Here is a 144,179-nt window from a genome sequence, read left to right on the forward strand (position 1 = left end):
ACAAACATATGCACTAACTTATAATACCCTGTTCCACAGTGTGGCGCAGGGTATAAATATATGAAACATTTAAATCTGAAGCAATTTTAAAGAAACTTCGCAAAAGTTTATTTATGATTTATCGCTCGATATATTTGTATTAGAAGTTTAGGAAAATTAGAGTCATTTTCATAACTTTTGGACTAAGCAGTGGCGATTTTACACGGAAACTGTTGGTATTTTGAACATTTTTGTCGAAATCAGAAAAACATATATATGGGAGATATATCCAAACCTGAACCGATTTCAACCAAATTTGGCACGCATAGTTACAATGCTAATTCTACTCCCTGTGCCAAATTTCAACTAAATCGGAGTTAAAAATTGGCCTATGTGGTCATATGAGTGTAACTCGGGCGAAAGCTATATATGGGAGATATATCTAAATCTGAACCGATTTCAACCAAATTTGGCACGCATGGCTACAATGCTAATTCTACTCCCTGTGCAAAATTTCAACTAAATCGGAGTTACAAATTGGCATCTGTGGGCAAATGAGTGTAAATCGGGCGAAAGCTATATATGGGAGCTATATCTAAATCTGAACCGATTTGGCTAATATTTTGCAAGTTTTTCGAGACCCATAAAATATTCGGATGTACGGAATTTGAGGAAGATCGGTTGATATACACGCCAATTATGACCACATCGATGAAAAATATATATGGCAGCTATATCTAAATCTGAACCGATTTTTCCAAAATCAATAAGGATCGTCTTTGAGCCGAAACAGGACCCTATACCAAATTTTAGGACAATCGTACTAAAACTGCGAGCTGTACTTTGCACACAAAAATACATCAACAGACAGACGGACAGACAGAAAGACAGACAGACGGACAGACAGTAAGACAGACAGACGGACATCGCTAAATCGACTCAGAATTTAATTCTAAACCGATCCGTATACTAAAAGGTTGGTCTATGATTACTCCTTCTTGGCGTTACATACAAATGCACAAACTTATTATACCCTGTACCACAGTAGTGGTGAAGGGTATAAAAATATAGGAAACATTTAAATATGAACCAATTTTGAGGCAACTTCGCAAAAGTGTATTTTTGATTTATCGGTCGACAGATGTGTATTAGAGTAATAGAAAAATGTGAGTTATTTTGAAAAGTTTTCGACTTAGCAGTGGCGATTTGACAAGGAAAATGTGGGTATTTCGGCCAGTTTTGTCTAAATAGGAAAAACATTTATATGGAATATATATCGAAATCTGAACCGATTGCAATCAAATTTCGCATGCATAGTTACTATGTTGAATCTACTCACTGTGCAAAATTTCACGTAAATCGGATTACAACTTTGACATCTGTGGTCATATGACGGAAAATCGGGCGAAAGATATATATGGGAGCTATATCAAAATCTGAACCTATTTCAACCAAAATAAATACGCATATGCAGGACCTTAATTCTACTCCCTCTGCAAAGATTCAAGTTCAATTCTACTCCCTCTGCAAAATTTCACGTAAATCAGAGTAGCACTTTTGCCTCTGTGGGCATATTAGTCCAAATCAGGCGAATGATATATATGGGAGCAATATCTAAATCTGAACCGACTTCAACTAAATTTGGCACACTTATGTTAACGATACTATTAAACGTACTTGTCGTGCAAAATTTGAAGCAAATCAGGGCAAAACTCTGACTTTTGGGGCCATATAAGTCCAAATCGGACGAAAGATATATATGCACTCTTAGAAAAATATGTTTTTCATATGTTCCGATATAAACAAAGTGTGTTTCGGGCACAATTTTAAAACACAATATATTTAGGTGCAAACATGTAATGTTCCTAAACTAACACTAAATGTTTGGGACATCTATGTTAATATGTTAGAATATATTATGTTTGGGGCATAAATGTTTCATAAAAATCATATGTGTGAATGCAAACATATATAAATTTAAAAATTTCGACCAAACATACATATGTTGTGATATTTTATTCAAAGCGACAGACCGGGAGAGTTGACGAAAGATATCAACATAACACAGCGAAAGAATCAAAAGAGAATAATTTCTGTGAAACCGCTGGTATGTTGTTTCGGAAAACTGTTTTATGATAAGGCCAAAAATTTGATATGCTAAGTCTAAATATTATTTAATTTGAATAAAGAGAATAGACATTCAGAACCAAGAGAATAGACATTTGAAAAACAAACAGCATATGTTTTCGCCTTGAGAGCAGCATTTTATGTATGTGTGGACATGTGTTTTGTTTATCATTTTGGCATTATGGGCACAATTTTTTTCTTGGTTCGTTAAAAGAAATCAGGGGTCTTCATAAAAATAACGAAAGGGCACTATACTCTTTTTAGAGTTGGGACAGTAAAATGAAATAAGGAGGAAATAGTGAAAAATTGCACAGTAAAATGTATAAAAACAAAGTTTAGTTCCTCTTTATTAATAAGTAGTCCAAGAGGAGTTGACGGACACCTTCAAATATAAAAGCAGGCATTAAGTTCGAGTTTTGCAGCTAAAACAATTTAAAAAGTTTATTTTCTTTAAAATGAATTAATTATTAAAGCAAAATAAAAGGCATTTTAGACCGATGGTGTTAAATGCTAGTAAAAAACTGTTCACGCCTAAATAAAGTTATGTTTATATTATAAAATTATTTATGTATGTTTATACTCGACTCCACGTTCTTCTTTTGTTAGGTTTTGAATTCCTTCCAAATTTTAAAGTTTTGTACCAAAAACAGTTTTTTGTTACAAAATTGTTATTTTTGCAATTAAAAAATAATATTTTATCCAAAAATCAGTCAATTTCGTTTATATCAAGCACTGTTAATGACTATAAATCACATTTCGAAGTTTCATTATAAAAATTTAATATAGTATAAATATAAATGTGTAAATTTAAAAAAAAAGGTGTTCGGTCGGAGCAGTGATTGAACCCACGACCCTTTGCATGCAAGGCAGACATGCTAACCACTGCTCCACGTGGCAAAGAAATGTATGTTTCTGTTAAATAATGTTATGTTTGCATGGGCTCGAAGGCGCTGCAAACTATGCTATATAGATGTGACTTATAACGATAATTATCTGCTGGTGACCATGGCAGCTACGTAGCCCAGTGGATAGTGTATTGGCTTACAAACTGTATGGTACTCGGTTCGATTCTCCGTGCAGGCGAAAGGTAAAATTTAAAAAAATTATAAAAGTGAATAATTTCTTCAACATTATTTGTATTACAGAAAAAGGTGCCAAGAATTAAAATATTTCGTGGAAGTGAAAATAACGAGTATGTTAGGGAATGAGCACAATCGTCTTTGGGAAAAATTCTTCCAAGCATATAATATTTTTGGGCTCAAAATGCTTCCAAACATATAATATGTTCACATAAAACGGCAGTATCCAATAATATATGTGCTTCCTGCAAAATATGTTTGGCACATATGTTAAAGAAGCGATTTTTTTTTTTTGAGGGTGTGGGAGCTATATCTAAATCTGAACCGATTTCAACTAAATTTGGCACAATTAACGATACAATTAAACGTACTCCTTGTGCAAAATTTCAATCAAATCAGGGCAAAACTGTGGCTTTTGAAGCCATATAAGTCAAAATCGGACGAAAGATATACAGGGGAGCTATATCTAAATCTGAACCGATTTTAACTAAATTTGGCACAATTAACGATACTATTAAACGTACTCGCTGTGCAAAATTTGAAGCAAATCAGGGCAAAACTCTCGCTTTTGGGACCATATAAGTTCAAATCAGACGAAAGATATATATGGGAGTGTACAATTCCGAGACGGCTTAGACTGGAATGGACTGTATAGTTTAATAATCTCCCAGAATCGTAAGTCAGTATGAAAAACAGAAAGTAAATAAAAAGAGGCAGTTTCAGTATAAAAGTTATAAAATTTAGGTTTATTGTGGATGGCGGCTGCTTACCAGTTTGACTGACAAAACACAAGTGAAGTTAGAAATCAAAGGTCAATTCCGACATAGTGTTTTAAAACATAATAACAAATTGGTAGATAAATGAATTCAATACAGAAAAGGACAAATATCTAATAATTTAATAGAATTGAGTGAAAGCTTTCTCTGATAAACAGGGAAAGCTATTAGAGTTGCCATACTTGCATTAATAAACTCAACATATCTCTTAACAATATCTTATTCATAATTCAATCTAGTAATTCACAATACAATACAGTAATTCATTGAATTCAGAGTGATTATAATATAAACAAAAAAGACAATTGTTGAACGGAGTTCAACAGGGAGCTATATATAAATGTGAACCGATTTAGCTGATATTTGACAGTTTTTACGGGACTGGCAAAACATTCAGATGTACAAAATTTGAAGAACATCGGTTCATAAATATATGAATTGTGATCAAATCGGTGATAACTATATATGGCAGCTATATCTAAATCTGAACCGATTTTTTTCCAAAATCAATAGTGATTGTCTTCTACCCGAAGAAAGACGTTATGTCAAAATTGAGGACGATCGGACTTAAACTGCGACCTGTACTTTGTGCACAAAATTACATATACAGACAGACGGACGGACAGACAGACGGACATTGCTAAATCGACTCAGAATTTAATTCTAAGCCGATCGGTATACTAAAAGATGGGTCTATGACAATTATTTCTTGGCGTTACATACAAATGCACAAACTTATTATACCCTGTACCACAGTACTGGTGAAGGGTATAATTAAATTCTTTCTTTTATATTTTTAGCTTCCCGCAATCTAGGATATAGCCAATGATTTTTTGTGATACAAGTTTTTCCTTTTTCTAATATACAATTTTATACCCTCCACCATAGGATGGGGGGTATATTAACTTTGTCATTCCGTTTGCAACACATCGAAATATTGCTCTAACCCCCATTTTCATAAAGCTCCGTTAGTGTTCCGTTAACTAACCAACTTTTAAACTGTATTATAGAAGAAGCTGTCATCTTGCATATATATTCCATATGCCAGTTAGGAACTTAACTGACGAAAATTTTCCAGTTAAAGTTAACTGGAGAGAAGATATTTGCAATTTACTTTCTGTTAACTGGCAGTTAAAGCCTAACGGAGCTACATGAAAATGGCCGTAAGACCCCATAAAGTATATATATTCTGGGTCGTGGTGAAATTCCGAGTCGATCTACACATGTCCATCCGTCCGTCCGTACGCCCGTCCGTCTGTTGAAATCACGCTAACTTCCGAAAGAAACAAGCTATCGACTTGAAACTTGGCACAAATAGTTGCTATTGATGTAGGTCGGTTGGTATTGCAAATGGACCATATCGGTCCACTTTCACGTATAGCCACCATATAAACCGATACCCAGATTTGGCTTGCGGAGCATCTAACAGAAGCAAATTTAAATGCGGCTGAATTTTAGTACATGGTGTAAGTATATGGTATCTAACAACTGTGCAAAAATTGGTCCACATCGGTTCATAATTATATGTAGCCTCCATATAAACCGATCCCCAGATTTGGCTTGCGGAGCCTCTAAGATAAGCAAATTTCATCCGATCCGGCTGAAATTTGGTACATGGTGTAAGTATATGGTATCTAACAACTGTGCAAAAATTGGTCCACATCGGTTCATAATTATATGTAGCCTCCTTATAAACCGATCCTCAGATTTGACCTACGGAGCCTCGTGGAAGAGAAAAATTCATCCGATTCGTTTGAAATTCGGTACGTGATGTTAGTATATGGTCTCTAACAACAATGCAGGAATTAGTCCATATCGGTCTATAATTACATATAGCCCCCATATAAACCGATCCCCTGAGTTGACCTCCGGTGCTTTTTGGAGAAGCAAAATTCATCTGATCTGATTGAAAATTAGTACGTGGTGTTAGTATAAGGTCTCTAACAACCATGCAGATATTGGTCCATATCAGTCCATAATTATATATATATCCCCCATACAAAACCGATCCCGAGATTTGGTTTTGGAGCCTCTTGGAGGAGCAAATTTCATCCGAGTCAGTTCAAATTTGGTACATTGTGCTAACAGGTTGGCTGATAAGTCCACGGTCTGACACATAGATGGCGTCGCTAGTATTAAATGCATATTATTTTTATATAGTACCAAACTTCAAATGATTCGTGTCAAAATTTGACATCTGTAAGTTAATTAGTTTGTGAGATAGAGCGTCTTTTGTGAAGCAACTTTTGTTATTGTGAAAAAATGGACAAAAAGGAATTTCGTGTTTTGATAAAACACGGAAGCAAAAACTTGGCTTTATAATGAGTTCCCGCACTCTGCCCCAGGGAAATCAACAATAATTGATTGGTATGCAAAATTCAAGGGTGGTGAAATGAGCACGGAGGACGGTGAAATAGGGGACGCCCGAAAGAGGTGGTTAGCGACGACAACATCAAAAAAATACACAAAGTGATTTTGAATGACCGTAAAATGAAGTTAATCGAGATAGCAGAGGTCTTAAAGATATCAAGGGAACGTGTTGGTCATATCATTCATCAATATTTGGATATGCGGAAGCTCTGTGCAAAATGGGTTCCGCGCGAGCTCACATTTGACCAAACACAACAACGTGTTGATGATTCTGAGGGGTGTTTGCAGCTGTTAACGCGTAATACACATGGCCCTACATGGCCCATCACTACACTCCTGAGTCCAATCGACAGTCGGCTGAGTGGACAGCGAACTGTGAACCGTCGCCGAAGCGTGGAAAGACTCAAAAGTCCGCTGGCAAAGTATTGCCCTCTGTTTTTTGGGATGCGCATGGAATAATTTTTATCGATTATCTTGAGAAGGGAAAAACCATCAACAGTGACTATTATATGGCGTTATTATTATATGAAGAAGAAAAAAGTGTTGTTCCACCAAGACAACGCACCGTGCCACAAGTCATTGAGAACGATGGCAAAAATTCATGAATTGGGCTTCGAATTGCTTCCCCACCCACCGTATTCTCCAGATCTGGCCCCCAGCGACTTTTTCTTGTTCTCAGATCTCAAAAGGATGCTCGAAGGGAAAAAATTTGGCTGCAATAAAGAGGTGATCGCCAAAACTGAGGCCTATTTTGAGGCAAAACCGAAGGAGTACTACCAAAATGGTATCAAAAATTTGGAAGGTCGTTATAATCGTTGTATTGCTCTTGCAGGGAACTATGGTGAATAATATAAACGAATTTTGACAAAAAAGATGTGTTTTTTTTTTGTTAGACAGGGTACTTATCAGCCAACCAGTTATATGACCTTTAACAACCAGGCAAAAATTGGTCCATATCGGTTTTTTTTATCCACCAAAAGATGGGGGAAGAATCTGTTTGTATGGGGCCCACGTATAAGTATGGGTTTATATGGAACAATTTTAGCATGCGTGTTAGATGATATATGTTGGCATCACATACCAAACTTCAATCGGATCGGATGAAATTTGGACTTTTTTCATCCGATTCGATTGAAGTAAGTTAAATTTGGGGATCCGCTTATATTTAGGGCTACATATATTCATTGGCTGATATGAATTAATTTTTGAATGTCGTTCTAATGTATCAACTTTTAACCGGATCAAATTTTCTCTTTCCAGAATCTACGGAAGCCAAATCTGGGGTTGGTATATGTGAGAGTGAACCATTTGTAGTACTACTGACCTTCCGATCTGGCTGAAATTTGGAACATGGTGTAAGTATATGGTCTCTAACATTCATGCAAAAATTGGTCCATATCGGTCCATAATTATATATAGCCCCCATATAAACAGATCCCCAGATTTGGTTTGCGGATCCTCTAAGAGAAGCAAATTTCATTCGATCCGTCTGAAATTTTGTACATGGTATTAGTATATGATCTCTAACAACCATGCAAAAATTGGTCCACATCGGTCCATAATTATATATAGCCCCCATATAAACAGATCCCCAGATTTGGTTTGCGAATCCTCTAAGAGAAGCTAATTTCATTCGATCCGTCTGAAATTTGGTACATGGTATTAGTATATGATCTCTAACAACCATGCAAAAATTGGTCTATATCGGTTCATAATTATATATAGCCCCCATATAAACCGATCCCCAGATTTGACCTGAGAAACTTTTGTCAAAATTTTATTTCTATAGAAAATGTTGTCAAATTTATATACGTATTTAATCGGACCTTTTTAAGTTTAATATATACCACGTACGGACTACCTTGCAATTTAGAAGACGGTGTTAGGAAGTTTTAAGATACCTTGCCATTGGCAAGTATTACCGCCACCCAAGTAATTCGATTGTGGATGACAGTCTTCAGTAAAGTTTCGCAATCCATGGTGGAGGGTACATAAGCTTCGGCCTGGCCGAACTTACGGCCATATATACTTGTGCTAACTACTAACTTAACTTAACTACTTGTGTAGTTTTGCCCAAATAATAGTGTCATTCCAAAGTTATTGGCAATTCATAATATTGTAAGGGATACAGGACCCAAAATCAATTTCGAGAATATTGCACCTTTTTTTCCCAACCGAAATAGCCATAACCACGATGGCCCCCTCCAAGCCTTCAATTTCATACACAAGTAATGACTTTCTTTTTATTAGCCCTGTTATATACTACATCAATCATTAATATAAATACTGTATGTACGATTTATTACAATGTTTTACAAATAAAATGACAAATTTATGGTGCCACCAGGTAAATGCTGATATAAGAACTTTTGAGTGAATAAAACACACATCGATAATCCTAAGCATTAAATGTTGTAAAGGTCAAATCCAAATGCTATAAATTGCAAAATTCCTCATCTATTTCGCAAGTATTAATACGAAACGTTTTAAATGCGAACATAGTGAAACAAACCTTAATAATGACACTGATCAGAAAGTCTGCAATAAATCTACTAGTGTTCCGGCTTATCGCATTGGCATCTAATGTGAATTTTGTAAACTCTGAAAATGAGGCAAATCGAAGACAACTTGAAATAATCGAAACCTCTATGGATTCTCAAATTGATCCTTGTGAAGATTTCTATGAATACAGTTGTGCCAAATGGCAACAAACCAGGAAAAAATTTGAATGGAATAAATCGGGTATATTTTCTATCGTAAAAGATCAAGCAACCAAGGATTTAGATAACTACATGAAAACCATAGACTTGGAAAATAAACCAGAATTTTTGAAAAAGGCTTATGATTATTTTCAGTCCTGTGTTAATATGAACAAGTATATACGGCCGTAAGTTCGGCCAGGCCGAATCTTATGTACCCTCCACCATGGATTGCGTAGAAACTTCTACGAAAGACTATCATCCACAAATTTCAACTCACTCGGATGAAATTTGCTCCTCCAAGAGGCTCCAAAACCAAATCTCGGGATCGGTTTATATGGGGGCTATTTATAATTATGGATCGGGGGATCGGTTTGTATGGGGGCTATATATAATTATGGACCGATGTGGACCAATTTTTGCATGGTTGTTAGAGACCATATACCAACACCATGTACCAAATTTCAGTCGGATCGGAGGAAATATGCTTTATTAGAGGCTCAGCAAGCCAAATCTAGGTCCGTTTATATGGGGGCTATACGTAAATGTGGACCGATATGGCCCATTTGCAATACCATCCGACCTACATCAATAACAACTACTTGTGCCAAGTTTCAAGTCGATAGCTTGTTTCGTTCGGAAGTTAGCGTGATTTCAACAGACGGACGGACGGACGGACGGATGGACGGACGGATGGACGGACATGCTTAGATCGACTCAGAATTTCACCACGACCCAGAATATATATACTTTATGGGGTCTTAGAGCAATATTTCGATGTGTTACAAACGGAATGACAAAGTTAATATACCCCCCATCCTATGGTGGAGGGTATAAAAATATCTCAATATGGCAATATTTAGTGTGGCTAGAGGAAAATGAGAATTTAAACTTGACCACCCAACTCACTGATCTATACAACATCGTAGATATGGACTGGATACGTTTATTGGCTGTTATGCACAAATATGGTTTCGGAGGATTTATTTTCGACACTGCTATAATCGAAAAAGGGGAATCCCCTAGTGAAGTTAACATTAATTTGAGCAAGCCATATGGTTTATCGCCGCTTTCTACCATACCAAAGGAAGTTATTGCATACAACATTGATCATAAAATTGAAGAGGGTGAAATCAATTTGTTTTGGGTACATACCAGAACACTTGAATCTATGCTAAAAGAACTTTTAGATATGGAGAAAGATAATACTGATAAAGAGAAAGTTGAAGATATTGATATTGAGAACATCAATCTACCATGGCTAAGACAATACTTAGAAACTCTTATGGAAAATATTCCTGAAATATCTAAAGTGAAAATCAATGTCGACGACCTTGCCTATCTAAGACGTTTGGAAGCTCTGGTGAATCTATATGGAAATCGCTTCATTGGAAAATATTTATTGCTAAAATTCATATGGTACATAATCGGGCAAACCTATGACTTCTCTAGAAAGTTTGGTTGCATGGAATCTACACGAAATCAACTTCCTTTTGTCATGCACTGGGTTTATGAGCAAATGCGAACGGATATTAATGAAGATATGTGGGATACCCATCAAATGTTTCACACCATCAAAATGCAAGTGAAAAAGGAGTTATTAGGAAATAAAAATCTTCTCAATGATACCACGTTAATACATCTTCTGTATAAACTTGATAATTTGCAATTAAAAGTGGCAAACTTGCCCCGAGAGAATACCATCGAGATATTGGAAAATTTCTATTCAAACTTAGATATCGATATATCTGATTTTTATGGAAATCATTTGAAATTGCTTGCCTTCAATGGAAAACAGAAAGACATAGGCCTTTCCAAAGGAGCCCGTTCCGAAGCCAGCCGATATTTTCAGCCAAACACATTTCCAGATATGGAAAATTATACACCCAATTTTGTACCCGATTCGCATGTAATTTATATACCCAATACTATACTACAGAGTCCCATATATAATAACAGCCTCCACGATGTTTTCAAATACAGCATTCTTGGCATTAGTCTGGCCCATGAATTACTACATGCTTTTGATTTTTACCTCTTCCAGAGAGGTATTGATGGTAAAATCATTGATACTCATCATGAGACAATGATGACAAATCCGAAATTTAATGAAAGCTCCCAGTGTATGGACTCACAATATGAAAATGCCAAAAATGATAGAATTGCTGATATCCGTGGTTTACATTATGCTTACGAAGCTTTTGCCGCAAAGTTGACATTAAATGTCACCGAAGGTTTCACATTCGAGCAGCAAGAGATTTTTATGCCACTAGACAAAATATTCTATTTAAATTTTGCTCTATCCTATTGTGATATTTATCCTACAATTAGGGACGAATATCACGGTACACTTAAGGATCGTGTTAATGATTCCGTTTATTATTCTCCAAAATTCTATGAAACTTTCAATTGTACAAGGGTTCATAAATTGTGCCATTTGTGGATTTGATATATCACTAGGTTTCTCATGACAAAATGGAAGTTTTATGAAATAAATAAAATGACACAGAATTCATTCTTATCACAACCTCTTCAATGCTATACTCTAATAAAATTTCTTATAAAACACTCCCACTTCTGTTTATTTCTTTGTTACCATTAAAACAAGTGAGTAAAGTAGAAAGTCGGGCGGGGCCGACTATATTATACCCTTCACCACTATGTGTATAAATTTGTGATACCATCTTAACAACTTCACATTTCTTGGGAGCTATATAAAAGTTTATATTCCCATATACAAATATTTAAATCAGAAACGATTTGGAGAAACATTTTTGAACTTCTACAAAATCACTAGACTTTAAATTTAAATCGGCGAACGAAACACAATTAAGTAAGAATAAAAATGGAAAATATAAAGTTGATTTATGTGCATTTATGATTTATTCGACGAAAGTCGAAAAGTGGTAAAAATGTTCTTTTTAGATCCGGAAGTAGTACAAAATTAGCGCAGAAGCGATGAATTTAACATGGGCTTATTAAAGGACGGATTTCCACCATTTCAACAGCCGTTGCGCTGAATTTCAATCACTTTTTAGGGTGTGATATGAATTCAGTGGTTTGAATGTGAATTAAAACAAGTATATACGGCCGTAAGTTCGGCCAGGCCGAAGCTTATGTATCCTCCGCCATGGATTGCGTAGAAACTTCTACTGAAGACTGCCATCCACAATCGAATTACTTGGGTTGCGGTAACACTTGCCGATGGCAAGGTATCTTAAAACTTCCTAACACCGTCTTCTAAATTACAAGGTAGTCCATACATAGTATATATTAAACTAAAAAAGGCCGACTAAATACGTATATATATTTAAATTTAAAGTTTCTATAGAAATAAAATTTTGACAACATTTTCTATAGAAGTAAAATTTTGAAAAAATTTTCTATAGAAATAAAATTTAGAAAAAATTTTCTATAGAAATAAAATTTGGAAAAAAATTTCTATAGAAATAAAATGTTGACAAATTTTTCTATAGCAATAAAATGTTTACAAAATTTTCTATAGAAATAAAATTTTTACAAAATTTTCTATAGAAATAAAATTTTGACAAAATTTTCTATAGAAATAACATTTTGACAATGTTTTCCATAAAAATAAAATTTTGGTAGATAATTTTTGGCTCGAGTGGCAACCATGAATATGAACCGATATGGACCAATTTTTGTGTGATTGGGGATCGGCTATATATAACTATAGACCGATATGGACCAATTTTGGCATGGATATTAGCGGTCTTATACTAACACCACGTTGCAAATTTCAACCGGATCGGATGAATTTTGCTCCTCCAAGAGGCTCCGGAGATCAAATCTGGGGAACGGTTTATATGGGGGCTATATATAATTATTGACCGATATGGACAAATTTTTGCATGGTCATTAGAGAACATATACCAACACCACGTACCAAATTTCAGCCGGATCGGATGAAATTTTCGTTTATATATAATTATAATTTTTTTTTCTATATAATTATGGACCGATATGGACCAATTCTTGCGTGTTTGTTAGAGACGACATTCTAACACCATGTTCCAAATTTCAACCGGATCGGATGAATTGTGCTCCTCCAAGAGGCTCAGGAGGACAAATCTGGGAATCGATTTATATGGGGGCTATATATAATTATGGACCGATATGGACAAATTTTTGCATGGTCATTAGAGACAATATACCAATACCATGTACCAAATTTCAGCCGGATCGGATGAAATTTGGTTCTCTTAGAGGCTCCGCAAGCCAAATCGGGGGATCGGTTTATATGGGGGCTATATGTAATTATGGACCGATATGGAACAATTTTTGCATGGTTGTTAGATACCATATACTAACACCATGTACCAAATTTCAGCCGGATCGGATGAAACTTGCTTCTCTTAGAGCAATCGCAAGCCAAATTTGGGGGTCCGTTTATATGGGGCTATACGTAAAAGTGGACCGATATGGCCCATTTGCAATACCATTCGACCTAGCGTGGTTTCAACAGATGGAGGGACGGACGGACATGTTCAGATCGACTCAGAATTTCACCACGATCCAGAATATATATACTTTATGGGGTCTTAGAGCAATATTTCGATGTGTTACAAACGGAATGACAAAGTTAATATACCCCCCATCCTACACAAAAAAAAAATTCACGAAAAATTTTCCAATTAAAATTTTAATTGAGTTTTAAAAAATATTCAATTAAAAATGTAATTGAATCAACATATTTTTTAATTGAAACAAAAACCAATCATGAAAATTAATAGTATCAATTAATTTTTTAATTGAATCAATAAATTTTTTAATTGACCTTCAATTAATTTTTTAATTGATACTATCATTTCTGTGATTGAAGACATTTCAATTAAAAATTAATTGGATCAATTATTTTCGTGATTGAATCAGAATTTTTTTTTTGTGTATGTTGGAGGGTATAAAAATGTTGTGATATTTTGCCAAATAAATAATTTTTAAAATTCTTTATGGTTTTTACTTCATGTGTTGTTAAAAAAAAAGAACATTTTTGGAAATGCTTTTAAAGTTGTGCCTCTAGAAGAACTTCCACATTTTTTTGCTGGGAATTATTAGAAGTATAGGACAATTTGAGGAATTTTTATTTTTGCTCCTTAGCAGTGGTGAGTTCACAAGAATATCGGATAAATTTCAATTCTCGGGTTTGTGGCAATATTTGGCCTCGGAACCTTATCTAAATATTCTGTGAAAAGTATGGGGACATCTTCGCTGACGTTGTGCCAATTTTGCCTAAATCGGAAACGGCGCTTTATCTAAATCTGAACCGATTAGAATAAAATTCGACACAGTTAAATAGAATTTTAAATCTTTCTTCTATGCAAAATAAAATTTATTGCAGTAAAATTCCGTTGAAATGGGTATAAAATATGAAATATTCTCCATATTTCCCCATCCCAGGCGTATACATATGGATGCTTTATCCAAATCTATAACAATTTGAACTAAATTTGGTACACAAAGCTAAAATCGTAATTCTACTCTCCAGAAAAAATTTCAAGTAAATCGAAATGAAAATTTGGTCTCCGGTTTTTATATGAATCTAAATCGGGCGAAAGATATATATGTGAGCTATTAATTAATTCTAATTAATTAATTAATTAACAAAATTTAATTAATTCTACTCCCTATGCATTGTCTCATATAAATCGGAGTAAAACTTTGGCCTCTATGATCATACGAGTCTAAATCGGGCGAAAGATATATATGGGACCTATATCTAAATCTGAAGCGATTTCAACCAAATTTAGCACAGATTTGGAGAATATATATATATTGACTCTCTGTGCCAAATTTTACGTGAATCGGTGTTAAAATTTGGCCTCTACGGTCATATGAGTCTAAATCGGGCGAAAGATATATATGGAAGCTATATCTAACTCTGAACCGATTTCAACCAAATTTAGCAACCATTGGTAGAATGTAAATTTTACTCCCTTTGTATAGTCTCATATAAATCGGAGTAAAGCTTTGGCCTCTATGATTATAGGAGTCTAAATCGGTCGAAAGATATTATGGAACCTATATCTAAATCTGAACCGATTTGGATGATATTTTGCAAATTTTTCGTGACCCATAAAATGTTTGATTGTACGGAATATGAAGAAGATAGGTTGATAAACACGCCAATTATACAATCACTTCGGTGATAATATATATAGAAAAATTTCATACATCCGAGGTGTCCAACTTCCCACGTCTATAGGTCAGCCCGTGAACCAGGGACCTACAAACCTGTAAACATAGAGAAAAACATCTCAGCTTTGGCACAACAATATGTTGATATCTTAATACATTCAAAAGTTACAGAATTATTTTCAAACAAAAGCGATTTGGAATTACTGTTTGACAAAATTTTCTTTAGAAATAAAATTTTGAGAAAATTTTCTATAGAATTAAAATTTTGACAAAATTTTCGACAGAAAAAAAATTTTAACAAAATTTCCTATAGAAATAAAATTTTGACAAAATTTCCTATGAAATAAATTTTTGACAAAATTTTCTATAGAAATAAAATGTTGACAAAATCTTCCTTAGAAATAAAATTTTGACAAAATTTCCTATATGATTAAAATTTATAAAAAATTTTCTATACAAATAAAATTTTCTTTATAAAAAATATGCTAATATCTTAATACATTCAAAAGTTACAGAATTATTTTCAAACAAAATCTATTTGGAACTACTATTTGACAAAATTTTGTAAATAAATAAAATTTGACAAAATTTTCTTTAGAAAAAAAATTTTGAGAAAATTTTCTATAGAATTAAAATTTTGACAAAATTTTCCACAGAAAATAAATTTTGACAAAATTTCTTATAGAAATAAAATTTTGACAAAATTTCCTAAAGAAATAAAATTTTGACAAAATCTTCCTTAGAAATAAAATTTTGACAAAATTTTCTATAGAAATAAAATTTTGACATTTTTTATAGAAATAAAATTTAAAAAAATTTTTTTTAAAAATAAAATTTTGAGAAAATTTTCTATAGAAATAAAATTTGACAAAATTTTACTTAGAAATAAAATTTTGACAAAATTTTCTATATAATTAAAATTTGACAAAATTTTCTATATAAATAAAATTTGAGAAAATTTTCTTTAAAAATAAAATTTTGAGAAAATTTTCTATAGAAATAAAATTTGACAAAATTTTACTTAGAAATAAAATTTTGACAAAATTTTCTATATAATTAAAATTTGACAAAATTTTCTATATAAATAAAATTTGAGAAAATTTTCTTTAAAAATAAAATTTTGAGAAAATTTTCTATATAAATAAAATTTGAGAAAAATTTCTTTAGAAATAAAATTTTGAGAAACTTTTCTATATAAATAAAATTTTGACAAAATTCTCGAAAGAAAAAAAATTTTGACAAAATTTCCTATAGAAATAAAATTTTGAGAAAATTCTCTATAGAACAAAAATTTTTGACAAAATTGTTTATAGAAATAAAATGTTAACAAAATTTTCTATAGAAATAAAATTTTGACAAAATTTTCTATAGAAATAAAATCTTGACATAATTTTCTATAGATATAAAATTTTGAAAAATTTTCTATAGTAATAAAATTTTGACAACATTTTCTATAAAAATAAAATTTCGACAAAATTTTGTATAGAAATAAATTTTAACAAAATTTTCTATAGAAATAAAATCTTGACATAATTTTCTATAGATATAAAATTTTGAAAAATTTTCTATAGTAATAAAATTTTGACAACATTTTCTATAAAAATAAAATTTCGACAAAATTTTCCTTAGAAAAAAAATTTTTGACAAAATTTCTATATAATTAAAATTTGATAAAATTTTCTATATAAATAAAATTTGAGAGAAATTTTCTTTAGAAATAAAATTTTGAGAACATTTTCTATAGAAATAAAATTTTGACAAAATTCTCGATAGAAAAAAAAATTGACAAAATTTGCTATAGAAATAACATTTTGACAAAATTTTCTATAGAAAATTTTTCTATAGAAATAAAATTTTGGCAAAATTTCCTATAGAAATAAAATTTTGACAAAATTTTCTATAGAAATAAAATTTTGACAAAATTTTCTATTGAAATAAAATTTTGACAAAACTTTCTATAGAAATAAAATTTTGAAAAAAAATTTTATAGAAATAAAATTTTGACAAAAATTTCTATAGATATAAAATTTTGCTAGATTATTTTTGGCAACCATGAATATGAACTGATATGGACCAATTTTTGTGTGATTGCGGATCGGCTATATATAGCCCAATATGGACCAATTTTGGCATGGTTGCTAGCGGCCATATATTAGCGCAATGTACCAAATTTCAACCGAATCGGATGAATTTTGCTCCTCCAAGAGGTTCCGGAGGTCAATTTTGGGGATCGGTTTATATGGGGGCTATATATAATTTGGACCGATATGGACCAATTTTTGCATGGTTGTTACAGACCATATACTAACACCACGCACCAAGCTTTAACCGGATCGGATGAATTTTGCTCCACTAAGAGCCTCCGGAGTTCAAATCTGCGGATCGGTTTGTATGGGGGCTATATATAATTATGGTCCGATATGGACCAATTTTTGCATGGTTATTACAGGCCATATACTAATGCCATGTACCATATTTCAGCCGATTCGGATAAATTTTGCTGCTACGAGAAGCTCCAGAGGTCAAATCTGGGGATCGGTTTATATGGGGGCTATATATAATTATGCACCGATATGGACCAATTTTTGCATTTTTGTTACATACCATATACTAACACCACGCACCAAGTTTCAACCGTATCGAATGAAATTTGCTTCTCTAAGAAGCTCCGCAAGGCAAATTTGGGGGTCGGTTTCTATGAGGGCTATACGTAAAAGTGGTCCGATATTACCCATTTGCCATACCATTCGACCTACATCAATAACAACTACTTATGGTAAGTTTCAAGTGGATCGCTTGTTTCGTTCGGAAGTTAACGTGATTTCAACAGACGGACGGACATGCTTAGATCGACTCAAAATTTCATCACGACCCAGAATATATATACTTTATGGGGTCTTAGAGCAATATTTCGATGTGTTACAAACGGAATGACAAAGTTAATATACCCCCCATCCTATGGTGGGGGTATAAAAATATGCGAAAATTTAAATCTGAATCAATTTTTATGGAAACTTTGCAAAAGTGTATTTATGATTTATCGGTCGATAGACATGTATTATGTTATAAGTATCGAAGTCATTTTTACAAATTTTCGACTTAGCAGTGACGATTTTATAAGTAAATTGTTAGTCTGTTGGCCATTTTTGGCGAAATCAGAAAAACATATATATGGGAGCTATATCTAATCTGAACCGATTTCAACCGTATTTGGCATGCATAGTTACAATGTTAATTCTACTCCATGTGCATAATTTCACTTAAATCGGATTACAAATTCGACTTCTGTGGTCATATGAGTGTAAATCGATGGAAAGATATATATGGAAGCTAACATATATCTAAATCTGAACTGATTTCAACCAAATTCGGCACATTTCACTTTACGATTGCCCTTGTGCAAAATTTAAATCAAATCAAGCTGAAATTCTGGCTTCTGTAGCCATATTAGTAGGTATTGGGCGAAAGATATATATGGGAGCTATAGGTAAAACGCAACTCATTTTGGGTTCTATTCTGATCCAAAACACAAACTTATGCCAAATTTGAAGTTGATAGGACTAAAAGTGCGACCTAGACAAAAACGTGTTTATCGATTGAGGGGCTGACCCTGAGCAATATTGCCAAAGACACCATATGTCTTCATCTTCGCCATCTGGATAACTTATAATACCCTGTTCCACAGTGTGGTACTAGAATGTCATACGAAGTTCACGATGGGCGCACTTGCAGTAAAATTTACAAATTTAAAAAACAAGTGAGTAAAGTAGAAAGTCGGACGGGGCCGACTATATCATACCCTAAACCACCCCTACTAAATTAGTAAACATAAGCATTTGTGGGGTATCATTTGTATAGGTTTTGGAGAACATAAAGGGGGGTACATGTTTATGGGTGTCTTGTCACAATCTGAGCAGAAATGACTAATACTAGCAACTATAGTTTATTTTGCACCAAAAGAGAATATTAGTGGCATACTACTTATATTGAGTTCATTATTACAAAACAAGTATATACGGCCGCAAGTTCGGCCAGGCCGAATCTTATGTACCCACCACCATGGATTGCGTAGAAACTTCTACGAAAGACTGTCATCCACAATCGAATTACTTGGGTTGTGGTATCTTAAAACTTATTATTCCTGCATGGTTGTTGGATACCATATACTAACATCACGTACCAAATTTCAACCGAATGGGAAGTATTTTGCTCTTCCAAGGGGCTCTGGACAATTCTCTGGTCAAATCTCGGGATCGGTTTATATGGGGCCTATATATAATTATGGACCGATATCGACCAATTTTTGCATGGGAGTTTGAGGCCATATATTAACACCGCGTACCAAATTTCAACTGAATCAGATGAATTTTGGTCTTCCAAGAGGTTCCGGAGGTCAAATCTGGTGATATGGGGGCTATATATAATTATGAGCCGATGTGGACCAATGTTTGCATGGTTGTTAGAGACCATATACTAACATCACCTACAAAATTTCAGCCATATCGGATGAAATTTGCTTCTCTTAGAGGCCTCGCAAGCCAAATCGGGGGATCGGTTTATTTGGGGGCTATATATAATTATAGACCGATGTGGACCAATTTTTGCATGGTTGTTCGAGACCATATACTAACACCATGTACCAAATTTCAGCCGGATCGGATGAAATTTGCTTCTCTTAGAGGCCTCGCAAGCCAAATCGGGGGATCGGTTTATATGGGGGCTATATATAATTATGGACCGATGTGGACCAATTTTTGCATGGTTGTTAGAGATCATATACTAACACCATGTACCAAATTTCAGCCGGATCGGATGAAATTTGCTTCTCTTAGGGGCCTCGCAAGCCAAATCGGGGGATCGGTTTATATGGGGGCTATATATAATTATGGACCGATGTGGACCAATTTTTGCATGGTTGTTAGAGACCATATACTAACAACATGTACCGAATTTCAGCCGGATCGGATGAAATTTGCTTCTCTTAGAGGCCTCGCAAGCCAAATTTTGGGGTCCGTTTATATAGGGGCTATACGTAAAAGTGGACCGATATGGCCCATTTGCAATACCATCCGACCTACATCAATAACAACTACTTGTGCCAAGTTTCAAGTCGATAGCTTGTTTCGTTCGGAAGTTAGCGTGATTTCAACAGACGGACGGACGGACGGACGGACATGCTCAGATCGACTCAGAATTTCACCACGACCCAGAATATATATACTTTATGGGGTCTTAGAGCAATATTTCGATATGTTACAAACGGAATGACAAAGTTAATATACCCCCCATCCTATGGTGGTGGGTATAAAAAGGAAATCGGTCAATTAGTTGTGGGTAATAAATCCAAATTTCTTCAAATAGGGCAATAGGTTTATGTAAGAGCTACATATAAGTCTAAATACGATCAGCTAGTACATCAAAATTTGAATAACATAGGTTAATAAATAAGTGTATTATGGCCAAATATGACAAAATCGGGCGATGCATATATATGGGACCTATATCTAAATCTGAACCAATTTGTATAATATTTCGCAGGTATGATTGATACCACAGAAGGTCACTTTGTGTAAAATTTGAGTACGATCAGTTAATAAATGAGGCCCCTATGGTCAAAATTAAGTTTATTAGTGGCAAATTTTTCAAAATCGGGCGATAAATATATATGGGAGCTATATCTAAATTTGAACCGATTTCGATGAAATTTTACACATACAATTAGTGCTATAGAAGATTATATTTAGCCAACCTTGGTTACGATCGGTTGATAAATAAGGGTTTTACGGCCAAATTTGGCAAAATCGGGCGATACATATATATGGGAGCTATATCTAAATCTGAACCGATTTCGATGAAATTTCGCACATACAGTTAGAGCTATAGAAGATTACATTTAGCCAACTATGAGTACGATCGGTTGATAAATAAGGGTTTTACGGCCAAATTTGACCGAATCGGGCGATACATATATATGGGAGCTATATCTAAATCTGAACCGATTTCGATGAAATTGCGCACATACAGTTAGAGGTATAGAAGATTATATTTAGCCAACTTTGAGCACTATCGGTTTGTAAATAAGGGTCTTACGGCCAAATTTGGTAAAATCGGCGATACATATATATGGGAGCTATATCTAAATCTGGACCGATTTCGATTATTTTTGGAACATACTGTCAGTACCAAAAAAAATATTAGAGTAAGCCAAGTTTTAGTAAGATCGCTTAATAAATAAGGTTTTTATGGCCAAATTTGGGAAAATCGGGCTATACATATATATGGAAGCTATATCTAAATCTGAAATTTGGCAGACTTGAAGAAGGATGAAAAAGATTACCTTTTGCCAAATTTGGTGACGATCCGTTTGAAAACAAACGCAACGTGACCCCATTTGTCGAAATCGGGCGATACATATATATGGGAGCTATATCTAAATTTGATCCAAATTCAGTAGCGTTCGTCCTTGTTCGCAAAAAACTCCCTGTACCAAATTTCATCAAAATCGGTTAATAATTGCGACCGAAATCCTGTGAACAACAAATACATGGACAGACGGACGGACGGACACCAAGTGATAGATCGACTCAGGAGGTGATTCTGAGTCGATCGGTATATATTTTATGGGGTCTAAAATCAATATTTCTGGTAGGCACATTTTTTGACCGATCAAACTTATTTTATCCTGACCACTATGTGGTTTAGGGTATAATAATGAACAATTTTGTGAGAAGTACGAATTTAGTAAAACATATGCGTATAATTTTTTCCCCGTTTTAGTTCATTTAATTAACGTACGCAAAAAATTATTAGAGTAAAGGAAACTTTCTCCAAACATATAAATTCCATGAACTATAATAAAGTTAAATTGGCTTTAGTGAAATAGAGGGTTCACTTTTTTGAGTGTACTAGCTTTGTCCGGTCCGCGTGGGTAGGCTTGTGCTAACTACTAACCTATCCTAACTACTTGTGTATTTTGTGCCCAAATAATTGTGTCATTCCAAAGTTAATTAATTCATTTGTTAATTCATAATAGTATTCTGAGGGATACAGGACCCAAAATCTATGACAGTGTCCTTCAGATTTTGCAATCAATTTCAAGAATGTTGCACCTTTTTTTTCCCAACCGAAATAGCAATAACCAACCATGCCACGATGGCCCCCTCCAATTATGCTAATTAAAGCCTCCAATTTCATGCACAAGTAGCGCATTTCTTTTTACTAGCCCTGTTATATACTATGTCCATATATAAACGAATTATTACAATGTTTTACAAACAAAATGACAAATTTATGGTGTCACCAGGTAAGTGCTGATGTAAGAACTTTTGAGTGAATAAAATACACATCGATAATCCTAAGCATTAAATGTTGTAAAGGTCAAATCCAAATGCTATAAATTGCAAAATTCCTCATCTATTTCGCAAGTATTAATACGAAACGTTTCAAATGCGAACATAGTGAAACAAACTTTAATAATGACACTGATCAGAAAGTCTGCAATAAATCTACTAGTGTTCCGGCTTATCGCATTGGCATCTAATGTGAATTTTGTAAACTCTGAAAATGAGGCAAATCGAAGACAACTTGAAATAATCGAAACCTCTATGGATTCTCAAATTGATCCTTGTGAAGATTTCTATCAATACAGTTGTGCCAAGTGGAATAACAGGAATATGTTTTATATCGTAAAAGATCAAGCAAACAAGGATTTAGACGATTACATAAAAGTCATAGACTTGGAGAATAAACCTGCATTTGTGAATATGGCTTATGATTTTTTTCAGTCCTGTGTGAATATTGAAAATATCTCAATATGGCAATATTTAGTTTGGCTAGAGGAAAATGAGAATTTAAATTTGACCACCCAACTCAGTGATCTATACAAAATCGAAGATATGGACTGGATACGTTTATTGGCTGTTATGCACAAATATGATTTCGGAGGATTTATTTTCGACACTGCTATAATCGAAAAGGGGGAATCCCCAAGTGAAGTTAACATTAATTTGAGTAGACCGAAAAAGCGTTTACGACCGCTTTCTACCAGGCAAATGGAAGATATTGCATCAAGCATTGATAATGACATTGAAGAGGGTGAATTCAATTTATTTTGGGTATATACCCGAACATTTGAATCTATGCTGCAAGAACTTTTAGTGATGGCCCATGATGATACTGATGAAAAGAACGTTGAAGATATTGATATTGACAATATCAATCTACCATGGCTAAGACAATACTTGGAAACTGTTATGGGAGATATACCCGCAACAACTAAAGTGAAAATCAATGTGGAAGACCTTTCCTATTTCAGACGTTTGGAAGCTCTGGTGAATCTCTATGACAATCGCTTCATTGGAAAATATTTATTACTAAAATTCATATGGTACATGATCGGGCAAACTGACGACTTCTCTGAAAAGTTTGGTTGCATGGAATCTACACGAAATCAACTTCCATTTGCCATGCACTGGGTTTATGAGCAAATGCGAACGGATATTAATGAAGACATGTGGGATACCCATCAAATGTTTCACACCATCAAAATGCAAATGAAAAAGGAGTTATTAAGAAATAAAAATCTTCTCAATGATACCACGTTGATACATCTTCTGTATAAACTTGATAATTTGCAATTAAAAGTGGCAAACTTGCCCCGAGAGAATACCATCGAGATATTGGAAAATTTCTATTCAAAGTTAGATATCGATATATATGATTTTTATGGAAATCATTTGAAATTGCTTGCTTTCAATAGAAAGCGGAAAGATTTAGGCCTTTCCCAAGGAGCCCGTACTGAAGCAAGCCGATTTTTTCAACCAAACACAAAACCAGAGTTGGAAAATTATACACCCAATTTTTTAGACGAATCGCATGTAGTTTATATACCCAATTCAGTGCTACAGAGTCCCATGTATAATAACAGCTTCCACGATGTTTTCAAATACAGCAACCTAGGAGTTACTCTGGCACATGAAATACTCCATGCTTTTGATTTTGGCATCTTCCATAGAGGTATTGATGGTAAAATCATTGATACTCATCAGGAGGCAATGATAACAAATCCGAAATTTAATGAAAGCTTCCAGTGTATGCACTCACAATATAAAAATGCAAAAGATGATAGAATTGCTGATATCCGTGGTTTACATTATGCTTACGAAGCTCTTGCCAAAAAGTTGCAATTAAATGGCACTGAAGATTTCACATTCGAGCAGCAAGGGATTTTTATGTCACTGGACAAAATATTCTATTTGAATTTTGCTCTATCCTATTGTGATAGTTCACCTAAAAGTGGTGACAAATATCACGGTACAGTTCAGGATCGTGTTAATGATTCCGTTTATTATTCTTCGAAGTTCAATGAAGCTTTCAATTGTACAAAGGAGCATAAATTTTGCCATTTGTGGATTTGATATATCACTAGGTTTCTTGTGACAAAATTAAAGTTATATGAATTGTGTGTTAATTAAAAGGGGAGCAGCAATCATTATTTAATAAAATTTCTTCTAAAAAAAAAACACTGTTGCCTTCTTTGTTAGGATTAACAACAAGCTTGGAAGAAACAAGTTTATACGGACTTCACTTCGGCCGGGCCGAATCTTAAATACCCGAATCTTAATTACTCCTCGCACGTTATTTGAAAATAAGTATGTACATAGAATTTCAGTTGGATTTGATGACAGATACTCTGCTAAGCATACATATATACACTCAGAGAAGGAATATGATCACCTCAACCATGTTTCGAGAGCAAAATATTATTTTTTGACCGAGAACATGTAACATGTTTACGGCACCCATGTTATTTTCTCAAAAAGAATATGTCTGACTTCGGCAACCATGTATATGTTTGCCGAGAAAACGACATTTTTGCGACAAAAATGCTCCATGGTCACCGTCCAAAAATAACATTTTGCCCTCGAAACATGGTTGAGATGATTATATAGATGCGTGTACCAACGTAGAAATCGGCAGACTTAACACATGGGAGCAATACCAAAACATGGACCGATACACAACATTTTCGACTCACCTATTCGTGGTCCTAAAATACCTCTAGATTTTCAATTTCAGACAAATCAGATAAAAACTATGGTTTCTAGAGGCCCAAGAAGTAAAATCGGGAGATCGGTCTACAAGGGACTATTCCAAAACATGGACCGATATACACCATATTCGGCACACCTATTAACGGTGCTATAATATTTCTACACAGAAAAAAAAATATCACCAAAATATTTCCAATTAAAAAGTTAATTGAAGTTGAAAATTTTTTCAATTAATAAATTAATTGATACAATTAACTTTTTAATCATGATAGAAACACTAAGTTAATTATGTCAATGATTGAAAATTTTAAAATTTGTAATTAAAAAATTAATTGATACAATTAACTTTTTAATCTAATTCGGAAGACTAATTAAAAATGTATTTCAAACAATCATTTGTTAATCCAAATAAAAACTCTAAGCCAATTCAGAAAGTAATTAAAAATAGTTACCTTTTTATACCCTTCACCACTACTGTGGTACAGGGTATAATAAGTTTGTGCATTTGTATGTAACGCCAAGAAGGAGTAATCATAGACCAACCTTTTAGTATACGGATCGGCTTAGAATTAAATTCTGATTCGATTTAGCGATGTCCGTCTGTCTGTCTGTCCCTCTGTCTGTCTGTCTGTTGTCTGTAGAGCTCGCAGTTTTAGCCCGATTGTCCTAAAATTTGGTAGAGGGTCCTGTTTCGGCTCAAAGATGATCCCTATCGATTTTGGAAAAAATCGGTTCAGATTTAGATATAGCTGCCATATATATTTTTCACCGATCTAGTCATAATTGACGTGTATATCAACCGATCTTCTTCAAATTCCGTACATCCGAATATTTTATGAGTCTCGAAAAGCTTACAAAATATCAGCAAAATCGGTTCAGATTTAGATATAGCTCCCATATATAGCTTTCGCCCGATTTACACTCATTTGCCCACAGAGGCCAATTTTTTGCTCCGATGTATTTGAAATTTTGCATAGGGAATAGACTTAGCATTGTAGCTATGCGTGCCAAATTTGGTTGAAATCGGTTCAGATTTAGATATATGTCCCATATATAGATTTCGCCCGATTTACACTCATATGACCACAGAGGCCAGTTTTTAACTCCGATTTAGTTGAAATTTTGCACAGGGAGTAGAATTAGCATTGTAGCTATACGTGCCAAATTTGGTTGAAATCGGTTCAGATTTAGATATAGCTCCCATATATATGTTTTTCTGATTTCGACAAAAATGGTCAAAATACCAACATTTTCCTTGTAAAATCGCCACTGCTTAGTCGAAAATTTGTAAAAATGACTCTAATTTTCCTAAACTTCTAATACATATATATCGAGCGATAAATAATAAATAAACTTTTTCGAAGTTTCCTTAAAATTGCTTCAGATTTAAACGTTTCCCATATTTTTTTACTAACATTGTGTTCCACCCTAGTGCATTAGCCGACTTAAATTTTGAGTCTATAGATTTTGTAGAAGTCTATCAAATTCTTCCAGATCGAGTGATATTTAAATGTATGTATTTGGGACAAACATTTATATATAGCCCCCAACACATTTGACGGATGTGATATGGTATCGAAAATTTAGATCAACAAAGTGGTGCAGGGTATAATATAGTCGGCCCCGCCCGACTTTAGACTTTCCTTACTGGTTTAATTAATAAATTAATTGAGTTTTGCAATCAACATCAATTAAATTTTTAATTGAATCAATTAAAAAATTAATTGAAATTTGCTGAAAAAATCAATTAATTTTTTAATCAAGAATTTTTTCTATGCCCAATTAAAACTGTGATTGATACTATCATTTTCGTGATTGAAGACATTTCAATTAAAAAATTAATTTGATCAAGTAATTTGGTGATTGAATCAGAAAAATTTTTTTTTGTGTGTTGTTTTCCAATTTTAGGTAAATTGAATAAAAACTACGGTTTCTAGAAGCCCAAGACCCCAAATCGGGGGATCGGTTTATATGGTAGCTATATCAAAACTTAGACCGATGTAGCCCATCTTCGAACATGGTATGTGTGCAGACAATAGACGAATCTATGCCAAATTTCAAGACGATAGCGCAATTACTGCAAGACAGTAGCGTGATTACAACAGACAAACAGCCAGACGAACATGCTTTTATCGTCTTAAAATTTCTCCCTGATCAAAAATATATATAAACCAGTAAGTAAAGTAGAAAGTCGAAACCATTACAGAATTAGTAATCATAAGGATTTGTGGGGTAACATATAGGTCTGGGAGATAAACCGCAGTTGCATATTTAAGAAAATTAAGGGTACAAGTCTATGGGTGCTTTGTGTTAATGTGACTATTGCTCATTCTCAATGTTGCCAGGGAAAATGTTCGAGTTACCGTACAAGGACAAAAAAAGTTCCCTACTTTCTCATACATTCCCAAACAATTTTCCCTGCTATATTTTTCGTTACATTTAAAAAATTGTACAAAACAAACATGGTTCTAAGTACTTTATTATCTTAAAACATGAATATGCAACGTATATAACTTAGAATATAAATTTGTATTACCACCACCGTTGCCAAGGTTGGTAGAATTCTACCCAAATTAGTAATCTTTGTTGTTAAATCTCTATAAAAATAAAATTTTGGAAAAAGTTTCTATAAACAAATTTTTGTGAGAAATTTTTCTATAGAAATAAAATTTTGAGAATAATTTCTATAGAAATAAAATTTTGAGAAAATTTTTTATAGAAATAATATTTTGAAAAAATTTCCTATAGAAATACAATTTTGACAAAATGTTCTATAGAAATAAAATGTTGACAAAATTTTCTACAGGAATAAAGTTTGCCGGCTTCTAATTTCCTCCTCTAGAGCCACCAAAATGTAAAAATTATTACAAATTGTGTTGAGTGAAAATGTCCTACATTGTGGCCCTACGTCCCTACAAGACGCTAAATATTAGAAAAACCCTACATATAAGGAATTCCCCCTACTTCTAGCAACACTGGCTGTGTTGATATTGCGCCTACATGCAGAGAAGAAAAATGATTGTCACAATCATATTCGAAGAGCAAAATAATATGATAGGAGCTATTTTTGCGGCGACCATGTAACATTTTTACCTGCAACCATGTTGGCTCATTGAACATGGTTCTAAGAAAAATGTAATTGTCCTCATCTAAAATGTTATTATATTGATAAAAAGAATTTTGTTTGAACGAAAAGACAATGGGCACGATCTAAAATGTTATGGTATTCATTAAAAATGTTTTTCTCCTAGTTAAAAGAACATATTCACAAGCTAAAATGTTTTGATCTTTATGAAAAAACTTTTTTCATCGTCGAAAAAAGGACGCCACTTGAGAAAAGAAAACACAAAATTAACTTTATTTGTTTGTTTTTATTTATTAATAAACTAATTCATTGTTTATTTTTATTTATAATGACGTTCAAGCAAACATCATATATTTTTACACACTCTATTTTATTTCAATTTCAACAATAATTAATTATTCCATATTTACATCGTGCCCATCAAATGTACAAACGCAGACAACATGTTACTGCAAATAAAAATAAATTATACCATATAGCAAAATGCAGAACAAAAAACAGGTACATTTTTTCAATTACACTTTCCTTTTTTGTGTTCACATAAAACCACGTGTCACTTCTGAATAAATAAATTAACACAAAACACAGTAAATCCGTATTCTCCGTCCATTCCAAGAAACAATCAACACACGACTGACGCGCAAAATGAAAATCATGTGTACCTGCTCAATGTTTTTATAAAATTCTTTTCGCTGCAAACATGTTAAAAAATTAAATCGTCACGAAAAAATGTAAATGGTCTTTATGGCCATGTAATGGTTCTAGACATGTCTATACTTAACCTTTAAAAATACTTTTTTCCCTGTAAAAAAGTAATAAAAATTGAATGGTTAGGTACATGATTTTCCCAACCATTTAATGGTCTCAAATTCTATCATTTAAATGATAGAACATGTTTGCGGTATTTGAGAACCATTCAAATGCTTATTGCCACCATACATTTTTCTCCGCTCGAAAATTATTTTTACAAAGACAAAATACATGGTTTTTGCGACAATTGCATACTCTAGATAAGCAATAAATGGATGCGGCAACCATATCCAAACATGTTTTTTCTGTGCGTGTACGGAGTTAGTATGCCACTAATATTGAGCCCATTATTAAAAAAGAAAAAATCGTTAAATTAGTGTGGGTAATAAATACAAATTTGTAAAAATCGAGCTATATTCTTATGTAAGAGCTACAAGTACGTATAAGTACGATCGGCTGGTACATCAAAATATGAAATTTGAGTAACATTGGTTAATAAATAAGAGTAGTATGGCCAAATTTGGGAACCAATTTGCATAATATTTTGCGGGTTTGATTAATACCACAAAAGGTTACCTTGTGCAAGATTTGAGTAAGATCAGTTAAGAAATGAGGCCTATATGGTCAAACATAAGGTTATAAGGGCGAATTTTCAAAATCGGGCGATACATATATGGGAGCTATATCTAAATTTGAACCGATTTCGATGAAATTTTGCACATATAGTTAGTACTATAGAGGACTGGATCTAGCCAACTTTTAGTAAGATCGGTTAATAAATAAGGGTTCTATGGCCAAATTTGGGAAAATCGGGCTATACATATATATGGGAGCTATATCTAAATCTGAACCGATTTCGATGATTTTTTGCACATACAGTTAGTGCTATAGAAGATTATATATAGCCAACTTTGAGTAAGATCGGTTGATAAATAAAGGTTTTGTGGCCAAATTTGGGAAAATCGGGCGATACATATATATGAGAGCTATATCTAAATCTGAACCGATTTGGATTAAATTTTACAGACTTGAAGGGCGATGAAAAAGATTACTATGTGCAAAATTTGGTGACGATCCGTTTGAAAAAACGCGCAACGTGACCCCATTTGTCGAAATCGGGAGATACATATATATGGGAGCTATATCTAAATTTGATCCGATTTCTTCCAAATTCAATAGCGTTCGTCCTTGTGCCCAAAAAACACCCTGTACCAAATTTCATCAAAATCGGTTAATAATTGCGACCGGAATCCTGTGAACAACAAATACATGGACAGACGGACGGACGGACGGACACCAAGCGCTAGATCGACTCAGGAGGTGTTTCTGAGTCGATCGGTATATATTTTATGGGGTCTAAATCAATATTTCTGGTAGGCACATTTTTTGGCCGATCAAACTTATTATACCCTGACCACTATGTGGTTTAGGGTATAATTATATAATATTATTGTGTTACAAACGGAATGACAAACTTATTATACCACCAACACCATTCTATGGTGATGGCTATAAAAATATAGTGCAACGGGTTCGACAAGTATATATGGCCGAATACACTGTGACGCAAACATAAACTTTTTGTCCACAAACAAAAAATCAAATATACCAGTCGAAAGTACTCGATGAGAGGAGAGAAGTAATTTCTGGATTTTGCCAGATTGGTTGCCGTTTGACTTGTATGAGCCTCTAAAATTTTGTCTCCAAATTCGATTTTGAGCATTATTTGCAATTTTCGTATGGCCATAGCTCGAAAAATGTTGTGAATTCATTTTTGTGGTATTTAGCAAAGTTGTAGCTCTTGACTCGGCCAACCAAAGTGCTGCATTTATTAAGTCGGAATTTTCATCTTCATGCTCAAAAACGCAAAAATGTCGTTAAAATTATCACTTTTATTACCGACTTTTTCTTTTATTCGACTACAGCTCCTGAACTTTTCAACATTTTACAAAGCCGTCGAGGGAAGAAATGTAGCCTATAAAATTATGAACAACTGTGTAGTACATGCCAAATTCATATGACAACTCCTTGATACGAGGGAGCCACCGTGGTGCAATGGTTAGCATACCCGCCTTGCATATACAAGGTCGTGGGTTCGATTCCTGCTTCGACCGAACACCAAAAAGTTTTTCAGCGGTGGATTATTCCACCTCAGTAATGCTGGTGACATTTCTGAGGGTTTCAAAGCTTCTCTAAGTGGTTTCACTGCAATGTGGAACGCCGTTCGGACTCGGCTATAAAAAGGAGGTCCCTTGTCATTGAGCTTAACATGGAATCGGGCAGCACTCAGTGATAAGAGAAAAGTTCACCAATGTGATATCACAATGGACTGAATAGTCTAAGTGAGCCTGATACATCGGGCTGCCACCTAACCTAACCTAACCTTGGGTCCCGAATTTAGTTACATATATGATACAACAATCCCCCATTCTTAAACGTTACAATAATAAAAACAAGTACGTAAAGTCTAAAGTCGGGCGGGGCCGACTTTAGACTTTAGACTGGAAGCTATATAAAGGAGACAATTTTTGTTACTTCTAAAATATCTCTAGAATTAAAATTTAAATCGGCTAACGCTATCCAGTTAATTGGAGGAAACTTCCATTGAAAATGGGTCTAAAATGTGTAACAGTCTACCATAACATATTTCCCCAACTCTGGTGTACGTATATATGGGAGCTATATACAATCTGAACCGATTTTGACTAAATTTGACATGCATAGTTAGAATAATAATTCTGCTATATATGCAAAATTTTACGTAAATGGGAGTATAACTTTGGTCCCCCTGGTCATATGAGTGCAAATCGGACGGGAGATATATATGGGAGCCATATCTAAATCTGAACCGATTTCAACCAAATTTGGCACAATTACCGGTACTACTAAACGTACTCCTTGCGCGAAATTTGAAGCAAATCACGGCAAAACCCTGGATTTTGAGTAAGTTCAAATCGGACGAATGATATATATGGGAGCTATATCTAAATCTGAATCAATTTTAACCATAGTTGGCACATACAATAGTATCGTTAAAAGTACCGCTTGTGCAAAATTTGAAGTAAGTTAGGGCAAAACTCTGGCTTTTGAGACCATATAAGTCCAAATCGGGCGAAAGATATATATGTGAGCTATATCTAAATCTGAACCGATTTTAACAAAATTTGACACACTTAACGATACTATTAAACGTACCCTTTGTGCAAAATTTGAAGCAAATCACGGCAAAATTCTGGCTTTTGTGGCCATATAAGTTCAAATCGGACGAAAGATATATATGGGAGCTATATCTAAATTTGAACCGATTTCAGTCAAATTTACAAGCATTGGTAGAATGTTAATACTACCCTCTGTGCAAAATTTCACGAAGATCGGTAGTAAACTTTGGCCTCTGTGGTCATATAAGTCTAAATCGGACGAAAGATATATATGGGAGCTATATAAAAATCTGAATCGATTTGGCTGATATTTTGCAAGATTTTCGAGATTCATAAAATATTTGGATGTACGATATTTCACGAAAATCGGTTGATAAACACGCTAACTATGACCAAATCGGGGATAAATATATATGACAGCTATATCTAAATCTGAACCGATTTTTCCAAAACCAATAGCGATTGTCTCTACCCCTAGAAACGGCCCTATGCAAAATTTGAGGACGATCGGACTTCAATTGCGAGCTGTACTTTGTGCACAAAATTACATATACAGACAGACGGACGGACAGCCAGACAGACAGACGGACATCGCTAAATCGACTCAGAATTTAATTCTAAGCCGATCGGTATACTAAAAGATGGGTCTATGACCACTATTTCTTGGCGTTACATACAAATGCACAAACTTATTATGCCCTGTACCACAGTAGTGGTGAAGGGTATAATAAATTGGATTACTAAGTGAAAATTTTATTAATTTTTTCCAAAAACAAAAAAATTCTACTGAGCCACAACATTTTTTAAAAGGGGGTGTGACACCGCCATATTCCACCTTGGATGTAATTCATACTGTACGATCAACATATATACCAGTCCCAAGTTTGAATGGGCGGCGTCACACCCAATCATAACCAAGTATAGCCAAGGATTATTACCAGATTAACAGCACAACATTGCGAAGGTTTCATGACAATCGGTCCGTTACTATGGCTGCTAGAGCTATTTTTAATAGTGGGAGTGGTACCCCCCACTCCCACAAAAGATGTGTAGCCTATGTCAGTCAGTGATAACGTAGCATTATAATAGTGAAAGAATTTTTAAAATCGGATAAGTAGTTTAATTAATCGCCACTTGTTGCGTTTTTGCCCCACTGTGCTCCGTTCGGACACGACTATAAAAAGGAGGTCCCTTGTCATTGAGCTTAACAAGCTCCTCCTCCTTTTTATAGCCGAGTCCGAACGGCGTTCCACATTGCAGTGAAACCACTTAGAGAAGCTTTGAAACCATCAGAAATGTCACCAGCATTACTGAGGTGGGATAGTTCACCGCTGAAAAACTGTTTGGTGTTTGGTCGAAGCAGGAATCAAACCCACGACCTTGTGTGTGCAAAGCGGGCATACTAACTATTGCACCAGGGCGGGCATGCTAACCATTGCACCACGGGCTGCCACCTAACCTAACCTAAACTTCATTCATCAATACAAAAGTGTATGTCAAATATGTCGCAAATTTTGGCAGACCATCTCTGTGTAGAAGGCCTTTGTAAGGCTTAGTTACGATACCCTGCAATTAGCATGTCATTGAATTACAAAATTTATTGAAATTAACAATTAACCTCAAAGAATTGCGACTAGATTCAAACACCACTGTCTTGTAAGTTGACACTTGAGGTTTGCATGCCTTAATAATTATCACTTGTAGTGTCAATGTCACTCATGCGCTAATTGCCAATTTCAATCATAAATTTACAACATCAAAGGATGTACGTGGTATAGACCAACAAAATTCTGTATTAACTTACATTCAAAACTTACAAGTGGTTTCGCAACTACAAAGACTATCCAACCACCCCCCCCCCTCGTTGCGTGCGGCGGTCGTTAAGAACAATAAATTGATTACAATTTCTCTAACCGTTGGGAAAAGTGGTTGGATGATAGTAAATAAGGACAATTACAACATTACCTATATCAAATTAAGCCGTTGACTTTCTCCGCCACCCACCCCATAGGGAATTACCCAGGCATTTTGACAAAATCAAGTGACATATGTATACCATTACAAAAGTCTATGAATTTGTGGCTTTGTCTAGAGGTTAAATGTGAAAAGTTTCACAAACTCTGTGATCTACATTCCCCATGCTTTAATGCACAATGGGTACGATTTGCTTTTGTAGAGAACATTTTATTCCAACAACTCAAATGTCAAAATTAAAAACAAGAAAACTGAAAAGAGGCGAACAGTTTTTTTGATTTCCCGAAACTGGAAAATTTACCCCACTCTAGTCCAATAAAAATTCTGGAAAGGATGATAGATAGCCATCATTGAAGCAGTAATGATTGTTCCAAAAATGACAATATGCTTGCTCCAATGCAATGACTTTATTGCTGAACTTTATTGGAGGCTCTATCGATTAATACAAAGTACGCCAAGTTTAAAAAGAGAATTTTACAGGAAACAAATTCAAAGTTTTTTTTGGAATTTCTCAAAAACCGTATAAGATAATAAACTTTTTTTCGGTCTTAAAATCATGTTTATTGTAGATTTTTTTTATATGTACGCATTCAAAATAGTGCTAATGGAACATGGCTAAAAATTACTTAGACCACTTTAGACCGAACAAAGCTTTTTGCCCTTTTTGGATAGGAAATTTTTAAAAATGTAGTCACAGGCTATATACAATATTAACCATAACTTTTGATAGAAGTGTCCAATGCAATTCACATCAATCCGAATAGAAAACAAGTATATACGGCCGTAAGTTCGGCCAGGCCGCAGCTTATGTACCCTCCACCATGGATTGCGTAGAAACTTCTACTGAAGACTGTCATCCACAATCGAATTACTTGGGTTGCGGTATCACTTGTCGATGGCAAGGTACCTTAAAACTTCCTAACATAGTCTTCTAAATTGCAAGGTAGTCCATATGTGGTATATATTAAACTAAAAAAGGCAGATTAAATACGTATATAATTAAGTTTGACAAATTTTCTATAGAAATAAAATTTTGATAAAAGTTTCTATAGAAATAAAATTTTGACAAAATTTTCTATTGAAATAACATTTTGACAAAATTTTCTATAGAAATAAAATTTTGACAAAATTGTCTATAGAAATAAAATTTCGACAAAATTTTCTATAGAAATAAAATTTTGACAACATTTTCTATAGAAATACAATTTTATTTGTTGTTTCGATCTCAGCTTTAAAGTCATTGTGTTGACTAAACTATAAAAGTAGCTTAACCAACAGAGGAAAATAATGTTTGTCAAATTTATTTGGGCAAAGCCCTATAGACTGCAAGATGGTTGGATGGACGCACGTTTCGGAATTAAAACAACAAATATGATTACAGTACAAACCAATACCAAAATAAAAAACAAAACACAAATGAAGTAAGAGGAAGCACGTTCAAAATAAACCCAGCCAACTGCACTCAAATTTTGCTTCTCCAAGAGGCTCCGGAGCAGAGATGGTCTGTATCAAACATTTTAAGGTTTGCGACTGTCGCAAAGTTGTAAAAGTCGTAAACGTCACATACACGTCGTAAATGTAGAAAAAGTAGCAAACGTCACAAACTCCAAATACTTCAAACCCTTCAGATAGGCAGCGAATGATATCCAAGATGATGATATATGCGAAGAAGTTTTAATTCTCAGGAATGTTCATAAAATTATTAACGAGTTTAAAAAACTTGAGAATATAGTTATTTCAATTGGAAACTCGAAGCCAAAATTACTATAAACTACTCGATGGTGCAGTAAACGTGACGGTCGGTTCTCGCTCATAGTCAACCTTTCACAAATTACTGCAGAAACTGGAAAGAAGGAAAACTATTTAAGTCTTATATAAGTGAATTCCTGTTTAGAGAAAATTTTATAAAATCACTTTTTGGCTTATTAGAGCCAATTGCCATACTAATTAAAAATTTTCAAAATTGTAGCTAGGCATTCGTTGATGCAGCAAAAGCTTGGACCACGAAAACCAAGAATAGTTCAATGTTGTGAATGAGAGATGTAAATCTAGTAGTGAATAAGTACAATATAAAACATTTTTTGCATACCTTTTATCGGGGAGCTTAACTATATTAAAGTAAAAAATATTCACAATTTCTTTGATTCCAAATTAGGTTTTCTACACTAGGTTTACGACTTTTGCGACATACGTATTATACCGTCGTAAACGTATGTCGCAAAAGTCACAGTTTGCGACAGGCCAACCCTGCTCCGGAGATCAAATCGGGGGATCGGTTTATATGGGAGCTATATATAATTATGGACCGATATAGACCAATTCGTGCATGGTTGTTAGAGACCATATACTAACACCATGTACCAAATTTAAACCGGATCGGATGAATTATGCTCCTCCAAGAGGCTCCGGAGGTCAAATCTGGGGATCGGTTTATATGGGAGCTATATATAATTATGGACCGATATGGACCAATTTTGGCATGGTTATTAGAGACAATATACTAACACTACGTACCACATTTCAATCGGATCGGATGACTTTTGCTCCTCTAAGAAGCTCCGGAGGATCTGGGGATCGGTTTATATGGGGGCTATATATAATTATGGGCCTATGTGGACCAATTTTTACATGGTCATTAGAGAACATATACCAACACCATGTACCAAATTTCAGCCAGATCGGATGAAATTTGCTTCTCTTAGAGGCTCCGCAAGTCAAATCGGGGGATCGGTTTATATGGGAGCTATATATAATTATGGACCGATGGGAACCAATTTTTGCATGGTTGTTAGAGATAATATACTAATACCGTGTACCTAATTTCAGCCGGATCGGATGAAATTTGCTGCTCGTAGAGGATCCGCAAACCAAATCTGGGGATAGGTTTATATGGGGGCTATATATAATTATGGACCGATATCAAACAATTTTTCATGGTTGTTAGAGACCATATAGTAACACCACGTACCAAATTTCAACCGGATCGGATGAAATTTGCTCTCTTAGAGGATCCGCAAACCAAATCTGGGGATCGGTTTATATGGGGGCTATATATAATTATGGACCGATATGAACCAATTTTTGCATGGTTGTTAGAGACCATATAGTAACACCACGTACCAAATTTCAACCGGATCGGATGAATTTTGCTCCTCTAAGAGGCTCCGGTGGTCAAATCTGGGGATCAGTTTATATGGGGGAAATATATAATTATGGACCGATATGGACCGATTTTTGCATGGTTGTTAAAGACCATATACTTACACCATGTACCAAATTTAAGCCAGATCGGATGAAATATGCTACACGTATAGGCTCCGCAAACCAATTCTGGGGCTCCGTTTATATTATACGTAAAAGTGAACCGTTATGGCCCATTTGCAATACCATCCGACCTACATCAATAGCAACTACTTGTGCCAAGATTCAAGTCGATAGCTTGTTTCGTTCGGAAGTTAGCGTGATTTCAACAGACGGACGGACGGACATGCGTAGATCGACTCAGAATTTCACCACGACCCAGAATATATATACTCTATGGGTTCTTAGAGCAATATTTCGATGTGTTACAAACGGAATGACAAAGTTAATATACCCCCCATCCTATGGTGGAGGGTATAAAAAGTAACATTTGAAAAATTTATGAAATCGAATATTTACTCTTACATTGTTTGTATTTATTACACTAACGGCCATTTTCATGTAGCTCCGTTAGGCTTTAACTGCCAGTTAACAGAAAGAAAAATGGAAATATCTTTTCTCCGGTTAACTTTAACTGAAAAATTTTCAACAGTTAAGTTTCTAACTGGCATTTGGAATATATACGCAAAGTGACAGATATGTAGATATCACGGTTTAAAAGTTCGTTAGCTAACGTAGCACTAACGGAGCTTCATGAAAATGGGGGTAAAAGTGATGAAAACTATTGTTAATAAATTTTGTGTAGGTAAGAAATATATGAGGGATATGAGGATAATATATATTGATCTATATTTATTGCTTTCTTTGGAAATAAATTTTTGACAAAATGTTCTATATAAATAAAATTTTTACACCATTTTCTATAGAAATACAATTTTGACAAAATGTTCTATATAAATATATTTTGACAAAATTTTCTATGAAATAAAATTTTGACAAAATTTTCTATAGATATAAAATTTTGACAAATTTTCTATAGCAATAAAATCTTGACAAAATTTCCTATAGAAATAAAATTTTGACAAAATTTTCTATAGAAATAAAATTTTGACAAAATTTTCTATAGAAATAAAATTTTGACAAAATTTTCTATAGAAATAAAATTTTAACAAAATTTTCTATAGAAATAAAATTTTGACAAAATTTTCGATAGAAATAAAATTTTGACAAAATTTTCTATAGAAATAAATTTTTTTATAGAAATAAAATTTTGACGAAAGCTATACCGATTTGACTGATATTCTGTAAAAATAAGCGGAACTCACAAAACATTTGAATATACGAAATTTAAAGAAGATCGGTTGATAAATACGTCATTTATAACAAGATCGCTTATAAATATATATGACAGCTAAAGCTAAATCTGAATCGTTTTTTTTTTTCAAAATCAATTGGGATTGTCTTTGGGCCCAAGAAGAACATGTGTCAAATTTGAAGACAATCCGACTACAATTTCGAGCTGGTCTTTGCACATAAAAATACATCAACAGACAGACAGAATGACATCGCTAAATCGACTCAGAATTTAATGATAAAATGATGATGGGTGTAGGACGGCTCCTTCTGGGCGTTACATACAAATGCACGAACTTATTATACCCTGTACCACAGTGGTGGTGAAGGGTATAAAAAAGAAAACCCAGTTTTTGGAAGCGTAGAGAAACGGTCTATTATGCCCATCCAATGTTGATGTCACTTTTTAACTACACTCAAAAAAAGTGAACCCTCTGTTTCACTAAAGCCAATTTAACTTTATTTTCGTTCATGGAATTATTGTATTTGGAAAACATTTCCTTTTCTCTAATAATTTTTTGTGTACGTTAGTTAAATGAACAAAAAAATGCGGGAAAAAAATTATACACAAATGAAGCATAAAGATTTATAGTTCATTATTTCTTTAAATTTGTCATTATATAGAATCCCATTGTGCATCGTCAATAACAATGCTGCTATTAGAAATTATGAAGCGTGGCACGAAACTTTCCATGACAAAGTTAATTATAATTTCTTGCTAATCAGGTAATTTTGTGCAAACAAAGCCCTTTTTGTCTGTGTGTGTGTGTGAGTTTGAGTGTACCATATACTAATTACCAAAAGTCAAAGTTATGTTGTTGGTCTACCACATGCACATGGGTTACAAGTTCAAATCCATCTATTAATTAACTGGGGATGGAAAAACATTCCATTTAATGATGGTGTTGTTGACTCAAATGGCCAATTAATATTCATGGAGTTCATGTGGCACCATGAAATTAAGTTGCTGTCAATCGAATCGAATATTAAGAGAAATTATTAAAATGGTATCATCCAACCAAAAGGACACGACAATTTTGTAAATCTCGATATGAGTAGAAGGTAACATTTCCAGATCATTTCGACAAGATGCGTCTAGAATTTAATTAGGTATCTCTTATTGTTCATGAAATTTTCTTCAACTTCATTTTTATTTCATGAGATCTTAATAAAAATTTTAATGTCTACGCAATTTAAATATAATTCCAAGTTAATATTATGATGCCTTTTATGTTATGAAACCAATTATCTTGAAGTCTAACAATAATTCCCAATGATAAAAATAAACAAGTAAGAAAAGTCTAAAGTCGGACGGGGCCGTACCCTGCACCACTATGTAAATCCACATTTTCGATACTATATCAAATCCGTCAAGGGTGTTGGGTGCTATATATGAAATTTTTTTGTCCCATATAAAGGGTGATTCTTTTGAGGTTAGGATTTTCATGCATTAGTATTTGACAGATCACGTGGGATTTCAGACATGGTGTCAAAGAGAAAGATGCTCAGTATGCTTTGACATTTCATCATGAATAGACTTACGATCTGCCACAACGTCGAATTTTCAGTGAATGGGCCCTAGAAAAGTTGGCAGAAAATCCGCTTTTTTATCGACAAATTTTGTTCAGCGATGAGGCTCATTTCTGGTTGAATGGCTACGTAAATAAGCAAAATTGCCGCATTTGGAGTGAAGAGCAACCAGAAGCCGTTCAAGAACTGCCCATGCATCCCGAAAAATGCACTGTTTGGTGTGGTTTGTACGCTGGTGGAATCATTGGACCGTATTTTTTCAAAGATGCTGTTGGACGCAACGTTACGGTGAATGGCGATCGCTATCGTTCGATGCTAACAAACTTTTTGTTGCCAAAAATGGAAGAACTGAACTTGGTTGACATGTGGTTTCAACAAGATGGCGCTACATGCCACACAGCTCGCGATTCTATGGCCATTTTGAGGGAAAACTTCGGAGAACAATTCATCTCAAGAAATGGACCGGTAAGTTGGCCACCAAGATCATGCGATTTGGCGCCTTTAGACTATTTTTTGTGGGGCTACGTCAAGTCTAAAGTCTACAGAAATAAGCCAGCAACTATTCCAGCTTTGACAACAACATTTCCGAAGAAATTCGGGCTATTCCGGCCGAAATGCTCGAAAAAGTTGCCCAAAATTGGACTTTCCGAATGGACCACCTAAGACGCAGCCGCGGTCAACATTTAAATGAAATTATCTTCAAAAAGTAAATGTCATGGACCAATCTAACGTTTCAAATAAAGAACCGATGAGATTTTGCAAATTTTATGCGTTTTTTTTTTTTTAAGTTATCAAGCTCTTAACAAATCACCCTTTATATACATTTAAATCAGACTCGATGTGGACATAATTTGTTCGACTTCTAAAAAATTTATGTAGGCTAATGCCCTGGGGCGGAACACAATGTTAGTAAAAAATATGGGAAACATTTAAATCTTAAGAAATTATTACACGCAAAAAAATAATTCTTCCCTCCCAAACGAAATTTTAGACAAACAAAGTTCGTTTCTAATTTGCTTTTCCCTGTAAGGAAGTGTATTTGGAAGAAAATTATATACTTTTTGTGATAAACGTTTATTCTTTTCCAGGATGTAAAAACAATTTCATAAAGACAAACTCAAAAAAAAAGAAACATTGTTTTCTTGCTAATTGCATTTTCCCTCACATCTTTCTCACATCCACGAGGTTTTTTAGTTCTTAACAACTTTTCCTGTAATACCAACAACAATGAAATTATACGATTTTATAAATTTTTAAATTTTTTTTACCTTTCGCCTGGACGGAGAATCGAACCGCGGACCATGCACTTTGTAAGCCAACACGCTAACCACTGAGCTATGTACCTGTTATGGTCATCAATAGATAATTATCCATATAAGTTATATTTATATAGCATAGCTTGCGGCGCCCACGAACCGAATAAACAAAGTTTATTTAACAGAAACAAATATTTAGTTTGGCACCGTGGAGCAGTGGTTGCTACGTTCGACTGGCATGTCAAGGGTTGTGGGTTCGATCCCTGCTTCGACCAAAGTTTTTTTTTTTTGTTTGTTTTTTTTTTTTACATATATTCCAGATATGTTCGGAAGATTCCGAAAAAATGTTCAACATTACATTGTAGTATATTAAATTTTGAACTGTAAAATGTGTCTTATTAAAGACCTAAAGTCAGAAAATAACAGTGTTTGATATAAACTAAATGGACTATGTTGTTGTTTCAAAAATAACTTTTTTATTGAAAAAATAAAAATTTTGTAACAAACGAATTTTTTTGGTGATAAAAGTTTAAAATTTTCGAAGCAATTCAAACAACTCTAACAAAAGAAAAACGTTTTCGGTACACGGTTTCCAAACGTTTTTTTTTTTTCTTTGCGTATAGAGAATTTCGCATAAGTATATTTATGATTTATTGGTAAATATATATATTTTAAGTTAAATAAACTAATAGCCTTCAAAGCTATCAATATAAGAATAATCTTTTAAGCCTTAGTAATTATTACTCCTTTAGAATTGCAGTCTAATGTCATTATTGACTATAAAGCCATGATTAAAGAGAATAATTCTCATAAATAGATTTACAATCTATTGCCTAAACTTCAGCCATTTAATCGCAACAATGGCTATTTTCTACTAACCATAAGGATATTGGTACTTTATATTTTATTTTTGGAGCTTGATCTGGAATAATTGGAACTTCATTAAGAATTTTAATTCGAGCTGAATTAGGACATCCTGGAGCTTTAATTGGTGATGATCAAATTTATAATGTAATTGTTACAGCTCATGCATTTATTATAATTTTCTTTATAGTTATACCTATTATAATTGGAGGATTTGGAAATTGATTAGTTCCTTTAATATTAGGAGCTCCTGATATAGCATTCCCTCGAATAAATAATATAAGTTTTTGATTACTACCTCCTGCTTTAACATTATTGTTAGTAAGCAGTATAGTAGAAAAGGGAGCTGGTACAGGATGAACAGTTTACCCTCCTTTATCATCTAATATTGCTCATGGAGGAGCTTCAGTAGATTTAGCTATTTTTTCTTTACATTTAGCTGGAATTTCTTCTATTTTAGGAGCTGTAAATTTTATTACAACTGTAATTAATATACGAGCTACTGGAATTACATTTGATCGAATACCTTTATTTGTATGATCTGTTGTAATTACTGCATTATTATTACTTTTATCTTTACCAGTATTAGCTGGAGCTATTACTATATTATTAACTGATCGAAATTTAAATACTTCATTCTTTGATCCAGCAGGAGGAGGGGATCCAATTTTATATCAACATTTATTTACATTTTATTTCTAGTATTCCTTGGAGGAATATTAGTTTTATTTATTTATGTTACATCATTAGCATCAAATGAAATATTTTCTTTTTCAATTAAATTAATATTAATTTCATTTACTATTTTTATATTAATAATTTTAAGATTATATTTTATAGATAAAAATTTATTAATACAATATTTTAGAATTGAAACTCAATCAATTTCAAACTTAAATTCATATATTATAGAAAATTCATTATCATTAAATAAATTATATAATTACCCTACTAATTTATTAACAATTTTATTAATAAATTATCTATTAATTACTTTAATTGCCGTAGTTAAAATTACTAATTTATTTAAGGGACCTCTTCGACCAATATTTAACTAATGAACAAACCTTTACGACTTAAACATCCAATTTTAAGAATTGCTAATAATGCATTAGTAGATTTACCAGCTCCAAGTAATATTTCATCATGATGAAATTTTGGATCTCTTTTAGGATTATGTTTAATTATCCAAATTTTAACAGGTTTATTTCTTGCAATACACTATACTGCAGATATTAATTTAGCATTTAATAGAGTAAATCATATTTGTCGAGATGTAAATTATGGATGATTATTACGAACATTACATGCTAATGGTGCATCATTTTTCTTTATTTGTATTTATTTACATGTAGGTCGAGGAATATACTATGGATCATATTTATATACTCCAACATGACTAGTAGGAGTAATTATTTTATTTTTAGTAATAGGAACTGCTTTTATAGGTTATGTTTTACCTTGAGGTCAAATATCATTCTGAGGAGCTACTGTAATTACTAATTTATTATCAGCAGTTCCTTATTTAGGAATTGATTTAGTTCAATGAGTTTGAGGAGGATTTGCTGTTGATAATGCAACTTTAACTCGATTCTTTACTTTTCATTTTATTTTACCTTTTATTGTACTAGCTATAACAATAATTCACTTATTATTTTTACATGAAACAGGATCAAATAATCCTATTGGATTAAATTCTAATATTGATAAAATTCCATTTCACCCTTATTTTACTTATAAGGATATTGTAGGATTCATTATTATAACAATAATTTTAATTTTATTAGTATTAATTAGTACAAATTTATTAGGAGACCCTGATAATTTTATTCCAGCTAATCCTTTAGTTACACCAGTTCATATTCAACCTGAATGATATTTTTTATTTGCTTATGCTATTCTTCGATCTATTCCTAATAAATTAGGTGGAGTAATTGCTTTAGTTCTTTCTATTGCAATTTTAGCAATTTTACCATTTTATCATTTAAGTAAATTCCGAGGAATTCAATTTTACCCAATTAATAAAATTATATTTTGATTAATAGTAGTAACAGTTATTTTATTAACATGAATTGGAGCACGACCTGTTGAAACTCCATACGTAATTGTTGGACAAATTTTAACAGTAGTTTATTTTGCTTATTTTATAATTAATCCTTTAATTACAAAATGATGAGATAATTTATTAAATTAATTAGTTAATGAGCTTGAATTAAGCATATGTTTTGAAAACATAAGATAGAAATTAAATTTTCTATTAACTTATTTACTAAAAAATATTCACTATAATAAATATAATAAAAAAATTTTAAAACCTACAAAAAATAATAAAAAATTTAATGAAAAAGGTAAAAAACTTTTTCATGCTAAATATATTAATTTATCATATCGAAATCGAGGTAAAGTTCCACGAACTCAAATAAATATAAAAGAAACAAAAGTTAATTTAATATAAAATATAAAAGAAAATACATCTCTTCCTAAAAATATTACACAAAATAATATTCTTATAAATAAAATACTTGCATATTCAGCTAAAAAAATTAAAGCAAATCCTCCTCTTCTATATTCTACATTAAATCCAGATACTAATTCAGATTCCCCTTCAGCAAAATCAAAAGGAGTTCGATTAGTTTCAGCTAAAGAAATTCTAAATCAAACTAATGCTATAGGAAATATAATAAATAAAAATCAAATAAATATTTGATATTTATAAAATATTAATATATTATAACCTCCAATTAAAAAAATAAAACTTAATAAAACCAAAGCTAATCTAACTTCATAAGAAATAGTTTGAGCAACAGCTCGTAATCCACCTAATAATGCATAATTTGAATTAGAAGATCATCCCGCAATTATAACAGTATAAACACCTAAACTTGTACAACATAAAAAAATAATAATCCTAAATTAAAAGAAAATAATTTAATAAATATAGGTATACATATTCAAACTAATAAAGACAAAAATAAAGAGAAAATAGGAGAAAAATAATAAGAAATATAATTAGATAATAAAGGATAAGTTTGTTCCTTAGTAAATAATTTAATTGCATCACAAAAAGGTTGAGGAATTCCTATAATTCCAACTTTATTAGGACCCTTACGAATTTGAATATAACCTAAAACTTTTCGTTCCAATAATGTTAAAAAAGCTACTCTTACTAAAACAAAAATAATTAATAATAATCTACCAATAATAAATATTAGATTTTCTATAAAAAACATGTACTATTTGTAATAAAAATTACATAAATAAATTCTAAATTTATTGCACTAATCTGCCAAAATAGTATAATATTAATAATATTCAATTTTAAAATAATTATTTATCAAATATTAGGTCCTTTCGTACTGAAATATTTTAATTTTTTAAAGATAGAAACCAACCTGGCTTACGCCGGTTTGAACTCAGATCATGTAAGAATTTAAAAGTCGAACAGACTTATTATTTAAGCTGCTACACCTAAACATATTTCTTAATCCAACATCGAGGTCGCAATCTTTTTTATCGATATGAACTCTCCAAAAAAATTACGCTGTTATCCCTAAAGTAACTTAAATTTTTAATCGTTAATAACGGATCAATTATTCATAAATTAATGATTTAAATAATTAAAAGTTTATTAAATTTTAATATCACCCCAATAAAATATTATTAAATATTATATTAAAATAATTCTAAAAAAATATAATATTTTAAATATAAAGATTTATAGGGTCTTCTCGTCTTTTAAATAAATTTTAGCTTTTTGACTAAAAAATAAAATTCTATTATAAATTTATATGAAACAGTTAATATCTCGTCCAACCATTCATACCAGCCTTCAATTAAAAGACTAATGATTATGCTACCTTTGCACAGTTAGGATACTGCGGCCATTTAAAAATTTCAGTGGGCAGGTTAGACTTTAAATACAATTCAAAAAGACATGTTTTTGTTAAACAGGCGAACATTATTTTGCCGAGTTCTTTACATAAACTTTTCATATTTATTTATTTATACAATAATATATACTAATTTTATCATTATTATTTAATTTTTTTAATTAAAATTAAAACTTTAATAAAAATTTAAAATTTAAATAAATAATTTAATTTATAAAATAAATTATAACACTTTTATTAATAATAACTATTTCTAAATCTATATTTATTATTTTATTTAAATATTTTTAAAAATTTATTTTACAGCTTATCCCGTAAAATATTAAAATTAAATATTTATTTAATTAATTTAACTAATTAAATAATATAAAATTTCTAAATTAAATTTATTTCTTAAAGAACTAGATACCTTTAAAAACGAATAACATTTCATTTCTAATATATTATTAAAAATAATTTTATCACATTAACTTTTATAATATATTAACTCTTTTAAAATCGAGAAAATTAAATTAATTAATTTTTATTTGATAAACCCTGATACACAAGGTACAATAAATTAAATTTTCTTTTAAAATAATAATTTTTCAAATTATTTCAATTTTCTTTCACAATACTAATACACTATAATTAATTTTATTTTTTCTTTATAAAATACTAAAAATAAACAATTTATAATTATTTTTAATAAAATAATTTAAATAATAAAAAAATTAATAAATAAAATTTAATCAATTTATATTGATTTGCACAAAAATCTTTTCAATGTAAATGAAATGCTTTACTAATTAAGCTTTAAATTGAATTCTAGATACACTTTCCAGTACATCTACTATGTTACGACTTATCTTATCTTAATAATAAGAGTGACGGGCGATGTGTACATATTTTAGAGCTAAAATCAAATTATTAATCTTTATAATTTTACTATCAAATCCACTTTCATTAAACATTTCAAATTTAAATCCATATAAATAATTTTATTGTAACCCATTTCTACTTAAATATAAGCTACACCTTGATCTGATATCTTTTCTTTTATAAAATTATGAAAATTAACATTCTTATAAAATATTCTAATAACGACGGTATATAAACTAAACAAACTTAAGTAAGGTCCAACGTGGATTATCGATTACAGAACAGGTTCCTCTGAATAGACTAAAATACCGCCAAATTTTTTAAGTTTCAAGAACATAACTATTACTACCTAAGCATTAATATTTACATTTTAAATAATAGGGTATCTAATCCTAGTTTATTATTAAAATTTTCAAGCTTCAATTAATATTAAATATAATAATTAATAAATCAAAAATTTCACCTAATAATTTATATTATATTATATAAATAAACAATTTAACTTTTACTGATAAAATTTATTTGCATTATTCGTATAACCGCGGCTGCTGGCACAAATTTAGCCAATACTATTTAGTATTACTATTTCTAAATTTCTTTAATTAATAAAATTAATTACTGCGAATATAAATTAATTTATTTATTATTAAAATAAATAAAAATCCTCACAAAAATTTACATATAAATTAAACTAATAATAAATTAATAAGCCAAAATAAAACTTTATAATTTAATTATTAATATAAATTATAAAAATTAATATAATTAAATTATAAATTAATAACAATAATTAGTAAAAATAATTATAAATATAATTATAAATTTAATAATTAAAAATTGGTACTATCTCCAATAATTTTTCAATATAAATTACATACAAAAAAAAATTATAATTATATTATTATATACCCCTACATAATAATTATATAATTAAAATAAATATTATAAATTATCCCCAATTAATTTATAATAAGTATATTTTCATTAAAAATTTTATAAAGTAAATTAATTTGTATGATTTATATTATATTTTTAATGTTATAATAAAAAAAAACTCAAAAAATTATTTCTATGTAATTATAAATTAATGAATTAAATTAAGTATAAATTTTAAATAATACTATAAATATAAAATAATATATAATACAATTATAAATCTATAAAAATTTATTTATTAACTATTTTATATAATAATATTATAAATTTATAATATATTTATTTATAATTATTTTAATAATTAAGTTTAGTAATAATACTGATTATAAACCTTAATAAATTTATAATTACATAGAAATAGCTTGTTTTTTTTTTTTTTTTTATAAAAAAAAATTTTTTTTTTGTAAAAATTTTTAAAAATTTTTTTTTAAATTACTGATAATTTTCCATTATTTTATTAAGGGTCCCAAAAAGTATATTGAAGAGTGCAATTTACGAATTTAAGACGATATACTAATTAAGATTAATAGATATCTATATATATATAAATATTTAATTAATTAATAGGGATCTATTAATCTAGAGCAAAAAAAAATTTCACAACCATTCAATTAAGGCTAGTATTACTATAAACTCTAATTACCCATCTAATTGGAGGTATAGGCTAAAATGTTGATTAATATTTATTTAATAATTTATAAATAATTTATATATTAATATTTGATTTATATATATATATATATATATATTATTTATAAATTATTAATTATTTATATAAATAATGTAAAAATTTACGTATTAGTAAAAAATGGTATATATAAATTTCTATATATATATATATGCGCAAAAAAAAATTATCTATATTATTTTTATTTTATTTAACTTATTAAATAAAAATTCTTTTATAAAATTTTTAATGAAAATATATTTAAAATTAATAAAATACTATTTTTAATTATTAAAAAATAAATTAATAATTTTAAAAATTTTATTATTTCATAAAAATATATGTATAAAAAAAAAAAAAAAAAAAAAAACGATGTTTTTAACAGTAATGAATTGCCTGATAAAAGGGCTATCTTGATAGGATAGATCATGTAATAATATTACATTCATTATAATTATATTTAATAGAATTAAACTATTTCTAAAAGTATCAAAAACTTTTGTGCATCGTACACCAAAATATATTTATTATAAAAAGATAAGCTAATTAAGCTACTGGGCTCATACCCCATTTATAAAGGTTCTAATCCTTTTCTTTTTAATTTTTAATAATTCATCTAAAATTATATTTTTAATTATTTTAATAATAGGTACTATAATTTCTATTTCAGCTAATTCTTGATTAGGAGCATGAATAGGATTGGAAATTAATTTGTTAGCTTTTATCCCCCTAATAAGAGATAATAAATTAATATCTACTGAAGCTTCATTAAAATACTTTTTAACTCAAGCTTTAGCTTCCTCAGTATTTTTATTTGCAGTAATTTTATTTTTATTAAATTCAAAAAGAATTGAATCTAATTATTTAATAGAAATAATTATTTTTTCTTCTTTATTATTAAAAAGTGGGTCAGCTCCTTTTCATTTTTGATTTCCTAATGTAATAGAAGGATTATCTTGAATTAATGCATTAATTTTAATAACTTGACAAAAAATTGCTCCTTTAATATTAATTTCTTATATTATTTTTAAGCCATTAATTATTATTAGAATTATTTTATCAAGATTAATTGGTGCATTAGGAGGATTAAATCAAACATCTTTACGAAAATTAATAGCTTATTCATCTATTAATCATTTAGGATGAATATTAGCTGCAATATATAATAGAAATTTATGATTAATTTATTTTTTATTTTATTGTTTTTTAACATTTTCTATAGTATTTATGTTTAATATATTTAAAATTTCTTATATTAATCAACTATTTTCATTATTTTTTCATGATAAAAATATTAAATTTTTTTTATTTTTTAATTTATTATCATTAGGATATATTGGAAGTATAGGAAAATTTACGTCATTCATACAATTTTTCTACTTTGCAGTGGATTTTACAAGGAAAATGTTGGTATTTTGACCCTTTTTGCCCAAATCGGAAAAACATATATATGGGAGCTATATCTAATTCTGAACGGTTTTCAAGTAAATTTGGTATGTATAGTTATAATGTTATTTCTACTTCCTGAGCAAAATTTCACTTAATCTACTTTGACCTCTGTGGTCATAAAGAGAAAATCGTGGGAAAGGTATATATGGGAGCTATATATAAATCTAAACCGATTTCAAATAAATTTGACATGCATAGCTAAAATATTAATTCTACTCTCTGTGCAAAATTTAAAGTAAATTAGGGCTTCTGGGGATATATAAGTCCATATCGGGCGAATGATATATATGGGAACTATATCTAAATCTGAACCGATTTCTTCCAAAATCAATAGGTATCGTCTTTGAGCCGAAAAAGGGCCCCATGACAAATTTGAGGACGATCTGACTTAAACTGCGAGCTGGACTTTGCACACAAAAATGCATCACCAGACAGACGGACATCGCTAAATCGACTCAGAATTTAATTCTAATGGGGGTAAATAGGTTAGGTTAGGTTAGGTGGCAGCCCGATGTATCAGGCTCACTTAGACTATTCAGTCCATTGTGATACTACATTGGTGAACTTCTCTCTTATCACTGAGTGCTGCCCGATTCCATGTTAAGCTCAATGATAAGGGACCTCCTTTTTATAGCCGAGTCCGAACGGCGTTTCACATTGCAGTGAAACCACTTAGAGAAGCTTTGAAACCCTCAGAAATGTCACCAGCATTACTGAGGTGGGATAATCCACCGCTGAAAAACTTTTTGGTGTTCGGTCGAAGCAGGAATCGAACCCACGACCTTGTGTATGCAAGGCGGGCATCCTAACCATTGCACCACGATGGCTCCATGGGGGTATAATAAGTTTGTCATTCCTTTTGTAACACATCGAAATATCGATTTCCGACTATATAAAGTATATATATTCTTGATCAGGGAGCAATTCTAAGACGATATAAGCATGTCCGTCTGTCTGTTGTAATCACGCTACAGCCTTCAATAATGGCGTTATCGTATCGTGAAGTTTAGTACAGATTCGACTTTTGTTCGACCGACAGACCAAGTTCGAAGATGGGCTATATCGGTCCAGGTTTTGATATAGCTCCCATATAAACCGATCCCCAGATTAGGAGTCTTGGGCTTGTAGAAACCGTAGATCTTATCAGATTTACTCTAAAGTTGGAAATCTAGAGGTATTTTAGAAACTCAAATAGATGCGCCGCAAATGGTGTGTATCTATCAAGGTTTTGGTATAGCCCCCATATAGACCGATCTCCCGATTTTATTTCTTGGGCTTCTAAATAGAAACCGTAGTTTTTATCCGATTTGTCTGAAATTGGAAATCTAGAAGTATTTTAGCACCGTTAATAGGTGTGCCGAATATGGTGTATATCGGTCCATGTTTTGGTATAGCCCTCATATAGACCGATCCCCCGATTTTACTTCTTGGGCTTCTAGAATCCGTAGTTTTTATCCGATTTGTCTAAATTTGGAAATCTAGAGAAATTTTGGGACCATAAATAGGTTTGTCGAAACTGGTCCATGTTTTGCTACAGTTCCCATATAGACCGATCTCCCGATTTTATTTCTTGGGCTTCTAGAAACCGTAGTTTCTATTCGATTTCCCTGACTTTGGAAATATAGAAGTATTTTAGCACCGTTAATAGGTGTGCCGAACATCGTGTGTATCGATCTATAGTTTGCTATAGACCCCATATAGACTGATCTCCCGATTTTACTTCTTGAGCTTCTAGACACCGTAGTATTTTCCAAATTGCCTGAAATTTGAAATCTAGAGGTTGTTGTAGGACCATAAATAGGTTTTCAGAAAATGGTGTGTATCTATCCATGTTTTGGTATAGCCCCCATATAGACCGATCTCCTGGTTATACTTTTTGCCTGAAATTGGAAATCTAAAGTTTTTTTAGGACCATAAATAGGTGTAACGAATATACTGTGTATCGGTCCATGGTTTGGTATAGGTGTAACGAATATACTGTGTATCGGTCCATGGTTTGGTATAGCCCCCTTATACACCGACCCACCGATTTGGGGTCTAGACTCTAGAACTACAATTATATGTGCTGAATATTGTGTGTTCCCGTCCTTTTTTTTGGCATAGCCCCCATACGACCGATATCTCGGGTTTTCTACAGACCGTAGTTTTTATCCGTTTATCGGATTTAGTTTTTATCGGTCCATTTGGTAAGGGTTCCATATAGACCAATTTCACTTCTCGAGGGTATAGAATTTTAAGTTTCCTGATTTTACTTCTCGTCATCATTTAAATAATGGGGGTAAAAATCTACAGATTTTAGATTTCAAATCTAAGTGTTATTTCATCATTTTTCTTGCACATGTAAAAGTGATGTTTATGATTCCTTTAAAATTCAAACAAAAATGGTTCTTATAAATTCAGAATCTGATATAGTTTTCATAGGTAAAATCTTTAAATCTATCTTCGGGAAGCGTACTGGCTTGGGGGAATATCTGTCATCAAACCCCCTTGAAATTTTCAAAGGAAACTATTATATTTGATTCATGGTGGTGGGTATTTAGGATTCGGCCCGGCCGAACTTACTGCTGTATATACTTGTTTTAAGACATTTTGCTGCAAACAGACAATTGTTTATAAACTGAAGATATGCTTAGAGTGAAACATAATATTTTTGACCAGTGCAAGCAATTATTTGCATGAATCCATTCTGAAAATATATGTAGACTTGTAGCAGAATATGTTTTGGAAATATGTTACGTTGGTGAGGTTTTTGAGGGTATACATGTAGAAACTTGAAATTTAAATTCGGCAAGCGTATCATTTGAACCGATCGGAATATGTGAGGTAATATGTTTCATAAATTCCACCTGAAATTCTATATATTTTCAAACAACCCGCTACCACGAGTTGAGAGAAAACTATTATATTTGATTAATGATTGATTACTGGTGGGTATTAAGCATACGGCCGGCATAAATTACGACTGCATATACCATAGTTCTTTTTTTATGGCAATTACTTTTAAAACCTCATGCTATAGGATGATGTATTATTTATTTTAATACTTAAATCGCTTTAGTTGAAATCTGCACAATAATTATTAATTCTCCCATGAATAATTTCAGCTTGTAACAGATGACGCATATTTTATGCTTATAATTAATTACGCTTTCATAAATTAATAAGGGATCTGAAGAAATTGAACAATGGTTTTATTAAATGAAATATATTCAATTAATGCGTTGGGCTTTTTGTGCAATATGTTGCAGAAACTATAGCAATAATTCCCACTCATAATCAAAGGTCTAGTAACATAATTAAATGTTAATAATGACAATAGAACTTTGTTCATTGGATTTCATTGTTAACTTTTTTTTTATAATAAAGTCTGGTCGGTGTCTATGATCTATAGCCATGGACTTAATATGGGAGAGTACAGGTGAAGTTAAATCAAATAAAAACTATATCTTGAATCCATTAGGTTGAAAAATTTATATATACTTTTAAAAGTGAGCTCAGAACTTAAGTTTGAATGGAGGCCAAATCAAATGAAATTAGATTAAATAGTTCGTTGACCTGGACAAATCATATTAATACGGTGATAGGGCAAACATATAATAAATTAATAACTCTGTGGTATACACAGCATCTTACTCGTCTTAATATATGTACGTATACTCTTAGCGAAGAGTGTTTTAATACCAGATTTATTATATGGTTGCATACTTTCTGAAAGCAAACGGAAACTGAATATTTTTATACCCTCCACCATAGGATGGGGGGTATATTAACTTTGTCATTCCGTTTGTAACACATCGAAATATTGCTGTAAGACCCCTCAAAGTATATATATTCTGGGTCGTGGTGAAATTCTGAGTCGATGTGAGCATGTCCGTCCGTCCGTCTGTTGAAATCACGCTAGCTTCCGAACGAAACAAGTTATCGACTTGAAACTTGGCACAAGTAGTTGCTAATGATGTAGGTCGGAGTGTATTGAAAATGGGCCATATCGGTCCACTTTTACGTATAGCCCCATATAAACGGACCCCAAATTTGGATTGCGAGGCCCCTAAGAGAAGCAAATTTCATCCGATCCGGCTAAAATTTGGTACATGGTGTTAGTATATGGTCTCTAACAAACATGCAAATATTGGTCCACATCTGTCCATAATTATATATAGCCCCCATATAAACCGATCTCCAGATTTGGCTTGCAGAGCCTCAAAGAGAAGCAAATTTCATCCGATCCGGCTGAAATTTGGTACATGGTGTTAGTATATGGTCTCTAACAACAATACAAAAATTGGTCCACATCAGTCCATAATTATATATAACCCCCATATAAACCGATCCCCCGATTTGGCTTGCGAGGCCTCTAAGAGAAGCAAATTTCATCCGATCCGGCTGAAATTTGGTACATGCAAAAATTGGTCCACATCGGTCTATAATTATATATAGCCCCCACCTCTTGGAAGACCAAAATTCATCTGATTCAGTTGAAATTTGGTACGTGGTGTTAATATATGGCCTCAAACTCCCATGCAAGAATTGGTCGAAATCGGTCCATAACAAGTAAGGAAAGTCTAAAGTTGGGCGGGGCCGACTATATTATACCCTGCACCATTTTGTAGATCTAAATTTGCGACATCACATTCGTCAAACGTGTTGGGTGCTATATATAAAGGTTTGTCCCAAATACTTACATTTAAATATCACTCGATCTGGACAGAATTTGATAGACTTCTACAAAATCTATAGACTCAAAATTTAAGTCGGCTAATGCACTAGGGTGGAACACAATGTTAGTAAAAAAATATGGAAAACATTTAAATCTGAAGCAATTTTAAGGAAACTTCGCAAAAGTTTTTTTATGATTTATCGCTCGATATATATGAATTAGAAGTTTAGGAAAATTAGAACCATTTTTACAACTTTTCGACTAAGCAGTGGCGATTTTACAAGAAAAATGTTGGCATTTTGACCATTTTTGTCGAAATAAGAAAAACATATGGGAGCTATATCTAAATCTGAACTGATTTCAACCAAATTGGGCACGCATAGCTACAATGCTAATTCTACTCCCTGTGCAAAATTTCAACTAAATCGGAGTAAAAAATTGGCCTCTGTGGTCATATGAGTGTAAATCGGGCGAAAGCTATATATGTGAGCTATATATAAATCTGAACCGATTTCAATCAAATTTGGCACACATAGCTACAATGCTAAATCTACTCCCTGTGCAAAATTTCAATCAAATTGGGCCAAAACTCTGGATATTAGAACCGTATTAGTCCATATCGGGCGAAAGATATATATGGGAGCTATATCTAAATCTGACCCGATTTCAATCAAATTTTGCACACTTAACTGCACAACTAATTGTACTCCTAGTGAAAATTTTCAAACAAATTGGGCCAAAACTCTGACTTCTAGGACCATATTAGTCCATATCGGGCGAAAGATATATATGGGAGCTATATCTAAATCTGAATCGATTTCAACCAAATTTGGCACGCATAGCTACAATGCTAAATCTACTCTCTGTGCAAAATTTCAACCAAATTGGGCCAAAACTTTGGCTTTTAGGACCATATTAGCCCATATCGGGCGAAACATATATATGGGGGCTATATCTAAATCTGAACCGATTTCAATCAAATTTTGCACACTGGACTATACTACTAATTGTACTCCTAGTGCAAAATTTCAACCAAATTCGGCCAAAAATCTGGCTTCTGGGGCCATGTAAGTCCATATCGGGCGAAAGATATATATGGGAGCTCTATCTAAATCTGAACCGATTTCAATCAAATTTTGCACACTTGACTATACAGTCGTATGTTTGTACAAAATTTCAAGCAAATCGGTATAAAACTATGGCTGCTAGGTCCATATTAGTGCATATCGGGCGAAAGATATATATGGGAGTTATATCTAAATCTGAACCGATTTCTTCCAAAATCAATAGGGTTCTATTCTGACCCAAATTAGGAACATGTACCAAATTTGAAGGCGATTGGACTTAAATTGCGACCTAGACTTTGATCACAAAAATGTGTTCACAGACAGACGGACGGACAGACGGACATGTTTATATCGACTCAGGGACCCACCCTGAGCATTATTGCCAAAGACACCATGTGTCTATCTCGTCTCCTTCTGGGTGTTACAAACATATGCACTAACTTATAATACCCTGTTCCACAGTGTGGCGCAGGGTATAATTATATATAGGCCCCATATAAACCGATCCCCAGATTTAACCTACAGAGCCCCTTGGAAGAGCAAAATTCTTCCCATTCGGTTGAAATTTGGTTCGTGATGTTAGTATATGGTATCTAACAACCATGCAGGAATTGGTTCATATCAGCCCATAATTATATGTAGCTCCCATATAAACCGATCCCCAAATTTGACCTCCGGTGCCTTTTGGAGAAGCAAAATTCATCCGATCGGCTTGAAATTTGGTACGTGGTGATCGTATATGATATTTAACAACCATGCCAAAAGTGGTCCATATCAGTCCATAATCATATATATAGCCCCATATAAACCGATCCCGAGATTTGGTCTTAAAGCCTCTTGGAGGAGCCAATTTCATCCGAGTGAGTTGAAATTTGATACATTGTGCTAGTATGTGGTCGTTAACAACCATGCCTAACTAGGTCCATATCGGTCTATAGTTATATATATATCCCTCAGATAAATCGATTTCCAATCACACACAAATTGGTCCATATCAAGTTCATAATTGTATATAGCCCCCATATAAGCGACCCCCATTCTTCAATTCTGGCTCTCTACGTACCGTGCAAAAAGTCCATATCGATTCGTAATTATGTGTAGACTTAACTATACATAACTTTTTTGTATAACATATACCACGTATGGACTAACTCACAATTTAGAAAACGATGTTAAGAAGTTTTAAGATACCACAACCCAAGTATTTCGATTGTGGATGACAGCCTTTCGTAGAAGTTTCTACGCAATCCATGGTGGAGGGTACATAAGATTAGGCCTGGCCGAACTTATGGCCGTATATACTTGTTTGTTTTTTTTTTTTTTGTAATAAAAGCTTTAACATTTCGTACAACCTCAAACAAATAAAGGGTGATTCTTTTGAGGTTAGGATTTTCATGCATTAGTATTTGACAGATCACGTGGGATTTCAGACATGGTGTCAAAGAGAAAGATGCTCAGTATGCTTTGACATTTCATCATGAATAGACTTACGATCTGCCACAACGTCGAATTTTCAGTGAATGGGCCCTAGAAAAGTTGGCAGAAAATCCGCTTTTTTATCGACAAATTTTGTTCAGCGATGGGGCTCATTTCTGGTTGAATGGCTACGTAAATAAGCAAAATTGCCGCATTTGGAGTGAAGAGCAACCAGAAGCCGTTCAAGAACTGCCCATGCATCCCGAAAAATGCACTGTTTGGTGTGGTTTGTACGCTGGTGGTATCATTGGACCGTATTTTTTCAAAGATGCTGTTGGACGCAACGTTACGGTGAATGGCGATCGCTATCGTTCGATGCTAACAAACTTTTTGCTGCCAAAAATGGAAGAACTGAACTTGGTTGACATGTGGTTTCAACAAGATGGCGCTACATGCCACACAGCTCGCGATTCTATGGCCATTTTGAGGGACAACTTCGGAGAACAATTCATCTCAAGAAATGGACCGGTAAGTTGGCCACCAAGATCATGCGATTTGACGCCTTTAGACTATTTTTTGTGGGGCTACGTCAAGTCTAAAGTCTACAGAAATAAGCCAGCAACTATTCCAGCTTTGGAAGACAACATTTCCGAAGAAATTCGGGCTATTCCGGCCGAAATGCTCGAAAAAGTTGCCCAAAATTGGACTTTCCGAATGGACCACCTAAGACGCAGCCGCGGTCAACATTTAAATGAAATTATCTTCAAAAAGTAAATGTCATGGACCAATCTAACGTTTCAAATAAAGAACCGATGAGATTTTGCAAATTTTATGCGTTTTTTTTTAAAAAAAGTTATCAAGCTCTTAACAAATCACCCTTTACAAAGAAAGAACAGTGCTTGCAACACCCGTTTCCCAAAGGTTAAATTGGTTGCGTGCACCTACTCATTTTTTTTTAGTGTGAAAAATCGCTTAAGCGCCTCATCTCTAACTGGACTTATATAATTATTCGCTTCGCGAAGAAATTCCATATCCTATTGACCCTTATCCTGTAATAATAGGTCAAAATTAACCAAGCCAATTTTATATGAGTACATTTTTTTTGTTATGATCATTATTTCGACTTGAAACTTCTTAACTTTTATTTTTATTCTAAAGAATTAGTTTAAAGAAAGAGTTTAAAGCTCTGTTTGGCTGAGCCCTATAAAAAAGTTCCGTATTCTGTATTAGGGCATTATATGAATAAATTTATTTGGGGCAAATTTGGCCCACTAATACAATATGCGGTACAGGATAAGGGTTAAAAATATAATTCTACAACACCTCTTGAAGGATGTTTGCTTCTAAAGGGTGATTCTTTTGAGATTAGGATTTTCATGCATTAGTATTTGACAGATCACGTGGGATTTCAGACATGGTGTCAAAGAGAAAGATGCTCAGTATGCTTTGACATTTCATCATGAATAGACTTACTAACGAGCAACGCTTGCAAATCATTGAATTTTATTACCAAAATCAGTGTTCGGTTCATTTCATCATTGAATTTTATTACCAAAATCAGTGTTCGGTTCATTTCTGGTTGAATGGCTACGTAAATAAGCAAAATTGCCGCATTTGGAGTGAAGAGCAACCAGAAGCCGTTCAAGAACTGCCCATGCATCCCGAAAAATGCACTGTTTGGTGTGGTTTGTACGCTGGTGGAATCATTGGACCGTATTTTTTCAAAGATGCTGTTGGACGCAACGTTACGGTGAATGGCGATCGCTATCGTTCGATGCTAACAAACTTTTTGTTGCCAAAAATGGAAGAACTGAACTTGGTTGGCATGTGGTTTCAACAAGATGGCGCTACATGCCACACAGCTCGCGATTCTATGGCCATTTTGAGGGAAAACTTCGGAGAACAATTCATCTCAAGAAATGGACCGGTAAGTTGGCCACCAAGATCATGCGATTTGACGCCTTTAGACTATTTTTTGTGGGGCTACGTCAAGTCTAAAGTCTACAGAAATAAGCCAGCAACTATTCCAGCTTTGGAAGACAACATTTCCGAAGAAATTCGGGCTATTCCGGCCGAAATGCTCGAAAAAGTTGCCCAAAATTGGACTTTCCGAATGGACCACCTAAGACGCAGCCGCGGTCAACATTTAAATGAAATTATCTTCAAAAAGTAAATGTCATGGACCAATCTAACGTTTCAAATAAAGAACCGATGAGATTTTGCAAATTTTAGGCGTTTTTTTAAAAAAAAAAAGTTATCAAGCTCTTAACAAATCACCCTTTATTTGTTCGATTTTAAGTAGATTTATTCTTTGCGCTCAAAAAACATCTATGGCATTTTACCATCCATTTTGGTTTTATTTATTTCTTTGAAGCTATTTTTTTTAGAAGAGGCCGATAAAGAGGAAATTGCTTAAAAGCTCTTGAGACATTCTGAGAGTTTTAATTGGAAGCCGTTAGCCATTTTCATTAATCACTTTTTTCTCTTCAAGTTGACCTCAGTCGAGTTCTTGGTATTGAAGGTGGTGTTTCAAGGCACATCGAATGAAAGACAGCGCTGCAAATCAAGTGCAAGAGGAAAATGCAAAGCTGTGTAATCGTCCAGGCAGTGACTATCGTTTTGCATAAGTGACAATGCACAGTATTGTGGAAGTGATGTCTTAGTCATAGCTATTTTGCAGATTAAGGGATACAATAGAGAGGTATTTTAATCGAAATTTAAAAAATACGGTTAAGGGATATGGTTATATTTATACAATTCGGCAAGTAAAGGGTGCTTTTTTAAGAGCTATAGGAAAATTAATAAAAAAAAAGACATAATATAAAATGCATAAAATCTTTATTTGAATTTAATAGGACGATCTATATAATTTAATGTTTGAAGATTATTTTATGAAAATGTTGAATGCGACTGCGGTCATGCTCCTTCCAACATTCCGGCCGGAATCTCCCGTATAAATGCTTCAATGTTATCTTTCAATTGAAGCGGGCTTGTCTCTATAGACATTAGCCTTAACGTAGTCCCACAAACAATGAACTAAAGACTTTGTATCGCATGATCTAGGCGTCCAATTGACCGGTGAAATAAATGTGAAAATAACTCGCCACGGTATGTTACGATCATACTCGTAAAGGGTGGTTAAATTGTAAGGGCCGATGCTGAATGTGAACCACATCTAAACGCCAAGCTTTTTCCGAATTTTATTTGACATTTTTCTATTTCAGACTTACTCAATTTGAACCATGGAACCATTGTGTATCTCAATCCAACAACGTGTTAAATGGTTCCAAGAAATGGCAACAGTGGATGATCAATTTTCGAAGAAAATCATCTTCAGTGATGAGGCACATTTTCTCCTAACCCAAATGCGGCAATAAACAGAATTGCCGCATTTGGGCGAATGAGAATCCAAGAGTGATTGTCGAAAAACCAATGCACCCACAAAGAGTGACTGTTTGGTGCGGTTTATGGGCTGGCGGCATCATCGGGCCGTATTTTTTCCAAAATGAGGCCGGTCAGGCAGTTACTGTGAATGGTGTTCGCTATCGTGAGATGATAACGAACTTTTTATGGCCCGAATTGGAAGATATGGATGTGCACGATATGTGATTTCAGCAGGACGGTGTCACTTGCCACACAGCTGACGAAATAATGGCTCTTTTGCGCAACAAATTCAATGACCGTGTTATCTCACGTAATGGCGATGTCAATTGGCCGCCAAGATCATGTGATTTGACACCGTTGGACTTTTTTTCTTTGGGGTTATTTGAAAGAAAAGGTGTACGTCGATAAGCCAGCAACAATTCAAGAGCTAAAGGATGAGATAATTCGGCACATGAACGGCGTAGAACCTCCATTATGCCTCAGCGTCATCGAAAATTTGTACCATCGGATGAAGGTGTGCTACCGAGGTCGCGGCGCCCATTTGGCCGATATTTTGTTCCATACATAATTGAGTAATACCAATATATCATAATAAAATAAAATTACAATAATTTCCTAAATAGTTTGTGTTTTATTCAAAATCAACATCGGCCCTTGAAATTTTAACCACCCTTTATTTCGAAGAAGTACGGTCCAATGAAAGCACCAGCTCATAAACCACACCAAACTGTGACTTTTTCTGGATGCATTGGTTTGCTTTTGCAATGCCTATCGCTGATCTTTACTCGAAAACCAGGACAATTCTGTTAATTTACATACCAAATATGAGCTTTGTAGCGGAACACAATTTTCGTTAAGATGAACTTTCGTAGCAGATCACGAATTTTGATAATGAAAATCAATAATTTGCAAGTGTTGACCGTTTGCATGACGATTAATGGTTAAATTCTAGACCAAAAAGAAAATGTTTGTCAGTGAAACAAAAGACGAAACGTGCGTCAGCTGTTTAAACCAGTATTTTCAAAAAGAGAATAGCTACAAAATCGCCCTTTTTATGTCCACCCACGGGTGGTACAACACTTTAATGCATATTTATGTGAATCCACAACCGAATTACTTAGGTTGTGGTAACAATTGCCGTATGGAGTCTATGTTAGATATAAAAGTAAAATTATATACATACACTTATTGGTCGGTTTATAAAGAAGAGTCTCTAAATACTTATCAATCGATATGAACCAATATTCGCATGGCAGTTAGAGGGACAAATTTCTAGCGGATCGGATGAAATTTGTTGTTCCATGAGAATCCAGAAGTCAAATTCTGGATTGTCTATTTATATGGAGGCTACATATAATTCTGTACCGATAATGGATAAATTTCTGCTTGATTATTAAAACGTATATACTGACATCACGTACCAGAATTTTATGATGCATGAATCGGTGGCAACAACGTTAACGAGTAATCAAACTAATTTATGATCATTCGTTTACGTTATTGTATAGTAGCTGCTCTAAATCGGGACTTCGCCCACAAAAATCAGCGCTGATTCGGTTCCCAGGAAAAAATGGAGCACTATTTCGGCAGTTTTGTAAGGGTCTGAGACAGTACCAACTTCTTACAAAACAACCGAATCAGTGCTGATTTTTGTGGACGATGTCCCGATTTAGAGCAGCTTCTATATAGCGCTGATATAACTGCTCATTTTAATAGAAATATTGCTCAGAAGTGATATATAATCTGGAGTATAGCATTGTTGGCGTGAAGAAAACAGCTCTATATTTCACGCATCTATACTGCATAAAATGGTTGTAATAACGTAAACGAATGATCATAAACTGTTTTGAGTACTCGTTTACGTTATTGCCACCGATTCAAGCAGTGTAGATGCACTGCCTACTTTATTGTATACCAAAAAGTGCAACTAAACTCTTACTGCTGAAGTATTTTTTGCTGGGTTGTTTTGTAATCAGTTGGTACTGCCTCTCTCTCTCTTACAATCCTGCTGAAATAGTGCTCCATTTTTATACCCTTCATCACTACTGTGGTACAGGGTATAATAAGTTTGTGCATTTGTATGTAACGCCAAGAAGGAGTAATCATAGACCAACCTTTTAGTATACGGATCGGCTTAGAATTAAATTCTGAGTCGATTTAGCGATGTCCGTCCGTCTGTCTGTCTGTCTGTCCGTCTGTCTGTTGATGTATTTTTGTGTGCAAAGTGCAGAAGTTTTAGTCCTATTGTATTAAAATTTGAAATAGGGTCCTGTTTCAGCTCAAAGACGATCCCTATTGATTTTGGAAAAAATCGGTTCAGATTTAGATATAGCTGCCATATATTTTTTTCACCGATCTGGTCATAATTGGCGTGTATATCAACCGATCTTCCTCAAATTCCGTACATCCGAATATTTTATGAGTCTCAAAATATCAGCCAAATCCGTTCAGATTTAGATATATCTCCCATATATAGCTTTCGCCCGATTTACACTCATATGACCACAGAGGCCAATTTTTTGCTCTGATTTAGTTGAAATTTAGCATAGGGAGTAGAATTAGCATTGTAGCTATGGGTGCCAAATTTGGTTGAAATCGGCTCAGATTTAGATATATCTACCATATATAGCTTTCGCCCGATTTACACTCATATGACCACAGAGGCCAATTTTTTGCTCCGATTTAGTTGAAATTTTGCACAGGGAGTAGAATTAGCATTGTAGCTATGCGTGCCAAATTTGGTTGAAATCGATTTAGTTGAAATTTTGCACAGGGAGTAGAATTAGCATTGTTGCTATGCGTGCCAAATTAGGTTGAAATCGGTTCAGATTTAGATATAGCTCCCATATATATGTTTTTCTGATTTGGACAAAAATTGTCAAAATACCAACATTTTCCTTGTAAAATGGCCACTGCTTAGTCCAAAAGTTGTAAAAATGACTCTAATTTTCCTAAACTTCTAATACATATATATCGAGCGATAAATCATAAATAAACTTTTGCGAAGTTTCCTTAAAATTGCTTCAGATTTAAAGGTTTCCCATATTTTTTTTACTAAAATTGTGTTCCACCCTAGTGCATTAGCCAACTTAAATTTTGAGTCTATAGATTATGTAAAAGTCTATCAAATTCTGTCCAAATCGAGTAATATTTAAATGTATGTATTTGGGACAAACCTTTATATATAGCACCCAACGCATTTGACGGATTTGATATGGTATTAGATCTACAAAGTGGTGCAGGGTATAATATAGTCGGCCCCGCCCGACTTTAGACTTTCCTTACTTGTTTATTTAAATAAAACAGTTAGGGGAAATTAAAACAAGTATATACGGCCGTAAGTTCGGCCAGGCCGAATCTTATGAAACTTCTACGAAAGACTGTCATCCACAAATTTCAACTCACTCGGATGAAATTTGCTCTTCCAAGAGGCTCCAAAACCAAATCTCGGGATCGGTTTATATGGGGGCTATAAATGATTATGGACTGATATGGACCACTTTTGGCATGGTTGTTAAATATCATATACTACCACGACGTACCAAATTTCAACCAGATCGGATCAAATTTGCTTCCTCAAAAGGCACCGGAGGTCAAATCTGCCGATCGGTTTATATGGGAGCTATATATAATTATGGAACCAATTCCTGCATGGTTGTTGGATACCATATACTAACATCACGTACCAAATTTCAACCGAATGGGAAGAATTTTGCTCTTCCAAGGCGCTCCGGAGGTCAAATCTAGGGATCGGTTTATATGGGGGCTATATATAATTATAGACTGATATGGACCAATTTTTGCGTGGGTATTTGAGGCCATAAGTTAACATCACGTACCAACTTTCAACTGAATCAGATGAATTTTGGTCTTCCAAGAGGCTCCGGAGGTCAAATCTGGTGATCGGTTTATATGGGGGCTATATATAATTATAGACTGATATGGACCAATTTTTGCATGGTCACTAGAGACCATATACTAACATCATGTACCAAATTTCAGGCGGATCGGATGAAATTTGTTTCTCTTAGAGGCTCTGCAAGCCAAATCGGGGGATCGGTTTATATGAGGGCTATATATAATTATGGACCGATGTGGACCAATTTTTGAATGGTTGTTAGAGACCATATACTAATACCATGTGCCGGATTTCAGCCGGATCGGATGAAATTTGCTTCTCTTAGAGGCCTCGCAAGCCAAATTTGGGGGTCCGTTTATATGGTGCCTATACGTAAAAGTGGACCGATATGGTCCATTTGCAATACCATCCGACCTACATCAAAAACAACTACTTGTGCCAAGTTTCAAGCCGATAGCTTGTTTCGTTCGGAAGTTAGCGTGATTTCAACAGACGGACGGACGGACGGACATGCTCAGATCGACTCAGAATTTCACCACGACCCAGAATATATATACTTTATGGGGTCTTAGAGCAATATTTCGATGTGTTACAAACGGAATGACAAAGTTAATATACCCCCCATCCTATGGTGGAGGGTATACAAAAATATTTTTCGTTTTTTTATACAAAAATATTTTTTCACAAATTCTAAGTCTACCGAGAAATGGATCGGTAAAATTTTTTAAATAATTATTGGAAACTTCTATTATTTTACTATTTGTCCTTGCTGTAATTTATGTACAATCAAATTCAGAAAATGTGAAACTGCATGAAATAAACGATGTATAACATCACGTTTGAGGTGATGTAGAAAAATCGTTTGAACTTCTTGTGAAGTGAAAATTAAGTCCATCTCCAGATGAGCATTTTTGGATGTACTTTTAAAGTAATGACTTAGGAAGAAATTCTTTATTATACCCTCCACCATAGGATGGGGGTATATTAACTTTGTCATTCCGTTTGTAACACATTGAAATATTGCTCTAAGACCCCATAAAGTATATATATCCTGGGTCGTGTTGAAATTTTGAGTCGATCTGAGCATGTCAGTCCGTCCGTCCGTCCGTCCGTCTGTTGAAATTACGCTAACTTCCGAACGAAACAAGCTATCGACTTGAAACTTGGCACAAGTAGTTGTTATTGATGTAGGTCGGATGGTATTGCAAATGGGCCATATCGGTCCACTTTTACGTATAGCCCCCATATAAACGGACCCACAAATTTGGCTTGCGAGGCCTCTAAGGGAAGCAAATTTCATCCGATCCGGCTGAAATTTGGTACATGGTGTTAGTATATGGTCTCTAATAACCATGCAAAAATTGGTCCACATCGGTCCATAATTATATATAGCCCCCTTATAAACCGATCCCCCGATTTGGCTTGCGAGGCCTCTAAGAGAAGCACATTTCATCCGATCCGGCTGAAATTTGGTACATGGTGTTAGTATATGGTCTCTAACAACCATGCAAAAATTGGTCTACATCGGTCCATAATTATATATAGCCCCCATATAAACCGATCCCCCGATTTGGCTTGCGAGGCCTCTAAGAGAAGCAAATTTTATCCGATCCGGCTGAAATTTGGTACATGGTGTTAGTATATGGTCTCTAACAACCATGCAAGAATTGGTCCACATCGGTCCATAATTATATATAGGCCCCATATAAACCGATCCCCCGATTTCATCCGATCCGGCTGAAATTTGGTACATAGTGTTAGTATATGGTCTCTAACAACCATGCAAAAATTGGTCCACATCGGTCAATAATTGTATATAGCCCCTATATAAACCGATCACCAGATTTGACCTCCGGAGCCTCTTGGAAGCCCAAAATTCATCTGATTCAGTTGAAATTTGGTACGTGGTGTTAATATATGGCCTCAAACTCCCATGCAAAAATTGGTCTATATCGGTCCATAATTATATATAGGCCCCATATGAGTCGATCCCCAGATTTGACCTCCAGAGCCCCTTGGAAGAGCAAAATTCTTCCCATTCGGCTGAAATTTGGTATGTGATGTTAGTATATGGTATCCAACAACCATGCATGAATTGGTTCCTATCGGTCCATAATTATATATAGCTCCCATATAAACCGATCCCCAGATTTGACCTCCGATGCCTTTTGGAGAAGCAAAATTCATCCGATCTGCTTGAAATTTGGTACGTGGTGGTAGTATATGATATTTAACAACCATGCCAAAAGTGGTCCATATCAGTCCATAATCATACATAGCCCCATATAAACCGATCCCGAGATGTGGTTTTGGAGCCTTTTGGAGGAGCAAATTTCATCCGAGTGCGTTGAAATTTGGTACATTGTGCTAGTATATGGTCGTTAACAACCATACCTAACTAGGTACATATCGGTCTATAGTTATATATGGCCCTCAGATAAATCGATCCCCAGTCACACAAAAATTGGTCCATATCAAGTTCATAATTGTATATAGCCCCATATAAGCGACCCCCATATGGTGGAGGTTACATAAGATTCGGCCTGGCCGAACTTCCGGCCGTATATACTTGTTTTTTTTTTCTCAGAACCTAACCACTATGTGGTTTAGTGTATAATAAATTTTATATTTATTTATTTATATATTTACAATCATAATAAATTATTAAAATAACCAGAAAAGATAGGTGCAAACAACATAGATTTGCGACCTGAATAACTTTATAAATTTAATATAATATGGTAAGAAATAGAATTTTCTATATATCGCAAACAGATTTTCAAACTTACCATACTGTCCATCTCATGACGATGATTATAAAAATTCTCCTTCACCATCCACTGTGTGATATATATTAATTGACTTGGCAATGACTTCAGCTCAATCGTACGCTTGAGCTATTCGATGTTTTGCATGGTGTATTTTTTTTTTTTTTTTTTTTTGTATGTGATGTTTATTCGAAAGTGCAAGTTTCTCTCAATCAACACAAGTTCCGCCTGGTTTTACGTAATCTTAATGGAGTTTAGTGTCAAACCAATGGTCATTCGGGTCATTAGTTGATGTAGCTGTGGATGGTAGGTATAGTGACAGCCCGATAGTTCAGGCTCACTTAGACTATTCAGTCCATTGTGAAATTGTGGATGGACGAAAGAAAAAACTGCAAAAAAATAAGAGCAAGTTACAGCAAAATTTTAATTGAAGTTTATTAACATAATAAAAAATATATCCTATATTAAAGTCCAACATAAAATTAGCTTATACAGATTTTTTATGAAAAGGAGAAAAGAGAAAAAGAAAGCTTTAAATCGTTGCTAGTTACAATATAAACATTCATCTACACTCTTAAAACAAATCGCTTCTGTAACATATACCCCAAACACATTTTGCTACAAGCATATATATTTTTAGGATTGGCCCAAACAAAATATTGTTTGTATTATTCAAACATATTATGTTTCACCTTAAGGCATACATTGGTAGAAAAAAAAATTTAATGAAATTTTCTTTGTGTGGATATATTTTTAAAGAGCCAATTGGTTACATCCATTATTTTACTTGTAGCATACTCTTTAGGTCTCCCATTCTAAACACATATATGTTTATAGGCTATTTCCAAATTAATATATGTTTGCATCTCAGCATATTATATTTACAAAAATGTTATGTCCCAAACATAATATGTTGTAACATATTAACATATATGTCCCAAACATGTTATGCTAGTTTATGAACATTATATGCTTGTACTTAAAGATATTGAGTTAAAAATTTGGGTTCCAACCATATAATTTTTACACCCAAACATATGAAAAACAGTCTTTTTTGTCCGTGTAGAACAAGTAAAAAAGTCTTTATTAAATCAATTCGTACCCAATAAGCGTTGGATCCTTCCTTCTTCCCTCCCTCCTTATTATAGCTGACACCGAATGGTGTTTCAAATTAGGTTCGGAATACTGTCACCCCCAGGGTTATCGTTGTGCAACTTTATTCACATTTTGTAACATTTCTGGCACCATGTGACTTTTAGTGCAATTTTTTTAAAATAAACAATTAAATGCGGCCGAAAGAATCGTATGTACCCTCCACCATGGATTGCGTACAAAGTTCTACTAAAGACAGTCATACAGAATCGAATTAGTTTGGTTACCGAGAAATATTAAACCTTCTTAACATTGTTTTCTATATTGTATGTTAGTCCATATAGAGTCAATGTTAGATAATAAAGGCATAAAAAAGGAGTCTATAAATAATTATGAATGACTATGGCTATTAGAGAGCCAAATTTCAAACGCATCGGATGAAATTTGTTCCTCCATGAGTATCCTGAAGTCAAATTTGGGGGTCGATTTATATGAGGGCTATTATAATTATGAATCGATATGGAACAATTTTTGCACGGTTGTAAGAGCGCATTTACTGACATCACGTACCAAATTTCAACCGGATCGGATGAGATTTGCTCTTTCAAGAGACTCCATAAGGCAAATCTGGGGATCGGTTTATATAGAGGCTATATATAATTGTGGACCGATAGGGACCAAATTTTACACGATTATTAGGAGTCATATACTAACATCACGTACCAAATTTCAATCGAATCGGATGAGATTTACTCTTCCACTAGTCTCCGTAAGGCAAATCCGTAAGGCAAACCTCATCGGATGAAATTTGTTCCCCCCTGAGAATCTGGAAGTCTAATTTGGGGTTCGGTTTATATGGAGGCTATATATAATTATGAACCTATATGGAGAAATTTTTGCACGGTTGTAAGAACTAACATCACGTACCAAATTTCAACCGGATCGTATGAGATTTGCTCTTTCAGGAGATTCCGTAAATCAAAATTGAGGATCGGTTTATATAGAGGCTATATATAATTTTGGACCGATATGGACCAATTTTTAAACGGTTATCAGCAGGCATATACAAACATCGCGTACCGAATTTCAACCGAATCGGATGAGATTTGCTCTTTCACAAGTCTATATAAGGCAAATCTGGGAATCGGTTTATATGGGGGCTATACCTATCTATACCGATATGGTCCATTTACAATACCATCTGGCCTACATCAATAACAATTATACTTACACAAAGTTCAAGCCGATAGCTTGTTTCGTTCGGAAGTCATCGTTATTTCCACAGACGGACGGACATAGCTAGATCGAATCCAAATTTCTCCATGGCCTAAAATATATAAACTTTATGGGGTCTGAGACCACATTTTCGATGTGTGTTCACAGGTAATGAGAAATTTAAATGAAATTTAATGAGAATCCTATAGTGGAAGGTATAAAAATATGGGCTGCAACTATATCTAACCTGATCTGCGCGGTACTTAGAGTAGTTCTGTCGCTTTGTTATAGCCTAAATCACATAGTGGTCAGGGTATAATAACTTTGATCTGTCAAAAAATGTGCCTACCACAAATATTGATAAAATATATACCGATCGACTCAGAATCACCTATTGAGTCGATCTCGCGCTTGGTGCTCGTCCGTCCGTCTGTCTGTCCATGTATTTGTTGTTCGCAGGATTCCGGTCGCAATTATAAACCGATTTTGATGGAATTTGGTACAGAGTGTTTTTTGGTACAAGGACGAACGATACTGAATTTGGAATAAATCGGATCAAATTTAGATATAGCTCCCATATATATGTATCGCCAGATTTTTTCAAATGGGGCCACGTTGCGCTTTATTTCCCACAGATCATAGTCAAATTTGGCACAAAGTAATATTTTTCTTTCACTCTTTAAGTCTACAAAATTTCATCGAAATCGGTTCAGATTTAACTATAGCTCCCATATATATGTATCGCCCGATTTTCCCAAATTTGGCCATAAAGCCCTTATTTACGAACTGATCTTACTAAAATTAAGCACAAGGTAACCTTCTGTGGTACCAACCAAACTTGCAAAATATCATCCAAATCGGTTCAGATTTAGATATAGCTCCCATATATATGTAGCGTCCGATTTTTAAAAAATTTCCCTAATAACTTTATTTTTAACCATAGTGGCCTCATTTATTAACCGATCTTACTCAAATTCTGAAAATATTAATCTCCTATAATATAAACAAAACCTGCAAAATATCATCCAAATCGGTTCAGATTTAGATATAGCTCCCATATATATGTATCGCCCGTTTTTCAAAGATTTACCCTTAATAACTTTATCTCTGACCATAATAGCCTTATTTATTAACCGATCTTACTCAAATTTAGAAAAAGGTAACCTTCGGTAATATCAACTAAACTTGCAAAATATCATCCAAATAGCTCCCACAGCTATATCTAAAAATAAAACTCTGACAAAATTTTCTATAGAAATAAAATTAAAATAAAAAAAACTATAAAAAAAATTCTGACAAAATTTGCTATACAAAATAAAATGCTGACAAAATTTCTTTTAGAAATAAAATTTACAAAAATAGCTATAAACACGCAGAGAAGGAATATGATCACCTCAAACATGTTTCAAGAGCAAAATGTTATTTTTGTATGGTGACCATGTAACATGTTTGTCACTCAAATGTTATTTTCTCACCAATATAACTGCTTGCCGAAATCAGATACATGATTTCCAAGGAAATAACATGGTTGCGAAAACCATGTTACATGGTCACCATCCAAAAATAAAATTTTGCTCTTAAAACATGTTTGAGTGATCATATTCTTTCTCTGGGTGAAATTGACAAAATTTTCTATAGAAATAAAGTTTTGAAAAAAAATGTTCTATAGAAATAAAATTTTGAAATAATTTTCTATAGACATAAAATTTTGAAAAAAAATCTATAGAAATAAAATGTTGAAAAAAAATCTATAGAAATAACATTTTAAAAAGATAAATTCTATAGAAAAACAAGTATATACGGCCGTAAGTTCGGCCAGGCCGAAGCTTATGTACCGTCCACCATGGATTTCGCAGAAACTTCTACTGAAGACTGTCATCCACAATCGAATTACTTGGGTTGCGGTAACACTTGCCGATGGCAAGGTGTCTTAAAACTTCCTAACACCGTAATATATACCACATAGTCCATACGTGGTATATATTAAACTAAAAAAGGCCGATTAAATACGTATATAATTAAGTTTAAAGTTTCTATAGAAATAAAATTTTGACAATATAAAATTTTTACATTTTCTATAGAAGCAAAATTTGGAAAAAAATATCTATAGAAATAAAATTTGGAAAAAATTTTCTATAGAAATAAAATTTGGAAAAAAATTTCTATAGAAATAAAATTTTGACAAAATTTTCTATAGAAATAAAATTTTGACAAAATTTTTTTATAGAAATAAAATTTTGACAAAATTTTCTATAGAAATAAAATCTTTACAAAATTGTCTATAGAAATCAAATTTTGCAAAATTTTCTATAGAAATAAAATTTTGCAAAATTTTCTATAGAAATAAAATTTTGACAAAATTTTCGATAGAAATAACATTTTGACAATGTTTTCCATAAAAATAAAATTTTGGTAGATTATTTTTGGCTCGAGTGGCAACCATGATTATGAACCGATATGGACCAATTTTTGTGTGATTGGGGATCGGCTATATATAACTATAGACCGATATGGACCAATTTCGGTATGGTTATTAGCGGCCTTATACTAACACCACGTTGCAAATTTCAACCGGATCGGATGAATTTTGCTCCTCCAAGAGGCTCCAGAGATCAAATCTGGGGATTGGTTTATATGGGGGCTATATATAATTATGAACCGATATGGACCAATGCTTGCGTGTTTGTTAGATACCACACTCTAACACCATGTTTCAAATTTCAACCGGATCGGATGAATTTTGCTCCTCCAAGAGGCTCCGCAGGACAAATCTGGGGATCGATATATATGGGGGCTATATATAATTATGGACCGATATGGACCAATTCTTGGATGGTTGTTAGAGACCACATACTAACACCACGTACCAAATTTCAACCGGATCGGATGAATTTTGCTCCTCTAAGAGGCTCCGGAAATCAAATCTGGGGATCGGCTTATATGGGGGCTATATATAATTATGGACCGATATGGACCAATTTTTGCATGGTCATTAGAGAACATATACCAACACCATGTACCAAATTTCAGCCGGATCGGATGCAATTTGCTCCTCTTTGAGGCTTCGCAAGCCAAATCTGGAGATCGGTTTATATGGCGGCTATATGTAATTATGGACCGATGTGGATCAATTTCTGTATTGTTGTTAGAGACCATATACTAACACCATGTACCAAATTTCAGCTGGATCGGATGAGATTTGCTTCTCTTAGAGCAATCGCAGGCGAAATTTGGGGTTCCGTTTATATGGGGGCTATACGTAAAAGTAGACCGATATGGACCAATTTTTGCATGGTTGTAAGAGACCATATACTAACACCATGTACCAAATTTCAGCCGGATCGGATGAAATTTGCTTCTCTTAAAGCAATCGCAAGCCAAATATGGAGGTCCGTTTATATGGGGGCTATACGTAAAAGTGGACCGATATGGCCCATTTGCAATACCATCTGACCTACATCAATAACAGCTGCTTGTGCCAAGTTTCAAGTCGATAGCTTGTTTCGTTCGGAAGTTAGCGTGATTTCAACAGACGGACGGACGGACGGACATGCTCAGATCGACTCGGAATTTCACCACGACCCCGAATATATATACTTTATGGGGTCTTAGAGCAATATTTCGATGTATTACAAACGGAATGACAAAGTTAATATACCCCCATCCTATGGTGGAGGGTATACAAATTTTGGCAAAATCATCTATACAAATCAAATTTAGATTTTGTACTAGAAATTATTACAATATTTATTCGAGCTTTTTTTGACAAAATTTTCTGTAGAAGTAAAAATTTAGACAAAATTTAAGTTTTTATATAATTTTTTTTATAGAAGTAAATATTTGAACAAAATTTCATATAGAAATAAAATTTTGACAAATTTTTCTTTAGAAATAATATATCGTTAACAATTTAAATAAATGTAATATCTTTAAAAATTATAATTTTAGTCTTATATTATACTCTCAAAATCCATTGTGAGTAAATTCTCCTTTTTTTTAGAAGTAGTAACTTTCCCTTGGCGGTGCAGTATAAGTAAAAATAAAATAAAATTTGAAATTGAAATAAAATTTTAAAATATTTTTTTCGAAGAAAACAATTTTTTTTCATACCAATCACAAAAAGTTTGATCAAAATCTTCAAAATAATATTTTTTAAATTTGGTTTTGGATTTTTTAAAATTTTGTAGGTTATTTTTCGCAGGAGTGGCCACCGTGATTGCCATTCGTTTTCAAACTTGAAACAACTTAGACTTGCATTTCAGCTGAACAAATACCTTTAATTACCGAAGTATAGTACAACAAATGGACCAGATTATCTCAGTAGTTGGTGCCTAAGCGATTTGTAGCACCGCACATTACATACAGTGTTCAAAACGTAAAATGGTTAGTAGGTTCATGTGAGTGTTATATAAAACAAGTAAGGAAAGTCTACAGTCCGACTATATTAAACCCTGCACCACTTTGCAGATCTACATTTTCGGTCCCATCTCAAATCCTTCAATTTTTTGCGTGCTATATATGAAGGTGTATGTTCTCACAAATGATTTGGACAACAGATTTTAGACTTCTACAAAATCTCTAGACTCAAAATTTAAATCGCCGAATGACCGGGACGAGGTAAAATGTGGGAAATATTTAAATTTAAAGCTATTGCATAAAATTTCGTTAATCTGCATTTATGATTTATCAGTCGATATATACGATTTTGACCACATTTAGCGCACATTGCTAAAACTTTAATTGTACTCTCCGAAAAAATTTCAAAATTTTCGGAATAAAACTTTGATCTCTGTGGTCATATGAATCGAAATCAGGCGAAAGATATATATGGGAGCTATACATAAATACGAACTTATTTGGACCAAATTTTGCAAAATAAAATAAATTTCATGGTGGCGGCTTAATGCCCATGGATCGATTCAGCCCATCTTCTAGGATATAGGTTAGGTTAGGTTACGTTAGGTGGCAGCCCGATGTATCAAGCTCACATAGACTATTCAGTCCATTGTGATACCACATTGGTGAACTTCTCTCTTATCACTGAGTGCTGCCCGATTCCATGCTAAGCTCAATGGCATAAGACCTCCTTTTTTATAGCTGAGTCCGAACGGCGTTCCACATTGCAGTGAAACCTTTTAGAGAAGCTTTGAAACCCTCAGAAATGTCACCAGCATTACTGAGGTGGTATAATCCACCGTTGAAAAACTTTTTAGTGTTCGGTCGAAGCAGGTATCGAACCCACGACCCTTGGCATGCAAGGCGGACATAGCAACCACTGCTCCACGATGCCCAACCAAATGTATGTTTCTGTTAAATAAAGTTAGTTTAATCGGCTCGTGGGCGCCGCAAGCTATGCTATATAAATATAACTTATATGGATAATTGTCTATTGATGACAATAACAGCTACAATACATAGAATATGAAGATATGATTATGAAAGTTTTGACAACAAACACATTGGAAGGAAACAGATTTTGAATTTTGACTCGCACAAAACCTTTACAAATAGAACCTTCGTTATTTTACAAGTTGATAACTAATTTGTATATTTCGGTTACTATACTCCAATCCATTATTTTTAAAATTTGGTACATTTTTAACCCAAAAAGTACAATTTTTTTATTCTCGTTGGTACAATTCAAAAAATTGATTTTTCATCCCTGCACCAGCATTAACATACTGAGAGGGAATAATCCAACACTGAAATGCTTTGTCATTCCGTTTGTAACACATCGAAATATTGCTTAAGATCCCATGGGTCGTGGTGAAATTCTGGGTCGATCTAATTATGTCCGTCCGTCCGTTTGTTGAAATCACGCTTCCACAACTTCCCAACGAAACAAGCTATCGACTTGAAACTTGGCATAGGTAGTTGTTACTGATGTAAGTCAGATGGTATTGCTAATGGGCCATATTGGACCACTTTTACGTATAGCTTCCATATAAACGACCCCCAGATTTGGCTTGCGGAGCCTCTTAGTCAAGCAAATTTTATCCGATCCTGTTGAAATTTGGTACGTGATGTACGTATATAGTCTCTAATAACCTTGCAAAAATTGATCCATATCGGTCCATAATTATAGATAGCCCCATACGAACCGATCCCAAGATTCGACCTCCGGAGCCTCTTGGAGGAGCAAATTTCATCCGATCCAATTGAAACTTGGTACATTATGTTAGTATATAGTATCTAAAAACCATGCAAGAATTGGTCCATAGTGGTCCATAATTATATTTAGCCACCATATAAACCGATCTCCAGATTTGACCTCCGGAGCTCTTGGAGGATCAAAATTCATCCGATCCGGTTGAAACATGGTACGTGTTGTTAGTATATGGATTTAACAAATATGCAAAAATTGGTCCATATCGGTCCATAATCATATATAGCCACCATATAAACCGACCCCCAGATTTGACCTCCGGAGCCTCTTGGAGGAGCAAATTTTATCCGATCGGGATGAAATTTGGTACATTATGTACGTATATAGTCTCTAATAACTTTGCAAAAATTGGTCCATATCGGTCCATAATTATAGATAGCCCCCATATGAACCGATCCCCAGATTTGACCTCCGGAGCCTTTTGGAGAAGCAAAATTCATCCGATCCGGTTGAAATTTGGTACATGGTGTTAGCATATGGTCTTTAACAATCACGCAAAAATTGGTCCATATCGGTCCATAATCATATATAGCCCCCATATAAACCTATCGCCAGATTTGGTTATGGGGCCTCTTTGAGGAACCAATTTCATTCGATTCAGCTGAAATTTGGTACATTGTGCCAGTATATGGCCGCTAAAAACCATGCCAAACTTGACCCATATCGGTCTCTAGTTATATATAGTCTTCAGATAAACCGATCCCCAATCACAAAAAAAAGTTGTCCATAATTGAACATAGCCTCCATATAAAGCGACCCCCATATTTCAATTCTGGCTCTCTAATTACCACGGAAAAGTTCATACCGGTTCGTAATTATTTATAGACTTACATATATATACCTTTTTGTCTAATATATACCACGTATTGACTAACTTACAATTTAGAGGACGATGTTAAGGAAGTTTTAAGATACTTTGCCATCGGTAAGTATTACCAAAACCCAAGTAATTCGATTGTGGATGACAGTCTTTGGTAGAAGTTTATACGCCATCCATGGTGGAGGGTACAAGTATATACGGCCGAACTTGCGGCCGTATATACTTGTTGGTGTTCGTTTGGAGCAGGATTTAAACTCACCAACCCCTGTATGCAAGGCTGGCATGCTAACCATTACACCATGGTGGCTCCGACTAATTCCTAATACCTAAGGTTGTCCCAATCTCACCATAAGCCACACGACGATCTTGCAATAGCATCATTGATTTCCGGAAAAACGCCAGAGTTTGGAGGACCTTCACGAAATTCGTCTTGGAGTGAATTACGGTTGAAGTCACCATACCATCGATAAACACTGGACTTTGTCAGAGTCTCAGTGGCAAAAATTGATTTAAGGTCATCGATGCCTTGTTGTTGAATTAATTCATGTCGAAATTTGTAAAAAATAATCACACGAAAATGTTCACGACCTACTTTCATTTTTTGGGCGAGATGCATCCTCTTTAAGTTGCTATAAACAACACAAATAGCTCTCATATGTCATACCGTTCGAGGTACGTATAATCTCAAAAATGTCAAGCTTCACGATAGAGCTGTCAGTTGGCAGATTGCAACACTAAGGATGGTCAATCCCGCCAAATAAAAGGAATCCCTCGTAGTTAATTAGTATGCACCAAACAAAACGAATTCAGTAGGCTTGATTCGCCTCCCCCTGCCTTCTTTCTTTTTCTCATGCATTGTCTTACTCGCATCGTAAAATAGCAAAAGTACAAGCAATTTGAATCACTTTTGATTTAAACAAATCATCATTTTATCGTTTTATTAGCTTTGCGAAAACTGTTAACACAATCGAAACAATAGACTCCAAGTAATTGATGTTTAATGTCACACTGCCTGTCTGACTGTCAAACACTTTCAATTTTCTTTCCCTTTCACAAACTTCATTACCAGCTTACTCAGTGCCAATTATGAAACCTCAGCTATCGTCGACAAGCAGACCTATATGCGTATCAAACTATTCAAAAGGGTCCACATATTGTCATAGAACGTTTACACAAATCTTTTCAGTGAAAAATTGGCAATAACTGCAACTGACTCGTTTGGCAGATTCTTTATGAAGCCATGGAATGTTATGGCAAAATGCCAGGAGGTTTCTGGTCAAAAATTGCTTTCTGCAATTCATCTCTAGTTAGATTGGAATTTCTTATAATCATTTGCACTACCTTTGAATAGGTCTCCGACATTTGCCTACAATGGAACATTGGAAAGTGTTCTGGTAACTGATATTACTTCAAAGTCAACCCTGAAGGATTAAACATTGAATTGAAGCCATTTGACAAAAAATTCAAATTCAATAACGCAATGTGCCAACACACCGAATATTGTGCTCTAGATTGAGGAATGACAATAAGTAAATGACATAATGTCTGTCAATGTGCTGTGTAGAAGAATGCAATACTATGGGAAATGTTAACAAACTGGAAGGCTGTTGATATTGGGAAGTCTAAGGACATTCAAGAAAGAACCATAATAGAAATGATCGCAGTTATGTTACAAGAAGTGGGTATATTCAAAACAAATTGGATGAATTAGCAAGAACACAACTTTTTCTTACTATGTTAATCCGGTCGATTCTATTTCCAGTATAAAAAACACTCTATTAAACGGTTGAAAATTCATATTTTGTAAGATTGACATTTTTAGACTCTCATGACGAAAATTCAGGACATCAGGTTCGGTACCAAATTTCAATTCATCAGGATTAGAAACAAGTATATTATAAGTTGGTCAACCCGTTGTAGCGCATCGATTAGAAATTCTAAGACGGTCTAACGAAGTCCGTCAGTCTGTCTGAATGTCTGCCTGACTTCTAAAGCCTTCAATAATGAAGCTATCGTTCTGACATATGACAAAAACTCGTCTTTTGTGTACGATATGGGCTAAAGCGGACCGCACACTGAAAAAAGAGTTTTCTTTTCTGAAGAACGAAATTTTAGACAATTCTTTGGAAGCAAGTAAAAGAGTTTAGAGACCATAGTTACAACGTTTGTCATGAATTCACCTTTGTTTGCTTTCAATGAAAATGCTTCAAAGAGCAATTTCGTTTGTATAAAATTTCGTTCCTTTGGAAAATATTTTTTCTTTGAGTGTATGCACGTTTTCCACAGTTGGTGAAATTCTTCCCAAAATGGTAGATTTTTTACTGTTTGGTAGAATTCTTGACGTTTTGGTAGATTGTGCAAAATATTCTTCTCCACATTTTGTCTATAGAAATAAAATTTTGTTAAAATTCTCTATAGAAATAAAATTTTGACAAAATTTCTTATAGAAATAAAATTTTGGAAAAATAGAAATACAATTTTGAAAAAATTTCCTATAGAAATAAAATTTTGTCAAAAAAAATTTTGACAAAATTTTCTATAGAAATAAAATTTTGTCAAAATTTGCTTTAAAAATAAAATCTTGACAAAATTTTGTATAGTAATCAGAGATGGTCTGTATCAAACCTTTTTAGGTTTGCGACTGTCGCAAAGTTGTAAACGTCGTAAACGTCACATAAGTGTCGTAAATGTAGAAAAAGTAACAAAAGTCGCAACCTCAAAATACTTTAGTCGCGTCAGCTAGGCAGAAAATTCGATGATATGCAAGACGATGGTATGTGCGAAGAGAAGGTTTTAGTCCACACATATTCTCTATTGCCTTTTGCACGAGTACAGGGTAACCGTGGATTTTCTCGTCCTTTCTTAGCTTTAAGTTCAGTCTCCTGTCCAATATAACCCCAAGGTATTTTGCACACTCACCATCGGGAATTTCGATACCACGTAAGAAAATAGGCTTGACCGTGGGAAAACTTTCACAAATTTCTGCAGAAACTCACAGCGAATGCTGTCAAACTAAATTAAAAAATGTTCAGGATTTCTTCTATTCAAAATTAGGTTTTCTACGGTGGGTTTACGACTTTTGCGACATATTATATGTCGCAAAAGTCACAGTTTGTTACAGGCCAACCCTGATAGTAATAAAATGTTGACAAAATTTTTGTGAGAAATAAAATTTTGACAAAATTTTCTAGAGAAATAATTTTAACAAAATTTTCTATGGAAATTAAATTTTGACAAAATTTTCTATAGAAATAAAATCTTGACAAAATTTTGTATAGTAACATAATAAAATTTTGACAAAATTTTCTATGGAAATAAAATTTTGACATAATTTTCTATGGAAATAAAATTTTGGCAAAATTGTCTATACAAATAAATTCTTCACAAAATTTTGTATAGTAAAAAAATTTCCACAAAATTTTCTATAGAAATAAAATTTTGTCAAAATTTGCTATAAAAATAAAATCTTGACAAAATTTTCAAGAGAAATAAAATTTTGACAAAATTTTCTAGAGAAATAATTTTAACAAAATTTTCTATAGAAATAAAATTTTTTCCATTCGTTTTGATTTGTTATTGTTGGTTTTGTCCTTTAAGCATTGTTGTTGTTTTTTTATCTCACCTTAAAACCATACATTGACTAAACTGCAAGTGTAGCTTAACCAACAAAGGAAAAGAATGTTTGTCAAATTTATTTGGGCAAAGCCCTATAGACTGCAAGATGGTTGGATGGACGCAAGTTTCGGAATTAGCACATTCCTGATTAGCATCCTCTACTTGCAGCAAAACTATCAACCAATTATCAACCAATTATTTCGTCATAAGCCGGCTATCATACAAACCATTTTTCGGAAGGTTCAAGTGTGGTTCATTGTTGGGTTTAATGAACTGCCTGAATTTATTCTGATAATTGGTTGATAGTTTTGCTGCAAGTAGAGGATGCTGATGAGGAATGTGGTAATTCCGAAACGCGCGTCCATCCAACCATCTTGCAGTCTATAGGGCTTTGCCCAAATAAATTTGACAAAAAATTTTTTCCTCTGTTGGTTAAGCTACACTTGTAGTTTAGTCAATGTATGGTTTTAAGCTAAGATAAAAAAGAAATAAAATTTTGACAAAATTTTCTAGAGAAATAATTTTAACAAAGTTTTCTATGGAAATAAAATTTTGACAATATTTTCTATAGAAATAAAATTTTGACAAAATATTCTATAGAAATAAAATTTTGACAAAATTTTCTATAGAAATAAAATGTTCACTAAATTTTCTATAGATCTAAGGTTTTGACCAAATTTTCTATAGAAATAAAATTTTGATAAAATGTTGTATAGAAATAAAATTTTGACAAAATTTTCTATAGAAATAAAATTTTGATAAAATGTTGTATAGAAATAAAATTTTGACAAAATTTTCTATAGAAATAAAATTTTGACAATATTTTCTATAGAAATAAAATCTTGACAAAATTTCGTATAGTAATAAAATGTTGACAAAATTTTCTATAGAAATAAAATTTTCTATAGAAATAACGTTTTAACAAAATTTTCTATAGAAATAAAATTTTGATAAAATTTTCTATAGAAATAAAATTTTGTCAAAATTTTCTATAAAAATAAAATCTTGACGAAACTTTGTATAGTAATACAATTTTGACAAAATTTTCTATAGAATTAAAATTTTGACAAAATTTACTATAGAAATAAAATTTTGACAAAATTTTCTATAGAAATAAAATTTTGTCAAAATTTGCTATAAAAATAAAATGTTGACGAAATTTTGTATAGTAATAAAATGTTGAAAAAAATTTCTATAGAAATAAAATGTTGAAAACAATTTCCTATAGAAATAAAATTTTGACAAAATTTTCTAGTGAAATAATTTTAACAAAGTTTTCTATGGAAATAAAATTTTGACAACATTTTGTATAGAAATAAAATTTTGACAAAATTTTGTATAGAAATAAAATTTTGACAAAATTTTGTATAGAAATAAAATTTTGACAAAATTTTCTATAGAAATAAAATCTTGACAAAATTTCGTATAGTAGTAACATTTTGACAAAATTTTCTATAGAAATAAAATTTTCTATAGAAATAAAGTTTTAACAAAATTTTCTATAGAAATAAAATTTTGATAAAATTTTCTATAGAAATAAAATTTTGATAAAATTTTCTATAGAAATAAAATTTTGTCAAAATTTTCTATAAAAATAAAATCTTGACGAAACTTTGTATAGTAATACAATTTTGACAAAATTTTCTATAGAATTAAAATTTTGACAAAATTTTCTATAGAAAAAAAATTTGAAAAAATCTTCTATAGAAATAAAATTTTGTCAAAATTTGCTATAAAAATAAAATTTTGACGACATTTTGTATAGTAATAAAATGTTGAAAAAATTTTCTATAGAAATAAAATGTTGAAAAAATTTCCTATAGAAATAAAATTTTGACAAAATTTTCTAGTGAAATAATTTTAACAAAGTTTTCTATGGAAATAAAATTTTGACAAAATTTTGTATAGAAATAAAATTTTGACAAAATTTTGTATAGAAATAAAATTTTGACAAAATTTTCTATGGAAATAAAATATTGACAAAATTTTCTATAGAAATAAAATCTTGACAAAATTTCGTATAGTAATAAAATTTTGACAAAATTTTCTATAGAAATAAAATTTTCTATAGAAATAAAGTTTTAACAAAATTTTCCATAGAAATAAAATTTTGACAAAATTTTCTATAGAAATAAAACTTTGACAAAATTTTCTATAGAAATAAAATGTTGACAAAATTATCTATGGAAATAAAATGTTGACAAAATTATCTATGGAGATAAAATTTTGACAAAATTTTCTTTAGAAATAAAATTTTTACAAAATTTTCTGTAGAAATAAAAGTTTTGACAAAATTTTCTATAGAAATAAAATTTTGACAAAATCTTCTATAGAAATAAAATGTTGACAAATTTTTCTATAGAAATAAAATATTGACAAAATTTTCTATAGAAATAAAACTTTGACAAAATTTTCTATAGAAATAAAATGTTGATACAATTTTGTATAGTAATAAAATTTTGACAAAATTTTATATAGAAATAAAATTTTGACAAAATTTTCTAGAGAAATAACATTTTTACAAAATTGTCTAGAGAAATAATTTTAACAAAGTTTTCTTTGGAAATAACATTTTGACAAAATTCTCTATAGAAATAAAATGTTGACAAATTTTTCTATAGAAATAAAATTTTGTCAAAATTTTCTATAAAAATAAAATCTTGACAAAATTTTGTATAGTAATAAAATTTTGACAGAATTTTCTATAGAAATAAAATTTTGACAAAACTTTCTAGAGAAATAAAATTTTGACAAAATTTTCTAGAGAAATAAAATTTTCTATAGAAATAATTTTAACAAAATTTTCTATGGAAATAAAATTTTGACAAAATTTTCTATAGAAATAATTTTAACAAAATTTTCTATGGAAATACAATTTTTACATAATTTCCTATGGAAATAAAATTTTGACAAAATTTTCTATAGAAATAAAATTTTGACAAAATTCTCTATAGAAACAAAATTTTGACAAAATTTTCTATAGACATAAAATTTTGACAAAATTTTCTATAGAAAAAAATTTTTGACAAAATCTTCCATAGAAATAAAATTTTGGCTTTATAGCAACCGTGACCGTGTGTCGATATGTCATATAGGGGCTATATCAAAGTTTGGTTTGAATTCTTGTAGGCAAGAAAGCCAAAATTTTCATTCGATTTACTTGGAATTGGAAATCTAGAAGTATTTTAGATTTATAAAGAGCTGTGCTAGATTTGGTATAGGTTAGGTTAGGCTATGTGGCAGCCCGATGTATCAGGCTCACTTTGACTATTCAGTTCATTGTGATACCACATTGGTGAACTTCTCTCTTATCACTGAGTGCTGCCCGATTCCATGTTAAGCTCAATGACAAGGGACCTCCTTTTTATAGCCGAGTCCCATGTAGACCGATCTCCCGATTTGCAGTTGTAGGGATATAATGCAATCCATTACAAGGAAATCTTTACTTGTATTATCGGGAAAATGTCATAATAATCTAGAATGGCTTAAAAATGAGGGTCCTCGCTTCATTTCTCCCGCACAATGGTCACCAAACTCTTCGGATCCCAATCGTTTGGACTTTAGTGCCCGTGGCAATTTGGGGCATCATCGCAATACGGCGCTTCGCCGGAAATGGGCCAAAATCCCTCAGAGCCATGTTCGTGCAGCCGTATGATGGCATTGTCGGCTGTTTTTGGAGTACATATCAGCCATCCGGTATAGTTTTACATCTAAAAATATGTTAAAAAAACAAACATAATTTTTTATCTGATTCTGCTATGATTATGCATCGTAAAATTAAACTGAAATATTTTCACTTTAAGACATTAATACAATAACGCGTTCTGTCTCTTTTTTATCAATTTACTTAAATTCACAATCAATTCTATCAGGGCTACAAAGGGCACGTAGCTAATTTGAGCGCGTCAACTTAAGTGTCTTCACATGAGACATGTTTGCTATTTTAGAAATGATAGAAACGTATGGATATCATGATTGAAGTCATATAAACTATCCATATCAACAGTATACCGGCTTGTGATACGAGTAAACGTAAAAAAATGGTAATATAGCTGAGTACACTTCACATTGCAAATACTCGGTGGTAATGGAGCAAACACCTTCAGCGGATATGTGCACTTTAACGAATGTGTTCTCTGTGAAACGTGCCACAGCCACTAGAAACCATCATAAGTCAATTGGTAGCAGACAGTCAAATGGTATTTATTTTGCTTTGTATCTATCCGTCTCTATGGTCTGGTTGAAGCGATTTGAAACAAATGAAATACGTGCATCTTATGTCAAAATAGCACCATATCTGACAGTGTTATTTTGAGACTCTGTGTCAAAATCACATCACACTTTCCAGAGCAGGTCGTGAGCAAATATTTTTATCATTAAAGAAATTAACTCCCATTGGGTGTACGTTTCAAGGAATCCGAATTTGGCAAGAATTGTTGATCTGCATGCGATATTAAAATGGGATATTAAAACGAAAAGGTCAAAATTTTGACGAGGGAAAGGGTACCTACACAGAAATTTATTTTATTTTCAAACATTGAAATTGGACTATAGGAATTTCTTCAATCAACAAAGGAAAGTCATATATTTCTTACCTACACAAAATTTATTTACAATAGTTTTCATCACTTTTCCTGTAATACAAACAATGTAAGAGCAAATATTCGATTTCATAAATTTTTCAAATGTTACTTCTTAAAAATTTTATTTTTATGGAAAATTTCGTCAAAATTTTATTTCTATATAAATTATTTCTATATAAAATTTTGTCATAATTTTATTTTTTTTTTCGAAAATTATGTCAAAATTTTATTTCTATAGAAAATTTTGTCAAAATTTATTTTTCTATCGAAAAAATCAAAATTTGATTTCTAAAGAAAATGTTGTCAAAATTTTATTTCATTCGTTTTGTTTGTTATTGTTGGCTTCTCTTCAATCGTTATTTTTGTTTTTGATCTCAGCTTAAAGCCATGCATTGACTTAGCTTAACCAACAGAGGAAAAGTATGCTTGTCAAATTTATTTGGGCAAAGCCCTATAGACTGCAAGATGGTTGGATGTACAGCTGTTTCGGAATTACCACATTCCTCATCAGCATCCTATTCTTGCAGCAAAACTATCAACCAATTATCAGAATAAATTCGGGTAATTCACTCAACCCAAAGTGAACTACACTTGAACCTCCCGAAAAAGGGTTTGATAGTCGGCTACTGCCTAAACAAATTTGCCAGCATATCTCTTTTCCTTTGCCAAACTCAAATCATTTCTATAGAAACTTTTGTCAACATTTTATTTCTAAACAAAATTTTGTTAAAATTTTAGTTCTATAGAAAATTTTGTCAAAATTTTATTTCTGTAAAAAATTTTGTCAAAATTTTATTTCTATAGAAAAATTTGCCAAAATTTTATGCCTAAAGAAAATTTTTTCAAAATTTTATTTCACAGAAAATTTTGTCAAAATTTTATTTCTATAGGAAATTTTGTCAAAATTTTATTGCTATAGAAAATTTGTCAAATTTTTTTTATATATAAAATTTTGTCAAAATTTTATTTCTATAGAAAAATTTTTCAACAATTTTTTTCCAAAGAAAGCAATATATAGAGCAATATATATTATCCTCATATCCCTCATATATTTCTTACCTACACAAAATTTATTTACAATAGTTTTCATCACTTTTACTGTAATACCAACAATGTAAGAGCAAATATTCGAATTCATAAATTTTTCAAATGTTACTTTTTATACCCTCCACCATAGGATGGGGGTATATTAACTTTGTCATTCCGTTTCTAACACATCGAAATATTGCTCTAAGACCCCATAAAGTATATATAAGTGGTAAAATCCTGAGTCGATCTAAGCATGTCCGTCCGTCCGTCCGTCCGTTGAAATCACGCTAACTTCCGAACGAAACAAGCTATCGACTTGAAACAGGGCACAAGTAGTTGTTATTGATATAGGTCGGATGGTATTGCAAATGGGCCATATCGGTCTACTTTTATGTATAGCCCCCATATAAAGAGACCCTCAGATTTGGCTTGCGGAGCGTCTAAGAGAAGCAAATTTCATCCGATCCGCCTGAAATTTGGTACATGATGTTGATATATGGTCTCTAACAACCACGCAAAAATTGGTCCACATCGCACAGAGGGGCAAAATCGCAAAAAATGGAGATTAATTGAAAAAATTAAATTTTTGTTTTTTGAAAAATAGTCAGGGTCCGATTAAACTATATAAAATTGTACATCACTACTGAAAATGTCATATGTTGTTTACTTGTCAAGCTGCATTATGTTAAAGTTAAGCAATTTTTGAGCTATTCGAGCAAAGTAGTGTTTTTTTGAAATTCGGTATATTTTGGAGCTTAATATATAGTATTTCGCAAGCCAAAAGTAATATTTTCACTATGGAATCTTTAATCTCTGATATTTTAGCGATGTTCTACAAAAATTGTGTTAACAAAAAATGTGTATAAATATTTCGAAAAAATATTTTAAAATCTGTCAAAATTTTGGCTATTTTCAAAATATTCTTGGATATTTAAATATGAATGGGGTCACTTGGCGTTAGAATATTAATGTTTTAATAAACTACAATTCCCAGGCTTTCATATTAAGTAATAAAACGTTGCGCGTTATTGCGCGAAAATTTTTTTATTAAATTAACTGTGAAAATAGTCACTCAAGCAAAAAACACCAGTTTTTGTCTTTTCTTAGCTTTTTCTTCGTTTTCTTTGTCATAACTTTTGTTTTTAAATATCGTTAGCAATTGTGTGTTACAATGATAAGCGTATTTGTTATTGTGCGTTATGTGTTGTGTATTGAAATGCGAAAACCTCAACACGTCTTACATGATGTAAAACTTGTAATTGGGTTCCTGGGTTGCCCGAAACAAAGATTTTAAGAACTACAGAGAGCATTTTTCTCTCAAATGTAGTCGAGAGGATTGCCATCGAGACATATTAAATAGGTTCCTACTTAGTTAAGATCCAATCCTATCTTGTAAATCAAAATTGCCAAAAAAGAATATATCCACCAACTTCCAAAATCAGTGGTAGATCTACTTGTTTCGCCTTCAGTTTTGACGAACGTGGCACCAGAAGGCACAAATCATGAAACAGATGACGACGATGATTATATGGAGGACAATGCATTGGAGTTTGATGACTTTGGGAATATATTTTAAAATAGCAGATCAGAAACATATGTCTTATAACGATATATATAAAAACTTATGTATAAACTTTTTTCCTACTTTGTAGATATGAAGGAACAAGCTATTTTTATAACAAATTTAGTATCTGCAGGATTATTACCAGATTAACAGTACAGCATTGGGAAAGTTTCATGACAGTAACGGACCGAGGCCGCTAGAGCTATTTTTAACAGTGGGAGTGTCACCGCCAACTTTTCCAAAAGATGTGTACCATATGTCACTCAGTGATAACGTAGCATTATAATAGTGAAAGAATTTTTAAAATCGTATAAGTAGTTTAATTAATCTCCATTTTTTGCGATTTTGCCCCACTGTGCATCGGTTCATAATTATATAGAGCCCCCATAAAAACCGATCCCCAGATTTGGCTTGCGAAACCTCAAAGAGAAGCAAATTTCATCCGATCCGGCTGAAATTTGGTACATGATTTTGGTATATGGTCTCTAACAACCATGCAAAAATTGGTCCATATCGGTTCATAATTATTTCTAAAGAAAATTTTGCTAAAATTTTATTTCTATAGAAAATTTTTTCAAAATTTTATTTCTATAGAAAGTTTTGTCAAACTGAATTATATACGTATTTAATTGATCTTTTTTGATTTAACATACACAGAAAAAAATATCACCAAAATATTTCCAATTAAAAAGTTAATTGAAGTTGAAAATTTTTTCAATTAATAAATTAATTGATACAATTAACTTTTTAATCATGATAGAAACATTAATGCCCATATGCAAAACAATTTATTGACAGTTTATCGAATGAATTTGTATGACAAAAGTAGGTTTGAAGTTTTCTTTAACTTTTTTGCATATGGGAGTACAATTAACTTTTTAATCAAATTCGAAAGACTAAGTCAGTTAAAAAAGTGATGAACATTTTTTTAAATTTTTAATTATTTTTTTTTTCAAACAATCAATTGTTAATCCATATAAAAATTCTAAGCCAATTCAAAATGTAATTGAAAATAGTTACCTTTTTTAATTAATAAATTAATTGAGTTTTGCAATCAACATCAATTAAATTTTTAATTGAATCAATTAAAAAATTAATTGAAATTTGGTAATGAAATCAATTAATTTTTTAATCAAGAATTTTTTCTATGCCCAATTAAAACTCTGATTGATACTATCATTTTCGTGATTGAAGACATTTCAATTAAAAAATTAATTGGATCAATTAATTTCGTGATTGAATCAGAAAAAAATTTTTTTGTGTGTATACCACGTATGGACTTACATACAACATAAGCTTCGGCCTGGCCGAACTTACGGCCGTATATACTTGTTAAAAATTTTATTTTTATGGAAAATTTTGTCAAAATTTTATTTCTATATAAATTATTTCTATATAAAATGTTGTCATAATTTTATTTTTATCGAAAATGATGGCAAAATTTTATTTCTATCGAAACTTATGTCAAAATTTTATTTCTATCGAAAATTATGTCGGAATTTATTTCTAAAGAAAATGTTGTCAAAATTTTATTTCTATAGAAACTTTAGTTAAAATTTTATTTCTATTGAAAATTTTATTTCCATACAAAAAAAATTGGCAAAAATTTTATTTCTATAAAAAAATTAGTTAAAACTTTATTTCTAAAGAAAATGTTGTCAAAATTGTATTTCTATAGAAAATTTTGTCAAAATTTTATTTTTATAGAAAATTTTGTCAAAATTTTATTTCATAGAAAATTTTGTCAAAATTGTATTTCTATCGGAAATTTTGTCAAAATTTTATTTCTATAGAAAATTTTGTCAAAATTTTATTTCTATAGAAAATTTTGTCAAAATTTTATTTCTATAGAAAATTTTGTCAAAATTTTATTTCTATAGAAAATTTTATCAAAATTTTATTTCTATAGAAAATTTTGTCAAAATTTTATTTCTATAGAAAATTTTGTCAAAATTTTATTTCTATAGAACATTTTGTCAAAATTTTATTTCTATAGAAAATTTTGTCAAAATTTTATTTGCATAGAAAATTTGATCAACATTTTATTTCAATAGAATTTTTAGAGGAAGATTTTGCAAAACCTAACAAAATATCAAAACTAACACTAATCTACCAAAAACTAAAAAATCTTGCATTTGTGGCATAATTCTACCAACTGTGGTAACCCTGGATGAAACTATACCTTTCCGCAGAATTCTTATAATTTTTTCCCCACCAGAACTTCATTTCATAGATATTTCGATGTGTTACAAAATCGAATGACATACTTTTTACATAATTTACTCTAAGGTGATTTAGCCTGTTATGGCATTATATTATTGTATCTGCTGCATTATAGTCAATTTATTATGTCATTCCATTAGAGTATAGATATGTTGTGGTAATCATCGTTACGCCTCAAGAATTCTTGGTATTCTCAATAGAACAACAACAATTCCCATCCAAGGATTACAACCACAGACGAATGTCCTTTTACCTAAGACATCTACAAAACCAACTAACATTTGCAATACCGGCAACCCAATCGACATTGGAAGGGTTGCTAATTTCTTTGTGTGGATCATTGACCATAAACTTCCGATTGAATGACATTTCAAATTGAAATGTAATTATCGCCTGTTCGGATGCATGGTGAACCGCAATGTTACCACAGCAAAAACATGTCCTTAGAGATGATTGCTTACCTTCGTTACATACATAAGCTCTGTTAAATCAATATTGATTTTTGCGGTTACTACTTTTGATAAATTAGAAATTCAATTTTAAAAGAAATTATTGTCTACGACATTTAAAGGAAACCTAGAGCTTTTATACAATACTCAGAGTAAAACATTTGTGCATAAGTTTTACTTATTTGGAGAATCATTTGTTAAAGAATACAATAGAGAAGGACATAACAGTACCGAGTATTATAAATATATTGTTATTGTCCTCTAACAGATTAATTCTCTATTCAACCGTCGAACGGAACGGACGTGTTTTTCAATAGCGGATAAACTCATCGTAATAGGTACCTACTACGAATTTCAAGTGTGGTGGGATATTAAGCCACCATGCAGCGAAATTCCAAGTCATCCACTGGGTTGCTAACTTCAAGGCCCAGTGGACGGGTATCGACTGGAGTTATAAATCTGGGCAATGACCAAGAGTTAGGCCCAATTAGTCGACCTGTAGACGGGTCGACAGGTGGCGACACTCTGACAAGTCGAACTTTTTCTAAGGTAACGACATCAAAAGGAGGTAATCCCTCACGAAAGAGATTCAAGGAACGCAGAAATGCTTTGTTTATCCTAAAGAAGTTAGGATCAGTCGACCCAAGCACGCTGTCGGCTAAACAAAGCGATTCCTTAAAATGGGCTCAAGGAATTCTTGAGACTGGAAAAAGGGAACGATCGCCGGATGAGCTGCCATCCTCCAAAAGGGATCAAAGATCGTTTGCCTCAGTTGCTAAAGATAGCCTTGTGATGGCTATCATTAATAAAGGAGCATTGGACGGTATGGTTCCAAAGCAAAAATGGGGGGAAATTGAGAATGCTCTGTCTGTCGTCTACTCACAGGTGCTGGAAAAGTTTCCCGGCCCAGATCCTCGACACCAAGAGGCTGGTTGGTATCAAGGACGATTTAAGCTAGTCGCATTTGAGGACCAGAGGTCTATAGAATGTTTTAAAGCTGCTGTGATACTAATTGGTGAAGTTTGGGAAGGAGCTGCTCTAGAGTTAGTCGAGAAGAAAGACATACCGGCTAGACCTAGAGCACATGCCTGGATACCTGCAAACCCTTCTGACCCTGAATCTATTTTAAATAGACTGAAACGATGCAATCCAGATCTTCCAACAGCTGATTGGAAGGTTGGCCGTTTGGATGAAGTGGATGGACCAAGACGGCATGCAGTGTTTATATTGAACACTCAGTCTTTGCCACATCTGGCAAAGTCCCAGGGCCGTGTATGTTATGGCTTTCATTATATCCAAATGAAGGTGTATAAAAACGATCAGCTAAAGGATTCAGAAATGGACAAGCCTCTGTCTGAATCAGAAGTAAGCGGATCCTCTTGCGAAGTCGAGGGAGATACCAAAGTTGAAGACATGGATAGATACCGTATGCGTGAGGAGGCTTCTATTGCCTCAGAACTCACCAAAGTCGAACCTATGGTTATTGCGAGAGTCACCGATATCTCTGAAGAGGACATTCTTGATGACTCGATCGAAGCGGCTGATGTGACGGTTGTTGAAAATCTCGATGGTCCTACGGATCCTCCAGATAAATCTTCATCATTGTAAGGCTGCATGTGCTGCCTTAAAAGTTCTCCTGATGAAAGGGGACATAGACATAGTTCTTATTCAAGAACCATATGTTTATAGAAACAAAATATGTGAATTAAGTACTCCGGGGTTCAAACTATTGCAGTATACTGGTAATGATGTAATTCGAGCCTGTATAATTGCTAAAAACGAGCTTAACTTGTTTCTGCTTCCTTCAATGTGCAATGCAGACACTGTCGTTGCCAATTTAGAAATAGCCAAATGCAAATATTGGGTATCTTCGGTCTATATGGGACATGACAGGGAGATGCCTCCATGTGCCGTTAAGACCTTAGTTGAGGAGTCACTGAAAACAAAGACGAAACTCATTATGGGATGCGACGCGAATGCGCATCATAGTATTTGGGGAAGTAGTGATACTAATGCAAGGGGAGAGTCGCTAATAGAGTTTATTTTGCGTACATCTGCTAGTTTGCAACAAGGGAGATACCCCAACCTTTGTCACTAAAAACAGGCAAGAGGTTTTGGACATCACCTTGGCCTCGCAAGAACTGAATGAAATGATATCTGAGTGGCATGTTTTAAGTGAACACAGCTTCTCAGATCATCGCTACATCAGTTTCAAATTTGATGTTCATATCACCAAGACCATATTTTCGCCAATTGTTAGGAAAGCTGACTGGAATAGGTATAGAGAATCGTTCAATATGATGATACCGGAAATAACAGAGACAAATATGAGAAATGTGCAAGATATCGAACACGCAGTGGAGCGGATTACTAAGGCCTTCAACATCTCACTGAAAGCTGCATGCCCTAGAGGAAAGCCAAGGGGGAAACATCGACCACCATGGTGGTCTACGGAATTAAGTAATATGAGGAAATCCTGCAGGAAGCTCTTTAACAAGGCAAAGTCCACCAGAGCCCCTGAGGACTGGGACGCTTACAAGAGGAATCTGAGAGGATACAAGCGAGAACTGAGAAAGGCTCAGCATAACTCTTGGAATGACTACTGCAGCAGTATTGAGAATACGTCCGAGGCTTCCAGACTACGGAAGGTTCTAGCATCCACCAACTCCGCTCCAGGTTTCATTAAAACATTGGAGGGAAATTGGACAACGTCCAGTGAGGATACGCTGGAGGTACTATTGGACACACATTTTCCTGGAAATCAGATGGTTGAACCATATACTGGCGGTGCCACAGTTGCTCAGCGGTCGTTTCCTGTCGAGGAAATTGTATCGGAAACTAGAATAAGATGGGCGCTAAATAGCTTTGGACCATTCAAATCCCCCGGACCTGATGGAATTACTCCGGCGGAGTTACAAGCTGTAACTGACAAAATTATCCCCTGGTTGTCGGTGATATATAAAGGATGTATCAACTTATCATATATCCCAGGAAAGTGGAGGGAAACAAAAGTCGTTTTCATACCTAAAGCGGGAAGAGCCTCTCACTCGAGGGCGAAGGATTTCCGACCAATCAGCTTATCCTCATTCCTACTTAAGACTCTGGAGAGGATGATAGATATTTATCTTAGAACTAGCATCGATTCAAGTTTGTTCTCGAAACGACAGCATGCATACTCGAAGGGCAGGTCTACTGAGACCGCACTACATGAACTAGTCAGCTTTATTGAAAGCTCACTATCTGTCAAAGAATACACAATCGTGGCGTTTCTAGACATCGAAGGGGCGTTCAATAATGTCCATCCGAGCTCGATATTAAATGGACTGACAACTCTGAATGTTGATCCATGTATACTCAGGCTGTTAGACGAATTTGGATTAACAAATGATTGTTTGAAATACATTTTTAATTAAAAAAGTAAAAAAAAATCAGCACTTTTTTAACTGAATTAGTCTTCCGAATTTGATTAAAAAGTTAATTGTATCAATTAATTTTTTAATTAAACATTTTAAAAATTTCAATCATTGACTTAATTAACTTAATGTTTCTATCATGATTAAAAAGTTAATTGTATCAATTAATTTATTAATTGAAAAATTTTTCAACTTCAATTAACTTTTTAATTGGAAATATTTTGGTGATATTTTTTTCTGTGTAAAACGCTTGCCAGCAGGGATTTTTTTTGGATTTGGGAACATGTAAAAGTCAGTGGGAGCTAAATCAGGAGAATAATGTGGGTGGTCAAGCAACTCGTACTTTAATTCGTTGATTTTAGCCATTGTGCATTGTCTTGATGAAAAAATATTATTTTGTGTTGTAAGCCAGGACGTTTTTCTCGAATTTGTACATTTAATTGACCAAAAGGTTGCAATAGTACTCTGAATTTATTGTTTTACCCTTTTGCAGATCAATAAAATACCAAAAAACCGTTGCCATAACCTTACCAGTCGATTGAATTGTTTTTGCCTTCTTTGGGGCACTTCCTCCAGCTTCAGTCCATTGTTTGGATTGTTCTTTTGTCTCTGGAGTATAGGGGTGGATCCATGTCTCATCAACAGTTATGAAACGATGCTTAAAATCCATTTTATTTCGCTTAAATCGATCCAAACAAGCTTGAGAAATGTTCATTCTTATGCGTTTTTGATCGACTGTTAAAAAAATGCGGCACCCATCTTGAAGAAAGCTTTTTCATCTGTAGTTCTTCATGCAAAATTAAATGGACTCGATCATTTGAGATGCCCATGATATTAGCAATATTTAATGACAGCACACATTTCTAATTTTTCCATTGTAAAAAATTGCGGATGCGTCTTTTTTGAACACCTGTTTCTATATGAAGGAGTTGCCACATCGAAACAAAATTTATCATATGTTCATAACAGAGATGGAGGTTTGCAAAACTTACTTTTTTCTGTTTATACTGCGCTTTTTGTGCTAGGCTAAGAAGTTTCCGAACTGCCCTCGTATGAACACATTTTTGTGATCAAAGTATGTGTCGCAGTTTTACTCACATGACCACAGAGGCCATAGTTTCACCCCTTATTTACGTGAAATTTTGCATATGGAATATAATTAAGTTTCTAGATATGCATATTAATTTTGAAATCGGTTCAGATTTAGGTATAGCTTTCTTTTTTTTTTTGTCGGCCGATATACACCCACATGCACACAAAAGAAACGTTTATGATTCAATCAGGAAATTAATTGATACAATTATTTTTTTAAATTGAAATGTCTTTAATCACGAAAATGATAGTATCAATCACAGTTTTAATTGGCCATTAAAAATGTTTGATTAAAAAATTAATTGATCTTATTTTAAAAATTTAATTATTTTTTTATTGGTTCAATTAACTACTTAGTTATACTTCTATCCCATTTCAAATTAATTTTTTAAATCAGTTAAACAATAAATTGACAACATTGATTAACTTTTTTATACCCACCACCATAGAATGGTGACGGGGGTATAATAAGTTTGTCATTCCGTTTGTAACAAATCGAAATATCGATTTCCGACTATATAAAGTATATATATTCTTGATCAGGGAGAAATTCTATGATGATATAACCATGTCTGTCTGTTGTAATCACGCTACAGTCTTCAATAATGAAGCTATCGTGCTGAAATTTTACATAAATTCGTCTTTTGGCAGGTCAAGTTCGAAGATAAGCTATATTGGTTCAGGTTTTGATATAGTCCCCATATAAACCGACCTCCCGATTTGAGGTCTTAGGCTTATAGAAACCGTAGTTTTTAACCAATTTGCCTGAAATTGGAAATCTAGAGGTATTTTAAGACCACAAAGAGGTGTGCCAAAAATGGTGAGAATCGGTCCATGTCCATATCCCCCGTACAGACCGATCTCCCGATTTTACTTCTTGGACTTATAGAAGCCGTAATTTGTATCCAATTTGTCTGAAATTGGAAATCTAGAGGTACTGTAGGACCAAAAATATGTGTGCCGAAAATGGCCCATGTTTGGTATAGTCCCCATATAGACCGATCTCTCGATTTTATTCATAGGGCTTCTAGAAACCGTATTTTCAATCCGATTTGCCTGAAACTGGAAATGTTAGGACTACAAATAGGTTTGTCGTAAATGAAGTGTATCGGTCCATGATTTGTTTAGCCCCCATATAGACCTATCTCCCGAGTTTACTCTAAGGCTTCTAGAAACCGTACACCACGAAAAAAGTGCCTTCGGAACAAAAGGAAAAAATGTTCATCAATTTAGTTTAGCCAATTTATTTCCATTAAGTTAAATTTTTGTTTAAAATAATAAAATTTACTTGCTTCAGTAAGAAAAATCTTAAACTTAACGCAGTTAGGAATAGTTGATTAACTAGTATAAGGCATGGAATTTTACTAAAGGGTGATACGGTCAAAATTTGGTCAATATAAACTTGACGTATTTCTTTCAATTTTGCATTTAAAAAATCTGAACACCCCTCATTTTGAAGGTGTGTGTGTGTAGAATGTTGCTTCTATTTTGATTTTGGAATTCACTCTTCAGTTGTCAAAATGCCGTCCAAGCAAGAAGAGCAGCGTATCAAAATTTTGCTCGCGGATCGCGAAAATCCGAGCTACTCGCACGCAAAGCTGGCAAAATCGCTAAAAGTTGCCAAACCAACCGTTACAAATGTAATTAAAGTGTTTGGGGAACGTTTGTCGACAGCCAGGAAGTCTGGATCGGGGGGAAATCGAAAACCGGAAGCCGCTGAGACGACAAAGAGAGTTGCCGGTACACACAAAAAAATTTTTTCTGATACAATCACCAAATTAATTGATCCAATTAATTTTTTAATTGAAATGTCTTCAATCACGAAAATGATAGAATCAATCACAGAAAAAATTCTTGATTAAATAATTAATTGATTTTTTTCAGCAATTAATTTTTTTAATTGATCCAATTAAAAATTTAATTGATGTTGATTGCAAAACTCAATTAATTTATTAATTAAAAAAGGAAACTATTTTTAATTACTTTCTGAATTGCCTTAAAGTTTTTATTTGGATTAACAAATGATTGTTTGAAATGCATTTTTAATTAAAAATTTAAAACAAATCAGCACTTTTTATACCCTGCTCCACACTGTGGAATAGGGTATTATTTTTAACTGAATTAGTCTTCCGAATTTGATTAAAAAGTTAATTTTATCAATTAATTTTTTAATTATAAATTTTAAAATTTTCAATCATTGACTTAATTAACTTAATGTTTCTATAATGATTAAAAAGTTAATTGTATCAATTAAATTATTAATTGAAAAAATGTTCAACTTCAATTAACTTTTTAATTGGAAATATTTTGGTGATATTTTTTTCTGTGTAGTTTCAAGCGAAACCGTAACCTCTCTCTCCGAGATGCTGCAAATAAGCTGGGTGTATCGTCTACAACCGTGCATCGAGCCAAAAAACGAGCCGGACTATCGACTTACAAGAAGGTAGTGACTCCAAATCGCGATGATAAACAAAATACGACGGCCAAAGCGCGATCCCGGAGGCTGTACACGACGATGCTGACGAAGTTTGACTGCGTGGTAATGGACGACGAAACCTACGTCAAAGCCGACTACAAGCAGCTTCCGGGACAGGAGTTTTATACGGCAAAAGGAAGGGGAAAGGTAGCAGATATTTTCAAGCACATAAAACTGTCAAAGTTCGCAAAGAAATATCTGGTTTGGCAAGCCATCTGTACCTGTGGCGTGAAAAGCAGCATTTTCATAGCTTCCGAGACTGTCAACCAAGAAATTTACGTGAAAGAGTGTTTGAATAAACGTCTGCTGCCTTTCCTGAAGAAACACGGTTGTTCCGTACTGTTTTCGCCGGATTTGGCATCTTGCCATTACGGTAAAAAGACCATGGAGTGGTACGCCGCCAACAACGTGCAGGTGGTTCCCAAAGACAAGAACCCTCCCAACACGCCAGAGCTCCGCCCAATTGAGAAATACTGGGCTATTGTCAAGCGGAACCTAAAGAAGACCAAAAAAAACTGCTAAGGACGAGCAGCAGTTCAAGGCAAACTGGCTTTCTGCGGCGAAGAAGGTGGACAAGGTGGCTGTACAAAATCTGATGGCAGGTGTCAAGCGTGAAGCCCGGCAATTCGGATTTGGAAAAGCGAAAGCCTAACTGAATATTTTTCCTGAATTTTATACTAATTGAACTTGAAAAAGAAATTTAATTTGATATTTTAAATTAACGATTTCACCGATTTACACGCGTTGTCCCTTGACCAAATTTTGACCGTATCACCCTTTATGTTGATAAAGAGCTTATATTCATCGACATCAAAATTTTGAAATGCTTAAATCTAAACATTTTTCAATTTACACATTAAATTGTGTATTCGGAGACTTACAAAAGATATGGTTAGAGTGAAACATAAAATATGTTTGTACAGTACAAACAATGTTTTGTTAGCATAAATTCTGAAAATGTAGAAAATATTTGGGAGTATATGTTACAGAGGCATTTTTTTGGGGCTGTAGGTATTGACATTCCGTTGGCGCAAAACACGCAAAAAAAATCTTTCTTAGACGAAACCATGGTTTCGTCTAAATTAGACGGTAATATGGGGGCTATATATAATTATGGACCGATGTGGACCAATTTATGCATGGTTGTTAGAGATCATATACTAACACCATGTACCAAATTTCAGGCGGATCGGATGAAATTTGCATCCCTTAGAGCAATCGCAAGCCAAATTTGGGGCTCCGTTTATATGGGGGCTATACGTAAAAGTGGACTGATATGGCCCATTTGCAATACCATCCGACCTATATCAATAACGACTACTTGTGCCAAGTTTCAAGTCAATGGCTTGTTTCGTTCGGAAGTTAGCGTGATTTCAACAGACGGACGGACATGCTCTGATCGACTCAGAATTTCACCACGACCCAGAATATATATACTTTATGGGGTCTTAGAGCAATATTTCGATGTGTTACAAACGGAATGACAAAGTTAATATACCCCCATCCTATGGTGGAGGGTATAAAAATAAAATCGATTGTTCGAAATATTTCAAATAAATTTTAATGGTGGTGGGCATTAAAATGGATCGATTCAGCCCATCTGCTAGTCTAATATTCCAGGAAACATAAAATGATCTCTGTAATTGGAAGTTGATTTTATTTACAGTAATGCCGTATATTGATCGAATGAATAACGCAATGTAAAAAACTTGTTTAGTTACAAAAATGTGAAGTATTTTAAACAATTTTGTTTAGCCGGAGTCGAGCAAAATTTTTACGACTCCGACTCCGGCAAAATCTTCAGACTTCGACTCCAACACTCCGACGCCACAGCCCTGGCCCATGATACTAAAGTTTCAAATTATTATGTACTATCCGATCGTATTTAGACTTACATGTAACTCTTACATAATAAAATTGCCAGATTTTCACGAATTTTGATTTATTTCCCACATTAATTGAGTGATTTCCTCTTTTTATACCCTTCACCACTACTGTGGTACAGGGTATAATAAGTTTGTGCATTTGTATGTAACGCCAAGAAGGAAAAGTCTGAGACCCATCGTTTAGTATACCGATCGTCTTAGAATTAAATTCTGAGTCGATTTAGCGATGTCCGTCTGTCTGTCTGTCTGTTGATGTATTTTTGTGTGCAAAGTACAGCTCGCAGTTTTAGTCCGATTGTCCTAAAATTTGGTATGGGGTCCTGCTTCGGCTCAAAGACGATCCCTATTGATTTTGGAAAAAATCGGTTCAGATTTAGATATAGCTGCCATATATATTTTTCACCGATCTGGTCATAATTGGCGTGTATATCAACCGATCTTCCTCAAATTCCGTACATCCCAATATTTTATGAGTCTCGAAAAACTTGCAAAATATCATCCAAATCGGTTCAGATTTAGATATAGCTCCCATATATAGCTTTCGCCCGATTTAAACTCCTTTGTCCACAGAGGCCAATTTTTTGCTCCGATTTAGTTGAAATTTTGCACAGGGAGTAGAATTAGCATTGTAGCTATGCGTGCCAAATTTGGTTGAAATCGGTTCAGATTTAGATATAGCTCCCATATATAGCTTTCGCCCGATTTACACTCATGTGACCACAGAGGCCAATTTTTAACTCCGATTTAGTTGAAATTTTGCACAGGGAGAAGAATTAGCATTATAGCTACGCGTGTCAAATTTGGTGGAAATCGGTTCAGATTTAGATATAGCTCCCATATATAGCTTTCGCCCGATTTACACTCATATGACCACAGAGGTCAATCTTTTACTCCGATTTAATTGAAATTTTGCACAGGGAGTAGAATGAGCATTGTTGCTATGCGTGCCAAATTTGGTTGAAATCGGTTCAGATTTAAATATAGCTCCCATATATAGCTTTCGCCCGATTTACACTCATATGACCACAGAGGCTAATTTTTTGCTACGTTTTAGTTGAAATTTTGCACAGGGAGTAGAATTAGCATTGTTGCTATGCGTGCCAAATTTGGTTGAAATCGGTTCAGATTTAGATATAGCTGTCATATATATGTTTTTCTGATTTCGACAAAAATGGTCAAAATACCAACATTTTCCTTGTAAAATCGCCACTGCTTAGTCGAATAATTGAAAAAATGACTCTAATTTTCTTAAACTTCTAATACATATATATCGAGCGATAAATCATAAATAAACTTTTGCGAAGTTTCCTTAAGATTGCTTCAGATTTAAATGTTTCCCATATTTTTTTTACTAACATTGTGTTCCACCCTAGTCCATTAGCCGACTTAAATTTTGAGTCTATAGATTTTGTAAAAGTCTATCAAATTCTGTCCAAATCGAGTGATATTTAAATGTATGTATTTGGGACAAACCTTTATATATAGCACCCAACACATTTGACAGATGTGATATGGTATCGAAAATTTAGATCTATAAAGTGGTGCAGGGTATAATATAGTCGGCCCCGCCCGACTTTAGACTTTCCTTACTTGTTTTAATAATGGACTCAATATTAGTTGTATACTAACTATGTAGGTGCAAAATCAACTATAGCTACAACTATATATAAAATCAGATATTTCTGCTCAGATTGTGACAAAACTCCCATCAAAATGTGCCTCTTAATGTTATTAAATATGGAAATGCGGTTTATCTTTTAAACCTATACAAATGATACCTCACAAATGCTTATGTTTACTAATTTAGTAGGGGTGGTTTAGGGTATGATGTAGTCGGCCCCGCCCAACTTTCTACTTTACTTACTTGTTTGATTCATTGTGGTGAGTATATAAGATTCGGTCTGACTGAACTTAATTCCGTATATACTTGTTTTGAGGTTTTTATTACAAAATTCCATTCAACGTTTATCACAAGAAGTTTATACTTTTCTTACAAACAGACATCTTTATAGCGAAAATTAGACGGTAATATGGGGGGCGAGAAGCAAATTTCATTCGATCCGGCTGAAATTTGGTACATGGTGTTAATATATGGTATCTAACAACCATGCAAAAATTGATCTACATAGGTCCATAATTATATATAACCCCCATATAAACCGATCCCCCGATTTGGCTTGCGGATGCTCTAAGAGAAGCAAATTTCATTCGATCCGGCTGAAATTTGGTACATGGTGTTAGTATATGGTCTCTAACAACCATGCCAAAATTGGTTCACATCGGTCCATAATTATATATAGCCCCCATATAAACCGATCCCCCGATTTGGCTTGCGGAGCCTCTAAGGGAAGCAAATTTCATCCGATCCGGTTGAAATTTGGTACATGGTGTTAATATATGGTCTCTAACATCTATGCAAAAATTGGTCCACATCGGTCAATAATTATATATAGCCCCCATATAAACCGATCCCCAGATTTGACCTTCTGAGCCTCTCGGAAGACCAAAATTCATTTGATTCAGTTGAAATTTGGTACGTGGTATTAATACATGGCCTCAAACACCCATGCAAAAATTGGTCGAAATCGGTCCATAATTATATATATCCCCCATATAAACCCATCCCCACACTTGACCTCCGGTGGATAAGTAAAATTCATCCGATCCGATTGAAATTTGGTACGTGGTGTTAGTATATGGTCTCTAATAACCATGCAGGTATTGGCCCATATCAGTCCATAATTATATATAGCCCCCATATAAACCGATTCCAAGATTTGGTTTTGGAGCCTCTTGGAGGAGCAAATTTCATCCGAGACAGTTGAAATTTGGTACATTGTGCTAGTATATGGCCGTTAACAACCTTGCCTAACTACACCCTCACAAAAAATCGCTACTGTAACAAATACTCCCAAACATATTTTGCTTCAAGCATATACATTTTTGGGTATTGCCCAACCATTTATATGTTTGATCTCTACCAATATATAATATGTTTGAAAGCATATTGGTCTAAACAATATATGTTTGGGTAGTCTAAGCTCCAAACATTTTGTATTTTTGCATCCAAATTCAATAATGTTGTCTTCCAAAAAACAATATGTTATTATGTGACCATATAATATGTTTGGAAGCATTTTGCACCCAAAAATATTATATGCTTAAAAAAATTCTCCCAAACAATATTGTGCTCAAAATTTTATTTATTTATTTATGTATTTACAATCATAATGAATTATGAAAATAAACAGGTAATATAGGTGCTAACAACATAGGTTTTTGCCCTGAATGCTCCAAATTTTGTTTCTGCCCAATTGTATATTCCCCGACATCTTTCTCACTTCCACGAGATTTTTTAGTTCTTAGCACCTTTTTCTGTAATACAAAAATTGTAGAAGAAATTATTCAATTTTATGATTTTTTTTATTTTAATTTTACCTTTTGCCGGACGGGGATTCGAACAGCGGACCACACAGTTTGTAAGGATCAAAGAAGTAGCTGATCAATTGCCCAAGGAAAAATAAAATGTAAATTTTGTAATAACAAGCAACAACCACCAACTTAATTCAATATCGCTCCCTGTTAAATAGCGCTCCAAGCTACTAAACACATATATTTTTATAGGCTATTTCTAAATTAATATATGTTTGCATCCAAGCATATTATATTTACAAACATTTTATGTCCCAAACATAATATGTTCTAACATATTAACATATATGTCCCAAACATGTTATGCTAGTTTATGAACATTATATGCTTGCACTCAAAAATATTGTGTTTAAAAATTTGTGTTCCAAACATATAATGTTTATAGCCAAACATATGAAAAACAGTCTTTTTCATCCGTGTAGGTCCATATCGGTCTATAGTTATTTATAGCCCTCAGATTAATCGATCCCAATCACACAAAATTTGGTCCATATCAAGTTCATAATTGTAGCCCCCATATAAGCGATCCCCATATTTCAATTCTGGCTCTCCACGTACAGCGCAAAAGTCCATATCGATTCGTAATTATTTGTAGACTTACCTATACATAACTTTTTTGTCTAATATATGTTATACCACGTATGGACTAATTCACAATTTAGAAAACGATGTTAAGAAGTGTTAAGATACCTTGCATCGGTAAGTATTACCACAAGAACCATGCCAAAAGTGGTCCATACCAGTCCATAATCATATGGACTAACTCACAATTTAGAAAACGATGTTAAGAAATTTTTAGATAACACAACCCAAGTAATTCGATTGTGGATGACAGTCTTTGGCAGAAGTTTCTACGTAATCCATGGTGGAGGGTACATATGATTCGGCCTGGCCGAACTTACGGCCGTATATACTTGTTTTTAATAAATTAGGAGAAGTAATTGCTTTAGTTCTTTCAATTGCAATTTTAGCTATTTTACCACACATAAATCATTTATATCGATCCATTTACGGTACCGCCACAATAGAACTACAAATTAGTGGTATTAAAATGAGAAAATTCCGAAAAATGCATGAAGTCTTTATTTATGGTAAATACATAACCCTCATATAAACTGATCCCCAGATTTGACATCTAGAGCCCAGAAAAAAAGCAAATTTCATCCGATTCGATTGCAAAAATTGGTACATTTCGGTTCATAATTTTATATAATCCCCCTAATAAACCGATAACCAGATATGATTTCCGAAGCCTTTTACAGGATCAACTTTCACTCGATCCGATTGGAAGTCAGTACATGATGACGGTATATGTTATCTTATATACATGCAAAACTTGTTCTATATCGGTCCTTAATTATATAGAGTTCTGGAGCCTCCTGAAGGAGCAACTTTCATTCCGTCCGTTTGAAATTTGGTACGTTATATCGGAGAATATACCTCATTCTGCTCGAGAACGCATCGCAAAACTTCAGCAATTTTTTATTGGTCTTCCGTCTCTATGTAGCTTTTTTCCCATATTTATTAAAGTTTTCCACTCTGGATTTTCTTTAGTGTTATGGAACAAGAGCTGACACGCATCGCGTTACAAATGTACTCCATGTTTGTCCTTCAGTTAGTGGACGTATGTTAAATAGAAACAACATATGTAGATGTAGCTTTCTTTTTATTTCCATTTCCTATCAACGTACGAAGGAATTTTCTCATAACTGTCGGAAAACATCATATTAACTTTTGGCTAAACTGATTTGGGTCAAAGTTCATTTATTGACTCTTTTGCTAGAGTACACCAAAAGTTTCGTCGACCTTTAACTTTTCATACCTGAGGCTAGGGAAGCATTAATAATAAGAGCAAATTAGTTTTGGAAATTTTGTAAAACTTTTAATATGCTTACAAATATGTTTTATATGATTGCGGAATGTCGCCAAGCGAGGGTGGTTTTCATTAAATTTAAGATTCGTCTCTCTAACATAAAACTTGTGTCCCTCCGTCAAAGTCATATGGCTTTTATTTGAATCTTAGAATAATATCAAATTTCTATTTCACTAAAGCCAATTTACCATTATTTTAGTTCATGGCATTATTATGTTTGGAGAAAGTTTCCTTTACTCTAATAATTTTTTGAGTACGATAGTTAAATTAACTAAAAAGCGAGAAAAATTATACACAAATTAAGCATAAAGATTTACTAAATTCGACTTCTCACAAAATAGTTCATTATTTCTTTAAATTTGTTAGTTTTACAACAAATACATCCATCATTAACTTCGTATGTCACTAAAGACATTCTTGCACTTTTGTACTCCAATTTGTATACTCTACACCATAGGATGGAGGGTATATTAACTTTGTCATTCCGTTTGTAACACATCGAAATATTGCTCTAAGACCCCATAACGTATATATATTCTGGGTCGTGGTGAAATTCTGAGTCGATCTGAGCATGTCCATCCATCCGTCCGTCTGTTGAAATCACGCTAACTTCCGAACGAAACAAGCTATCGACCTGAAACTTGGTACAAGTAGTTGATGTAGGTCGGGTGGTCTTGCAAATGGGCAATATCAGTCTACTTTTACGTATAGCCCCCCATATAAACGGACCCCCCAAATTTGGCTTGCGAGGCCTCTAATAGAAGCAAATTTCATCCGATCCGGCTAAAATTTGGTACATGGTATTAGTATATGGTCTCTAATAACCATGCAAAAATTGGTTCACATCGGTCCATAATTATATATAGCTCCCATATACACCGATTCCCCGATTTAGCTTGCAGAGCCTCTAAGAGAAACAAATTTCATCCGATCCGGCTAAAATTTGGCACATGATGTTAGTATATGGTCTCTAATTACCATGCAAAAATTGGTCCACATCGGTTCATAATTATATATAGCCCCCATATAAACCGATCACCAGATTTGACCTCCGTAGCCTCTTGGAAGACCAAAATTCATCTGATTCCGTTGAAATTTGATATTAATATATGGCTTCAAACACCCATGCAAAAATTGGTCGATATCGGTCCATAATTATATATAGGCCCCATATAAACCGATCCCCAGATTTGACCTCCGGAGCACTTTGGAAGAGCAAAATTCTTCCCATTCGGTTAGTATATGGTATCCAACAACCATGCAGGAATTGGTTCCTATCAGTCCATAATTATATATAGCTCCCATATAAACCGATCCCCAGATTTGACCTCTGGCGCCTTTTGGAGAAGCAAAATTCCTCCGATTTAGAATTTCAACCGGATCGGATGAAATTTGCTTCTCCAAAAGGCTCCGAAGGTCAAATCTGGGGATCGGTTCATATGGGGGCCATCTATAATTATAGACCGATATGGACTAATTTTTGCAAGATTATTAGAAACTATATACGTACAACACGTACCAAATTTCATCCCGATCGGATGAAATTTGCTCCTCCAAGAGGCTCCGGAGCTCAAGTCTGGGGGTCGTTTTATATGGGGGCTATATATGATTATGGACCGATATGGACCAATTTTGACATATTTGTTAAATACCATATACTAACAACACGTACCATGTTTCAACCGGATCGAATGAATTTTTGCTTCTCCAAGAGGCTCCGGAGGTCAAATCTGGGGGGTCGGTTTATATGGGGGCTAAATATAATTATGGACCGATATGGACCAATTTTAGCATGGTTGTTAAAGACCATATACTAAAAACACGTACCAAATTTCAATCGAATCGGGTGAATTTTGCTCTTCCAAGGGGATCCGGAGGTCAAATCTGGAGATCGGTTTATATGGGGGCTATATATAATTATGGACCGATGTGAACCAATTGTTGCATGGTTGTTAGAGACGATATACTAGCAACATGTACCAAATTTCAACCGAATCGGATGAATTTTGCTCTTCCAAGGGGCTCCGGAGGTCAAATCTGGAGATCGGTTTATATGGGGGCTATATATAATTATTGACCGATGTGGACAAATTTTTGCATGGTTATTAAAGACCATATACTAACACCATTTCAGCCAGATCGGATGAAATTTGCCTCTCTTAGAGGCCTCGAAAGCTAAATTTGGGGGTCCGTTTATATGGGGGCTATACGAAAAAGTGGACCGATATGGCCTCCGACCTACATCAATAACAACTACTTGTGCCAAGTTTCAAGTCGATAGCTTGTTTCGATCGGACGTTAGCGTGATTTCAACAGACGGACGGATGGACGGACATGCTTAGATCGACTAAGAATTTCACCACGGCCCAGAATGTATATACTTTATGGGGTCTTATAGCAATATATTTAGATGTGTTTATACCCTCCTATGGTGGAGGGTATGAAAATAATTATGTCTAATAAAATTTCTTGAATTTGTTGAAAAATATCTACTTATTTTTGTGATATCGGCGTAATGCCAACGTTTGTGATACTGTTTAGTTAAAATTTTCTAAATATATTAAAAATTTTCTAAAATTAACCAAAAGTTTTCTTCCTGGTGGGTTCACTATTTTTTTCAGTGTGGCTTGAACAACTATACCAAACGTAATCTAACACATTTGAAACTATTTTCACATATGCAACTTTTTCTACTCTAAAAAATCCAAAGATTTTGGCGTTTACCTTCTGAAGCGTCTTTATCTTAAATCAAAATATTCAATATTTGAATTAATTAAAGTTAGATTTCTTTAAATACAAAAAATTGTTTTGTTACTTTAATGAAAATTAGATTTAGTTCAAAGACATAGCACTTCAAAAGAGGGACGCTAATTTCCAAAATTTGTGTCCTAAACTTAATCAAAAAAAATTTTAACAATGATTATAAACTTTCTTTTAATTAAAATTTCATTATTTTAAAGAAATTTGTCTTTAATATTGTGTAAACCTAAAATTTAAGTTGTGTAATCTTTAATACCACTTAAATATTGTTTTCAGTGTAAATTCCTAGATCTTAGTAACGTATATGTATGCATATACGTCCAGAATTATGTATGAGACATTATATCTCTTTTTATTTTTTACATCATATCTATGTAAAAAAAGTTGAAGTCAAATGACAAAAAGTTTTCCCATCAATGACTGCAACATTTCATAAAGAATTTTTGACAATTTGGTATCTAAGGATACTGACATTTGAGGTATTACAAAAGTTTTACTAATATTGGTTCATTAAGTTGCCAAAAATTGTTGGGAAATATGAGATTATTCAGTGGTTTGCCATGTGAAAATATACATGATCATATATCAAACTAATTGAATAGAGGGAGTGGAGAATATTAATTCACATATATTTAGTTGTAATATTTACACCAGGGCTGTGGAGTCGGAGTCTGGAGATTTTGCTGGAGTCGTAGTCGTTAAAATTTTGCTCAACTCCGGCTAAATTAAATGATCACCTCAAACACGTTTCAAGAGCAAAATGTTATTTTTGTATGGTGACCATGTAACATGTTTGTCACTAAAATGTTATTTTCTCGTCAAATATAACCTGCTTGTCGAAATCAGATACATGATTTCCGAGCAAATAACATGGTTGCGAAAACCATGTTACATGGTCACCACCCAAAAATAACATTTTGCTCTTAAAACATGTTTGAGGTGATCATATTCCTTCTCTGGGTGTATTTGATATATTTCGAACAATCGATTTTATTTTTTTAGTTTTATTTTAAGAGCATATACCTATATGAGTACAGTTGTAAATCACTATTTTGAAGACCTTGAGGAAAACTATTTTAATCAAGGGATAGAAATGCTAGAAAAGCGTTGGACTAAGTGTATTGAAGTTTCAGGAGATTATATTGAACAAGTATATACGGCCATAAGTTCGGACAGGCCGAATCTTATGCACCCTCCACCAGGGATTGAATAGAAACTTTTACTGGTTTGCGGTAACACTTGCCGATGGCAAGGTTCTCAAAACTTCTTAACACCGTCTCTCAATTGTAAGTTAACGTCCATACCGGGTATATATTAAACAAAAAAGGCCGATTAAATACGTAAATAATTAAATTTGACAAAATTTTCTATAGAAATAAAATCTTGGCAAAATTTTGTATAGTAATACAATTTTGAGAAAATTTTCTTTAGTACTAAATTTTGACAAAATTTTCTATAGAAATGAAATTTTTGTAGTTTATTTTTGCGGATCGGCTATAAATAACTATAGACCGATATGAACCAATTTTGGCATGGTTGTTAGCGGCCATATACAAGCGCAATGTACCAAATTTCACCACGTACCAAATTTCAACCGGGTCCGATGAATTTTGTTCCTCCAATAGCTCCGGAGGTCAAATCTGGGGATCGGTTTAAATGGGGGTTATATATAATTAAGACCGGTATGGACCAATTTTTGCATGGTTGTTAGAGACCATATACTAACACCACGTACCAAATTTCAACCGGATCGGGTGAATTTTGCTCTTCCAAGGGGGCTCCGGAGGTCAAATCTGAGGATCGGTTTATATGGGGGCTATATATAATTATGGACCGATGTGAACCAACTTCTGCATGGTTGTTAGAGACCATATACTAACATAATGTTCCAAATTTCCGCCGGATCGGATGAAATTTGCTTTTCTCAGGGGCTCCGAAAGCCAAATCGGGGGATCGGTTTATATGGGGCTATATATAATTATGGACCGATGTCACCCAATTTTTGCATGGTTGTTAGAGACCATATTCTAACACCATGTACCAAATTTCAGCCGGATAGGATGAAATTTGCTTCTCTTAGAAGCCTCGCAAGCCAAATTTGGGGGTTCGTTTATATCGGGGCTATACGTAAAAGTGGACCGATATGGCCCATTTGCAATACCATCCGACCTACATCAATAACAACTACTTGTATCAAGTTTGCAGTCGATAGCTTGTTTCGATCGGAAGTTAGCGTGATTTCAACAGACGGACGAACGGACGGACGGACATGCTCAGATCGACTCAGAATTTCACCACGACCCAGAATATATATACAGTCTGTCAAGAAAGTCTTTTGACATTGCCAACTATTTCAACTTCTAGAAATAATTGAAATATTAAATATTTTATAAAATTTTTGATTCTGTGTACGTATGTATACTTTCCAAAATACATAATAAATTATTTTTTTTTCAATTTCATTATATTTAATTTTGGAACAAAACATAATTTTTATTCCATTGTCAAAACACTTTCTTGACAAACTGTATATACTTTATGGGGTCTTAGAGCAATATTTCGATGTGTTACAAACGAAATGACAAAGTTAATATACCCCCCCATCCTATGGTGGAGGGTATAACAAGTGTCGTTCCACCTAGACAACGCACCGTGCCACAAGTCATTGAGAACGATGACAAAAATGCATGAATTGGGCTTCGAATTGCTTCCCCACCCACCGTATTCTACAGATCGGGCCCCCAGCGACTTTTTCTTGTTCTCAGACCTCAAAAGGATGCTCGCAGGGAAAAAAAATTTGGCTGCAATGAAGAGGTGATCGCCGAAACTGAGGCCTATTTTGAGGCAAAATCGAAGGAGTACTACCAAAATGGTATCAACAAATTGGAAGGTCGTTATAATCGTTGTATCGCTTTTGAAGGGAACTATGGTGAATAATAAAAACGAATTTGGACAAAAAAAAATGTGTTTTTCTTTGTTAGATCGAGGACTTATCAGTCAACTTGTTATGGGGGCTATACGTAAAAGTGGTCCGATATGGCCCATTTTCAATACCATCCGAACTACATCAATAACAACTAAAATTTTCTATAGAAATAAAATTTTGACACAATTTTCTATAGAAATAAAATTTTCACTAAATTTTCTATAGAAAGAAAATTGTAATAAAATTTTCTATAGAAATAAAATTTTGATAAAATTTTCTATAGAAATAAAATTTTGACAAAATTTTCTATAGAAATAAAATTTTGACAAAATGTTCTATAAAAATAAAATTTTGACAAAATGTTCTATAGAAATAAAATTTTGTATAGAAATAAAATTTTGACAAAATTTTCTTCAGAAATAAAATGTTGGTAGATAATTTTGGCGATATTGACCAATTTTTGTGTGATTGGGGATCGTCTATATATAACTATGGGAGCCACCGTGATGCAATGGTTAGCATGCCCGCCTTGCATACTCAAGGTCGTGGGTTCGATTCCTGCTTCGACCGAACACCAAAAAAAGTTTTTCAGCGGTGGATTATCCCACCTCAATAATGCTGGTGACATTTCTGAGGGTTTCAAAGCTTCTCTAAATGGTTTCACTGCAACGTGGAACACCGTTCGGATTCGGCTATAAAAATGAGGTCCCTTGTCATTGAGCTTAACATGGAATCGGGCAGCACTCAGTGATAAGAGAGAAGTTCACCAATGTGGTATCACAATGGACTGAATAGTCTAAGTGAGCCTGATACATCGGGATGCCACCTAACCTAACCTAACCATACATAACTATAGACCGATGTGGACCAATTTTGGCAAGGTTGTTAGCAGCCATATACTAGCGTAATATACCAAATTTCAACCGGATCGAGTGAATTTTGCGACTCCAAGATGCTCGGGAGGTCAAATCTGGGGATCGGTTTATATGGGGGCTATATATAATTATGGACTGATATGGACCAATTTTGGCATGGTTGTTAGTTACCATAGACTTTCAGCTCGCACCAAATTTCAACCGGATCGGATGAATTTTGCTCCACCAAGAGGCTCCGGAGGCCAAATCTGGGGGTCGGTTTATATGGAGGCTATATATAATTATGGACCGATTTGGATCAATTTTTGCATGGTTATTATAGACCATATACTAACACCACGTACCAATTTCAACCGGACCGGATGGAATTTGTTTTTTTAAAAGGGGGTTTTTAGCGTGACGGAGGGACGGACGGATATGCGTAGATCGACTCAGATTTTTTTATGGGGTCTTAGAAGAATATTTCCATGTGTTACAAACGGAATGACAAACTTAATATACTCCCATCCTATGATGGAGGGTATAATAATAGTATAAGTCACAGTTTTAATTGATTTAATTTGCAAATTTCAATTAATTTTCCAATTGATTCAATTAAAAATTTAATTGATATTGATTGCAAAACTCAATTAATTTTCTCATTAAAAAATTGTTGCAATAAATTGCTAGTTAAAAATTAAAAAAAAAAACTCCACCACTTTTTTAATCGACTTGGACTTCCGAGATTAATTTTTTAACTAAAAATTTTTAAATTTTCAATCCTTGGCTTAATTAACTTAATGTTTCCATCTTGTTTAAAAACTTAATTGTATCATTTAATTTACAATTTGAAAAAATTTTCAACTTCAATAAACATTTTAACTGAAAATATTTTGGTGATATTTGTTTCTATGCAGTAAACTTTTAATTTTTTTCCATAATAAATAATTTTAAAGAAAATAAAATAAAATTTACCTTTCAAGTCATAATAAAATGCGCCAAAATATATGATTATATTCTGCTATTACTGATTAATTTTTGATTTTAGCGGGTAAACACGAATTTAGTACACTCCTACTGTGTCTCGGTAATTAACTTCCAAAAATGATCTTGCCTATAAAAATTTGTTTGATAGTTTCTCCTTAAATTATTCCCATACTATGTCTAAGAAGTATATACGGACTTAAATACCTATCACCATGAATCAAAATACCCATCACCATGAATCAAAAAATATAATTGTTTCCTTAGAAAACTCTTCGTCAGGTTAGTTGAAAATACATATACGAGTATAGAATTTCAGGTGGATTTGATGACAGATACTCTGCCAAGCAAACATATATACCAGCATATAAATCGGGAGACTTAACACATGGGAGCTATACAAAAACATGGACTGATCCACAACATATTCGCTTCACCTACTTACGGACCGAAAATACCTCTAAATTTTGAATTTCCGGCAATTCGCATAAAAATTGGGATCTCTACACACAGGGGTATATGGAGGCTAAACTAAACCTTGGACCGATACACACCATATCCGGCATACCTCTAGATTTTGAATTTCATGCAAATCGTATAAAAATTGTGGTTTCAGAAAAGCCAAGAAGTCAAATCAGGAGATCGGTCTATATGGGGGCTATAGCAAAACATGGTCCGATACACACCATTTTCGACACACCTATTTATGGTCCTAAAATACCTCTAGATTTCCAATTTGAGACAAATCGGATAAAAAATGAGGTTTCTAGAAGCCCAAGAAGTAAAATCGGGAGATCGGTCTATATGGGGGCTATGCCAAAACATTCGAAATTGACCTGCGTACAGACAAAAGACGAATCTGAGCCAAATTTCAAAACTATAGCGCCATTACTGAAAACTGTAGCGTGATTACAACAGACAGACGGACAGTGGGACATAGTTATATCGTCTTAGAATTTTTCCCTGATCAAGAATATATACCCACATCACCATTCTATGGTGGTGGGTATAAAAATACTCTGGTCTCCCGATTTAGCTTCTTGAAGGGATAGAAATCGCACATTTCATTCAATGTGTCCACAAGAGCTCCTGAGGATTGGGACGCTTACAAGAAGAATCTGAAAGGATACAAGCGAGAACTGAGAAAGGCTCAGCATAACTCTTGGAATGTTTACTGCAGTAGTATTGAGAATACGTCCGAGGCTTCCAGACTACGGAAGGTACTAGCATCCGCTAACTCCGCTCCAGGTTTCATTAAAACACCGGAGGGCAATTGGACAACGTCCAGTAAGGAGACGCTGGAGGTACTATTGGACACACATTTTCCTGGAAATCAGACGGTTGGACCATGTTCTGGCGGTGCTACAGTGGCTCAACGGTCATTTCCTATCGAGGAACTTTTATCGGAATCTAGAATAAAATGGGCGTTAAATAGCTTTACAATCAGTGACTGACAGAATTATCCCTTGGTTGACGGTGATATATAAAGGATGTATAAACTTAGAAAAGTGTAGGGAAACAAAAGTCGTCTTCATACCTAAAGCAGGAAAAGCCTCTCACTCGAGTGCGACGGATTTCCGACCAATCAGCTTAAAGGGTGATACGGTCAAAATTTGGTCAAGGGAAAACGCGTGTAAATAGGTGAAATCGTTTATTTAAAAAATCAAATTAAATTTCTTTTTATACCCTCCATCATAAGATGGGGGTATATTAACTTTGTCATTCCGTTTGTAACACATCGAAATATTGCTCTAAGACCCCATAAAGTATATATATTCTGGGTCGTGGTGAAATTCTGAGTCGATCTAAGCATGTCCGTCCGTCCGTCTGTTGAAATCACGCTAACTTCCGAACGAAACAAGCTATCGACTTGAAACTTGGCACAAGTAGTTGTTGTAGGTCGGATGGTATTGAAAATAGGCCATATCGGTCCACTTTTACGTATAGCCCCCATATAAAGGGACCCTCAGATTTGGCTTGTGGAGCCTCTAACTGAACCATATTTCATCCGATCCGGCTGAAATTTGGTATATGGTATTGGTATATGGTCTCTAACAACCATGCAATTATGGTCCACATCGGTCCATAATTATATATAGCCCCCATATAAACCGATCCCCAGATTTGGGTTGCGGAGCCTCAAAGAGAAGCAAATTTCATCCGATCCGCCTGAAATTTGGTATATGGTGTTGGTATATGGTCTCTAACAACCATGCAAAAATTGGTCTATATCGGTCCATAATTATATATAGCCCCCATATAAACCGATCCCCAGATTTGGCTTGCGGAGCCTCAAAGAGAAGCAAATTTCATCCGATCCGGCTGAAATTATGTACATGATGTTGGTATATGGTCTCTAACAACCATGCAAAAATTGGTCCACATCGGTCCATAATTATATATAGCCCCCATATAAACCGATCCCCAGATTTGGCTTGCGAAGTCTCCAAGAGAAGCAAATTTCATCCAATCCGCTTGTAATCTTGAACATGGTGTTAGTATATGATCTTTAACAACCGTGCCAGAATTGGTCCATATCGGTCCATAATTATATATAGCCCCCATATAAAACGTTCTCCAGATTTGACCTCCGGAGCCTCTTGGAGGAGCAAAATTCATCCGATCCGTTTCAAATTAGGAACGTGGTGTTAGTATATGGCCGCTAACAACCATACCAAAATTGGTCCAATCACACAAAAATTGGTCCATATCGGTTCATAATCATGGTTGCCACTAGAGCCAAAAATAATCTACCAAAATTTTATTTATATAGAAAATTTTGTCAAAATTTTATTTATATAGAAAATTTTGTCAAAATTTTATTTCTATAGAAAATTTTTTCAAAATTTTATTCGGTTCATAATCATGGTTGCCACTCGAGCCAAAAATAATCTACCAAGATTTTATTTCTATAGAATATTTTGTCAAAAGTTTATTTCTATAGAAAATTTTTAAAATTTAATTTCTGTAAAAATTTTTGTCAAAATTTTCTTTCTATAGAAAATTTTGTCAAAATTTTTATTGCTATAGAAAATTTTGTGAAAATTTTATTTCTATAGAAAATTTTGTTAAAATTTTATTTCTGTAGAAAATTTTGTCAAACTTTTATGTCTACTTTGTCAAACTGAATTATATACGTATTGAATCGATCTTTTTTGATTTAATATATACCACGTATGGACTTACATACAATTTAGGAGATTGTGTTAGGAGGTTTTAAGATACCTTGCCATCGGCAAGCGTTACCGCAACTTAAGTAATTCGATTCTGGATGGCAGTGTTTAGAAGAAGTTTCTACGCAATCCATGATGGCGGGTACATAAGCTTCGGCCTGGCCGAACTTACGGCCGTATATACTTGTTCAAGTTCAATTAGTATAAAATTCAGGAAAAATATTCAGTTAGGCTTTCGCTTTTCCAAATCCGAATTGCCGGGCCTCACGCTTGACACCTGCCATCAGATTTTGTACAGCCACCTTGTCCACCTTCTTCGCCGCAGAAAGCCAGTTTGCCTTGAACTGCTGCTCGTCCTTAACAGTTTTTTTGGTCTTCTTTAGTTTCCGCTTGACAATAGCCCAGTATTTCTCAATTGGGCGGAGCTCTGGCGTGTTGGGAGGGTTCTTGTCCTTGGGAACCACCTGCACGTTGTTGGCGGCGTACCACTCCATGGCCTTTTTACCGTAATGGCAAGATGCCAAATCCGGCCAAAACAGTACGGAACAACCGTGTTTCTTCAGGAAAGGCAGCAGACGTTTATTCAAACACTCTTTCATGTAAATTTCTTGGTTGACAGTCCCGGAAGCTATGAAAATGCTGCTTTTCAAGCCACAGGTACAGATGGCTTGCCAAACCAGATATTTCCTTGCGAATTTTGACAGTTTTATGTGCGTGAAAATATCTGCTACCTTTCCCCTTCCTTTTGCCGTATAAAACTCCTGTCCCGGAAGCTGCTTGTAGTCGGCTTTGTCGTAGGTTTCGTCGTCCATTACCACGCAGTCAAACTTCGTCAGCATCGTCGTGTACAGCCTCCGGGATCGCGCTTTGGCCGTCGTATTTTGTTTATCATCGCGATTTGGAGTCACTAACTTCTTGTAAGTCGATAGTCCGGCTGGTTTTTTCGCTCGATGCACGGTTGTAGACGATACACCCAGCTTATTTGCGGCATCTCGGAGAGAGAGGTTAGGGTTTCGCTTGAAACTACCGGCAACTCTCTTTGTCGTCTCAGCGGCTTCCGGGTTTCGATTTCCCCCCGATCCAGACTTCCTGGCTGTCGACAAACGTTCCCCAAACACTTTAATTACATTTGTAACGATTGATTTGGCAACTTTTAGCGATTTTGCCAGCTTTGCGTGCGAATAGCTCGGATTTGCGCGATGCGCGAGCAAAATTTTGATACCCTGCTCTTCTTGCTTGGACGGCATTTTGACAACTGAAGAGTGAATTCCAAAATCAAAATAGGATCAACATTCTACACACACACCTTCAAAATGAGGGGTGTTCAGGTTTTTTAGATGCAAAATTGAAAGAAATACGTCAAGTTTATATTGGCCAAATTTTGACCGTATCACCCTTTATCCTCATTCATACTTAAGACCCTGGAGAGGATGATAGACATGTATCATAGAACTAGCGTGGATTCAAGTTTTCTCTCGAAACGACAGCATGCATACTCGAAAGGCAGGTCTACTGAGACCGCTTTGCATGAACTAGTCAGCTTTATCGAAAGTTCACTATCTGTCAATGAATACACAATCGTGGCGTTTCTAGACATCGAGAGGGCATTCAATAACGTCCATCCGAGCTCGATATTAAATGGGCTGGCAACTCAAAATGTTGATCCAGGTATATTTAGGCTGCTAGACGAACTGCTAATGAGGAGACGTATTTCAGCCACACTAGGGCAAGCAAACATGCAAAGGTATGTGAACAGAGGCACTCCCCAAGGAGTTGTTCTATCACCTCTTCTTTGGAATGTTGCTATAAGCAACCTTCTGGTTTCCCTAGAAAAAGAAAGGATAAAAGTGGTGGCATACGCAGACGATGTGGCTCTAGCAGTCAGGGGAAAATTCCCATCCACAATCAGAGATGTTATACAAAGAGCCATCCGGATGACTGATAAATGGGCGAAAAAGAATGGTCTTGGAGTAAATCTTGTCAAGACAGAACTAGTCATGTACTGCAAAGATCACAAAACTCCCACGGTTAAGCCCATATCCTTAGGGGGTATTGAAATTTCCTTTGGCGAGTGTGCAAAATACCTTGACGTTATTCTGGACAGGAAGCTGAACTTTAGGCTTAATATTGAAGAAAGGGCGAGGAGAGCCACGGTAGCTTTGTACTCGTGCAAAAAGGCAATAGAAAACAAGTATATACGGCCGTAAGTTCGGCCAGGCCGAATCTTATGTACCCTCCAACATGGATTGCGTAGAAACTTCTACGAAAGACTGTCATCCACAATCGAAATACTTGGGTTGTGGTATCTTAAAACTTCTTAACATCGTTTTCTAAATTGTGAGTTATCCCGTACGTGGTATATATTAGTTATGTTATGTATGGTAAGTCTACAAATAATTACGAATCGATATGGACTTTTGTACGGTACGTAGAGAGTCAGAATTGAAATATGGGGGTCACTTATATGGGGGCTATATACAATTATGAACTTGATATGGACCAGTTTTTATGTGATTGGAAATTGATATATCTGAGGGATATATATAACTATAGACCGATATGGACCTAGTTAGGCATGGTTGTTAACGACCATATACTAGCACAATGTACCAAATTTCAACTCACTCGGATAAAATTTGCTCCTCCAAGAGGCTCCAAAACCAAATCTCGGGATCGGTTTATATGGGGCTATATATGATTATGGACTGATATGGACCACTTTTGGCATGGTTGTTAAATATCATATACGATCACCACGTACCAAATTTCAAGCAGATCGGATGAATTTTGCTTCTCCAAGGGGCTCTGGAGGTCAAATGGGGGGATCGGTTTATATGGGGCCTATATATAATTATGGACCGATTTCGACCAATTTTTGCATGGGACTTTGAGGCCATATATCAACACCATGTACCAAATTTCAACTGAATCAAATGAATTTTGGTCTTCCAAGAGGCTCCGGAGGTCAAATCTGTTGATCGGTTTATATGGGGGCTATATATAATTATGGACCGATGTGGACCAATTTGTGCATGGTTGTTAGAGACCATATGCTAACACCATGTACCAAATTTCAACCGGATCGGATGAAATTTGCTTCACTTAGAGGCCTCGCAAGCCAAATGGGGGGGTCGGTTTATATGGGAGCTATATCTAATTATGGACCGATGTGGACAAATTTTTGCATGGTCGTTAGAGACCTTATACTAACACCATGTACCAAATTTCAGCCGGATCGGATGAAATTCGCTTCTCTTAGAGGCCTCGCAAGCCAAATTTGGGGGTCCGTTTATATAGGGGCTATACGTAAAAGTGGACCGATATGGCCCATTTGCAATACCATCCGACCTACATCAATAATAACAACTTGTGTCAAGTTTCAAGTCGATAGCTTGTTTCGTTCGGAAGTTAGCGTGATTTCAACAGACGGACGGACGGACGGACGGACGGACGGACATGCTCAGATCGAGTGAGAATTTCACCACGACCCGGAATATGTATACTTTATGGGGCCTTAGAGCAATATTTCGATGTGTTACAAACGGAATGACAAAGTTAATATATCCCCCATCCTATGGTGGGGGGTATAAAAAGTGGGGACTAAAACCGAAAATTGTGCATTGGCTATACACGGCAGTGGTTAGACCAATAATGCTATATGGTGTTGTAGTCTGGTGGCCGGCACTTCAGCAACCGACAGGTTTAGATAAAGTTCAGCGTATGGCGTGCTTGTGTATCTCAGACAGGAACACATTCCCTTAACGTCATGCTACATCTATTGGCTTTAGACATTTTGGCTAATCAGTCAGCTGCAGCAACGGCTGTGCGGTTGCGCGAGCTATCGCTGTGGTCGGAAAAAATGTACGGCCACAGTTCAGTCCTCAAAATAATGCCAGATGTGCCTATCGTAGTGGATTACACTTTGGCGAAACCACTTTTCGACAAAAAGTTTGAAACTCTAATTCTCAACAGTAAGGCGTGGTGTACACAGACCTTGGGGAATAAAAGATATATAGATTTCTACACTGATGGCTTCAAATTGGATGGACAAGTGGGGTTCGGAGTATATTCTAAAGATCTAGAACTTCGAATAGCGAAAAGATTACCTAATCACTGTAGTGTTTTTCAGGCTGAAATATTAGCAATAAAAGAGGTGGCGAATTGGCTGAGAAGTAATGTTCCAAAAATTGTTGGCATTAATATATACTCAGACAGTCAACCTGCTGATGGGTGCCTGGCCATAGGAACATACCGGGGAACTGTCAAGCAGATGAGTTAGCAAAGCTAGGAACTACCTTACATATTCCAGGGGAACTAGAATCTGTTGGTATTTCTCTGGCAACCTGCAAACTCTTACTGCGTGAGAAGGCCGTCATGATGGCAAATGTTCGATGGGAGAATTGCAAGGGTTGTAACGACACCAAGCAAATATGGCCCCATTTGAACTTGAACCGCACACTAGATATGCTAGTGTTCTCAAGACGTCAGATATCACTCCTGATATCTGCTATAACGGGTCGCTTCCTGATAGGCGATCTTGCAAAAACTAATATTGGCGCGAAGTATAATGACTATTGTATGAGCTCTCATGATGCGGAGGAAAAGGAATCAATTAAACACCTCTTGTGTGAGTGTCCTGCATTTTGTGTAAGGCGTTACCAAATTTTAGGGGCATATAGCTTTAGATGACTGGCGGACCTGGAAAACGTTAACTTAAGCAGTCTGTTAATGTTTTTGAAACAATCTGGTTGGTTCAACAAAAGAAAACAAGTATAAATGGCCGTAAGTTCGGCCAGGCCGAATCTTATGTAGCCTCCACCATGGATTGCGTAGAAACTTCTACGGAAGACTGTCTCATCCACAATCGAATTACTTGAGTTGTGGTATCTTAAATCGTTTTCTAAATTGTGAGTTAGTCCATACGTGGTATATATTAGACAAAAAAGGTATGTGTAGGTAAGTCTACAAATAATTACGAATCGATATAGACTTTTGCACGGTACGTAGGGAGCCAGAATTGAAATATTGGGGGTCGCTTATATGGGGGCTATATACAATTATGAACTTGAGATGGACAAATTTTTGTGTGATTGGGGATCGATTTATCTGAGGGCTATATATATAACTATAGACCGATATGGACCTAGTTAGGCATGGTTGTTAACGGCCATATACTAGCACAATGTACCAAATTTCAAATGACTCGGATGAAATTTGCTCCTCCAAGAGGCTCCAAAACCAAATCTCGGGATCGGTTTATATGGGGGCTATATATAATTATGGACTAATATGGACCACTTTTGGCATTGTTGTTAAATATCATATACTACCACCACGTACCAAATTTCAAACAGATCGGATGAATTTTGCTTCTCCAAAAGGCACCCGAGGTCAAATCTGGGGATCGGTTTATATGGGGGCTATATATAATTATTGACCGATGTGGACCAATTTTTGCATAGTTGTTAAAGACCATATACTAATACCATGTACCAAATTTCAGCCGGATCGGATGAAATTTTCTTCTCATAGAGGCCCCGCAAACCAAATCTGGGGATCGGTTTATATGGGGGCTATATACAATTAAGGACCGATGGGGACCAATTTTTGCATAGTTGTTAAAGACCACATACTAATACCATGTACTAAATTTCAGCCGGATCGGATGAAATTTGCTTCACTTAGAGGCTCCGAAAACCAAACCGAGGGATCGGTTTATATGGGTGCTATATATAATTATGGACCGATGCGGACCAATTTTTGCATGGTTGTTAGAGAGCATATACTTACACCATGTACCAAATTTCCGGATCGGATGAAATTTGCTTCTCTTAGAGGGTCTGCAAGCCAAATTTGGGGGTCAGAGAAGGAATATGATCACCTCAAACATGTTTCAAGAGCAAAATGTTATTTTTGTATGGTGACCATGTAACATGTTTGTCAATAAAATGTTATTTTCTCGTCAAATATAACCTGCTTGTCGAAATCAGATACATGATTTCCGAGAAAATAACATGGTTGCGAAAACCATGTTACATGGTCAGCACCCAAAAATAACATTTTGCTCTTAAAACATGTTTGAGGTGATCATATTCCTTCTCTGGGTGTGTGATTGCCAGTTTTACATTCCATTGGTTGAAGCAACAAGTTATATGTGTTAGATTCCTATAGACGATGGAATAAAATTGGTTGGCAAACAATTGGTTGATACAAAAAAATTTGTTTTCTGTGTGTGACTGGCGTCCAAATTCATCATATGAGAGTTTGCCCGGCCGTATTTATGACTTATTTCATTTTATTAAATCTTCACGCAAATATAAACTTTATTCAAAAACTCTAATAAATTTATGCATTTTACAATCATAAGCTGTAATAAATTCATTCAAATGTAAAAGGAAATTATTTAAAGTTTCGGAATCACCAAGCCAACTACAATAGTATTGCGCAGCATTGAGGAAAAACAATTGTTCCAAAGGCATATCCATAAATTCGGCAATCGAATGATATTCCTTCAAAGAGTCCACAGTATCTGAGAATAACACATTATAGGAACTGTAAAAACTTCCTATGCCAGCAATTTTCTCCACATCTGCACTGCTAATGTTGAATACATCCAGGGCTGAATAAATTTCGTGGGCCATTATGGTACCAATTGAACTTTGCTTAAAGAATTTGTCATAACGCCCATGATATAGAGGTGAACGTAAAAGCTCACTGGGAATAATTATCAAATTGGAAGCGTCCCAATACATTGATTTCACATCCATTCCAGTAAAATAGTTTTCACTTGCATTAAAGAATTGTTTGACATTTTCGATGGTAAGATAAGGCAATGGCTTAAGAGAGGTTTCAAAATAAAATTTCAATAATTTCATATGATTGTCATAGTAATCGTGATTGCTCAGATCCAAATTACCATAGAATGATTCCAAAATGTGAATGGTATCATCACGAGGTAAATTTCCCACTTTGAATAGGAGTTTATCGAATTTGGCCAAGTGTTGGGATGTTACAAAGCCACTTTCATCCGAATACAGGGTTTTCTTAATGTTCTTCAACATTTTATCAAAGATTTCATGTAAATAGGGAATTTCCTTTTCCACTTCAGGATGCAAATGCTCATAGACCCAATGCATGGCCATAGGCATAAGACCCCTGGTCGATTTTATACAATCCATGGCAGAAGAGTGTTTATAAGTCCAGAACATATGCAACAGGAATCTAATTTCCAAATAACGTGAAAGGAATTTCTCATCGTATTCGTGGAGAAGGGCTTCTAAGGCTTCCATATACATCATATCACTCACAATCACCTTTATGTGGGAATCCAAAGATTTTTCATCGAAAACAATTTCAAGATATTTCTTAATCCAGGTCAATGGTACATCTTTGACCTGTGTCACTTTTTTGTTCTCCATTTCTCCGATTTCCTCGATTTCATCTAATTTTCTCAATAAATCTTCAAACTTACTGATATCGGAATAGAAATCCACGAACTGTCGAACATTTGGTGGATAATTCATGGTCTCATTTAATTCTACCAAATGATGTTCCGATACGAAATAAAAATCATCATTTTTAGTTATATTGACTATCATCTTTCTGCTGTCATCTGTCGTGGCCTGCATCATTTCGCTAATAAAAATGTTATTCATTCCATATTTACGCATTATGGCCAGGGTACGAACCCAATCATAAGAAGTCTCTGTATCGTTGACTGGTGTCAGTAAAGCCCATGTCAATCCTTTATGTTTCTCCAACCATTTCATATAGGGGAGAGTTTTAAATTCATATTCCCCTGTGCAGGATGTATAAAAGTCATGAGCTTTCTTTACAAATTCTGGTTTGTCGTCCATCGAAGTATTGTCCATAAAATGTATAAATTCCATATTTACTTGATAGTTGATCATACCTACTACTGATGTGTAGTTAACTATATCAGCATCATGGACAATATACCAATTTCCACAGGCATATTCATAAAAATCCAAGCAGGGTTTATTTTCTTTATTCATTGAACTAAAAAGTTCTTGTCGATGATTTAAATTATAGGCATGATTGGGTCCCCTTGTATCGATCGTCTCGCCATGAGTCAATCCTATGACAATTGTCAATAGAAAAAAGGTCTGATGGGTGTGCATCGTATCTTCAAACACTAAGCTCAAATATATATGTTTTTGTCCACAACACTAATTCTTTAATGCACAATTAGTACTACAAACGAATGTGAAATGGTCTCTAGAATTTATAGGAAAAGAAACATTCATAGCTTTTTTCATATCAGTGATTGGCATTAATTTAGAAAGGTCAGTTGAGAATATTTTGAAACTAAAGGGTGATTCTTTTGAGGTTAGGATTTTCATGCATTAGTATTTGACAGATCACGTGGGATTTCAGACATGGTGTCGAAGAGAAAGATGCTCAGTATGCTTTGACATTTCATCATGAATAGACTTACGATCTGCCACAACGTCGAATTTTCAGTGAATGGGCCCTAGAAAAGTTGGCAGAAAATCCGCTTTTTTATCGACAAATTTTGTTCAGCGATGAGGCTCATTTCTGGTTGAATGGCTACGTAAATAAGCAAAATTGCCGCATTTGGAGTGAAGAGCAACCAGAAGCCGTTCAAGAACTGCCCATGCATCCCGAAAAATGCACTGTTTGGTGTGGTTTGTACGCTGGTGGAATCATTGGACCGTATTTTTTCAAAGATGCTGTTGGACGCAACGTTACGGTGAATGGCAATCGCTATCGTTCGATGCTAACAAACTTTTTGTTGCCAAAAATGGAAGAACTGAACTTGGTTGACATGTGGTTTCAACAAGATGGCGCTACATGCCACACAGCTCGCGATTCTATGGCCATTTTGAGGGAAAACTTCGGAGAACAATTCATCTCAAGAAATGGACCGGTAAGTTGGCCACCAAGATCATGCGATTTGACGCCTTTAGACTATTTTTTGTGGGGCTACGTGAAGTCTAAAGTCTACAGAAATAAGCCAGCAACTATTCCAGCTTTGGAAGACAACATTTCCGAAGAAATTCGGGCTATTCCGGCCGAAATGCTCGAAAAAGTTGCCCAAAATTGGACTTTCCGAATGGACCACCTAAGACGCAGCCGCGGTCAACATTTAAATGAAATTATCTTCAAAAAGTAAATGTCATGGACCAATCTAACGTTTCAAATAAAGAACCGATGAGATTTTGCAAATTTTATGCGTTTTTTTTTAAAAAAAAGTTATCAAGCTCTTAACAAATCACCCTTTAGGAACGGATATTTAATAGATCATAATCACTGTATTGCCTCGTTCTAATAATGATGCAGAGATTAAGACAAAAATAATATTGGTCAGATTGAAACTTATATACACAAATGCCAATTAAAATTTATATTCGTTCACGGAAATTTTTTATATTTTAGTTCACATCCACGCATATGAGAAGTTTTACTTTTTATACCCTAAACCACATAGTGGGTATGATATAATAACTTTGATCTGCCAAAAAATGCGCCCACCAGAAATATTGATTTTTATACCCTCCATCATAGGATGGGGAGTATATTAACTTTGTCATTCCGTTTGTAACACATCGAAATATTGTTCTAAGACCCCATAAAGTATATATATTCTGGGTGGTGGTGAAATTCCAAGTCGATCTAAGCATGTCCGTCCGTCCGTCTGTCTAAATCACGCTAACTTCCGAACGAAACAAACTATCGACTTGACACTTGGTACAAGTAGTTGTTATTGATGTAAGTCGAATGGTATTGCAAATGGGCCATATCGGTCCATTTTTACGTATAGCCCCCGTATAAACGGACCCTCAGATTTGGCTTGCGGAGCCTCGAACAGAAGCATATTTCATCCGAGCCGGCTGAAATTTGGTACATGATGTTGGTATAATATCTCTAACATCCATGCAAAAATTGGTTCACATCGGTACATAATTATATATAGCCCCCCTATAAACCGATCACCAGATTTGGCTTGTGCAGTCTCTAAGAGAAGCAAATTTCATCCGATCCGGCAGAAATTTGGTACATGGTGTTGGTATGGTCTCTAACAATCATGCAACAATAGGTCCACATCGCTTCATAATTATATATAGCCCCCATATAAACCGATCCCCCGATTTGGCTTGCATAGCCTCTAAGAGAAGCAAAATTTATCCGATCCGGCTGACATTTGGTACATGGTGTTGGTATATGGTCTCTAACAACCATGAAAAAATTGGTCCACATCGGTCCATAATTATATATAGCCCCCATATAAACCGATCCCCAGATTTGGCTTGCGGAGCCCCAAAGAGAAGATCCGATCCGGCTGAAATTTGGTACATGGTGTTAGTATATGGTCTCTAATAACCATGCAAAAATTGATCCACATCGGTTCATAATTATATATAGCCCCCATATAAACAGATCCCCAGATTTGGCTTGCGGAGCCTCAAAGAGAAGCAAATTTCATTCGATCCGATTGAAATTTGGAACATGGTGTTAGTATATTGTCTCTAACAACCATGCCAAAATTAGTCCATATCGGTCCAATATTATATTTAGCCCCCAATAAGCCGATCCCCAGATTTGACCTCCGGAGCCTCTTAGAGGAGCAAAATTCATCCGATCCGGTTGAAATTTGCAACGTGGTGTTAGTATAAGACCGCTAATAACCATGCCAAAATTGGTCCATACCGGTCTATAGTTATATATAGGCGATCCCCAATCACACAAAAATTGGTCCTTATCGGTTCATAATCATGGTTGCCACTCGAGCCAAAAATACTACCAAAATTTTAGTTTTATAGAAAATATTGTCAAAATGTTATTTCTATCGAAAATTTTGTCAAAATTTTATTTCTATAGAACATTTTGCCAAAATTTTATTTCTATAGAAAATTTAAACTTAATTATATACGTATTTAATCGGCCTTTTTTAGTTTAATATATACCACGTATTCTGACAAAATTTTCTATAGAAATAAAAATTTGTCAGAATTTTATTTCTATAGAAAATTGTATCCTAATTTTATTTCTATAGATTTTTTTTCCAAATTTTACTTCTATAGAAAATGTTGTCAAAATTTTATTTTGTCAAAATTTTATTTCTATAGAAACTTTAAACTTAATTATATACGTATTTAATCGGCCTCTTTTAGTTTAATATATACCACGTATGGACTATGTGGTATATATTACGGTGATAGGAAGTTTTAAGATACCTTGCCATCGGCAAGTGCTACCGCAACCAAAGTAATTCGATTGTGGATGACAGTCTTCAGTAGAAGTTTCTACGCAATCCATGGTGGAGGGTACATAAGCTTCGGCCTGGCCGAACTTACGGCCGTAAATATTTGTTTTGATCTCAGCTTCAAACCATGCATTATCGATTCGAATGTAGTTGGCTGGGTTTGTTGTTGAGCTTGCTTCCTCTATCTTCATTCGTTTTGTTGGTTATTGTTGGTTTCTCTTCAATCATTATTGTTGTTTTTGATCTCAGTTTAAAACCATGCATTGACTAAACTACAAGTGTAGCTTAACCAACAGAGGAAAAGTATGCTTGTCAAATTTATTTGGGCAAAGCCCTATAGACTGCAAGATGGTTGGTACATACAGCAGTTTCGGAATTACCACATTCCTCATATAGCCTCATATATAAATGTAACTTATAACGATAATTGTCTACTGGTGACTATAACATCTACGTAGCCCAGTGGATAGTGTGTTGGCTAACAAACTGTATGGTCCTCGGTTCGATTCTCCGTCCAGACGAAAGATAAAATTTAAAAAAAAATTATAAAATTGAATAATTACTTCAACATTATTTGTATTACAGAAAACGGTGCCAAGAACTACAAAATTTGGTGGAAGTGAAAATTGTGTGAGGGAATGATCACAATCTTCTTTGGGGAAAATTCTTCCAAGTATATACTTGTTTTTTTCGTTTCTTAATATGTTACAGGAAAATTTTGCCAATTACAGGAAGTGGCAAATTATGCTTTAAGAATGTCATAAAAGTGAATCAGCTTATGATGGTTTTGTTCCACGTGCACGGACGAAAAAGACTGTTTTTAATATGTTTGGGTGTAAAAATTATATGTTTGGAACTCAAATTGTTTAACACAATATTTTTAAGTGCAAGCATATAATGTTCATAAACTAGCATAACATGTTTGGGACATATATGTTAATATGTTAGAACATATTATGTTTGGGACATAAAATGTTTGTAAATATAATATGCTTAGATGCAAACATATATTAATTTGGAAATAGCGTATAAATATATATATGTTTAGAAAGAGAGACCTAGAGATTATGCTGCAAGTAAAATAATGTAAGTAACCAATTGTCGCCTTAAAAATGTATCCACACAAAGAAAATTTTATTAAAATTTTTTACTACCAGTGTATGGCTTAAGGTGAAACATAATATGTGTGAACAAAACAAACAATATTTTATTTGGACCAATCCGGAAAATGTATATGCTTGAAGCAAAATGTGTTTGGGGTGTATGTTACAGAAGCAATTTTTTTTTTTTTTTTTTTTTGAGGGTGTGGTGAAGTCTCTGTTCTCTGTGGGGAGCAGTCTCCAAAATAGAGCATATTCATCGGCATTATATATTTGATCTTAACTAATACCCATTTCCTTGACTTGACTGTTTGCGAAAATTTATTTGCTTAAAAATGATGACTGAAAGATGACTTGATAATTTCTCACCATGCATATTTGAGAATTTTTTACCGATTTAAAATGGAAATTCCTGCAGACTGAAACCAATGTAAATCAAATTTCAAATTTGGATTATTAACCAATCTAATTTTCACAATTTCGTCAACATTAGCCCCACTACTTGAGCGGGTATGATATAGTCGTCCCCGTCCGAATTTCTATTTTACTGACTTGTTTCTTTTAGATTTATATTAGGACACGTTTGAGTGTTTTCAAATAAATTACCTACATATGTATTCCAACAAAAATATGTGGAAGATATTTTGTCGCAAGCAAGCAAATGTTTAGCAAGTGCAATTAACTATTTGGGGTATTAAACAAATATATGCTTAGGGTGAAACCTAATATGTTTGAAAATATATTGTTTTGTGTAGTACAACCATTGAAGCACATCCTGTATCCCGCACAATATTATGAATTAACAATAAATTTGTCATCCACAATCGAATTACTTGGGTTGTGGTATTTTAAAACTTCTTAACATCGTTTTCAAAATTGTGAGTTAGTCCACACCGAAAAAAAAGTAAACTGTTTTATAGGAAGAATAAACTAACTCGTACAAAAATTGAACTTAATTTTACTCCACATTTTGAGATTTCCACAAAGCATTGTTAAAACCAGGAAAATTTAATGCCCTGTTGTACTTTTTAACTGCAGTTCTCGAAAATACATCCTCTCATAGAAGAAGAAATTAACTAAAATTAAAGAAGAAAATCATTGGCGCCAAATCACTGGGAATCGTACGAAAATGTTCATCTGCTTTAGTTCATATTGAACTTATGTGTACGGTCATTGATCTTTATACTCACGTTTAGTTCTTAAAATGTTTGAGACATACTTAAACAAGTATATACGGCCGTAAGTTCGGCCAGGCCGAAGCTTATGTACCCTCCACCATGGATTGCGTAGAAATTTCTACTGAAGACTGTCATCCACAATCGAATTACTTGGGTTGCGGTAACTTTTGCCGATGGCAAGGTATCTTAAAACTTCCTGACACCGTAATATATACCACATAGTCCATACGTGGTATACAAATATTCAACTAAAAAAGGCCGATTAAATACGTATATAAATAAGTTTAAAGTTTCTATAGAAATAAAATTTTGACAAAATAAAATGTTCACAACATTTTCTAAAGAAGTAAAATTTGGAAAAAAATTCTATAGAAATAAAATTTGGAAAAAAAAAATCTATAAACATAAAATTTGGAAAAAATTTCATAGATATAAAATTTTGACAAAATTTTCTATAGAAATAAAATTTTGACAAAATTTTCTATAGAAATAAAATGTTGACAAAATTTTCTATAGAAATAAAATTTTGACAAAATTTTCTATAGAAATAAAATTTTGACAACATTTTCTATAGAAATAAAATTTTGACAAAATTTTCTATAGAAATAAAATGTTGACCAAATTTTCTATAGAAATAACATTTTGACAATGTTTTCTATCAAAATAAAATTTTGGTAGATTATTTTTGGCTCGAGTGGCAACCATGATTATGAACCGATATGGACCAATTTTTGTGTGATTGGGGATCGGCTATATATAACTATAGACCGATATGGACCAATTTTGTAAGGTTATTAGCGGCCTTGTACTAACACCACGTTGCAAATTTCAACCGGATCGGATGAATTTTGCTCCCCCAAGAGGCTCCGGAGATCAAATCTGTGTGGCTATATATAATTATGTACCGATATGGACCAATTTTTGCATGGTTGTAAGAGACAATATAGTAACACCACGTACCAAATTTCAACCGGATCGGATGAATTTCGCTCCTCTAAGAGGCTACGCAAGCCAAATCGGGGGATCGGTTTATATGGGGGCTATATATACTTATGGACCGATGTGGACCAATTTTTGCATGGCTGTTAGAGACCATATACTAACACCATATACCAAATTTCAGCCGGATCGGATGAAATTTGGTTCTCTTAGAGGCTACGCAAGCCAAATCGGGGGATCGGTTTATATGGGGCTATATATAATTATGGACCGATGTGAACCAATTTTTGCATGGTTGTTAGCGAGCATATATTAACACCATGTACCAAATTTCAACCGGATCGGATGAATTTTGCTCCTCCAAGAGGCTCCGCAAGCAAAATCTGAGGGGCGGTTTATATGGGGGCTATACGTAAAAGTGGTCCGATATAGCCCATTTGCAATACCATCCGATCTACATCAATAACAACTACTTGTGCCAATATTCAAGTCGATAGCTTGTTTCGTTCGGAAGCTAGCTAACAGACGGACGGTCGGACGGACATGCTTAGATCGACTCAGAATTTCACCACGACCCAGAATATATATATTTTATGGAGTCTTAGAGCAATATTTCGATGTGCTACAAACGTAATAACAAAGTAAATATACCCCCCATCCTATGGTGGAGGGTATAAAAATCTTTACATCAGAGGAATGACTCTTCTACACTAAGCAATTCGCTTTCGTGTTTTAAGGACATAAAATCTTTGGCAAGGACATAAAATCACAATAAATTTTTTTTAGGGTAGAGGGCATATTTCACCACGACCCAGAATTTCACCACGACCCAGAATATATATATATTTTATGGGGTCTTAGAGCAATGTTCGGCCAAGCCGAATTTATCCTTGCTCTTATTTAATTATACCCGTCACCACTACTGTGGTACAGGGTATAATAAGTTTGTGCATTTGTATGTAACGCCAAGAAGGAAAAGTCTGAGACCCATCGTTTAGTATACCGATCGTCTTAGAATTAAATTCTGTGTCGATTTAGCGATGTCCGTCTGTCTGTCTGTCCGTCTGTCTGTCTGTTCATGTATTTTTGTGCGCAAAGTACAGGTCGCAGTTTAAGTCCGATCGTCCTCAAGTTTGGCATAGGATCGTTTTTTGGGACAAAGACAATCGCTATTGATTTTGGAAAAAACCGGTTCAGACTTAGATATAGCTGCCATATATATTTATCCCCGATCTGGTCATAATTGGTGTATTTATCAACCGATGTTCTTCAAATTCAGTACATCCGAATATTTTATGAGTCTCGAAAAACTTGCAAAATATCAGCTAAATCGGTTCAGATTTAGATATAGCTCCCATATATATCTTTCGTCCGATTTAGACTCATATGACCACAGAGGCCAAAGGTTACTACCGATTTTCGTGAAATTTTGCATAAAGAGTAGAACTGACATTCTACCAATGCTTGGTAAATTTGATTCAAATCGGTTCAGATTTAGATATAGCTCCCATATATATCTCTCGTCCGATTTAGACTCCTATGACCACAGAGGCCAAAGGTTACTACCGATTTTCGTGAAATTTTGCATAAAGAGTAGAACTGACATTCCACCAATGCTTGGTAAATTTGATTGAAATCGGTTCAGATTTTGATATAGCTCCCATATATATCTTTCGTCCGATTTGCACTTATATGGCCTCAAAAGCCAGAGTTTTGCCGTGACTTAGTTCAAAATTTGCACAAAGAGTACGTTTAACAGTATCCGAAAGTGTGCCAAATTTGGTTGAAATCGGTTCAGATTTAGATATAGCTCCCACATCTTTCGCCCGATTTATACTCAAATGACTACGGGGGCCAATGTTAAACTCCCATTTACGTGAAATTTTGCAGAGATAACAGAATTATTATTCTAACTATGCATGTCAAATTTAGTCGAAATCGGTTCAGATTATATATAGCTCCCGTTATATGTACACCAGAGTAGGGGAAATATGGTAGACTGTTTCATATTTTAGACCCATTTTCAATGAGATTTTCCTCCAATTGACTGGATGGTTTCCACAGAGAATATATTTAATATGATATTTAAGTGTGTCAAGTTTGATCTAATTTGGTTCAGGTTTAGATAAAGCCTCCATATATTCGTTTTTCCGGTTTGTACAAATATGGCCAAAATTCCCACACTTGATGATTTCCCCATATCTTAGTCATATCCTAAACACTGTAATGCCAGAATTTCCACAGAACGGTTGAGTTTTAAATAAGGCTCCAAATCGCCCGACTTGACCAAATAATATATCACAACCCATACTTGACTATATATCTTGGCGGGATCTAACCAATATCCCTGTAAGGTCGCCACTGCTAAGTATCAAAAATTGTAAACATTACTAAAATTGCCCTATATCTCGAATACATATGTATCACCTGATCAATCATAAATGCTCTTTTGTATAATTGCATTAAAATTTCTCTCGCTTCATATTTCCCATATTTTTTTACTATGCTAACATTGTGTTTCATCCCAGGGCGTTAGCCGATTTAAATTGTAATTCAAGAGTTTTTGTAAAAGTACAAAAAATTGTCTCCATTAAAAGTATTTGTATCTGGAAATGCAAACCTTTATATAGCTCCCAGCAAATTTGAAGTAGTTGAGAGTCTACATAGTGGTGAAGGGTATAATATAGTCGGCTCCGCCCGACTTTAGAATTTACTTACTTGTTTTTTATTAAATTTTCTCGCTAATTTAAATTTTATTCAAAAACTTTAATAAACTTATGCATTTTACAATCATAAGCCGAATTAAATTCGTTCAAGTGAAAAAGCAAATTTTGGAAAGTATCGGGACTTGCAAGCCAATCACAATAGTATTGAGCGGCGTTGAGGAAAAACAATTGCTCCAAAGGCATATCCATAAATTCGGCAATCGAATGATATTCATTCAGAGAATCCGCTGAATCGGAAAATAACACATTATAGGAACTATAAAAGCTTCCTATGCCAGCAATTTTCTCCACATCTTCACTACTAATGTTTATTAAATCAAGGGCTGAATAAATTTCACGGGCCATAATGGTACCAATTGAACTTTGCTGAAAGAATTTATCATAATCCCAATGATATAGGGGTGGACGTAAGAGCTCACTGGGAACTATTATCAAATTGGAAGCGTCCCAATACATTGATTTCACATCCATTCCAGTAAAATAGTTTTCACTTGCATTAAAGAATTGATTGACATTTTCGATGTTAAGATAAGGCGATGGCTTATGGGACTTTTCAAAATAGAATTTCATTAATTTCATATGATTATCATAGTAATCGTGATTGCTCAAATTCAAACTACCATAGAATGATTCCAAACTGTGAATGGCATCATCACGAGGTAAATTTCCCACTTTGAATAGGAGTTTATCGAATTTGGCCAACTGTTGGGGTGTTATAAAGCCACTTTTATCCGACTGCAAGGTTTGCTTAATGTTCTTCAGAATTTTATCAAAGATTTCATGTAAATAGGGAATTTCCTTTTCCACTTCAGGATGCAAATGCTCATAGACCCAATGCATGGCCATAGGCATAAGACCTCTGGTCGATTTTATACAATCCTTTGCGGAAGTGTGTTTATAAGTCCAAAACATATGCAAGAGGAATCTAATTTCCAAATAACGTTGAAGGAATTTCTCATCATATTCATTGAGAAGGGCCTCTAAAGCTTCCATATACATCATATCACCCACAGTCACTTCCATATGGGAATCCACAGATTTTTCATTGAAAACAATTTCAAGATATTTCTTTATCCAGGTCAATGGTAAATCTTTGAGCTGTGTCACTTTTTTGCTCTCCATTTCTCCGATTTCCTCGATTTCATCTAATTTTCTCAATAAATCTTCAAAATCACTGATTTCTGAATAGAAATCCACAAATTGTTGAACATTTGGAGGATAATTCATGGTCTCATTTAAATCTTCCAAATGGTGGTGCAATACGAAATAAAAATCATCATTTTTTGTTATATTGATCATCATCGTTGTGCTTTCACTTGCCTGTGGATACATCATTTCACTAATAAAATTTTTATTCAATCCATATTTACGCATTATGGCCAGAGTGCGAACCCAATCATAGGAGGTTTCTGTATCATTGGCTGGCGTCAGTAAAGCCCATATAAATCCTTCATGCTTCTCCAACCATTGCATATAGGGAAGAGCCTTAAATACGTTTTCCTTTGTACAGGATGTATAAAAGTCATGAGCTTTCTTTACAAATTCTGGCTTATCATCCATCGAAGTATTCTCCATAAAAGTAAGGAATTCCATATTTACTTCATAATCGATCATTTCAATTACTGATGTATAGTTATCTCTTTCAGCTTCATGGCCACTACACCAATTACCACAGGCATATTCATAGAAATCCAAACAAGGTTTATTTTCTTTATTCATTGAACTAAAAAGTTCTTCACGATGCTTTAGATTATAGTCATGGTTGGGTCCACTCGTATTGATCGTCTCGCCTTGGGACAATCCTATGACAATTGCCAATACAAAAGAGATCTGATGGGTGTTCATCGCCCAGCCCAAATACTATATAGCTGTTTATTTATCCACAACACTAATTCTTCAATACGCAATATGCACTACTGAAGAATATGCAATCGTCGTTAGAATTTATAGGATTATTTGGCAAACGAAACACACATGCTATATTTCATATCAGTGTTTGCCATTAATTCAGAAAGGTCAGTTGAGAAGAACCTTGACCAAGGAACGGATCTTTAATTTAAAGGTGATAATCACTGCTGTTTTGTTTGTTTTATAGATAATGCAGAGATTTAGCTAGAAATAAGTAATAGTGGTCACATTGAAACTTATGTACCTCCTTTAGTTCGGTCCGTTCGAATCTTAAGTGCCTACACCAATAGAAAACATCATGAACGGCGTGCTCATTTCAAAAAGATCCATTCATGACAGTGAATCAACACACATGTGGGTCCAACGGAGAATGGACGGGATCAGTCTGACAAGTATAAAATAACACCATGTGTTGTCAAAACAACAACCACTGTTCATGATTTGAAAACGTAATGGTTACCCAGCAAAAAGGCGTCTCCAAAAAAGTAATGAAAATGTTCTTTTTGGATCCGGAAGTGGTGCAAAATTGACGCTGAAGCAATGATATTAACATGGGCTTGTCATAGGACGGAAGTCCTCCATTTCCACAGCTGTTGCACTGAATTTGCATCACTTCTTTAGGTGTGATCCGAATTCAATGTTTTGGATGCAAATTAAAAAATTCCGCGATATTTTGTCAAATAAATAATTTTTATAATTTGTTATAATTTTTAATGGATTCTAAAGCTTGTCGGAAACGTTTGACCTCAAATATTTTCAAAAATGCACAATTTTTTCAGATTGGATTTACCATTTTTTTCGACAAAATTTAAATTATTTGTACCATTTTATGAATTCGTACACTGTTTTTAACCTATTTGAAACAAAACAAGTATATACGGCCTAAGTTCGGCCAGGCCGAAGCGTATGTACCCTCCACCATGGATTGCGTAGAAACTTCTTTTAAACACTGCCATCCACAATCGAATTACTTGAGTTGCGGTATCTTAAAACCTCCTAACACCGTCTTCTAAATTGTAAGTAAGTCCATACGTGGTATATATTAAATCAAAAAAGACCGACTAAATACGTCTATAATTCAGTTAGACAAAATTTTTTTATAGAAATAAAATTTTGACAAAATTTTCTATAGAAATAAAATTTTAACAAAATTTTCTATAGAAATAAAATTTTAACAAAATTTTCTATAGAAATAAAATCTTCACAAAATTTTCTATAGATATAAAACTTTAACAAAATTTTCACAAAATTTTCTAGAGAAATAAAATTTTGGTAGATTATTTTTGGCTCGAGTGGCAACCATGATTATGAACCGATATGGACCAATTTTTGTGTGATTGGCGATCGGCTATATATAAATATAGACTGATATGGACCAATTTTGGTATGGTTGTCAGTGGCCATATACTAACATCACGTACCAAATTTCAACCGAATCGGATTAATTTTGATCCTCCAAGAGGTTCCGGAGGTCAAATCTGGGGATCGATTTATATGGGGTCTATATATAATTATGGACCAATATGGACCACTTCTTGCGTGTTTGTTAGAGACCACATACTAACATCACGTTCCAAATTTCAACCGGATTGGATGAATTTTGTTCCTCCAAGAGGCTCCGGAGGTCAAATCTGGAGAACGGTTTATATGGAGGCTATATATAATTATGGACCGATATGCACCAATTCTTACACAGTTGTTAGAGACCATATACTAACACCATGTTCCAAATTCCAACAGGATCGGATGAAATTTGCTTCTCTTAGAGGCTCCGCAAGCCAAATCTGGGGATTGGTTTATATGGGGGCTATATATAATTATGGACCGATGTGGACCAATTTTTGCATGGTTGTCAGAGATCATATACTAACACAATGTATCAAATTTCAGCCGGATCGGATGAAATTTGCTTCTCTTAGAGGGTCTGCAAGCCAAATTTGGGGGTCCGTTTATATGGGGGCTATACGTAAAAGGATACGGACATGCTCAGATCGACTCAGAATTTCACCACGACCCAGAATATATATATACTTTATGGGGTCTTAGAGCAATATTTCGATGTGTTACAAACCGAATGGCAATGTTAATATACCCCCAATCCTATGGTGGAGGGTATAAAAAGTTAAAATTACCCATTAAAAGTATGAAAAAAACCAAGTTATAAAAAAACTTCCTGGGTAGTTAAAATAAATAGCATTATTGGGAAGTGCTTTTAAAGTTGTGCCTTTGGAAGAACTTCCAAATTTTTTTGCTGTGTAGGAAGTAAACAAAAACAAGTGAGTAAAGTAGAAAGTCGGTCGGCGCCGACTATATCATACACGCAGAGAAGAAACATGATTGTCACAATCATATTCGAAGAGCAAAATAATATGATAGGAGCTATTTTTGCGGCGACCATGTAACATTTTAACCTTCAACCATGTTGGATCAGTGAACATGGTTCTAAGAAAAATATAATTGTCCTCATCTAAAATGTTATTATATTGATAAAAAGAATTTTGTTTGAATGAAAAGACAATTGTCACGATTTAAAATGTTATGGTATTCATTCAAAATATTTTTCTTCTAGTTAAAAGAACATGGGCACAACCTAAAATGTTTTGATCTTTATGAAAAAACTTTTTTCATCGTCGAAAAAAGGACGCCACTTGAGAAAAGAATACACAAAATTAACAATTATTTGTTTTTATTTATTTATAAACTAATTGATTGTTTTTTTGTATTTATAATGTCGTGCAAGCAAACATCACATATTTTTACACACATTATTTTATTTCAATTTCAACAATAAGTAATCATTCCATATTTACATCGTGTGCCCATCAAATGTACAAACGCAGACATGATGCAACTGCAAATAAAAATAAATGTTCCATATAGCAAAATGCAGAACAAACAAGTATATACGGCCGTAAGTTCGGCCAGGCCGAAGCTTATGTACCCTCCATCATGGATTGCGTAGAAACTTCTTGTAAACACTGTCATCCACAATCGAATTACTTAAGTTGCGGTAACGCTTGCCGATGGCAAGGTATTTTAAAACCTCCTAACACCATATTCTAAATTGTATGTAAGTCCATACGTGGTATATATTAAATCAAAAAAGATCGATCCAATACGTATATAATTCAGTTTGACAAAGTAGACATAAAATTTTGACAAAATTTTCTACAGAAATAAAATTTTAACAAAATTTTCTATAGAAATAAAATTTTCACAAAATTTTCTATAGAAATAAACTTTTGACAAATTTTTCTATAGAAATAAAATCTTGGTAGATTATTTTTGGCTCGAGTGGCAACCATGATTATGAACGGAATAAAATTTGAACAAAATTTTCTATAGAAATAAAATTTTGACAATGATGAAAATTTTATTATGAACCGAATAAAATTTTAACAAAATTTGCTCTAGAAATAAAATTTTGACAAAATTTGCTATAGAAATAAAATTTTGACAAAATTTTCTATAGAAATAAAATTTTGGTAGACTATTTTTGGCTCTAGTGGCAACCATGATTATGAACCGATATGGACCAATTTTTGTGTGATTGGACCAATTTTGGTATGGTTGTTAGCGACCATATACTAACACCACGTTCCTAATTTGAACCGGATCGGATGAATTTTGCTCCTCCAAGAGGCTCCGGAGGTCAAATCTGGAGAACGTTTTATATGGGGGCTATATATAATTATGGACCGATATGGACCAATTCTGGCACGCTTGTTAAAGATCATATACTAACACCATGTTCCAAATTACAACCGGATTGGATGAAATTTGCTTCTCTTTTAGGCTCCGCAAGCCAAATCTGGGGATCGGTTTATATGGGGGCTATATATAATTATGCACCGATGTGGACCAATTTATGCATGGTTGTTAGAGACCATATACCAACACCATGTACCAAATTTCAGCCGGATCGAATGACATATGCTTCTCTTAGAGACTCCACAAGCCATATCTGGGGATCGGTTTATATGGGGGCTATATATAATTAAGGACCGATATGGACCAATTTTTGCATGGTTGTTAGAGACCATAGACCAACATCATGTACCAAATTTCAGCCGGAACGGATGAAATTTTCTTCTCTTTGAGGCTCCGCAAGCCAAATCTGGGAATCGGTTTATATGGGGGCTATATATAATTATGGGCCGATGTGGACCAATTTTTGCATGGTTGTTAGAGACTATATACTAACACCATGTACCAAATTTCAGCCGGATCGGATGAAATTTGCTTCTCTTTTAGGCTCCGCCAGCCAAATCTGGGGATCGGTTTATATGGGGGCTATATATAATTATGGACCGATGTGGACCAATTTTTGCATGGTTGTTAGAGACCATATACCAACACCATGTACCAAATTTCAGCCGGATCGGATGAAATATGCTTCTGTTAGAGGCTCCACAAGCCAAATCTGAGGGTCCTTTTATATGGGGGCTATACGTAAAAGTGGACCGATATGGCCCATTTTCAATACCATCCGACCTACATCGATAACAACTACTTGTGCCAAGTTTCAATTCGATAGCTTGTTTCGTTCGGAAGTTAGCGTGATTTCAACAGACGGACGGACGGACGGACGGACATGCTTAGATCGACTCAGAATTTCACCACGACCCAGAATATATATACTTTATGGGGTCTTAGAGCAATATTTCGATGTGTTACAAACGGAATGACAAAGTTAATATACCCCCATCCTATGATGGAGGGTATAAAAACAGGTATATTTGTGAATTACACTTTCCTTTTTTGTGTTCACATAAAACCACGTGCCACTTATGAATAAATAAATTAAGACAAAACACAGTAAATCCGTATTCTCCGTCCATTCCAAGAAACAATCAACACACGACTGACGCGCAAAATGAAAATCGTGTGCACCTGCTCAATGTTTTTATAAAATTCTTTTCGCTGCAAAAAAGTTAAAAAATTAAATGGTCACGAAAAAAATGTAAATGGTCTTTATGGCCATGTAATGGTTCTAGACATATCTATACTTAACCTATAAAAATACTTTTTTCCCTGTAAAAAAGTAAAAAAATTGAATGGTCATGTACATGATTTTCCCGACCATTTAATGGTCTCAAATTCTATCATTTAAATAATAGAACATGTTTGCGGCATTTGAGAACCATTCAAATGCTTATTGCCACCATACATTTTTCTCCGCTCGAAAACTATTTTTACAAAGACAAAATACATGTTTTTCGCGGCAATTACATGCTCTAGATAAGCATTAAATGTATGCGGCAACCATGTCCAAACATGGTTTTTCTGTGCGTGTACCCTAAACCACCCCTACTGAATTAGTAAACATTGTTTGTGGGGTATCAATGGTATAGGTTTGGGTAGAGGTGTGAACGTGAGTAATATTTTACTCACGCTCACGCACACTCACGACGGAAATATCTTACTCACGCACGATATTGTTTGGTAGGTCTCACGCACACTCACGACAAGAAAACTTGTACTCACGCACACTCACGCACGAAAATGTCGTGACTCACGAAAAATACCGTGACTCACGAAAAATATCGTGACTCACGAAATATGTCGTGACTCACGAATAATTTTATGAGTAATTTACCTGAGGGACGTGTCTGAAATCATGAGCACGATTAAAATCGAGAGCGTTATTAAACTCTTAACATCCTAGGTGTCACTAAAATTGCAAATGAATTTAAGTTTTAAGGGTTTTATGCTGGAGAGCGGGATTATTTTCGTGAGCGTAATTCGTTAGTCACGCACACTCACGAAGATATTGTTTTCGTGACTCACGCTCACGCACGACATTTTGGTTTGTTAATCACGCTCACGCATACTCACGCCGTTGACATGAGAGTGAGTCACGAAAATTTTCGTGAGTCACGACAATTTCGTGTCACGTGCACACCTCTAGTTTGGGGGAAAACCGCATTTCCATATTTAAGAACACTAAGGGGTACATGGAAGTTTTTTCACAATCTGAACAGAAATGTCTGATATTAGGAGCTATAGTTGATTCTGAACTTTTAGAGTTAGTATGCCACTAATATTGAGTCCATTATTAAAAAAGAGAAAAGCGCTCAATTAGTGTAGGTAATAAATCCAAATTTCTGAAAATATGGCAAGAGATTTATGTAACAGCTAACATTCATATAAGTTTAAATATGATTGGCTAATAATTTGAAATTTGAGCAACATTGGAAGAGTATTATGGCCAAATTTGGGAAAATCGATCGATGCATATATATGGGAGGTATATCTAAATCTCAACCGATTTGGATGCTATTTTCCAGATTTCATTGATACCACAGAAGGTTACCTTGTACCAAATTAGAGTAAGATCCGGTGTTAAATAAGGCTATTATGGTCAGAAATAAAGTTATAAGGAATAAATTTTTCAAAAACGGGCGATACATATATATGGGAGCTATATCTAAATCTGAACCGATTTTGATTATATTTTGCAGGTTTTGTTGATATTACAAGAGATTACCTTGTGCTAAATTTGATTAAGATCGCTTAATAAATGAGACCACTATGGTCAAAAATAAGGTTAAAAAGGGCAAATTTTTTGAAAATCGGGCGCTACATTTATATATGAACTATATGTAAATCTTAACCGATTTGAATGATATTTAGCACATATAATCTATAAGCTCATATAAGCTATAGAAGATTAGTGTAAGCCAAATTTGAGTAAGATCGGTTGATAAATAAGGGTTTTATGGACAAATTTGTGAAAATCGGGCAATACATATATATGGGAGCTATAGCTAAATCTGAACCGATTTCGATGATTTCTTGCACATATAGCAAGTGCTATAGAAAATTAGATTTGGCCAACTTTGAGTCAGATGGGTTGATAAACAAGGGACTTATGGCCAAATTTGGGAAAAACGGGCGATACATATATATGGGAGCTATATCTAAATCTGAACCGATTTCAATGAAATTTAGCAAACTTAAAGGGTGGTTAGGTGGATTACCTTGTGGAAAGTTTGATGCCAATCTGTTAGTAAATGAGCGCAATCTGACCCCATTTATCGAAATCGGGTGATAAATATAACATATAGCTCCGATATCAACCGATCCTCAGATTTTCCTTGCGGAGCCTCTAAGAGAAGCAAATTTCACCTGATCCGGCTGAAATTTGGTACATGGTATTAGTATATGGTCTTTAAGAACCCTGCAGAAATTGGTTCACATCGGTCCATAATTATATATAGCCCCCATATTTGACCTTCGGAGCCTCGTGGATGAGCAAAATTCATCCCATTCGGTTGAAATTTGGTACGTGGTGTTAGTATATGATCTCTAACAACCCTACAGAAATTGGTCCATATCGGTCAATAATGATATGTAACCCCCATATAAACCGATCCGCAGATTTGACCTCCGAGCCCCTTGGAAGAGCAAAATTCACCCGATCCGGTTAAAATTTGGTACGTAGTGAAATTTTGTACATTGCTAGTATATGGCCGCTAACAACCATGCCAAAAGTGGTCCATATCGGTCTACAGTTATATATAACCGATCTCCAAAAATAATCTTCCAAAATTTTATTTCTTTATAAAAGTGGTCCATATCGGTCTACAGTTATATATAACCGATCTCCAAAAATAATCTTCCAAAATTTTATTTCTTTATAAAATTTTGTCAAAAGTTTATTTATCCCCAAATTTGGCTTGCGAAGCCTCTAAGAGAAGCAAATTTCATCCGAACCGACTGAAATTTGGTACATGGTGTTGATATATAACAGGTTGGCCGATAAGTCCCCGGTCTAACAAAGAAATACACATTTTTTTTCAAAATTCGTTTTTATTTATTAATCAATAATTATTCCCTTCAAGAGCGATACAACGATTATAACGACCTTCCAATTTTTTGATACCATTTTGGTAATACTCCTTCGGTTTTGCCTCAAAATAGGCCTCAGTTTCGGCGATCACCTCTTCATTGCAGCCAAATTTTTTCCCTGCGAGCATCCTTTTGAGGTCTGAGAACAAGAAAAAGGCGCTGGGGGCCAGATCTGGAGAATACGGTGGGTGGGGAAGCAATTCAAAGCCCAATTCATGAATTTTTGCCATCGTTCTCAATGACTTGTGGCACGGTGCGTTGTCTTGGTTGAACAACACTTTTTTCTTCTTCATATGGGGCCGTTTTGCCGCGATTTCGACCTTCAAACGCTCCAATAACGCCATATAATAGTCACTATTGATGGTTTTCCCTTTTTCAAGATAATCGCTAAAAATTATTCCATGCGCATCCCAAAAAACAGAGGCCATTACTTTGCCAGCGGACTTTTGAGTCTTTCCACGCTTCGGAGACAGTTCACCGGTCGCTGTCCACTCAGCCGACTGTCGATTGGACTCAGGAGTGTAGTGATGGTGTCATTTTTCATCCATTGTCACATAGCGACGAAAAAACTCGGGTGTATTACGAGTCAACAGCTACAAACACCGCTCAGAATCATCAACACGTTGTTGTTTTTGGTCAAATGTGAGCTCGCGCGGCACCCATTTTGCACAGAGTTTCCGCATATTCAAATATTGATGAATGATATGACCAACACGTTCCTTTGATATCTTTAAGGCCTCTGCTATTTCGATCAACTTCATTTTATGGTCATTCAAAATCATTTAGTGGATTTTTTTGATGTTTTCGTCGGTAACCAACTCTTTCGGGCGTCCACTGCATTCACCGTCCTCCGTGCTCATTTCACCACGCTTGAATTTTGCATACCAATCAATTATTGTTGATTTCCCTGGGGCAGAGTCCGGAAACTCATTATCAAGTCAAGTTTTTGCTTCCACCGTATTTTTTCCCTTCAGAAAACAGTATTTTATCAAAACACAAAACTCTTTTTTTCCATTTTTTCCACAATAACAAAAGTTGCTTCACAAAAGACGCTCTATCTCACAAACTAATTGACTTACAGACGTCAAATTTTGACACGAATCATTTGAAGGTTGGTACTATATAAAAATAATATGCATTTAATACTAGCGACGCCATCTGTGTGTCAGACCGGGGACTTATTAGCTTTTTGGTAGTATGCCACTAATATTGAGTCCATTATTAAACAAGTATATACGGCCGTAAGTTCGGCCAGGCCGAAGCTTATGTACCCTCCATCATGGATTGTGTAGAAACTTCTTCTAAACACTGCCATCCACAATCGAATTACTTAAGTTGCGGTAACGCATGCCGATGGCAAGGTATCTCAAAACCTCCTAACACCATCTTATAAATTGTATGTAAGTCCATACGTGGTATATATTAAATCAAAAAAGATCGATCCAATACGTATATAATTCAGTTTGACAAAATAGACATACAATTTTGACAAAATTTTCTACAGAAATAAAATTTTAACAAAATTTTGTATAGAAATAAAATTTTCACAAAATTTTCTATAGAAATAAAAATTTTGACAAAATATTCTATAGAAAGAAAATTTTGACAAAAATTTCTACAGAAATAAAATTTTAACAATATAGAAATAAACTTTTGACAAAATTTTCTATAGACATAAAATCTTGGTAGATTATTTGTGGCTCGAGTGGCAACCATGATTATGAACCGAATAAAATTTAAACAAAATTTTCTATAAAAATAAAATTTTGACAAAATTTTCTATAGAAATAAAATTTTGAAATGATGAAAATTTTATTATGAACCGAATAAAATTTTAAGAAAATTTTCTCTAGCAATAAAATTTTGACAAAATTGTCTATAGAAATAAAATTTTGACAAAATTTTCTATAGAAATAAAATTTTGGTAGATTATTTTGGGCTCTAGTGGCAACCATGATTATGAACCGATTGTGTGATTGGACCAATTTTGGTATGGTTGTTAGCGACCATACACTAACACCACGTTCCTAATTTGAACCGGATCGGATGTATTTTGCTCCTCCAAGAGGCTCCGGAGGTCAAATCTAGAGAACGTTTTATATGGGGGCTATATATAATTATGGACCGATATGGACCAATTCTGGCACGGTTGTTAAAGATCATATACTAACACCATGTTCCAAATTACAACCGGCTTGGATGAAATTTGCTTCTCTTGGAGACTTCGCAAGCCAAATCTGGGGATCGGTTTGTATGGGGGCTATTTATAATTATGAACCGATGTGGACCAATTTTTGC

General features: G+C 34.1%; 4 protein-coding genes and 1 pseudogene across 4 annotated transcripts; 3 read left to right on the top strand and 2 right to left on the bottom strand.

Moving 5' to 3' along the window:
- Positions 1-9,961: 9,961 nt before the first annotated feature.
- On the top strand, positions 9,962-11,479 carry LOC142231129 (neprilysin-1-like). Its single transcript, XM_075301748.1, has one exon. It carries the CDS (start codon positions 9,962-9,964, stop codon positions 11,477-11,479), a length of 1,518 nt encoding a protein of 505 aa, XP_075157863.1.
- An 11,182-nt stretch (positions 11,480-22,661) lies between these two features.
- Positions 22,662-42,302, top strand: LOC142231130 (neprilysin-1-like). Its single transcript, XM_075301750.1, has 2 exons — positions 22,662-24,564; positions 42,220-42,302. Exons 1-2 carry the CDS (start codon positions 22,662-22,664, stop codon positions 42,300-42,302), a joined length of 1,986 nt encoding a protein of 661 aa, XP_075157865.1.
- Positions 42,303-49,249: 6,947 nt separating this feature from the next.
- Positions 49,250-78,029, top strand: LOC142231131 (NADH-ubiquinone oxidoreductase chain 2-like; annotated as a pseudogene).
- A 43,222-nt stretch (positions 78,030-121,251) lies between these two features.
- Positions 121,252-123,069, bottom strand: LOC142231132 (endothelin-converting enzyme 1-like). Its single transcript, XM_075301751.1, has one exon. The coding sequence runs from the start codon at positions 123,067-123,069 to the stop codon at positions 121,252-121,254; it is 1,818 nt and encodes a 605-aa protein (XP_075157866.1).
- A 9,077-nt stretch (positions 123,070-132,146) lies between these two features.
- On the bottom strand, positions 132,147-133,964 carry LOC142231133 (membrane metallo-endopeptidase-like 1). The gene has a single exon (XM_075301752.1). It carries the CDS (start codon positions 133,962-133,964, stop codon positions 132,147-132,149), a length of 1,818 nt encoding a protein of 605 aa, XP_075157867.1.
- Between the last annotated feature and the right edge of the window lie 10,215 nt (positions 133,965-144,179).

The sequence above is a fragment of the Haematobia irritans genome, chromosome 3, assembly GCF_050003625.1.
Source record: "Haematobia irritans isolate KBUSLIRL chromosome 3, ASM5000362v1, whole genome shotgun sequence".
Classification (NCBI taxonomy): domain Eukaryota; kingdom Metazoa; phylum Arthropoda; class Insecta; order Diptera; family Muscidae; genus Haematobia; species Haematobia irritans.

Bases quoted from the DNA above. Each gene is read 5' to 3' on its own strand.
- LOC142231129 (XM_075301748.1), top strand. From the start codon at position 9,962: ATGGACTGGATACGTTTATTGGCTGTTATGCACAAATATGGTTTCGGA.
- LOC142231130 (XM_075301750.1), top strand. From the start codon at position 22,662: ATGACACTGATCAGAAAGTCTGCAATAAATCTACTAGTGTTCCGGCTT. The intron at 24,565-42,219 runs GTACAAAGGAGC...TTTAAGCCTTAG, and splicing joins GTTCAATGAAGCTTTCAATT to TAATTATTACTCCTTTAGAA.
- LOC142231133 (XM_075301752.1), bottom strand. From the start codon at position 133,964: ATGAACACCCATCAGATCTCTTTTGTATTGGCAATTGTCATAGGATTG.
- LOC142231132 (XM_075301751.1), bottom strand. From the start codon at position 123,069: ATGCACACCCATCAGACCTTTTTTCTATTGACAATTGTCATAGGATTG.